Source organism: Hydra vulgaris, chromosome 03 (genome assembly GCF_038396675.1).
Source record: "Hydra vulgaris chromosome 03, alternate assembly HydraT2T_AEP".
Lineage (NCBI taxonomy): Eukaryota > Metazoa > Cnidaria > Hydrozoa > Anthoathecata > Hydridae > Hydra > Hydra vulgaris.
The window spans coordinates 33,125,365-33,256,220 of record NC_088922.1 but is presented as its reverse complement, the minus strand read 5'-3'; the positions used below and the strand labels follow the sequence as shown (position 1 = coordinate 33,256,220).

Genomic DNA, 130,856 nt, shown 5'->3' with positions numbered 1-130,856 from the left:
TAGCTCTAAATGATCTTGGCTAAACTTAAAGGGACATAAATTTCATACCAAATTGAGTTTTAACAATTATTCTATGATACAGAAGTACAACATTGTCAATAGCAGCTAAAAATCACAAAAAACCAGTCTTACGATTTTTTTTTAGTAAAGGTTTGCCATCTAATAATTTCTGTAGAGCAGTATATCGAAGTATATCGCCTTGATTGCTGCATGATTTAGGCAAGTTTTTTTTCTTGTAAAGGTACCTTTAGGCATATACTGCTTAAAATTATTAAAATATAAATTTTTGAAGTCACGATATCGAATAGACCATTAAACACACAAATAAACTTGTTGGCTGGCAGTTTTTGAAGCCTGGTATTCCACTAATTAGACAAAATGATTATAATATATGAAACATTGTTCAGAATAAAAATTTGATAAGTGATTTTTTACTAATTTATCATTGCTCTGTTTATTCAAGAATATTGAACTCATTGTATCTAAAATAACATTATTATTATTATTACTAAAATAACATTAATAACATATATATATATATATATATATATATATATATATATATATATATATATATATATATATATATATATATATATATATATATATATATATATATTATCAGAGCCGGAACCAGCTTTTTTTGGTCTTTTAGGTACCTAACTTCCAGACATGGAGCAAACTCCAAACATTTATATGTTTATACTTATGTCAAGTAAGGATGCTTTGCAAAAAATTGCAATGATTGGAGGCTGGGAACAAAAAAAACCCAAATTTTGTACCCCCTGCCCCAAATATGAGAGCAACAAGTTGATGAAATATTTTTTGTACTGTTTTTAACTAGACTAATATTCATCGATAAATATTAAATTTCATATTAAAATATTTTAGCTTTCAAAAATTATGATTATATAAAGTTTAAAATTTGAGGGGGTTATAAATTTTATACGGTCATTATTTTTGAACGCTGAAAAATAATACTATGAAACTTAAAATTTATCGATGAATATAAGTCTAGTTGAGAATAGTACAAAAAATATTTCATTAACTTGTTGCTCAGGGGGCAGGGGGGCACAAAATTTGGGGCTTTTTTGTTCCCAGCCTCCAATCATCGCAATTTTTTGCAAAGTATCCTTATTTGACATAAGTATAAACATATAAATGTTTGGCGTTTGCTCCATGTCTGAAAGTTAGCTATCTCAAAGACCAAAAAAAGCTGGTTCCGGCTCTGTATACCACGGCGTTAATTTTTGTTCAAAATCTCCAAAATCGCCAGTTTGCGCGTGTTTTCACACTTACAGTCATAGTAAGTAAAAACCATGTAAAAATAACGGTAAAATTTTAATAGACCAATCAAAATTGAAAAATTTTGCGAGTGGTTTCTATCGGTACAGATATTTTGCGCTAAACTTGAATTTTATTTATAAGAAAACAAAGCGTATGTTTATGTACCTCATCCTACCATTTTTTTAATTATATCTTGAGATTATACTTTGATATTTGCAGAAAAGTTATTACAAAAATTAGACACTCCAATTATAATTGTACTTCTGAATAAAAATTAATTATTAAAAAACTAAAAATCTCTATGTAAAATAATTTTTTAAACTTAAAATTTTGTAAAACACCAAAATTGAGCATTAATCTTAATCTCTAAAATTTAATCTCCAAAAATAATTTAAAGAAATTATGAAATATAAGTTATGCAATTGGTTAATAAGATAAAGGGAAAATTCTTCTTAAAAAATGCTGCTGTAAAAAGTTTTTAAATTGGTTTGTAGTTGAAGGTTCTTTTGATTTCGTTGCAGGAAAGTAAGTCGTCAAGTACAGCCTGCCAATACCTAAAAAACAAAAATATAAAATTACTATTGTCCTATCAAATTATCATACATGTTCTATTTTCATTCAATTTGTAAATTCTATTTCATAAATCTACGCAGCTTTAGTTATGCTGTGGTTTAAATAGCTAACTTTAAATAAACCAATAGAATAATTTATTCTTGAACCAATATAATAACTTAATTTTAAACCAATAGAAAAAAAACTACTAAAAAAAAATAAAAAGCATAACGTTATGAAAGGTGTCATCATATTTATATTTTTAACAGGTAATATTTATAAAAACTAATAGAAATAAATTATTTTCATATTTTGAATATGTTATCTTTTTTATGAAGGTTTTATGAAAATATCTTGAAATGATATGAATAAAATCCAAGTCTAAAAAAATATGTTAATTAATTTGAACAAATATAATTTGTTCAAATTATTTAAATTGTGAGATATAATTAAAATGCAAAAGGATTTTCAGAAATAAAACGAAACCAAAAAATTTGTTGCTTGTAAATTCTTTTAATAAAAAGCCATAAAACTGAACAGCCTTGCAAGTCATTGCTTCTGTGATACCTATTTTGAAATTCACAATACTTGAAATAATTTTTTTGTGACATACAAATCTGGACATAGAAACATCAGAGATAAACTCATACTTATCTTTTACTTCATTTATGAAAAAATTTCGCAAATAGTCCTTAGTGTGTTGGGTCCATATTTAGTTAGAGATTTTAAAATTAATTCATTATTTTAGGTTTTAAGGCTTGTTGAAAATCAAAAATGTCAATTTTTACAAGAAAAACATAAAATGTTTTGGTAAGTCGGTATGCCGTTAGGTTATGTTTGGTTATCTAAACTTAGTTGAATAGCTAATTAATTTATAATGTTTTTTTTAGCTTTAGCACAAGAAAAAAAAAAACTTTTTCGGTTAAATAAAATGTTCCAAAATGAATAACTATTGTGGCGAACGTTTTGCCATTTTACTACCAATGAGCGCTCGCATACTTGTTTTTCTTTTTCTTCTTTTTTTTTAATAATATAGCTACGATTATTGATAAAAGTTTATTTTTGAATAAACTTCTATTTTCTAAAAAACAAAAAAAACAAAAATTAAAAAATTGTTGTTTTTTTTTTGAAGGAGAGAGAGGAGAGAGGGTAGTTTCGGTCGGTAGTCCGCCACTCATAGCAGCCTTAATTTAAATCCTATTTTATTTTCTGTGGTTAACTTATTTAAAGTTTTAACAATACGTATTGGTCAAGCAATATATATTGCTCGTATATGACGGAATGAATTAGGACTTGAAATTTACATAAATTTTTTTTTTTAAATGTCGACAATGCTCCAAGTTTTTTTTTTGTTATTAAACTTTTCATTTTTATCATTTTTATTGCTGATTTTTTCAAAATAACAAATTTATATAGACCAGTATTGAGAGGGATATAGATTTGTGTACACTACTGTAAACTTTTGTTATGAATAAATGAGCAATAATGCATTATATCGATTAAATAAAATTTAAAAAAAAAACAATTTTGGTAAAATTATTGTTTGCTAAGTTTTGAGTGTTAAAAATTACTATGATTACGTAATTAAACATCATCCATCATATAAGTTTTAAACATTATCCAACATAAGTTTTAAATATCTTCCAACATATAAGTTTTAAACATCATCCAACATGAAAGTTTTAAACATCATTCAACATATAAGTTCCAACATATAAGTTCCAACATATAAGTTCCAACATGTAAGTTCCAAAATGTAAGTTCCAACATGTAACTTTCAACATGTAAGTTTCAACGTGTAAGTTCCAACATATAAGTTTTTTTATATTGACAATGAAACACTACTTTTAAAGTAAATATGCACAAAATCCTTGTTGAGAGAATTCCTTTTCATGAGCTTTCATGCTCACAGGCCTACAAGAGATTAAATAGAGTTAGAATATCTACTTTGCCACTACTTGAGTCTGCAAAGCAGACTCAAGTAGTGGCAAAGTAGATTTTAAGAGTTTAAATACTGAAGTACCTCTCCGTTAATTCATTAATTAACCTTCATCAATATTTCAACCAATGCAGGTACCACTTCCCCAACAATTGCCTTCCCAAATACTATTTCCTCAAACACCATCATCTTTCATCAGATGTTGCTGCCTTTTTTTTAAGTGAAAAAATAAGCAAATATTTGAGTTGAGAATATTTGTGGTTGAGTCTGCTCTTCCTTAAAAAGCAACCAATAAACTAATAAAGTTGTTAAGAAGGCATCTGTGATTCACTAATGAGTTGTCAAAAAAATCTAAAACCTAAATAAGTACTCTTACATATAGAGTCGTGGTATGTAAAATTTCTCGAGGTAATTACTATCATTTTTCAAACAGAGTAGGAATAATAAAAACCACATCAAGAAACAATTGGTATTTTGGATGATGACACTTACCTTGAAATGTTAATAAACATTACCAGTGTTAGTATAAGTAAAAGCAGCACGAGCTAGGTGATGTCAGTATCAGGGAAAGTGAGTAATTTGAATTTAGTCTCGATATATGAAATTAATATACTCCATGGATTTAAGAGCTTGATTCATAAAATTTATATCTAAGTAGTTTTGTTGAAAAATGCTTTAAACTGCGCAACAAGAGGATTGCTCTTGAAAATAAACGATTTAATGTTTGACGAAACTAGTGGGTTTGTTTGTGACCTGAAGTTTCATCTTTAATACAATCGGATATACAGGGAAGTGCTCCTGTAATGTGAAGTGGTCGGAGAAAGTATACGACACAGCAGTTATAACAAATATGAAAGATGCATTTGTTCATAAATCTTTTAATTATTAAAACTTAATTTTATAAAACCAGTGCTTGAATACCTTGTGTGCTTGAATACCTTGTGTGCAGCACAAAACATAAGGTATTTAAGTATTCAAGTAATTATAATCATCATCATCATTAAAGTACAATAATTCTAATGATTATCATAAATTACTATATAATATATACAATATATTTTTTAGCGCATAAAATAAAAAATGAAGTGGATACTTTTGTTCGAGACTGAAAGATAATATTATGATTCGTCTAATTAAGTTTATTTCGCTGAAGAATATGGTTAATTGTATTGGTTTCTGATTATGTACAGCCATAATGTGTTGTCATTGACAATAGAATATAATATGAAGGGTATAATACATTTATTTTGTAATCTAATTTTTTCAGTTGTCAAGGATAAAGCTTGAAGGAGGATTGCAACCATATTTCATGGTTTATACATATAAACTATTTATATATTATTGTTTAATATATTATTTATTTTAATATATTTGTATGCATGTATTTATATTGTGAATATCAATCTCTTATACGTGTGAACCCGTAATTTAATCAAAACAGTAAATTAACTAAATCACGTTTAATTATAGGGAAAGGTGTCTATGATGGCATATTTAACTTTGAAGCTTCATTATTCAGTATCCTGAAGACCAATAATAAAAGTTTTGATATGGAAACATTCCTTGTTACATCTAGAACAATAATTACTCTGGGAGTTTTCATCAGTTTTATTTTTTTTATAAGTTATTCTTATTGCAAAAAAAAGCACAAGTATGCCATCATAGGCAAACACTGCTCCTATGATGGCATAGGGGAGGATGGGGCTAGTTAGGATCGAGGGTAACTTAATGATTTCATTTAACCTTAGAGTCTTCCCCTAGAAAAGCCAGAAATTACTCGAAACCATCCTAATTTACCATTTCATGCTACACACCAGCATTGTAAAATTTTGCGCATGTTCATAGGATATATTGCGTTTTACGTATTTTTTGGACCAAAAAACAATTTTGGAGCATCGCTTTCTTTTAACTTTACTTAAAAATAAGTTTTTCTTATAAAAAAAAAAGGTTTTCCCAACTCGTCAATATTTCAACACCCCCAACTCGTCAGTATGCCATCATGGGTAAAAGTCATCATTTTCATTAAAACAAGCTGTGTCTGCTTTGTTCAAAAGATAAAATTAAAGTAACTATTTCACTAAATGCACAAAACTTGAATATAAAATGCATGAAAATTTCATTTCTGCACAGTTAATAGTAAAATCACAATCTTAAATATATGAAGGAAATAAAACTACAACAGCACATCCCAAAATCGTTCTTTGTTGATTATAAAAACAATACTTGTGCACAAGGGACGTTTTTTCACTAAAACTAATGTAAAGTCAGTATAGTCATGTAGGCCTAATCATTTTTTTACCAAAACCAATTTTAATGGAAATATGTATGCCATCATAGGCGCTATGCCATCATAGGCGCCTTTCCCCTATAATTATAGATATAAATAAACAGTGATTATTTTAACATAATGTATTTATAACTTCAACCGTTTTGTTTCACCTATTTCACCGGCACAATGAATAAAGAAATTAAATTTAAAAAAAGTTTGGATTTAGCACAATTTTTTAATAAAGCCAAAGATTGTGCTGGTGAAGATTACAGTGGAAAGGGTAGTAAAGGGCAGTTGTAAGGAACCTCAAAAAAAAAAAGCGGAAGACTTCACGGCTTCTTAAGGATCTTGGGAGCATGGGAATGATTAAGGGGCGACAGGCGTTGGAAGTGACACATTAACCCCAAGAAACATTTTTTTCGAGAATTGCATTTGTGACAAATATATTTTATTGATGCGTGCGCGTATCATAACTATCAAGAACGTTTAAGACAGTAAACAATAGTTTGAGCTTGCTAAGTTTACTTTAATTAACAATTATCGTTATGAAAAAAAAAGAGAAACATTTAATATTATTGCAATGGTTTTGTTATCTAAAAATATATTTACACATCCGAATATATTATTCCGAATATATTACACATATTACTGAATATATTTACACATACTACTAAAAACAAGCACTAAGAATGAAATTTACTTTCTTGCTAGTTTCTACAAACTTTTTTCTGCGAGATTTGGTTTCCAGCGGGTAAAGAACGTTCGCTGGACGTCTTAAGGACATCATACGGATTTGTAACGTCTTTAAGGCGTTGTATAGACGTCTTAGGGACGTCCGTGTCCGCCTTCAAAGTCAATACTCTCACCAAGCTTATATTCGATTAAAATTAATATCAATTCAAAAAGACATTGATTTTTTAAAAGAGTTTGCTCAATTTTTTAGAGAATAGACAAGTTAAGAATCTATTTCTCTACTAAAAATAGATGTGGGTCTTTGATTTTTAGTTCAGTCGCCATTGCTGGAGATATTGATACATTCACTTCGAAAGTAGGGCCGGCGCTAATAGGTTTCAAGTGGGGAGGGGGCGCTATATTGGCTTTTGCCGAAATTTTCTTAACAAATAAAAACCAATCTGAATCTCCACTAAAGCTCCACAAAGTTGAAATCAGTTAACTTATAATTTTTTGTTTTTCTCTTTTAAAAAAAAAATCTTTTACCGTTTGCAAAGTCTTTGTAGTTTTATGAGCATCTGTCACTGTACAGTCACAGTAGTTTTGATTCACTGAACTATGTTAAAAATGCATTGACTGTGTACATTATGATTATAAGAGATATTTTCTTAAAACAAAACGTGCCCGTTTTGTTTTCTTTCATAAAGGCGGACAAGCTTGTAATACAGGTATGATATCGATGGTTTGTTATTACCTAGTTTTCTATTTCCGCCTAAAATAAACACAGAATTTTGTAATCAGAAGCTTATATTTTAGCGCTAATTGATCAATTTACGGAGCGCGGGGGGTAGATCGTGCCCTTTCCCCCACCCCTTATATCCGCCACTGGTTGCAAACTTTATATATAGGTATAATTTTTAGAATTTTTAAAAAAATATAAAACGAAATAATTATAATAATCTCTATAATTCTCTGAGCTTCTTTGAGCTACACGATTTGTAGATTTGGGGTCCTAATATCAATGAAATACCCTATGAAAATCCTTTTACGTGGTAATTGTGTATACTAACTGTAGCACAAAATGAGTAATTTCAAAATCCTGCGTTGAAATCCAACGGACTTATTTGACATTTAAGTTTTTATCCAAGAGTGTTCCTTTCATATAGGCTATGGATAGCTTTTAAGACCAAAATATTTGTTTTCGTGAAGTTTTTATAAAACATGAAATCTAGATCTGTAAAAATAGGGACTTTTTATTTTTATTCGCTTATTTTCTACAAGACTTCACTTACGAGACACACGGGAAAGCAAATGTTTCAAACTTTTTTTTCTGAAATAAATTGTGTAAAAAATCTTTCTAGAGCAGAGTTTAGATTTTCTTGCTATTATACTCAGTTACAGATTTCAGGGGATGCTTGGCATAATCAGGGTGGGAAAGAATCTTGTTTGTACCTATCCCAATGAACTTTGAAGTTCGAGTGCAAGGCTTCTGTTGCCTGCTCACTGAAGAGGTCCAATTCCATTTTATTCGTCTTGATGAACTGAGGTACATGGAAAAACAGTATTCTGCTGTATTTGAACCATATTTTCTGTTGTAAGAGGTTCTTTAAAGAGTTGCTGAGCTGATGATGGACCTAAACAAAAAAAGTAGAAAGTTCAAAATCAATCAAGTGATTAAACTAGATAAAGATTTCAGAATTTAATTTAGGACAAAATATAATAAGAATATTTTTTAAGTAAATAAATTAGAATCAATTAAGAATATTGAAGAAGCATTTTTAATTTACTTTAATTTTGCCTCTCCCTAATTAGCCTAATAAAAATATTTGATCGACAAGTTCAAACGTTTTTTTAAATTAAATTAACAATATCAAATCAGCACAGCATACCTCTTCTTATAGACAACATCTTTCCACTTGGTTGACTAAGCCTGATGGTTCCATTTGGAGAAGCACTTTTAGAAGCCAAAAATTCTGATGCAACATGCTCTGCGCCTACGGGATCTGCAGCTGCCATTTTCATCAGATTTTCATGGCGAGTTCCTAAAGTGCAATTGTGAGGAAACCCATGTCCAATAATTGACAAGAACTTTGTGCAACATTTTTCAGCACTTTGAGAAGCCTGCTGTGGGAGTTTGGGCTCTGAGTCTTAAAATTTGCTGAATGAATGCTTTTCTTTTCCCTTGAGTTTAGCAATTTGACTGAGTAAACACTCAAAAACATTAGAAAAACGAGTTGCATGTTTGATTAAAGTTGTCTCAAAGTGGAAAAGTTTTGGCACAACGGTTGTGCTCCCATCACAAAGCTTTCCAATCTGAGATCGGTATGAGATACAAGTTGTCAAAGACACTCTCTCATCATTGAAATCGAGATCTTTCTGGATTTGCTGAAGGATTTTTGATTTGTAGTTTTTGGTCAGCTCTTGGTCACTTTTTTTTATGCAATTGATACAAACAGATTTTCTGCATTCTTCATGAGTCTTTGCAAACGTTGGCATCTTCAAACTTAACAAATATATTCACAAAAATCTTGTTTACAATTTTCTTTGTTTTGTACAACTGCCTCTTCCGGAAAAAACTCTGGATATGGACACAAGGTTCGAGCTTTCAAAAATGCTCTTAAATCAACGTAATAAATCAAATTTAAAAAAAAGTTATATAAATAAAGAAAACTTAAATATTTGATTGGCAACATTTCTTATTTTATTAATTTTTTTCACAGAGCATGTTTACTGTATGTATTTTAGCACTGACAACGTCCGAATTTAATCATTTAGTTGATAAATACTTAGAGATACAAATTTTCATTTGGATGTCAATGAGGGATTTCAAAACACCTCAATATGGACTCCCATAGATATATATTTTTTTTTAATTTTTTTTTATTTTATTTTATTTTATTTTGCCGTTTAACAAATTTGACAGTTTCCATAAATTTACAATTAAGTTAATGGCCGGAGCAAGAAGAAGGCATAATTTGCCTTATCGCCAAGCACCGTGTTACAATTTTATAATTTTTACAAAGTTGCTTCAAGAATATATAACATAAAAGAAAAATTAAATGAATGTTTACAAAAGATATATAATAAATAAAGTAAAATATCGTTTAATACATAATATCATAAATAGATTGAGTAAAAGTAAGAGTTAATATATAAAACTTTATATATATTTTAAGTAAAATATATAAAAGATAAAGTAAAATATCATAACTAGATTAGGTAAAAGTAAAAGTGAATATATAATAACTTTATATATATAAATACGCACAAAAAATAAAATAAAAAGCGAGAAAATGTGATTTTTGATAATGATTATTGTCAAAAAATTTTAACCTTTTTTTTTTTTTTTTTTTTTGAATAATTACGAAAATACGAATAATTAACTTATTTTTCAGTTTTTAAATTATATATCTGATCTATTTTTTTTAAATTTAGATTAAAGAAAGACTCATAATAATATAAATCAAAATCTGCGTTAAAAAAAAACTGTTTTGAATCGGTTTTAAATTGATGAAGAGATTTTTTTTTTTCCGGAAACAATGTTTGGAAATCTTTTCCACAAAAGTGGTCCGCGATTCTGAATTGAATAAGAAACTTGTTTAGAATAAGATTTTGGAATAACAAAGTTGTTAGCGGAAAATCTTGTAGCATATTTATGGTGTATTACTTTAAAATAAGATATGTACTACTACCAACTAAAAAGATTTTCATAGGGTATTTCATTGATATTAGGACCCCAAATCTACAAACCGTGGCTAATTAATTAGTACTTTTCAGTCTGTTTAATGTTTTTTTTTCACCCCAATAGTTCCGTGTAAAATTGTATAAATTAACATCGCTATCTTAAACATGATACCAATTTTAAAAACCTATTCTTCCGATCTATAATACACGCAAAATATTGTGTATATATATATATATATATATATATATATATATATATATATATATATATATATATATATATATATATATATATATATAAAATATATAATAATATATTATACATGGAAAAATATTATTTTATGAACAAAATTTTCTTTTATTTAGCGACGTAAGTGTGGTCGAGTTTCCGGCTAGCAAACCGAGGATTTCAGGTTCGCTTCTTGGTATCGAAATTATTCTTTTTTTTGAGTTAGTGCACAAAGATTGTTTTTTGTTACTGCACAATTTTGTGCACCAACTAAATAAAGTTCTGCACTTAAACCATATAAGTTCGTACTGCACATACAGTTAACGGAGTGTACACATCGACTAAGTAAGATTTAGGCGTAATTGATTTTACAATCAACATGTAGATACATCAACTGAGAGTTTTGGTTTGATCAGACTTTTTTAATTAAAAGAAAGTCTTCTCTGAAAAAAAAAAAATGTTGCGTCACAAAATCGAGACCCCCTCCCCTTCGTAACGAATCGTCACAAAATCGCCTACCCCTTCCTCCCCCCCCCCCCATTCCTCCTAACCGTGACGTAATTTATTGACGACCTCATAAGATAATTACTTACTCTATTCATACTCATCCGACTTCCCTTGAATGTACATTCAATATCAGCCAGAGAATTTTATAAAAAAATTTTTTTAAATGATGATATTTTTAAAATTATGCCAGGTCATAGAAAACTACGTTTTTTTTTTTTTAGTTATTAAGGTTGTCCAAGAAGTCCTTAAAGCCACAGAGCACCGCGGAACCAGGAAGTTCACGCCTACTTTCTTATCAATAATGCATATATGGCAAGAGTCGGCTTCAAACCTCGGAACTCCTGTTCTGAAGCTTGAACCCTAAATACTACACCACGGCTTCTAATTAAAACTCATTTTTTAAAATGATGTTTACATATTTAGTTTTTATTTCAGCAAATAAAAAAACATTGTTAATTTGATTTAAAAAAAATTATTATACATCAAGCTTGTGTGCACTATGATTGTTGTAGCGTGCATCAAATGTGCATACAAATGTTGTTAACAACTAACGAAGTCATGATTTTTTACAAAAATATCTCATTCTGAACACGCCATGAACTTCTGTGTCTTTGACTTAATAAATGCTTTAATATGTACTAAAAAACAACTTAATTCTTGTAATATTTACAATTATAACTATTATAATACCAAATGTTATTTTAGTACAATAAAAGTTTATTATTATAGTTTTAATAATTTATGATTTATTCGAACAATGTTTAATTTAAAAATGCTTATTATTCTAATTTGTTCACACCATGTATGCATTAGCGTCTAATGCATATGGTATTAACTTTTTCATACCATGTATGTGTTGGTGTCCAATGCATATGGTAATAATTTAAGTGGTATATTACTTCGAATTTCAAAAGTTCCTAGAGTCTATAAACAAGACTCTTTATCAGAATTGAATATTGCTTATTGAAATTATTGTAAGGATTGTATAACAAACGTTTTGCGCGTGTTCTGTTTAAAGGTTTGCGAATAGGTTTTGATACTGTGGATCACTGCATACTTCTCAAAGAATTAAAGCACAATGAAATCATTAAAATACTTCATACACTGTGTAGGTATGAAGTATTTTTGATGAAAAATGAAAATTTTTTTATAATTCCATTGGAATTATTGGGAAAAAAGTATGTTATAGTGTGTAGGATACGCACTATAACTTACTTTTTTTTCAATAATGACATAAAGTTGAAATCAAAAAAAAAACGTGCAAATGTTGTTCCACAAGACTGTGCTTTGGGACCACTCCATTTGTGACCACGCCACCAGGGACTGTTCCACTATTCTTTTTTCTTTTTTTATTGATAACTTAAAATTTAAATTTTTTTTAAAATTGGTTTATTACTGACTATTTTGTTGATGACACAAATTTACTATTGATCGAAGAACTACATATAAAATTTTCTATTGATTGAAGAACTACATATAAATTTTAACAAATATATATATATGTCATTTCCAAAATAAGGCCTTGAAAAAATATAACTTCACAGTAATATTTTTTAATTTAGTGTGCTGTTCTGTACTTCCAATATACTAAAATGCCAATTTGTCTGGAATTACGATCACAAAAATCATGCAATATTGTTTAACATTTTTGTTTGTTAAAAAAAAAGACTGTATATACTACAATACAGACTACTACTGCTATTATTATTATTTTTGTTATCATTATTATTTTTGTTACAAATAATAAAAAATAATAAAAAATAATAAAGTAACTAATTAGACTGTTATTATTGTTATTATTACTTTGTGTTGTGTATTTTACTATGATTTTAATTTTTAACATGTTTCGTAGTTACAAAAAACATTTTAAAAAGTTTTAAGAGTTGAAGTTCTGATATGACAGAGAAATATAAAGAACAATTTCTTACTAATCAATAATAATTTTAAAAAGATAAATATAAAAATGATTACTTTCCAATTTAGGTATTTACTTTAGATTAACATCGTTCTATAAGTAAATAAAGAACATTATTATATTTGTAAAAATGTCAAAATTAGTTTGTACCCAACGCTTATAAATGTATGGAAAGGTTTACAGTAACAACTGTGTACCAAATGCCTAAAAAATTAAAGTAAACAAACGAATTAAGATCACATAACCAATTGCACCCTAATAAATTATTTACAAGATATACTAATTAGCGATTGGTCAAATAATTAGGCAGCTTTTATGAATTCACTCAACCAAATCCAACGCTGCAAAGTAACGAAGCGCAAATTGCAATTAGTAAACGCAAACAAACTAACATTAGCTTTCGTTTAATAAAACTCTAATTAAAAAATTGCGAAATAAGGATTTTGCTGGGAGTTTGGAGCTTTAAAACACATATACACTTTACAAGTAAGATGTTGTTTACAATTATCAATTGTAATTATAAATTTTTAAAAAAATTAAAGTTGATACTAAAAATATAAATAATAATCAGGATAAATTGCCCAAATTAGTACGGCTCCTACTTTGGAAGTCATGAATTTATTTTTGAAACATTATATATTTATAAATTTCAATCTTATTTTCATTGTTTTGTTTCTTGTGTTTGTAGTTGTTTTCACTTTCTTCATCATTTAATCAACTTTACAATGCAAACAATATTACTGTAGCTTATACAAATTTTTGTGTGTAATGCCACGGGAATTAACTATCAAGTGGGAGTACCAACGTTATATATTATAATTATACCGCAAGTATATAATAAATTGTTCAAAGTTTTCTTGATCAGAAAAATTCTCCCTAATTAAAAAGTAATTAAATCAAAGATGTCAGACTCAAAGATGTCAAACTCAAAGATGTCAGACTCAAACAAAGATGTCAGACTCAAACAAGCATATTTCATGACCACAAATTTTTGTTGGTCTATTTTTCTAATCATTGGAAAAAAATCATAATGCTTAAGTTATTTTATTCAATTTGCAACTGTAGCTTTTAAGTGTTTTTTTTTAGTTTATGTATTATATAATATATACGTGTAAACATATAATACATACGTGTGTCTATTAAGACACACGTATGTATTATGTGTATTATATAATAGACACACACACACACACACACACACACACACACACACACACACACACACACACACACACACACACACACACACACACGCTATATTGGATTTATTTTTAGATTTATCACTGATAAGTTATTTGTAATTAATTTCTTTTTATCAGTTTTTAATTGAATCAATAGTTAATTTTACTGTAATTTAAAAAAAAACACAACCTGTTTCAATTAGTTAAGTTAAGCAAAATAGTTAACAAACCGAATGATCTAAATGTCTAAATAGCTAAAATTAACTATATTTCAGGTTGGAAATGTTCACAAAAACATTGATAATGGCATACGCCGTTATTGTGGTAGCAGGTATTTAAAATAAAAATATACTTACTTTTTTCAAATCAAAGCAATTAGTTACAATTAATCAGAGAATCATTTTTATACATTAGGAAATCCTTTACCATATAATGAAATTTATCAAAGGTGTTGTTTACCTTCTCCCACGTGTATGAACCCATGTCCACCACCTTTGTATCCTCAACAGACATCTTGCTGCATGCCTTCTCCTGAATGCTCAAACCCATGCTATGGTTCAATGGTCATTCAACCGCAACCGGCTTTGCCATTGGCATTTAGAAAGTCTCCTAAACAACCTGTTGTATATGCGCCACTACCAGGTAGTTATTATGTCTTTTACTTCATTTTTAAATAGAAAACAAGATTTACTGTTAGTTTTAAACAATTTAGGGGAAATTGTTTTTAAACTTCTGCAGAATTGGGACCCTGAGCTTCTAGACAACCAATCACCGAGTTTCCAAATTCTTGAAGGAAACATTCGATCAGCCGTAAGTAACTTTTCATTTATAAACTTTCTACTAGTTCTCTTACCCTTGAGTGGAGAAAAATTGCATTTTTTAGGAAACAAAATTACAACTTTGACCAAAATATAGGTACAAATTGTTATGCATTTAACTGATTTGTCAGACTTATGGGACATTTAAAAACATCTAAAATAATTCTTTAAGTATGAAAAAAATCTCAATGAAAGTTCTTTATATTTTTATGAGTGTTTTAATTGGTCAAATGTTACCAGCAAAAACACTTATAAAAATTGATACGAAAATGTAATGAAAAATCTTTCTGGTTTAACAAGCATAAAATTAATGGTAGCATATTTTTACCAAATTGGTAAAAAAGGCTTGTAAAAAACATAAAACTTTTTGTTGTGTTTGTTGCAAATCTAATGCACTTGCACCAACAAACATTTGCACTTGTTGGTGCAAGCGAACTTCATTTGCAGTTGGATCAAAAGCAGTTTGCATTAAAGTTTCAATAAATAAGTTGGTTTTTTGCTTGTATATGAGTAGGGGTTCCAAAATTCTATATTTTTGTTAAATCAGTTATTTTTAATTATTTTTTTAAAAAAGTTCAAAAAACAATTTAGTTATTGCTATTTTTTTGTGGTTGACCTTATAAATATCAAAAAACTTAAAAACTAGAAATCTTTGCACCATATCACTCTATGTGTAAAGCTACGCAACCTAATGTTAAAATTTATGCAATTTAAATTTTGATTGGAAAACTTTGAATTAAAATGAATAAAAGTTACGTTTAAGCAAAAATAAGTCTTAACTAGTGTAAAAATTTGTTTTTGATTTACTTTGTAGTAAATACTTTGCGATTTTGTAACCTAAATTTAGATACCGAATAAAATGAAAAATATTGCAACAAGAAGTAATAAACTAGTAAATAAATAAATCATAAACTGGCAAACAAACAGATCAAAATCAATAAATTTTTTTTAGAAATCTCTCAGTTATTGACAAACTTTATCATACAAAGTTTTACTCAGGATTGTTTTTGTCTTTTTTTACTCAGGATTGTTTTTGTCTTTTTTAACTCAGGTTTTTTGTACTTGTCTTTAATAAAGTTAAAAATAAAATACCTTTTGGAAATTTTCATTAAATATGATTGACTGCTCAGTAGTCGTAGAAGCAGTTCGTATATACGCATATCGTCAGCTGAGAACCGAGTGGCAGTATGTCCATTTTTTGTGTTTCCGAGAAAATCAAGTTTTTAGAATTTAATTTGTAAAGAATTTCTGCCAGAATGCCTGACTATTTTTTTTAAATAACTTTAAAAGTTTTTTAATCATTCTCGAGACTAGAATTATTGGACACTTACTACATTGATTTTCGAATATTTATTGATAATAAACAGAAAAAACACAAAATGTGAACATACGGCCACTTGCTTCTCGGCTGACGATATATCTAAAAAATCGGATGATTGTATCATTTTTGCAAATATAGTTTTGCAAAATATAGCTGTATTTTTTCAACAGAAAATAAAAAAGTATTTTGGGATTGGAAAAAGAAACAATAATGGAATAACAGATGTATCGCATATTTAATCAGGCTTTTGCAGTTTGTAAAAAAATTACAAATAACATTGAACTTAAGCGTCAGTACGACACTCATAACAATCAGCTTCGGAAATACCGTCGATTACAAAAATTCCTCTTGGTAATATGCTTAAATATCCAAACCCTTCTGAAATCAAGATTCAAATAATTAGTATTCAAGTAATAGAGAAATATTTTGGAAAATGTGTCTCATTGTTAAAAAATATAAAAATAAAAAATACAGTCGGAACCAGAGACAGAAACAAATGAGACAGAGCGGGATAGCAAAAAAAAAGAACTATAGCTTTACATAAGGCGTCCAAGGGAATTTATACCTTAGCTTGTTTAAAATTATAAAGTAACCCATTTACTTGCAAATCAGGTGTCAATAAATATACTGAAAGGGAGAAAGATCTGTTAAATGTCAAAAACGATTGATGAATGAGATGTTTATTTAAGTAATAAAGTAGGTCGTTACAACGAAGATCCACTTTGTATAAAATCATAAATGTTAATAAAAAAACAAAAATGCGTCGTCTTGTCAACAGAAGAATAAGTTAATAGTTTAAAGTTTCTAAAAAAAGTTATTTAATAATTTGAAATAAGTCTAAAAAATTAATTAAGAAAAGTTGGTTAAAATACACAAAACCCAAAAATAGTTAATTCTGGACCCCTCCCCCCCCCCTAATACGAGTGGCAAACGCATTGTTTTGTAAAATACTGATGTACCCGAAGTAATCTTGTAGCGCTGTCTATCAGATCAGAATCAGTTATAACCTCACTAGTAGTCTACAAGACAATTAGCTGGAGAACGAATGAAACATAAACCCAATACCATCTCACTATAATGTACTAGAGAAAATACCACAAAATAAAACACGGTAAAGGAACCGTGAATACTTTATAACAAGTTATTACAAAATGACGAGTATATTACTCTAGTAGAATCGGCCTGGTATGAAAATATAAAAGAGTTGAGAGAGGGTTGTAACCGCAACTAAAAGTAACCTACTCAACTGTAGTTGAGTAGGTTACTTTTAGTTGCGGTTACAACCCTCATTCACCTCCCCAAGGAGGTGAATGAGGGTTGAGTTTTCATGGCCTTGGGGAGGTGAATTAAAATTAATATTTATTATATTTGGAATATGAAAAAAATCCATGAAGAAATTAAAGCTTAAACTGTTAAAAAAATAAGCCCAAGGAAGCGGTAATAAAATCCAAAGTTCAGTAACAAAGGAGACGGAAGGGGAAATTTGTTCTTTGAGCTATAAGCGCTAAGATTAATTTAAACAAGTTTCAAGGAGTATGTTTAGAGAAGATTAGGTTATTAACAAAAGAACCTCTTCTTATTTTCTACCGGGATGGAAATTTCTTTAAAAGTCTTAAGATACTCTATTTTAGCAGGGGAGATTTTCCGTTGTTTATCATTTAAAAGATTCATTTATCAAAATACAAAATACAATTTGTAAATCGGAAAAATACAAAATTTTAATAAAAGGCAAAAAATAGTTATAAAATCTATTATAATTCCCCAAGAAAATATACCAAGCTTTTGTAATGCTTATACCATATAAATTAAAACTTAGTATAATGGAAGTTAAGATTAATGACTTTTTATAGGGGAATAAGATTAAATAAAAATATGTCTCGGTATTAAAATAGTTGGATTAGGAATTACAAATCTAGCTAATAAAACTTGTAAACTTATAATAGTAAAACTTTTTATTCGTTGTCTTTGATTCAAACTTAAATTTTGGTTAAAAAATTGCTGATGCTATTAATTCTGAATTTATGGTGTACTGATTGAATATGCTCTCTATGGCAGGATTCATGTTTACTACCTTTGGATTGCAACACTGGATTGAGCTGTTGCAAAGAAGGAACTAGCTTTTCTATTTCAAAGTCATTAATGTTTGCTGCGGGTATGCCATTTAAACCTTTGTTTCTCATTGCAGAATATCTAATAGTTAATCAAAAAGCTTCATAACAGAGACATGCTATGCTATAAGGACACTTTAACTCGTCGAAACTGACAAATCAAGGATGTTGCAAATACCATTCATCACATTGGTTTCTTTATAAATTATTAGTCTGTTAATACGTTCGACAGACATGAACTTTGAACTCCATTCCTCATCTGATAAGGAACTGCAGTCCAAACGATTTAATAATAACTTTTGCTGATGCATTACTTTGTGACTGCTTGTTCCATAACACCTCAAATTTTACAAACGTTGATTGAATAATCTTTTTGCAGATTGCACCATAGTCAACAGTAGAAGCATCATAAGTAGTTTATAAATTTATCAAGTGGCATGCACATTGCTGATGAGGAGGTAGGTAATATTCAATATCTGATGCTGAATTAGGTTAAGTAAGTGGCCAAGGAGATTTAGACTTATCATCTTCAATGGTACTAATAGAGATCTCCATTTTGATAACGCCAAATATCAACAAATAGCATAGCTGTTTTTTTCATAAAGGTTTTAAAATAGTTTTTTAAACAGGGTATACTTATTTTTGTGTTTAGGTTGCGTATCTTGCGTAACATGCAGCCTTGCGTGCTCAACAAGCAGTACCGGTTTCAGCTTCGTTATATTGTACATACTATACAATTTATTCAAATCAATAAAACTTATGTGCTTTTGTAATTTTTTATCTGAAAGTAACTCGTTATAAAGCAAAAAAGTAAACTTCAAAAGTAACGGAAATAAAAATAAAAATACTGCATAGTAAATGTAACTCGTTATGTGTAGAAGTACTGCAAAAAGTAACAAAGTATTGCAATAAAGTTAACATACTTCTTTAATCTCCAAACCTGAGCACAGCCAATAAAAACAAGTGTTAAGTAATTTTACCCTAATGTTTTAAAAGCTGTGCTCAGGGTTGGGGTGTAACGAAGTACATATAGTTATTGGTTGATTTTATCTCAGTTTAATTTAATTAAACTATGATAACACCAACCAATAAACTGCAATGGAACAAATTTTAAACCAACCTTATTTCTTCAATAAACTTATTTAAAAAACATCACAAAAATTCATGAAACCAAAAGACATTTATATAAAAATGAAACTATTTTAGTTGCTGACGTTACAAAGACGTTTCAGCGTGGCTTCCACAAGCTTCAAAACTTTAGGAACCTCTATGAATAAAAATTGAAGAACTAATTAGTGTCTTACTCATTGAATAGAAAAATAAAATCTTTAGAGAAGAACAAAGTTAACTAATAATAAAACTTTATCTCAAAAAACAAAAAATTATAAATACAAAAATCTTCAAAACTGCAATGTATTACAAATCCAAATGAAGCCATGTACCAAGGTATAACGAGTGGATTTTAAGTTATAAAAACAGCATGGAAAATGTAGAGAAAAATGATTGGATTAGGTTTTTTCTTTGTTAACAAAGTAAACAAATTTCTAAAGTAAACAAAATTCCAAAGTAAACAAAACATCTTTTTAAAATGGTTTTTAGAAAGTTTAAAACTTTCTATTACATATTTAGACTAATTATATCCAGAGGAAAATCCTTACTGCGTTACTTTTAAGTTTATTTTGTTTGGTTAGTGGTGAGAGAAATTTATTTTTAAAAACATTTGCTTCAGAATTTTATTTTAAAAGAATGGAGAAGATTTGAGAAAACCTTTACAAAAATAACTACTTTTACAAAAGTTTAAAAACAGAAGGAAAAAATCGAAAGAAAAAAAGTTTTAAAATTACGAAATAAACATAAAGATGAAATTAGAAACAATTTTAATACAAAAGGACATTTTAACTTAATTGCCAATATTTTATATAGTTTTCGTTTTTCGATTTTTGATTTTTCGTGTTTTTTCTGTTTTGCTTTCGTAAGTTCTATTACAAAAACGAAACAGAAAAAATCGTTATATTCTCTTAATGATTCCTTGTAAAATCTTTTTAAAATTATGCGTTTAAACTTTTATTTACGGTCACTTTATTGTAATTATGAAAGTTTATACGTTTATAGGTTATAACTGACGTCTCGTTATAGATTATAACAAGACATCAGTGAGGCAAATAGCTGGACGACGAAAATAAATCATGATACCCCATCAGGCAGAATGTCAACATCAGTAATTAATTAATGTTAAACTTTTATTGACTAGTAATTTGACCTTCTGACTGATGAATGTTTTTGTTGAACAATAAACTTTGTAAAAGATGAGGAACTATGAAACTATGACCAACAGTGGCCCATTGCAATACTAACTTAATAACAATTTCACGCAAATTATAACAATACTTTGGGCTAATGTAACAGCTACATCTTAATAGATTTAAAGACCCAACTAGGGACAGATGCAGAATTTTTTGATGTTTCAGATACGAATTTAAGGCATTTTAAAAACTCGTTTGAGTATGTTCATGTTTATTTTAAATAAAAATCTTTTGCAAAAAATTGTGATAATTGGAACCTGGGAATAAAAAACCCCAAAAGTCTGCAGCCACAATCCCTGATGTAAGGGCAATAAGTTTATAAAATATTTTAAATTAGTATCTTATACTTAATTTAAATTTATCGACAGACTTTAAATTTCATCTAATAATGTTAAAGTTTTTCAACGTAATTCTTACAATTTATTTGTAACAAAAGCCGAACGCAATAACAATATAATACAACATATACAAGGCAAACATCGTTCTAATGAACAGCCAACCATTTTTTAGCCCAAGAATTACAAATGCGTTAGACCATTTTCTTCTTTTACTAGAACCTCTATAGCTCTTTTTTGCTCAGAAGTGTTTTTCCAATACCACTTAAACCAACTTTTATCAAGCAAATTACAATACTAGTCTTAACAAAGCATTACGCCAGTAATAATTCTATTAGTAATTAGGCCAGAAATTTTTATATTTTATAGACTTTACTTAAATTGTGCGCTATACCAATATTTAATTTTATTTCTAAAATTCTTACTAAACAGTAGAAAAGAGCACAGATTTGAGCATGAAATATAAGCAGGAGTCACCATAACCATAGGAGTGGAGCATAACTCCATGAGCAGGAGTAGAATATAACCCCATAAGCAGATGTAAAGCATAACTCCATGAGCAGGAGCAGAGCATAACCAAAAGTTCTCTACTCATTTAAAGACGTTCATAAAGTGAAAATACCTGCTAAAAAAAAGACCACTCCTCAAAAAATTTATAATAACTCCTCAAAGAATTATAATATAAAAATGACATAAATAAGAAGACGTCAAGTTTGTAACAATAAAAGTACGTCCTTCTAATTGTCGTAAACATCGAATCATTGAAAGTTATTGGTAAATTTATAAAAAATTATAAAAGTTATATTACTTAAAAGTAAGAAACTAGCTAGAGATAGAAAATGTTAAAAAAAAAAAGATAGCAACTTCAAAAGAAGTTAACGCATGATTTAGGAGATAATGTCAAGTACAAGTACTTGCAAAAAATTAAATTTTTATCTTAACGTTGAAATAAATAAGTTCAATGAGCAGAAAAATTAAAAAAGTCTGTTATATAGTTTTCGTGTTTAATTAACCAATGTTATAATATTTAATGATCAACAAGAGTGTTTACAATTTAAACAAAGTTTTTACAAAAAAAAACATCTACACAAAAATTTTGTTCAGTTTTTTAGCTCCGACCCCAGTCATTGATAACTATCAATGTCCGAATTCTACTATTGAGGAACATGATTTTTTTATGTGTGGATTTTTTTTTGCGAAGTTGAGACGCTTTTTAATTTTGACGAAATGAAATAGTTTAAATTCTTTTGATTTAGGTTTTTCTAAAGCATTAGTTGATAGAGCTGTTTTTTTTTCTAAATTTTTTTTATTACCTGCTTACTCACATTTTGATTTTGTTACTACAAATTTAAAGCAGTGTTTTAATCAAAAAAAAGTCTTTTTTAGAGCTTAGGTTTGCGAAAATATTTTTTTCTTTATACAATTTTAAAAAGACTCTCTCTTACTTTAAAGTTATTTTTTAGGTTCAAGCTGTGCTTGGTCCATCAACTCAAGTTACAAATATATATTTCAGGTAAAGTATAATTTTCAGCGTTTTAATTTTACAATTGAAAGGCAATGTTTTACTTTTAAATATCTTTAAGGGAAGGGTATGTACCTGGAAATCCACCAAGTCGACCAAAGACGGTAGCACATATGATGGTTAATGGCGGCTCAGATGCTGCATCTATGCTTGAACACGCAGTTACTCCTGATGGATCATTAGGAGATGGGCTAAAAGTATACAAAGATTCTTTTAATGCATACTAATAAAACACTGTAAGTATTTTTTATTTTATTTTAAATATGTTTCTAAATAAATGTAATTAAATGCATAGAATTATTAAGTTTGTGTGTGAGTTTACACAAGTACAAAGTAAATTTAGATATTTGATATATTCGAAAAGTTCTCACTGAAACTTTAAAAAAACCTTTATTCTGCGTAACAAGCAAAATAAAACAACCAAACATAATTTAAAAATCGTTAAAATATTGTCCTTAAAACATCCGATAAACATTTTCTTTTTTTACTTTTAACTAGTTAAATCGTGGGCCATTTTAATGCATTCTAAACATCTGAAAATGCACTTAATTAAAATATAAGTAACGCTGAATATTTCATAATTTTTACTTAAGTTACTAAATAGCTAGTAGTTGCTATTCTGTTTGAAAAAAAAAAAATAATAATAAAAAAATAACCTTCAATTCATTTCTATTTAATTCTTTAATAATTTCAAAGAAATAGAAATGAATGTGTGAATTTAAAAGATTTAGCAGCTCTAGCGTAGTGATTAGTGCGCTTGCCTTAAAAGGTAGAGATCCGTGGTTCAACTGGGCAAGTTTAAAAGGTAGAGATCCGTGGTTCAACTGGGCAAGTTTAAAAGGTAGAGATCCGTGGTTCAACTGGGCAAGTTTAAAAGGTAGAGATCCGCGGTTCAACTGGGCAAGTTTAAAAGGTAGAGATCCGCGGTTCAACTGGGCAAGTTTAAAAGGTAGAGATCCGTGGTTCAACTGGGCAAGTTTATAAAATCGGTAAGAAAAGAGGCATGAATTTCCTTTTAAATGCTCCTCCGCGGTGCTCTGTGATAAAACCGTAAGGACTTCCTGAGGCACCTAAAATAAATTGAAAAAAAATAGAAGTTGAAATAATAATTCCTTTGAAAAGTTGTTGAAGCTTTTAAAATTCTTAATTTAGATTTAAAACTTGTGTAAAAAGAAAAAAAAAAAGTTCAGAATAAATTTATATCAAATTACTCTAAATACGATTGAAAAATTATTTTGATTTACTTCTTATGCTGTTGAATCTTTTTTAAAAAAGGTTATCGTAAATTATTTTTTTTTAATTTTCTATGCTATTTAATTGTTTCAATTTTTGGATGCCTTTATTAAACAATATACTCTCTCGGTTCCGAAATACGGTTCCGATTTGCATTCAACATAATGAATTATTTAAAATAAATTATGTTGTTAGTTTTTAATTTTTTTATATAAGAGATATATGATTTTAATAATGAAATATGTTAATAAAGTGTATATAACATATATTTTATAGTAAAAAATAAAAACAATTAACAATAATTTATTTTCAATAATTCTTTACGTTTAATGCAAATCGGAATAATATTTCGGAACGGAGGGAGTATTTTTTAAACTTGTATTTCCGAAAAACATTTGTACCTTTTGGAAAAAATAAAAACTAATAAAAATAGTAAAGAATTTATTCAGAATTACAAAAAATGTAGAAATTAATCAGAATTACGGATATCGTGAGATGTATCTTTTTTAATACTTCTAAAAGCATTCCAAAAGTTTTTTGGTTTGATTATTTTTAGCTTTTCAACTACAACGCTTGTTTATTGTTTTGAGCTATCATTACAACTTTCCGGAAGTTTTCTTGAGCTATTTTACACATTCATAGAATTAAAATATTTTGGAAACCCGGTGTCTCTCCATATTCGAAAATGATTCGAAAGAACCTTTTTATTTCGGCTTAAATCGGGAGTCCACCAGGGTTTGGAGTAAGTATATTCGGAAAAATATAATTTTTGGTAACAACCCAAGCAGCAAAACAATATTGGCGCAATATTATTTACACTATGCAAACTATACAAACAATATTGCGCCATTTTTGTTTGGTACATGGGAAATGATAGTCAATTATTACTTTTATTTCTAATATTAATATTTTCACATGTTGCTCTACCACAATAGTTAAAGTGCTGACTCCGTATTGAATGGTCCTAGGTTCGATTCCAACTCAACTCTTTGACCTTTAAATGGAATAACGTTATTTTTTAAAGCCAATTTTTTAAAATTTTATTCTTAAAATCAAAATTGTTTTCAATAAAAAACACACATTTGCGTCGTAAAGATGAAAAAAGTTTTAAAGATATTAAAATGTCTTGTGTGAATTGCGTTTCAAAATCTACTGTTTTGTTAGCTTTTAAGTTAAAGAACTTTTTAAATTAAATCAAAAACGTGATTGCTTATTACGTAATGCTATGTTTCTAAACTCTCTACAAAACACTGTTATCATGAAAATCCTTAATTTTATTTTAAACTTTGAAATTTTAACTGTTTTGTGTCGGTGGCTTAGTAACGTTTATGTTTAAAGTTTAGCGGCTAGTTACTTGACTTCGTTAATTGTTGCTAATAGAGAATACATAAAAGTTGTTTCAAAAATACTTCTAAATATTTATCCAGGACAATTGCAACCCTAATTGCAACCCTAATTGCAACCCTATGCACGAGAAAAGAATAGTGGGAAGAATATACTAGGAAAAAGTTGTGAAATTTGTAAAGATTTTTTTTTTAATATAGTTCACACCCAACACAGCTGCAAGCAATATTAAGTTTAAAGTTATTAGAAAACAAAGAGTTAAAGAGCAAGAAAAGAACACTTGAAAAGTTGTAGGTTGTATAAGTCAGGAAAATATAAAGATGAGAGAGACTTTGAAGGATTGAAGAGCGAGGAAAAAATTAGACAAAAAAAATGTATTTTCTAAAAAGCTTTTAGAGCATTCAGGGACAGGTACATTAAAAAGATGCGAAGGAAATAAGATGATAGCTCCTTTGAGCAGCTACCAATATAGTATTTGTAAAAAAGTGAAAGAAATGCAACCTTACGGTAATGGAGAGAAGCTCAAGCTTGGCAGATAAAGTCCAACTACGTTTACCATGTGTTTTTGGACCTTGTCTAGAAAAGTAAGACCGTCATTAGAAAAACCAGTCTAAATATGAAAACAGTATCCCATATAGGAACGAATATAAGATTTGTATATGTAGTGAATGGAATCAGGAGTAAAGGACAATTTCCACTCATCCTGTTTTTTACGGAAACAGAAAAGGGAAGGGAAAAATATCACATGAGAATGCGTATAGACTAATTTAATATGGACTAATTAAAGCTTATACTATACCTGCTTACATGATTATTTTTTCTTTTCCAGTATAAAAAAAAAGTGTGGAACTGATAATAGCAGATAATTTGAGATAATAGCAAGCATAATAAAAAGAAGCCGTAGCAGATGTTAACATAGCAACCTGTTGTATATATGGTTTCCATGAGTGAATGATAATCCAAAAAAAACGAAAAGAAGAGGACTCCTTCTTTATGCCTCCTATCGCAATACTGTCGACATTCTGATATTATTAGGAATGTTGACAGTATTGCAATAGTTGTTTGCAGTAAATAACTGAGTTTTATTGGAGATAAAATTCACAAGCTTTTGGAAGCCCTAAGCTGTTACAGAAATGAGAGCAGATTCAAGATCGGTTGCCTGTTTTAAGCGATTGAAAAGAGAAGACTTTTTGTCAAAACCAAAATAGGATAATAAAAATTTGTTGATCAAAGACTCAAAGCCCTTGCTAATAACAGAAAGAAGACTGATTGGTCAATAATTGTAGGGATCAGAATGTTTTCCAGAGTTTTTAAAAATTGAAACTACAGATGTTGTTTTCCAGCAGGCAGGAAAAGAAAAATCAGTCAGGCACTTAATTTAGAAAGAATTGAATAGAGTTCTGGAGAATAATTTTGCAAGACTATGACAGGAATGTTGTCTGGATCACAGGTCGTAGAAGAGTTTTATTGAGAAATAACTTAGCAACGGAATTCAGTGCTATTTGGGTATCTAACAACGGGTTAACCTGTTTAAATGGATTGGGAGAAAGAGTATGATCATTAGATTTTTTATATATAGAAACATATATATATATATATATATATATATATATATATATATATATATATATATATATATATATATATATATATATATATATATATATATATATATATATATATATATATATATATATATATATATATATATATATATATATATATATTTCACCGTTTGAAAATAATTACAATAACTAAATAAAAGTAAATAAATAAAAATTTACATGACTGGAGCAAAAGAAGACTATGTTGACTTATCACTAAGCCCCGTAATATACCAAAAATAACATAGCTTTTAAAAAAACGTGGTAACACAAAATCTTTTAAATATTAATTAAATTTTCTTAAAAATTATATTTTAAATAAAGTAAGAAAAAAAAAAAAAATTAAAAAAATCAAAATAATATATATATATAGATAACAAAAACAAAAAGATAAAAAGTGAATGCACATACTCACATAAATACATGGCAAACAATTAGGGGTACTTTTTACATAAGATTTTAAGAATATATAGTATAAACTTTTTTACATCCTCGGTAATAAACAAATGATAAAATTAAATCGTGTAAAAATTTACAATCGAATTTTTTTTTTTTTCATATGTGCATATAAAATTAATAAATATATTCATAATTATATAAATCAAATCATAAGAGTACTCTTGTTTAACGCCTTAGAAGAAACTTAATTCATTGTCGTTTAGTAGAAGAGTTTGCCTAAGTTTTATTTTAAATTGGTTAAGCGAAGAGAGCGTTTTAAGATCATCATTTAAAAGTGTATTCCATAATTTAAGTCCTCGATTTGTAATTGAGTATTTAGTGGCTGAATAATAGGTTTTGGATTGACTAAAGTTATTTTTTGAGAATCTTATGCTGTATATATGATTTATTTTTTTAAATATTAGGTAAAACAAAGGCGGTGCCGTTTTTTTATCAAGCTTGAACATAAATATAAGAATTTGATAAAGATTTATTTTGAAAACATTTAGTATATTGAGTTTACTAAAAAGTATTTTTGTATGGGAGAATTGGCCTTTATTTGTAATAATCCTAATAGCATGTTTTTGTTTGCAGAGAAGTTTATTTATTTTTGTAACGTTGGTGCTGCACCAAGCAATATTTGCATAGTTTAGGTAACAATATATAAATGAAAAGTATATGTATTTCAAACAAGATTGGTTTAAAAACTGTTTAGCTTTATACAGTATACCAATATTTTTTGAACTTTTATTCTCAATTACATTTAAATGTTCTCTCCAATAATTATTTTCATCTCGAATTACGCCCAAGAATTTTAGCAAAATTATTATCAATAAAAAGATTCTGTAGTTTCCATGGAATATTTTTTTTAGAAGCATAATGGAATAATGTGTATTTAGTTTTGATAATGTTTAGGGATAGGTTATTGGACTTAAACCATTGGCTTAGTTATCAAGCTCTTTGTTTACTGTTAAAATTAAAATGTTAATATCTTTATTGGGATAAAAAAAGTTAGTCTCATCGGCAAATAAAATTGAGTTTAAGGTATTAGATAAATTATTTAAATCATTAATATAAACTAGAATTAAGAGGGATCCTAGTATTGAAAAAAAAAAGTTTTATCTTATCCTATAGAGATGGAATGCTCGACTTACCTTTGTTAATGACACTGTTGAAGTCTCTGGTTCCAAAAGTCTTTAGAACCTACCTTCTGAGATATTTGAGAAATTTACCTTCCAAAAGAAAAGAATCTCACTTTAGGCACTTTAACTTAAGGCAGTAGTAGCTAGTAGTAGCTAGTAGTCAGTAGTGCGATGAGTCAGAAGAAGAAAAACAATATAAAAAAGAGGTTATTGCATGGTGAGAAAGAGGAGAAACTAAAAATAAGCTTGGGTCAGAAACAGTACACAAATTAATGAGTTAAGTTAAGTGATTAGGGTTGTATTGAATAGGGTAAGTCTTATGCTAACTGGAAGTTATGCTAACTGGAAGCACATAAAAGTATGGTCAGAGGATTTAAACCTGATTTCTCGACAAATTAGTGAATTGATGCGAAAGTATATGCCTTAGACAAGCATGTGACTATTGGAGTCATTGCAAATCAAAGAATAGTACCCATCAATAGTGAGATTTGAAGAAGGAACACACGAATTTAAAATAGTCTCAGAGCAAATAAATCTGGTGAATTATGCAAGAGGTAAGTTTCAATTGACGGAAAAGTTACTTCGAAAACCACGTATATTTATGAAAGATATTTTAAAACAGTTAGGAGATGGTAATAATTTTTTATGTTTAACATTTTTGGTTACTTTGGACATGGTTTAAGTTAAGGAGAACTTGACTCATTTATAGATAAAGCAACGTATCTCAAGCAATTTAGCAGTTGTCTTGTTAATTAAACCAAAGTTGTTACAAAGGGCTCCTGATGTGGCTAAGACAATACACACTAAAAGTCCTAACAAGGAAACGATCCATGCGCACATAAAAATTTATGGAATAATCCTCTCGTAGAATTCGGTAAACCTTACTAATAGCCGGTCTCAGAACAATTAAACTAAATTTAGGTATAACAAGAAGAGTTGCAAGGAGGCTGAAGAAAAAACCTATAAATTGATTCAAGACGATCCAGCATTTATCCATTTATTTATATTTATTTTATTTATTTATTATTATATATTTATTTATTTATTTTATTTATTATTATTTATTTATTTATATTATATTTATTTATTATTTATTTATTTATATTATATTTATTTATTATTTATTTATTTATATTTATTGTTTCTTACCTAGGAAGGTAAGAAACAATACAACACAGATTTACATTTACTCAGCCAGATGAAGGAGTGCTGATGATGAAAGAGTGCAAGGCTGTGCTGAAGGAGTGAAGAAGGAGGCTAGGGTTAACAGAATTATTCTGCTTAATCATAAATTGCCTGGGAATCCAAGACATTAGCTGTACGCAGTAAATATCTGCCCCAGATTAGTATTTATATCAAGACATCTTAGGCCTTTACCATAAGCCTCAAGCCAGGAAGTCGGAGTAATTATCTCTTAGCTTTCGTCTAAAAAAAGTAAACACTCCAAAGTAGCAGGATATGAGGGCAAGTAGTTCTGGGTTACATGATACCAGTATCCATGTAATTGAGATGAACCTGAACCTAGAATTTAGTTTATGGTTCAACAAACAGCGCCACAAATTCAACACCATAAATTTTTGTTTTTTTCTTTGGGTCATATCTCCAGAACAAAATATTTTTCAGTATTTTTTCTGAAGGCTCTATTTACTTATATAATGATATGGATAAAAAATCAGCTTTTTAAAAATTGCCCATGTTGAGTTTTTATATAATCGATTTTGGTGACAAAAGCGAAATACTCTTAAATAACATGTATTTGAACCCCTAAAACTTAATGTGGGCTAGTTTTGTTTATTTTTTTAATTGAATCATTGGAAAGAGCTTATTTCACACTTCTAGAAACAATAAAAATCATTTTGGTGAGATTTTTCCTATGAACTAAAACCATCTAGTTTTTATGAAACGTTGACGTCAACAACGCTACTTTTTTTAATAAATATAGTTACTTAAAAAAAAAAAATTTGGCAGATTTTGTAGTCTTGTGTTACACACTCACTCAACCTTCAGTATTTTAATGACACTAACTATATTTCTACTTTAAAAAAAAAATACCAAACACATACAGAACTAAATAAGCAAACACGAGATATTTACTCGTAACACTATTACTTTTTTCAAAGTTTGTGTTTGTTGGTCTGCTCTGAAAACAAATAAAGATTTATGTTAGATGTTAAAATTTCGATGATAAAATGCGGTTCTTCAGAAATAGTTTTCTTTCAATTTGAAACTAGATTAGGTCAATTTGAAACTAGATTAGGTCAAAAAAAATACCAAACACATACAGAACTAAATAAGCAAACACGAGATGTTTACTCGTAACACTATTACTTTTTTCAAAGTTTGTGTTTGTTGGTCTGCTCTGAAAACAAATAAAGATTTATGTTAGATGTTAAAATTTCGATGATAAAATGCGGTTCTTCAGAAATAGTTTTCTTTCAATTTGAAACTAGATTAGGTCTAAAGTTAAAGTAAGGAGGATTGACGCATTCACGGAATGTGACTCTGCAGTGTACATAAATTATGATAAATATTTAACATTATCTAGGACTATGGCTGTCAACGGGTACAACGAGTACACATTATATATCATGTTTACAATTAATTATCGTAATATAACAACTTAAAAATATAAACTTATTATGTGAAAGAAGATCTTGTCTAAATTTCAATAGTTACGGTTCCTTTATAAAAGTAAGAATTTTGGAAAACATCGAGGAATATTCTCCTCCATCAAAGTTTTTATGTTTCTCTTTGTTCTTTTAAATTCCATAAATTTTTTTTACCTTCTATCATGTACTGGAAGAAGTTTAAACCAAGAGTATTGCGTGTAGTAATCACTTTTACTCCTACTCACTTTTTGTTCAGAGCATACCTTACTTATTTTAAATGGTAATATATATTTTAAAAATGTTCATAAGTTAAAAGTTGAGTTAAATTTTTTTTTCTAAACATTTTACTTTTAATTTTTTCTTAAAGTTGTAAACTAAAACTATTACTACTATTTAAATTTTTTTCTTGGGGATAATTAAATAATTGGGGATAATTAATTGTTTACATAAATTTAAAGGAGGAGGGGGGGGAGGGCTGTTAAAGTTTGACAAGTTGTTGACAAGGGGGAGAGGGGACGTAAAAGTTGTCAGAAAATTGTTGACGTAACTAATGGACAACCTCTAAGAAATGAAATGATTATAAAATCAAATTACAAAAAAATCTTATAATTGAATTTTTTCAAAAAACTTACATATTTGCAGTTATACGCCACTTTAAATATTGCGCTTCACATTTTGCTGATTTGTTTATTTTTCTGAAATAACTCAAGCAAGTATTAAAAATATTTTTTTTGAATATCAAAATCTTTTGATTTTTGCTAGAACAAGCTTTGTTTTTAATGCAGTATGATAAATCAGTACAAAATCGTAAAATTTTAAAAATCTATATATTGACCTAATTTCTTTTTTTTTTTTTTTTTTTTTTAAATATATATTTGCTGTTTATATAATAAGAAAATATAGTTACAAAGAAACATTTACATACAAAAAAAGTTGATTTATAAAAAACAGGCAGGGGCTCAAAGAAGATATGGATGACTAAAGTCACCACAATCTTTTCATAGAGCCCCTATGTGGGCTTTACAAGTTTAAAATAGAATAAGATTGTTAAAAATACTATGTACAGTTCCAATATAATAAAAAGATAAAAACTTTCATAAATATTTACATTTAAAGAAAGAAAGTAAATAGTATCAATATAATTTTAACGATAGTCATTTAAAATACTGACAAATTATTTTAAAGATAAAAATAAGAGACAATCAAACAAAAAAAATAAAAATAGAAAAAACTAAGAATAATGGAATTCGATGTTCATTTAGAAAAATTAAAAAATTATTTATAATGTTTAAAAATTTCATTTTTTATTAGAAACTTAAAGGAGTTTAGTGATTTTACCGTATTTAAATGTTTAGTTTTTTGAAATGTGTTCCATAGTTTCGGTCCACGGTATGCTATTCCATATTCAGAATACTTGCTCCTAATTCTAGGCAATTTATAAGTATTCCATTGATTTATTCTAAGAGAGTAATTATTGTTAACATTTTTTGTAAATTTATTATTAAAGGTTTTTGGAATCAGGCTGTTATTATATTTATACATAAAAATTAAGTGTTGGTAAATATTAACTTCATACATACTCATCATTTGCATGTCTTTCATTAGTGGTTTTGCATGTTCATATTTTTTTTTGTTATATATAAGTCTGCATGCATGTTTTTGTAGAGAAAATATTTTTTTAAGTTTTGTTGGTTGAGTACTAGCCCATGTAATATTGGAATAGTAAATAAAACAATGTATTAGGCCAAAATATACTAGTTTCAGACTTTCTGATGTTACATATGGGCGAATACGGTACATCAAACCAATTGTTTTACTAATTTTTGATTGGATATAATTTATGTGAGGAAGCCATGATAAATTTTCATCAATAAGAATTCCTAAGAATTTTATTGACTCATTTTTTTCGATTAGTTTATCATCTAAAATTAAATTTGGTAATTTTAAGGGAAGGTTTTCCTGTTGTGATTTTTTATGGAATAGAGTATACTTTGTTTTATCTACATTGAGTGACAGTTTATTAGCCTTAAACCTTCGATCAGTTTCGATCAGATGAGTTTATTAGCCTTAAACTTTCGATCATAAAAAAAATCTCTCCAACATAATTTTTGTTATTTCTAGAAGTGCAAAATAAGCTCTTTTGAATGATGCAAGTATAAGAACAAAAAAATTATCTATATCATTTATATTTATTCATTTATAATTACCCATTTATATTTATTATATTTATAAGTAAAACATACATATTAGTTCAGAAAAAATACGGAAAAATCTTATGTTCTGGAGATATGAACCTACAAAAAAAACAATAAAAGTTTATTTGTGTTAATTATGTCACGATATTTGTTGAACCATAGATTGAAACCTTGGTATGAAATAAAAATTGTATTAAATAATTTGCAATCTGCACCTTTGGTTTACTAAGAATCCACGCGTTTAAGATATATTGCCCTTTCATTGCAAAAACATAAGACCCTAAAAATATGATTTTTAGCTACTGACTGGTATTGAAATTTAGCAAAGCCTTTCAAAAAGTACTGCAAAATCCGAAATAACAAACATTTTTACCTGAAATTGTGGCAATGTTCATGAAAATTTTTTAATTTTATTAAAATCTGAGATGGTTGAGTGGGGACCTCTGAACCATTTGGGGCAAAATAACCCTACAACAAAAAACTAAATTTTTTTTATGTAATTTAGCTATCAACATTATCAGATAATTTAAAAATCATCACAAATTGTTAATAGATAATTTAAAAATCGTCACAAGCACAAATTGTTACTATCCAATTGAAGGACTTATTGAATATTGTTTTCTATAAATGATGAAAAAAAATTAAACCTAGAATTTTGATCTTGATTTGACAAAGAGATTGATCTTTTCAGTATATTTTTGTCTTCTGGATTTCATTACACCGGTCAAAAGATGTTTAGGAGCCATGTTGCGTGTGTAAGTCTACAGTTGGGCTAAAATTGAGCTGCAAGTCAGTACAACAGTATTAATATATCAACAACAGTATTAATATATCAGCAACAGTATTAATATATCAACAACAGTATTAATATATCAACAACAGTATTAATATATCAACAACAGTATTAATATATCAACAACAGTATTAATATATCAACAACAGTATTAATATATCAACAACAGTATTAATATATTGTCTGTTTTGTAGCTCTGCTCATATATGTAAGTCGAGTATTTACATCTTTTCCGATGTTATTTGGACTAAAAGTCATTTCTCTGGACAGTTCATAAATACTAATTGGTTTTTTAAATCTTTAGTTTGATAGACAAGAAATAGGACAGCAAGCAGATTGTTTGATGAAAAACAATAAAACTCCGATAGTAAGGGTCTTTGTAATATTTTATAGGTGTCGAGTAATTATCTAAAATTTGTTTACAATAATAAGTGGCGAAAAAAGAATTAGTTAATAAAAAATTTTAACTTTTAATAATATCACTAAAATTTAAAATAATTAACTTTTTTCGACACTAAAATTTAAAGTGAGTGCTATTTAAAAATTAGGTTGTAATAATTTTAAAATTAAAAAATTAAATAAAGAGAATAATTCTGTTTTTAATTATTTGAGCCACCTGTTATACGTTTTTTTAGGGGAAAATTACGAGAAAAAATTATACAGTCTTATTATAAATTAATTTTAAAATAAAGTATGATAATTGCGCAGAATGATGCTTTTTGGAAAATATTCCACTTTTTTAAAAAGCATTGCTTCCCCCGCTCCCCCTAAGTCTTTATCCCTTAATCAAATTTAAATTCTCAAATTTTTCTCAAATTCAAACTCAAGTTCTCAAAGATTAATAATCGATTCTCAAATTAGTCACAATTTAGAACTTGAGTTTTAAAACCACAATTTTTGAACCTAATTGTTTAAGTAAATTATGTATCAATTATTCATTTTTTGTTTTGTTTTGTTTTGTTCTAGATTCTTCACGCAAAAACAAAGAGTACATCAAGTATGAAGTTAATCAAGGTTTAATGAATTTATGAAACCTCAAACAAAAACGATCTTCAAACTTCAAGCCTAACAAACATTATTAATGTACATAAATTTTAAAAACGGTATTGTGTATACCTTTAAAAATTAGCGCCACGATATTTTATAAATATAGAACCAAAATTTTTTAATAAATTATTTTAAAAAAAACCTGGAAACTTGGTATATAAAATAAACAGTTATGCTTTTTCAGATTTTAGCAATCTAAAACCCAACTTGCGGAACCAGAACTAAATTTTTCCAGAATTTATTTCGTCGTGAGTGTTTTTTTAATCAGCACAATACTTAAAAAGATATTTAGAAAATATTATTTTACTGTTTTAGTATAATTTCATTTGATAGTATATTCCCAATGTGCATAAATGCTTCAACACTTGTGGTTGTTGAGGATGACATTGGGTGTTTTTGAGTTATTTTTGAATTACTTACTAAATGTTTTACTGGATATCTTTTGTATCTTTGATCAAGTTACTGAACAATTTATATTTTTTATTGATGAAAAAAAAAATTTGATTGTGTTTTTCATAGCACTTTTAAATTTTTGTTATACATATATATATATATATATATATATATATATATATATATATATATATATATATATATATATATATATATATATATATATATATATATACATATATTAGGGTTATGACTTTTTTTCAATCTCATGCTCCTGCACTGTAGTTTGATGAACTTTTACCTAAAAAGCACGAAATGAACTATTATTTGCTCATCTTTGAAAAAAGTTCACTGCGCCATTGAGAAACCGATTTTGACATAAGTACTACTATGTTTTCAAATGTATTTAGAACGTCATAGTCATGTAATACCATAAATTTTCAATCCAACAATGACTCAGACCGTTGATCTTGTATATGTTGTATACAAGATCAACGGTCATATATATGTAAACTATGTTAGTGTATTTTATTAGTGTTTTAGTAATTATGTTAGTGTATTTATATATATATATATATATATATTTACAAATATATATATATATGTATATATATATATATATATATATTTATATATATATATATATGTTTATATATACATACATACATACACAGATACATACATACACACATACAAACATACATAAATACATACAAGAATACATACATACATACATATATATATATATATATATATATATATATTTACAAATATATATATATATGTATATATATACATACATACATTTATACATACGTACATACATACATACATACCTACATACTTTTTTTTCTAAAATTTTTGAGAAGCTAGAAAGGACGGAGAAAATAGAAAAGAGGGCAGTAATTACTCTAACATTAGTTTAAAAATTGGAATAATTTTGGCAATTTTGAATCGATCAGGAAAAATTCCTTGATCAATAGATGCATTAAAAACTTTAAATAGAATAACTTTTAAATGTTTATAACACTCTATAATTATGTTTCCATTAATTTCGTCAGCTTCAACTGCTTTTTTTTTTAAAGAGATTTGCAGGCTTTTTCAAACTCTTCAAAGGATAAATCAGCAAATAACTCATTAGAATAAATGCAATTATCCATAGGCACCAGGAAATTACTAAATAAGGCTATGGCGTTAGGAATCTTTTTAACAAGTTTATCAACTTTAATCATCTGGAGTAAGGAGTTTGAGCATGACTTTTTTTCATTGAATTTTTTTGTTATTTCCAAAGTGCGTTGGGAGTTATATTTAGCTTTATCGAGAAGTTTTGAGAAGTCATTTTTTTTAACTTTTTCCAAACTTTTTCAAACTTATATTTGTAGTCTTTGTATGTTTTTTCAGCCGTGGTTGATTTTTTTTTTTTAATATTTTATGTATAATTTTTGTTTTTACTTTGGATGATTTTTTAAAACCCTTAGTAATCCAAAGTGAATTTAAATTTTTTGGACTTAAAGTCTTATCACAAATCGGAAAGTTAGCATCATTGACCGAATAAAATGTTTAAAAAAAAATTTCGTAAATAATGTTTGCATTGCTACTAAAGTCTATTTTCTTCTAATTCAATAACGATAATTGTTCTTTAAGTAGAACACTTTAGCGTGGTCAAAAATACGTTTTTTTATTATTTTGTGCTAAATTTTAATTTTAAAACTTGATCGAATTGTTAAGAAAATTGGAAAAATGTTCAGATGAATTTGTTTTTAGAATTCCTTTTTAAACATCATTGTTAAAGATATCTGGTGTGGTGATGTTATATAGCAGTGCGATAGGTTAAGGGTACAGCTCCTGCTTCAAAAATGGAGTCTTTGAAAGACGTTGTTATAGAGAAAATAGTTCATATTAAAATTTCCGATAAGAAAATTCTTTTTTTTTCTTTTTTTCTTTTCTTAAAAAGATTTTGTTGAAAAAAAATGCTCAAGTTTAATTCAAAAATAATTTGAAAACTCCCACTATTCAAATGGGTTCTTCAAACCCATCTGATTCACTCTGATTCTTCAGAGCCATCTGACTCTGAAAAATGAATAAAGGTATATACTTTGACGCTTTTGTCAAGGATGTTGTACTTATAGCTGTACTTAGAGGTAGGCCTCTAAGTACAGCTTTTAATGCCCAAACATCCTTGACAAAAAACTTTAAAAAAAAAAAAAGACATTCGTTATACAAATTTAGTGACTTAATTTCGATAAAAGTATTTCAAAAAAAAAGTTGATTTAATCCAAAATTTTTACGATTCAGATAACCGGATAATCGAGGTCAAAGTTTATACAAAAATTATAATCTAGCCGATATTACTAACGTTATCAAACTCAGACTCATATAGTAGGGGAGAGTGGGGAGAAGTGGGACGCGGGAGAAGTGAGACAGCCTGAAATTTCTAATTAGGACGGTGCCTAAACACTGTTATTTAATGTAAACAATTAAATTTCTTCCCCACTAATTAACAGAAATTGCTTTGTTTCCCTGCATGCACTAGAGGCCCTAATTTTGAAATGTACCTTAAAAAAGTGTTTACATTAGGGTGAAGTGGGACAGAAAAAAGAAATATTTATACCCCGCTTTTTCCCGTCGCCATTTGACTACTTTGATTGGTGAAAGCAGTTGAACATGTTTATATCGATTAGGTGATTTTATAATTTTATCAGTTTCTATTTAGTAATTTGTGTTAAAATGTTGCTTTAAACTTATTTATCCCACTTCTGCTCACACTTGTCCCACTTTACCCCAATGGCACTTAGTTATAATTGGCTGGAAACCTAAGGGGATTGGATTGGTGCCTAAAAAGAAGGTTTATTCGTAAAAACTTGTTTGGTTCAGTTTATACATCAAATAAAAAAGATATTGCAATTACCGTAAAAAAAAAATTATGTGTCCCACTTCTCACCACTTTTCCCTACATCTGAATAGTTATCACCATGATTAGTGCCACCATTATTTTTCAAAGATCTGTGCAAATTACACTAGCTTTATTAGAAGAACATTTTTTTGTGGAATAGTATCAACGACAATAACAATAAACAAAATGAAGCACCTAATTTGGTGCAGCGGGCAATTCTATCCAAGATATAGAAATGGAGTCTTGATCATTAAACCAATCATTTCTGCAAGGTCTTAGAGGGTTATCACTGCTATATGTGCTCGTTTTTTAATAGCTTCAAAAGCTTTGCCGGGAGTGACACAATTGTCAACTTCTAAAAAAAAGTCCTCTTTATCTTGAAATTTCAAAGAAAAAATTATATATAAATGTATTTGCAGAAAATAAAACTACATGATTTTCACAACTTTAAGTTTCATGCTATTGCAATCATCAAGCAATAAACTATATATAAAAAGCTCTACATAAAAGCTATCGTTACAAGCGCGTAACGTGCGTTCCCCCCCCCCCCTTTCTCATATATTTGAACATATATATTTATACTAGATGTCTAACTTGTGGGATTTTATTGAGCAAAAATTGAAGCCGCTTTTTTGTTTATAAATTTAATCCGCCATTTGTAAAAAGGGCAAAATATTTTATAGTTAATGTTTTGGTAGCCATTTCTAATTTAGGCAAAAGCAGCTTCACTTTTTGTATCGAAGTTAGACATCTAGAATATATTTCATTGACAATTACTGACTATTTTTTTTAAAATGTAAATATTTAGAGCACAAAATATAGCAGAAAACTGTTCCCATCAATTCGGTTTCAAAGAAGATAGCTCTTCACTCCACGCAGAAATTGCAACTGAAACAATAAAATGGTATAAACTTATAAAGCAATTTAACCATTGCGCTACGGTTGAGGTTGAAAAAGAGCCCTCCCTTCCCCAACCTCAAAAAAAAAATGCGTAAGTACCTAGAGGAATGTTAAAAACACACAGGTGCAGACAAAGGGAAGGGGGTTCTAAAACAATGGTTTTAGGGAAGGGGGTTCTAAAACAATGGTTTTAGGGAAGGGGGTTCTAAAACAATGGTTTTAGAACCCCCTCCCCTTTGCCTGCACATTTGCAGAGCATTTAATAGGAAGCGTGAACTTCCTATTAACTGCTCATTTAACCCGATCATTCCTAACCGAAGTTGCAAAACTTGCCCAGAGGTGGGGTTTGAACCACGGGTCATTTGTCTCTGAGGTAAGTGCGCTACCACTGCGACACGGCTGCACATATAGTGTTTTTGTTTTACTGCGTACGTACTTTATGGATGCCTCATAACTCGTTTGTTCCATACTATATTTTTTATTGTAAGACTTGAATCATTTTGACTACCAAAAATGTAAGTACTAAACTTTAAACAACGCTAAGAATTAACCAGTTACCTTTATGGGTAACTTTTAGCTTAACACTATATAAGCAGACGCGTGTGCATTAGCGTTGAGTAGAACTGAACGGACTTGATCGATTGCAATTTAATTTTATTTGTAATTTCATTTGAAGGGGTGCCGGACAATCCATTAGTTTTTTTTTAGAATAATTTAGAAAACCTTTTAATGATATACAGTGTGAAAAAAATGCGGCCGTGGCGCAGTGGTTAGAACGCTTGCTTTATATGCAGGAGATCCAGGTTCGAAACGAGCTTTGGGCATATTTTCGCGTCACGGTAACGAAGGAGGCGTGAACTTCCTGGTTAAATGCACTTCCGCGGTGCTCTGTGACAAGACCGTTAGGACTTCTTGGGGCACCTAAAATGAAAAAATGAAAAAAATCTGCTTAGTTTTTGTATTTAGATTAAAACTTTATTATTTGGAATAAAAATACAGATGAAAAAAAAAAAAAATTGAATTTTAAATTCTATTATTATAATTAATTATAAACTATTTTTTACGAAAGAAATAGGATTTAGTTGTTGAAGGCGGAGCCGGGCGTATTCCGTAAGCCCATGAACAGTTAGCTATATTAGCTTGTGCTTGATTGCACGGATGATGATGCGCTTTGGTAATTATATTATTTGTTGATTAGTCGATGTTGGATCATTAAAACAGTTGACAATGATAGCACTGACAACTTCGTTAGATAGTGCGTTCTATAGGTGAGCAACACGGTTGTTGAAGAAGTTAAAGCGAACAATGCATCTGTTGTCGATTTCACTTAAAAGCGCTTCTTTTTCAACTTGTATTTGATGTTGAAGCAGAAGAGAGAACCATAGCGTCGCATTTTTTGGACAAATAACCCGCTTTGCCTCCTCCCGGTCTCAGGAAGAGGCAAAGCGGCTCATTTTTCGAAATCATCTCAAAGATGCGAAAAATCAAACACTTGATTTTTTAAATCTTTGCTGCACTCAATGTGGTAATTTACTGCATTCAATGTGTGATTTGAAGGACTGTAGATTGGTGGGGGCCTCAAACCATACCCATTAAGCTGAGCTAAATGAATTTCAAAGTGACTCATCAAAGTTAGAAGAAAATTTATATAACAGTGGAGAATGTGAGGTTTAATCTGAATTGGTAATAATCAATGCTAACACCTCTTTGTGGCCAGTTGTTTTGAGTTAAAGGTTCGAGATGTAGTTATTTTAAAGAGATTCTCAGCACGTAAGCAGTATTTAAAAGCGCGTAATTGTTCATTCTTCGTCGGAGTTAAGTAGGATTTTCGACGCACCGCAACGCAGAGTATGGACGTGTATTTTAGAAAGAGGTTTTTAAACTTAAAAAATAAAAATTAAAAAAAAACATGGAAAAAATTTTTATAATAACGCAACTAAAAGAAATGATGGACATACATGAAAATAGAATCATGAAATTGTTTAACGATAAAGTAGAAAAATTGGAAACAAGATTATCATTTTTACAAGAAGAAAATAAAATCCTTAGAAGTGAAGGATGAGACTTAAAAAAATCCATGGAGTTCGTTAGCGAAAAGTATGAATGTTTATTAGAGGAAATATCTAGAAAAACATTAACTACAAAAACTATCAAAAATCATCATGAAAACGTGCAAAAGATTGAAAATAAAAGTTAGTATTGATAAACTTGCAGAATTAGAAGATAGAAGTCGCCGAAATAACTTAAGAACCATTTGGACTTGAGGAAAATGTAAACGAAAATTGGCAAGACACGGAGAGTAAAGTGAAGAACCTTGTGAAAACAAAGCTAAATAAATGAAAACATTGAAATCAAAAGAGCACATTGAGTTGGAAGAAAAGAACTTAACGAAAAAAAAAAGAAATAGACCAATCGTGGTAAAGTTTTTGAGTTATAAAGATAAAAGCTCGATATTGGAAAATTACGTAAAAGCATAACTTTGGCAACAAGGTCTCGCCAACAAAGATTTTTGCGAAAAAACGATACAAAAAAGAAAGCTGTTTACTGAAGCAAAGGAGTTAAAATTGAAAGGCAAGTATGCAAAAATAGTTTATAATAAATTATTAACACGCAATTAACAAAAAAAAGTTCCTTTACCGGTTTTTGCTTCCATTTAAAACAACTGCTTGCAACCATGACATTCATTTTTTTGAATAATATAGAATGCTGAGATTGCGCATGCGTTAAATGCTTTAATTGAAAATCACGATTGTTTTAATTGATTGTGACGGTTGTTTTAGATGAATGTCATGGTTGTTTTAAATGGATGCAAAAACCGGTAAACCATTGACGGCCATTATCATCGAAACGTTACGCTGCCTAGGGCGGATGATCGGATTTGGTGTTACTCCTCTTCTTGCCCATGACTGCAAAACATGTATAATTTAAATGGTCTTTCATCAATAAAAACAATATTTCGATAGCGATGAATAGGCAAGACTGAAGTATACCACCTAATATATTCAATTCGAAGATTTTTTACATCATTGTTGTTTCTTCTTTTATAAATTGGTCGAGTAATTTTATATGTGTATCCAAGATTGGTCACCTATCTTCAGGCAGTTGCAATCGATATATTTACATTTAAAGCATATTTATTTCATATTATAGTTGTCGTCGTATTATCGTTTATAAGCTCTTTAATTCTTCTTCTAATCTCTTCATTATAAATAACGTGATGAGCGCCACCTGTGTTGAATTCGTTTGATTGTGCTTTCTTAAAAATAATTGTATCGTGTTTCGATTAACTCCTGTTAACGATGAAGCTTCAGATTGAGATTTCCTTGATCAAGACTAGATTTACAATAAGATCTCGCATGTTTTGGGAAACGGAATTTCGCGGTATGAAGATTCAGATTGAGTTTTTCGCGGCAAAGAAGTTTCAGATTGAATTTTTTTTTGATCAACGACCAATCCCAAAACAAATTTTCGCGTATTTTGGTAAACAGAATTTCGCTGCATGTTTTAATGAAAACCTAATATGCACATGCGCTAAATGTTTTTATAGGAAATCATGGTTTAATTATCATCATGCATGTTTTAATTGAACGTCATGGTTGTTTTGCCAATACAGTATGTGTATAAAAGTAATGTACCGGGTTTTGCATCCATTTAAAACAAACATGACACCCATTTAAATTTAAACTAAATTTTAAGAAATTAAAATAAATTAATATAATATTGATAATGAATAAATTTAAATAAATAAATGTATAAATAAAACCTTTTTTTTTTGAATAATATAGAACGTTGAGGTTGCGCATGCGTTAAATATTTTAATTGATTGTCACGATGTTTTAAATTAATGTCATGGTTGTTTTAATGGATGTCATGGTTGTTTTAAATGGTGCAAAAACCGGTATTTTAAAATTATCGAAGTATAAAAATTCTAAAATGGATTCAATTCAACAAAATAACATTAAATTGAATTCACAAAATTTTCTTCAAACTAATGACTTAGAACTTAACGAAAAACTTGATCTTGATTTAAATTACTTTTATGATACAGGTGTTTTTATGATACAGGTGCTTTACAGAATAATTGCTCTTATTTTTATAATAATAAAATAAATTTCTTCAGTGGGATCATTTTATTGTTATTCATTTTAATATTAGAAGCCTAATAAAAAACTTTGAAAATTTTTATAATAACTTAGAAGAAACATCGATTATTCTTAACGGAGGTGTTCTTATTTATGTAAAAAATAATTTGTAGTTTATTATCAGGCCTGACATGAGTATTTCTGATTGCGATAAAGAGATTTTAACTATTGAAATTATCACAGAAAAAAATAAAAATCTAGTTTTAAGCTGCAGCTATCGCCTAACATCAGGCGCAATTAAAAGTTTAGTAATTTTTTAATTAATGATATCATAAAAAAAGGTTTTCATGAAAAAAAAATTAAATTATTTAATTGGTGATCTAAACATATATTCTTATAACTATTACATAAATAACAACAATTATAACTATTACATAAATGACAACAATTATAACTATTACATAAATAACAACAATTATAACTATTACATAAATAACAACAATTATAACTATTACATAAATAACAACAATTATAACTATTACATAAATAACAACAATTATAACTATTACATAAATGACAACAATTATAACTATTACATAAATAACAACAATTATAACTATTACATAAATGACAACAATTATAACTATTACATAAATAACAACAATTATAACTATTACATAAATAACAACAATTATAACTATTACATAAATAACAACAATTATAACTATTACATAAATAACAACAATTATAACTATTACATAAATAACAACAATTATAACTATTACATAAATAACAACAATTATAACTATTACATAAATGACAACAATTATAACTATTACATAAATAACAACAATTATAACTATTACATAAATAACAACAATTATAACTATTACATAAATAACAACAATTATAACTATTACATAAATAACAACAATTATAACTATTACATAAATAACAACAATTATAACTATTACATAAATAACAACAATTATAACTATTACATAAATGACAACAATTATAACTATTACATAAATAACAACAATTATAACTATTACATAAATAACAACAATTATAACTATTACATAAATGACAACAATTATAACTATTACATAAATAACAACAATTATAACTATTACATAAATAACAACAATTATAACTATTACATAAATGACAACAATTATAACTATTACATAAATAACAACAATTATAACTATTACATAAATGACAACAATTATAACTATTACATAAATAACAACAATTATAACTATTACATAAATAACAACAATTATAACTATTACATAAATGACAACAATTATAACTATTACATAAATAACAACAATTATAACTATTACATAAATAACAACAATTATAACTATTACATAAATGACAACAATTATAACTATTACATAAATAACAACAATTATAACTATTACATAAATAACAACAATTATAACTATTACATAAATAACAACAATTATAACTATTACATAAATAACAACAATTATAACTATTACATAAATAACAACAATTATAACTATTACATAAATAACAACAATTATAACTATTACATAAATAACAACAATTATAACTATTACATAAATGACAACAATTATAACTATTACATAAATAACAACAATTATAACTATTACATAAATAACAACAATTATAACTATTACATAAATGACAACAATTATAACTATTACATAAATAACAACAATTATAACTATTACATAAATAACAACAATTATAACTATTACATAAATGACAACAATTATAACTATTACATAAATAACAACAATTATAACTATTACATAAATGACAACAATTATAACTATTACATAAATAACAACAATTATAACTATTACATAAATAACAACAATTATAACTATTACATAAATAACAACAATTATAACTATTACATAAATAACAACAATTATAACTATTACATAAATAACAACAATTATAACTATTACATAAATGACAACAATTATAACTATTACATAAATGACAACAATTATAACTATTACATAAATAACAACAATTATAACTATTACATAAATAACAACAATTATAACTATTACATAAATAACAACAATTATAACTATTACATAAATAACAACAATTATAACTATTACATAAATGACAACAATTATAACTATTACATAAATAACAACAATTATAACTATTACATAAATGACAACAATTATAACTATTACATAAATGACAACAATTATAACTATTACATAAATGACAACAATTATAACTATTACATAAATGACAACAATTATAACTATTACATAAATAACAACAATTATAACTATTACATAAATGACAACAATTATAACTATTACATAAATAACAACAATTATAACTATTACATAAATAACAACAATTATAACTATTACATAAATAACAACAATTATAACTATTACATAAATAACAACAATTATAACTATTACATAAATAACAACAATTATAACTATTACATAAATAACAACAATTATAACTATTACATAAATGACAACAATTATAACTATTACATAAATGACAACAATTATAACTATTACATAAATAACAACAATTATAACTATTACATAAATGACAACAATTATAACTATTACATAAATGACAACAATTATAACTATTACATAAATAACAACAATTATAACTATTACATAAATGACAACAATTATAACTATTACATAAATAACAACAATTATAACTATTACATAAATAACAACAATTATAACTATTACATAAATAACAACAATTATAACTATTACATAAATAACAACAATTATAACTATTACATAAATGACAACAATTATAACTATTACATAAATAACAACAATTATAACTATTACATAAATGACAACAATTATAACTATTACATAAATGACAACAATTATAACTATTACATAAATGACAACAATTATAACTATTACATAAATAACAACAATTATAACTATTACATAAATAACAACAATTATAACTATTACATAAATAACAACAATTATAACTATTACATAAATAACAACAATTATAACTATTACATAAATGACAACAATTATAACTATTACATAAATAACAACAATTATAACTATTACATAAATGACAACAATTATAACTATTACATAAATGACAACAATTATAACTATTACATAAATAACAACAATTATAACTATTACATAAATGACAACAATTATAACTATTACATAAATGACAACAATTATAACTATTACATAAATAACAACAATTATAACTATTACATAAATGACAACAATTATAACTATTACATAAATAACAACAATTATAACTATTACATAAATGACAACAATTATAACTATTACATAAATAACAACAATTATAACTATTACATAAATAACAACAATTATAACTATTACATAAATGACAACAATTATAACTATTACATAAATGACAACAATTATAACTATTACATAAATGACAACAATTATAACTATTACATAAATGACAACAATTATAACTATTACATAAATAACAACAATTATAACTATTACATAAATAACAACAATTATAACTATTACATAAATAACAACAATTATAACTATTACATAAATAACAACAATTATAACTATTACATAAATGACAACAATTATAACTATTACATAAATGACAACAATTATAACTATTACATAAATAACAACAATTATAACTATTACATAAATGACAACAATTATAACTATTACATAAATGACAACAATTATAACTATTACATAAATAACAACAATTATAACTATTACATAAATGACAACAATTATAACTATTACATAAATAACAACAATTATAACTATTACATAAATAACAACAATTATAACTATTACATAAATAACAACAATTATAACTATTACATAAATAACAACAATTATAACTATTACATAAATAACAACAATTATAACTATTACATAAATAACAACAATTATAACTATTACATAAATGACAACAATTATAACTATTACATAAATGACAACAATTATAACTATTACATAAATAACAACAATTATAACTATTACATAAATGACAACAATTATAACTATTACATAAATGACAACAATTATAACTATTACATAAATAACAACAATTATAACTATTACATAAATGACAACAATTATAACTATTACATAAATAACAACAATTATAACTATTACATAAATAACAACAATTATAACTATTACATAAATAACAACAATTATAACTATTACATAAATAACAACAATTATAACTATTACATAAATAACAACAATTATAACTATTACATAAATGACAAATAAAAACTTATAACTATTACATAAATAGCAATTAAACAAGCAATATTTCCAAATGCTCTCAAAATAGCTAGAGTTACTCCAATCATTAAAGGAGGTGAACTAACTAAGCTCAATAACTATCACCTAATTTCAGTTCTCCCTGTTTTTTCAAAAATTTTGGAAAGAATTTTGTATAATAGAATATATAACTATTTAACTATAAATAAAATATTATACAACAATCAATTTGGATTCAAAAATAATAATTTTGCTGAACATGCAATACTTAAACTTACTAGAAGTACTGCAAATTCATTTGAAAAATCGCAATATACTCTTGGCATCTTCATAGACTTATCAAAAGCTTTTGACACTATTGATCACGAAATTCCTTTTAAAAAACTACAACTCTATGGAATCACAGGGAATGTATTATTATTGTTAAAAAACTATTTAAAAAATCGGAAATAATTTGTTAAAATAGATTCAACTTCATCATTAAATTTATTAAATATATCATGTGGAGATCCACAAGGATCCATAATAGGACCTTTGCTTTTTTTAATTTATATTAATGATCTCTAGAAAGCATCAAATTAGACAACAATTATCTTAGCCGATTGCACAAATCTATTTTTAACTGAAAATAGCTTACCAACATTATTCAACAAAATTAATAGTGAACTCATTAAAATTTCTAACTGGTTTAAGTCATACAAACTACCAATAAATATCGAAAAAACTAAATGGATCCTCTTTTACCTAGCTTTAAAAAACTACTTACTTTCGAATATACCTTCCTTGTATACTGATAATACTGAATATACCATGTATACTGATAATACTGATAACCTGAATATACCTCTAATATACCTTCCTTGAATACTGATAATACTTCCTTGTATACTGATAATACTTCCTTGTATACTGATAATACTGAAATAAAGAGAGTTAAAGTTACTAATTTCTTGGGTGTTTACATTGATGAAAACCTCACATGGAAAAATCATGTTAACAACCTAAACAATAAAATTGCTAGAAGTATTGGAATGCTATACAAACCAAGACCTTTTTAAAATAAATATACTTTAATTCAATTATATTACTCATTTATTCATTGCCATAATAATTATGCTTATACTACATGGAGTGGTGTAAATAAACTTGTATATATATATAAATACACACACACACACACACATATATATATGTGCATATATATATATATATATATATATATATATATATATATATATATATATATATATATATATGCACATATCTATATGTGCAGATATATATCTATATATATATGTATATATATATATATATATGTATATATATATATGTATATATATATATATATGTATATATATATATATATATATATATATATATGCACAACCATATATATATGGTTGTGTTTAATGTGTTTAAAGTGTTTAACATTTAAAACTAAAATTAAACAACAAGCAAATATAAATTTGTTGGGTGAAAAATGTAAGTTTTTAGGTGAAATGCTAAAAATATAATGCATCACATAAGGTAACGAGGTAAGTTTTCAGCTTGGGACCTATCACAACAGTCATCTTTGTCAGCAACTGTTTGCATAGGTTGTTAAAGGTGCTGTGTTTTGGTGTATATATATATATATATATATATATATATATATATATATATATATATATATATATATATATATATATATATATATATATATATATATATATATATATATATAATTCTTTAAGAGCAAATGCAATCAACTTGCTTGATCTTTATTTGGAATTTTAGGCTTGGGGCCTATCACAACACTTATCTCTGTTAGCGACAAAAATTAGAAAAAAAAATTAAAACTAACATTTGGTTAAACCAAACGTTGGTTTTAAACGGTTTAATTTATAATCTGTATAAATCCTTTTTAAACATCCAACATTAAATAAAACAATTATCATAAGCATGAATAATTTCACGAATAACTTATATCATATTAATTGAAATCAACCATTTTTATTTAAAACCACGATAAAATAAATCGCACATTACTAACCGATTAACTACTTTTATTTAAAAATATTACTTTTTAAATTCTGCCTCGATTTATATTATATATTATTATTTTATCAAACACCCTCTGTAAATGTGTTTACAAGGTAAAAATACATAAAAATAGTTTAAGATATTATATAGAGAGAATAAAGTATATCACTTGATAATGTTTTCTTCAAGAGTATTTTTGAAAATTGTTCGCTGTTGCTTTGCATTCCAACATTGAATTGCCTGTACTAAAATTTGATAAGTATCTTCAGGAATTATATTTTCTGAAATATTAATTTTCACTTTCTTTTTATCCTGAATTTTGTTTTTCATATTTATTTTATGGATCTTACATAATTCCTTTATATCATCTAAAAATGAATATTTTAATGAACAATAGTTAAGCTGGTAATTGATGATTTCAAAAGTTACTTTATTATTTAATAGACGGATAAATAGGTTTATTTTATTTTGTTGTGTGTAAGTCGATATCTTCCGAACTTTAAATAGAGAGTTTATATAGTTTTTGCTATACTTAGAGATATTAAAAAATGACTTAACTGCAAGTTAAGTCATTTTTTAATATTTAATATAAAAAAATATTTATTTAATATTTTTAATATAATATTTAATATAAAAAAATATTTATTTAATATTTTTAATATCTCTAAGTATAGCAAGTTAAGTTTCTTCAAAGTTTATTAAGTCTTTGCATTGTTGACTCTCTATTTTCACAGAGTTCCAGACCATGCGTTAGCGTCGGTACTGCTAAAGATGTATATAACTGAATAATTGAAGATGGATGTGCAAACCGGATACCAGATTGAATCAGAGTTTGCACTATTGTTTGAAAATTTGATACCCTATTGTTAATACTTGTTCTATTGAGTGAGGCAAAAATAGATTTTTGTGTATCCCAAATAAAGCCTAGATGATTAAGTTTTTCATTTGGTATTATTTGATGGTCATCTAGGGTTATCTTGCAATTAGTTAATTGTCCTTTTACCGAAAGCAACAGTTCCGTTTTGACAGCATTGAGCTTTATGCCGTTTAAGTTATTGTAAATATTACACGTTGTAATCAGCCTTTCAAGACCAGATAGAATAGAGCTAAGAAGAATGATGTCGTCAGAATAAGCAACAACACCTGTGAAGTTTCCATGTATAGAAGTACCCACAACGTTATCATTTTTTGTAGTTTCGATTAACTTTTCGGTGTATATGTTATATAGGTAGGGGGACAGAATGAATCCTTGCCTCACTCCTTGCTTAAGAGCAAATGAAACTGATTTGGAACCTAGGTAAGAGACAGTTGCACTACTTTTGTGGTATAAAGAAGATATAGTGTTATATATTTGGAGAGGTAAGTTTTTATCAAAGTAAAGTTTATCAAAGAGAATGTCCCAGTTGCAGCTGTCAAAAGCTTTTTCAGCATCTAAAGAACATAAATAAATAGGCGAATTATTGTTGTTGTAATGCTTAATTGTTTCGCTTATAACAAATTCGGCATGCAAGGTCGAACTCTTACTATTGAAACCAAATTGAAGGGGATGTGTTTCTTTTATCTCAGGACTGATGAGTAAAGTTAGGTATTCTAAAAGTTTCGTAAATATTGGAATACCGAGGTATCAGTAATACTGATACCTCGCTAGTTATTTGGGTCGGTAAGTGATTTTTTATACGATTTGACTAGCGGTAAAATAGTTGAAGTTGACATAGATGTAGGGGTCCATCCATGATTAATTGATAAGGGAAAAAATTTTCTTATCCATTGCGTTAGTGCATCACACTGGGTATATTTTAAATGTTCTGCAGATATATTGAAATGATCTCGGCATTTATTTAATTTTAGGCAAGATATAGCGACTTTTATATTTTCATCGGTAATAGCTATTTCATCAGGATTTTCATAAGGTGGAATTTGACGATAAATAGAACTATGATTTAACCTTTCAGTGTTTAATCGTTTTTCAAATATAGTAGCAAATTCTGCGGTAATCGATTCTTTATCCCTTTTATTGTTTATAGCAAAAAGTTTTGGATTTTACTTCTTTTTTATACACTTAAAAAAATTCAAAAAGTTTTTTAGGTTAGAGTTTTTTAGTTTTTCAATTTTTATGTATGTTGATATAGTTTATTGTTTTGGGCTGCTTAGACGGCTTTGCAGAAATCCTTTCGAGCAAAAGAGGTATCGATTAAAGATAGAAACTAAAACTTCTACATAGATTGGAAAAAGGTATGCATTCGTTTTACCAGCTCCACCAGTATATATTCAGAGCTTCAGAAGTGAATAAATTCTGAGACAGCTAAATGGAGGACAATTCTTTGTGGAGTTTTGGATATGACTCTTTTCTTGGCTTTTAAAATTTAGCTTTTCTAGGTAACTCATTAAAAAGTTCTCTCAATATCAATTATAATAATTCATATAATTATTGCATAATCTAATTATAATTGCTGTTTACAACTATGTTTGCAGGTAAAACAACGCACGTAAACGGGAAAGAAAATGGAAACTTTCTGGCTGGTGTGAAGTTTGTTGGTTGCCACAATCCCGTCATTGCATCCCAGTTGGAAAATGTAGACGCTATCAACAATAGGGCTCCAGAATGAGTGCCCTTACTTCTCTTTCTTGCCTCAAAATGAGTTCATCAAAGAATACGGTGGTGTCATCCGAAGTGTAGCTTTTGAAAAAATCCAGGATGGTATTCTACTTCACAACTACAGTTGATGGTACCCCCAATATATCTCACACTAAGCAGATAATCTTTATTGTTCACTTTTTCTTCTATGAAATTCTGAAAGGTTAGACTAATCGCTGGTAAATTAAAAAACGATTCTTATGTGTTCCAGCCTGAATTGGGCTTGTGTGCACGCAGTTAAATTAGCCATTTAAATCAAAGTATTCTTTGAGAATGTCAAACCTTGGTACGTATTTATTAGTGCAAGTCTTGCCCGCTGGAAGATCCTCACTGAAGCGACGGAATTTCACTGCATAGACTTTCTATGACAAGATGGAGCTCTTATACCGACTTGATCAAACCACTTGCTAAGAAGCCGAGATAAATATTGGAAGCTCTTAAACATACTGTGGAAAACCTGGAGAAGTTCAGCCAGGCAAGAAACTTAAAGAAATGATTATCATCTTTTGAATTTGTATTGCTAATTACGATTTGGTACAAAACGCTTACTGCTATTAAGGATATTAAAATAAAGAAAATCTTAAACGGATTTAGGGCTCTTGATCACAAATTTTCCAAGAGGCTGGACCGCTAGGATTCGAAACTCAACTCGCTACTAAAAGAAAGCTTAAACTAAAGTGCTTTAACGATAAGGCATCAAAAACAGCCCATTTCTATAACAGGCAAACTAAACGTTTTTAATGTTAATTTAGATCTGATCCAGTCGATTGATTCAAGATTTGAGGCGAGCAGGAACGTTAGCAATATGTGTTCATTCGAGATGTGAATAAAGAGAACCTCATTGAATAAGTTTGTCGTTTTAAAAATGGCCGCAATAACAATTTTCAAGCAAAGAAATCCAATGCAACTACTCAATCAAATCTTTGAGAAGATTTAACGCCTTTCTCAATACATTTGCATCATGCTCCGGATTTTCAACACTATTCCTGAGGGTGAACAATCATTTAGTAAACTTAAAATGTAAAATATTTTCTCCGTTCCACGATAAGGCTAAGATTGCGTCACTGATACTTAATTATTTTGATTGAAGAAGAATTACCTAAAAAGATTAGCTACAACAATGTCATCAATATTTGGACGGCCAGAAAAGCTTTAAAAATTCATCTTTAAGCGCCTTATTACCCTTTCTTGAAGATTTTGTTGATTGTTTTTTTTGTTTTTTAGTTTTTAAACTAATAATGTTTTGATTCATGTCAGTTTTGATTAACGAACCGTTTCTCAATCGTGAGTTTACAGTAAAGCAGAAATACAACGTACTGTATTAAAAGTAGTTGCTGCACTCACAAAACTTTAAATTTTGTAATATAAATTGGTTTGAAATAAACGCACTGTTTTCCACTTTTGACCCGGTAATTGTACGCAAAGCCTTCGAGAGCGCCATAGGTGCTCTAGAAGGCTTTGCGTACAATGCATATCGCATGTAGATTCTTTGTACTGGACACACAAAAGAAGTAGAAACAATAGCTTACAATTTGTTAAGATTGTTTTCGCTTGAATTCTCAATATACTAAACTAACATTTGGTTGATTTTTACTTAAATAGAAAATGTTGTGTTACTTTCTCTCTAAATCTCTAAATTTAACAAATTATCATCCTTATCAATACTAAGTCACAAAGATACATTTATTGTTATCTTCTTCACATCAATACTAAAGTCACAAAATTGCATTTATTGTTGTTTTCTTCACATCAATACCAAAGTCGCAAAGGTATATTTATTGTTATCTTCACATCAATACTAAAGTTAGAATAAACAAGATTATTTTTAAATTAGTAAATTTGAGTCACTTACCGCTATGCGGGATATTGGTATTTCAACGACATACTTTATTATCCGCTTTGCGTATGGGTACCGAAAGGGTTAAACAATCCGGACATGAAACGCACTACTTCCTTTCAAGAAAAATTATTTCATATAGAAGCACAATCGTTTTTACAAGTTGGTTATTTAAAAATAACACGCAACGCTAAAAAAAATGTTTGGTTATCTAAAAATAACACGCAACGCTGAGAAAATGCTGGATAAACTAGTTTTTTAACAATACTTAAAATTTCTATAAAAGCTTGAAGAAACTCGTGTGATAGCATTGATTTTTTATATTCTTTTGACAGCAAAAGACTTTTTGAAAGTAAACATTCTACTGAAAAAGGCATTCTGTTTGCTGTAAACAGTAAATACTGTCAGTATAATATTGTAAACATTCTGCTAACAGTATTTTACTGATAGGAAAACATGTTTAAACATATAAACTTCAACATTGAATAAGCTGCACTTGTAAAGAGCGTTCGTGATTTAAAAGAGATACACAATCAGAAAGCAAAGCAGCAGATCTAAAAATTATAAAGAACAAAATAAAAACATCGAAAAAAGAAATGAAAATAAAAACATCGAAAAAAGAAATGAAAATAAAAACATCGAAAAAAGAAATGAAAATAAAAACATCGAAAAAAGAAATGAAAATAAAAACATCGAAAAAAGAAGAACAATATGAAAATAAAAACATCGATATTGAAATTACTAAAAAAATTATAAAAATAAATTACTTATGTTGCTCAATGATTTCCGAATCTAAAGTGTTTTTGAGCGCACATATTGTTTTGCTGAGTTTTTCAATCTAAAACAAGTATTTTTGAATATTTTAAAATATATTTTATTTACAATAAACATTTGTAAAAAAATGTTTTATAGAAAAAAATTACAGCAACAAAAATCAAAAAATAAAATGCACCTGAGGTTGTTCTACTTTAGTCATATGATACAATTCTTCTAAATAAATTTTACTTTCATCAACAGCTTTGACCAATTCATCTGAAAATTTTTTTAAAAAACTTTTAATTATTTAAAAATTTTTTACTAAATTTTTTAAATTAAAAAATTATTTTCATAAACTTTATAAATTAGAATTTAAAAGGTCAAACTTGGATATGATCTATAAAATACATGGGAGTTAAAATCTTCAATAAACTTTGTATTAAAATTATATATACATGTGTGTGTGTGTGTGTGTGTGTGTGTGTGTGTGTGTGTGTGTGTGTGTGTGTGTGTGTGTGTGTGTGTGTGTGTGTGTGTGTGTGTGTATATTAAATCGTTTTATCCTGATAAATATTAAAAAAAAAAAAAATTAACGAAATACCATCTTTTATTTTGCTAATTCCACTGATTGGTAAAATGTGTGAATTTTTTTCCAAAATCTCTGAGAATTTAGAAGCCAATTTATTTAATTTCGATAATTTTGAAGATAAAGGTTTTAATCCTGAAATCTGAAAGAAAAATACAAACAAGATTACAAATGAAAATTACCAACTTACAATGTAGAAACTGCTAATTTGGCTAATATTAAAACTAACTTTAAATTCAATAGTAAAACCTGCGAGTTTAGCAGCTGTTCAACAGAGAGCAATAATTTCTGAGTTTCCAAAAAAAGATTAAGCTCTTCAACTTTTTTTTCTAATTTTCGATTGGCAGCCCAAATTGTAAAAATTTGCTCCTAAAAAGTAAATAAAAAAATTTTAAAATGAACTTTATGAATATATAAAATAAGCGACATTTGATAAAAAACATTTTTACCTTGACTTTCTCCTCCTGCTTTTCAAAAGCTCTTTGAGCCTAAACCAAATATACATTTTATAGATTCACACACATATATACATACAAACACATAAATACATAAAAATATAAAACAATATCTAGAATATATAGAAATAGTTTATGAATAATAACTACAATATCTAGAAAACATTTAATTTTTATTTGAAAACATATAAATTTAACTCCCTCCGTTCGACACTAATTGTCACATTTGGATAATTTTGGTCCGATTATTAAAAATTTATTCTATACTTTTAAATTTTTTCAAGATTTGCTAAATATGTACTGTTTTGATTGTTTCTTAAAGTACAATATTAAGAAAATTTTTATTTTTATTTTATTGTTACAATGTACTCTTTTTTTTGTTCCACTTAACTTGTCACATTTCGTCTTCAGTGTGAATATTTTTTATGTGGACTGTTTAAAATTTGTGCGCGTGCACACGCCCACACTCAGAAGGAACACTGAGTGTGATCTCTCAAATATGTCAAGTCTTTGACAATAAACTCGTGCTTATTGTTAAGATCAGCTAAAATAGGCAGAAAATAATCCCTTTTGTGTTCATTTTCAATGGTTTTTAAACCCATTTTTACTAAAAAAGATGATAATGGAACACATAAGGAACTCAATAAAAATCAGCATGAGAGTATTCTTCAATTTTTATTAATGCATTACAATGATAACTCAATCATGGAGCTATAAATAAAGCAGCAGCAAACTTTAAAGTGCATCGTAGGACAATATCTTATTTGTGGAAGCAAGCACAACAATCTATAAAAAATGAAAATGAAGATTTCAACTTAAAATCCAGAAAGTATGGACCTTGTTGACAAAAAAAACATAACCTTTGAAGGCATATTTTTATTTTTAATCTCAACAATTGAGAAAAATTAAAAATATTCCTTCAAATCAAAGAAGAACACTAAGAAGCTTATTAATGCAGTAAATGTACCAACAAAGACTTTGCATAGAATTTCAAAGAAAGGGGATGTGTTTAAGTGTGTTTCATTTTTTGTTAAACCAAGTTTAACTCACGAAAAAAATCGGAAGAGCTCAGTTTTGTTTACAATAGTTCAACCTAATGGGTTTTTTTCTGAAATGATGGATATTGTTCATATTGATGAAAAATGGTTTTATAACACAGAAACATCAAAAACATTTTATGTTTCTTTAGATGAGTCAGAACCTCACTGACAATGTAAAAGGTTTATCACTAATGTTTATGGCAGCGGTGGCAAGATCAAAAAGGGATTCATCTGAAAAAAATTATTTCAATGGATTCTGAAATTGGAATCTGGTCATTTACTTTCAAAGAAAATATGCCGTGAGCAATTTTCAAAATCGTTTAAGGGAACTCAGTTAACAAAAGTTATGAAAAAGATCAGCAAAGATGAAATTCGAAATATGATTAAAAATTTTTTTTACCAGCTATATGTGAAAAATTTCCAAAAAGTGAAAAATCACTGTTTACATAGAGCAAAACAATGCCAAGCCTCATTTAACAAATAAAGATTTTGCTTTACAAGAAGAACTTGTAAAAGAAGATTGGAGTCGCAATTAAAATCTCAACCTCTGAATAGTGTAGACATAAATGTTTTGGATCTTGGGTTTTTTAATTGAATACAACCATTGCAACATAACATAGCCACTAAAAATATTGATGATTTTATTAGTGCAGTAGAAACAGCTTTCCAACAAGTGGATCAAGACACACTTGATAGTGTATTTTTAACACCACAAACATGTCTGGAAAATATCATAATGTCAAACGCAAACAACGTTTATAAGATTACTCATATAAATAAATAAAAACTTTGAAGAGAAAGTCGACTCCCCATAAGTTTAAAATGTAATGTTGAAGTTGGGGATAATACAAAAAAATTTTAAAGCATTGAACAACTGAGCCAAAAGTATAATAGCTATTATAATATTTATAATAACTATAATAATAATAGTAATAATACAAACAGCATTAATAAAAATAATAAATAATAATGACAAAAACAATAAAGTTTCTATAAAAAATAATAAGAAAAAAATAAATAAGAAAACTAAAAAAAGTTAATAATGATAAAAAACCAAAATAAATATTTTTAAAATTTGTTTAAATTTATTTTGTTTCAAATAAAAACACTTTTAACAGTACCTTAACAGTATTAAATTGTAATTCGATAATTACAAATAATGCAAATTGATCACCATTTATTATGAGGCACCCATGTTCAAACTTTTAATAATTAATTTTAGTTCCAGCAAAATTTAGACTTTGTTCAATTTTATTTACCACTTAATATAAAAATTAAGAATGGGGGTATTGCTTCTTTTTTAAAAGAAACATTATTTTTGACATTTTATTTCACATAACTTATACAACTTAACTAGAGGTCTCTACCGGTCTTTACTCTCTAGTCGAAAAACGAAAACAACTGAGAAAACAGTAGCGTTAAAAAACAAAGCAGATAAAGAGTTAGCACCCAGTACACCCTTATAATTGAAATGAAAATTTAAACTGTATAATAATTTAAAAAAAAAGATTTCAACACCATCAATCATCAAAACAAATATTTAAAAACAAAGACATTAGTCAAATTTTTATATACTTCATATTTCAGAAAATTAACAATACTTTATTTATGTATTTTAGGTTGGAAAAAACCAATAAAATCATTCAAAATGCATTTGTAAACTTGGCTTAAGAACAGTTTAAGTTAGCCTTTATACAGCCATTAAATAATTATAAACTATTATTGCTATTTTTTTGTTTTTCTATTCTAATTTAATCACAAGACTGCAAGCAACCACCAGAGTTAAAATTCACAAGCCACTGTAAGCTGGGGCTTGCAGTGGCTTGTGAATTTTAACTCTAACAAAACTCAAGTGGCTTTTGTAACATCTGTTACAGAAGTGAGATTAGATTGAAGATTGGTTGCCTGTTTTAAGCAGTCAAAAAGAGAAAACTTTTTGTCAAGATAGGAGTATAAAGTTGAGTTGACAGCAAATAAAGCCACTTTAGATGTAAGGTTGTCAGGAAGATCATTAACATATATAAGAATCAAAAAAGGTAAAAGACCTTGAGGTACCTCAGAAGAGACTGGAAACAAAGAAGAATACTGGCCTATGAGGATGACTTTAATAAAGCAGTTAGAAAAAATTTCCCAGATACACCTTATGAAGCAAGCTTATTGAGAAGACCAACATCCAAAACTTTATTGAAAGTTTTAGATATGTCAAGAGCAATAGTCCTTTTTCTCGCCACCTCTATCTAATGAACAATAGAATCTTTCATTTAAAGCAGTTAGCAAGTCAGCCGTAGAACTAGAAGATTGAAAACTATATTGATTGTTTGAGAGTATGTTATTTGACTCAAGATATTAGAAATTTGTTAATCAAAGACTCAAAGACCTTGCTAATAATAGTGGAAAGTCTGATCAGAGAATATTAGGAGGGGTCACAATGTTCTCCAAAATTATTAAAAATTAGAACCACAGATGCCATTTACCAGCAAACAGGAAAACAAAATTCAATTTTGTTTCTGTTTTTGTTTGTCTGGACCACAAACCGTAGAAGAGTTTAAGACATGACTTTAGCAATCGATAGCAGGGTGATGTCAATGTCTAACAATGGGTTAATCTATTTAACTGGAATGGCAGGAAGAGTATGGTCAAAATATTCAAGTGTCAAATTAGAAGAAAAGTTTTTTGCAAAGAGTTCTGCCTTATCCTTGGGAGAGGTAATAAGATCAGACCCATGAATTAGAGATGGAATGTTAAACTTACCTTTATTAAAGACACTGTCAAAGATTTTTCTCCCACCCCCACCCTTTTCTTGTTCCTTAGGGAGATGAAAATAAACTTACTAATACTTCTGTATTAGGTTTTATTTAAAAAGCTGATAGTTATATATTGTCAGCTTTGGTTCATTTAAATTAAAATCTGATAAAAAGAAAGTTTAAAATAATTATTTACTTGAAGATGCAGATAAGTAATTTGTAACAACCTTGCATTGTAAATGTCAATTGTTAGCTGGTCCAATTCAATTACAGGCTAAAAAATATTTGCACTTTATGAAAAAATTAACAGAACAAAACTAAATAAATTACTAGTAAAATACTTTATAACTAACACATAGTGTTATTCATAAATGAGTTAAAAAAAAAATTATGCAAAGTTAAATTAAGACTTATTCTCTTTTTGATGTGAAAGGTTAAAAATAAAATAATTTTTTCATTGCAAAATAAATTCAAAATTTTAAAATGTAGAAAATTTTAAAATGTAAAATTTTAAAGTGTACAAAATTTTTTTATGCAATAAAGTAGTTTAAAAAAAAAAGAATGAAAATTTTTGTGATTTTAAATAACATAACCATGTGTTATGTGTAGCACATGTGTTATGTGTAACAGATGTGTTATGTGTAACACATGTGTTATGAGTAACACATGTGTTATGTGTAACACACGTGTTATGTGTAACACATGTGTTATGTGTCACCCAAAATAAAAAGTTTAAATCAAAATAATGTACTTTTTATCCTTAGTTTAAATTAAATATAGAATTAAACTATTTTATTGTGAAACCATTAGAAAGTCTGCCACTTGATAAAACTGAATTCGAAAATAAATTTTCTATGTTAATATTATTTAGATATATATTTTTTGTTTAAAAAAAAAATCATTGAATGTATATTTTATAGATTGTATGAAAATGTGAATCACTGCGAACCAGAAAGACTCCAAGTTTTTATGTTGTTGCACTCAAATAAAACCTTGTAAACAAAAAACTGTCCTGCCGGTTTAGAAATTTTTTTAAAATCTAGACTAATTTCTTAAGATCAAAAAAAGGACAAATAGGAAAGACTGAAGGTCTAATTGAAAAAAAAAAAAAAATTTTTATTTATAGTAAATTTGTTGCATAAAATATCTGTTTATTGTAGAAGTTTTATTAAGAAATTTTATTTCAATCCAATCAACTTTTGGGATTTTAGAGACAAACTTAGGGATCACCTAGACAGAGAGGTGCAAAAAAAACCCTCCAAGAGGGGAAAAAGACCCATGGAAATCAATTCAAAAATATTTGGAATGCTGTAGATGGTTAATATTTACAACTGCTGTGTAACAGATTCCCTAGTATCTGCCAGGCTATCATTAAATCTTGAGGGCAGTCATATTGATGAAAATGCGATTTAATTTAAAGAACTTAATTTTAAGTAGTAATTTATAGTTTTTCTTATTAAAATTGAGAAATTATAAAGTAAATAAAATTATTTATTTTTTTAACTTTAGCCTTTATAAAATCCCAGAAAAAATCAAGTTCATTACCGGTGGACGTATGTACAAAAATATTTCCCACCAAAAATATATGAAGTCAAAAGCAAACAGGATGATCACTTTAAAAAATTAACCTCTGCCACCTAATGAAATCATTATAAAGACTGAAGTTGGGTCTAAACAGAGTAACACAAAATCTGATGTATTTTGAACAGATACAACACATCTCTAAATTATATAGCATTTACCATTGACAAAGTCATTCTTCAAGACATTGTAGCGGGAAAATAACCTTCTAATTAAGAAAAACAACCAAAAAATTTAGTCTAATCTAAAAATATTTCCTAAACCTTTGCATAGAGTAGCAGGCATTTTTCTTTTGTCTTCTAAACCTTTTTGTAAAGTAGCAACCATCTTTTTTGCTGTCTTATTTGATAGCTCAAGTTAAAAACTTTTAAATTCTAATTCCAAGTTCTTAAATTCTAATTTAAAGCTTCTGAATAGAAGTTCTATATTATTCTTCTGGTTTGCAATTTGTGACTTTAGAAGGAATTGTAGATAAATATTGTAGATAAATATTGTAGATAAATTGTAGAAGGAATTGTAGATAAATATTGTAGATAAATATTGTAGATAAATATTGTAGATAAATATTGTAGATAAATTGTAGAAGGAATTGTAGATAAATATTGTAGATAAATATTGTAGATAAATTGTAGATAAATATTGTAGATAAATATTGTAGTTTTTTTTTATTGTAGAATTTTCACTGATAAAGAAAAGGTAGAATAAAATTTTTCATTTTACTTTTCATTTGATTCCCATGGCAACCTATATATAATTTGTGCTATAATGTAATTTGTATAAAAAAATGATGGTGGTGGATTTACAGTTATGAGGATAAGCAGGTGCATGAAATACAGAAAGAAGATAAAATTGATTCAGAATCAGATAGGTTATTTCATCTGGAAGAGTGAGACTGGTAATGCAGTTACTTATCAAAATGATTTTCAACTTAACCCAGTTGAAGTTAATTTATAAATAAACAAAAGAAATAAAGAATGATAAAAATTAGAAAATCATTAAACATATCTTAACTACTTTTGCTCCCCATTTAACACAATGTAGTCTTCTTTTCCAGTAACAACATGTAGAATTCCAGTAACAACACTTTGTTTCCAGTAACAACATGTAGAATTCATATGAAAAGCATACTAATCTTAGACAAAAAAAATTTCTGTAATCTACCAAATTATTTTCTGGGGATATATTAGTTTAGTCATCTAAACCAAAATCATATCTAACAATTACATTTGAATTACTACAACAAAGGACTTTAAATTAAATCTGTTGTAAGAATTTACATAAATATAATTATTAGAAAGTTTTTTTTTTAATTCTAATTCACTCCCTATAAGGCCGCATGCAACCACTATTAAGCTGGTAATTACTAGAAAATAAAGAATAGATTTAAAGAGCAAGGAAACGATTGACAGAAGACTTAAGTTGAAGTTTGTAAAAGTTGAAGGTTGTATGAGTTAAAAAAACATGAAGATGGGAGAGAGTTTCAAAGGATTGAATTGCAGGCAAAAAAACTAGATGAATAAAAAATATTAGTTCAGTAAAAGGATGTGACATGCGATGTCACATCCTTTGACATCGAATGTCAAAGGATGTGACATCGATGACAGGAAATAACATTTCCTAAAGTATAAATCAAAATGCAAAAAAAAGTGCAAAGCCTGGCAAAAGGACTATCAGTTAGTAAAATAAACAAACAAAAAAATAGAAAAAAAAGCATTTCTGTTTAAAGAACTTTTATTGGCCCTTGAAAGCTTCTTAAACACATTAATTTTCAAAACGAAGTGAAAAAATATAAACAATATTTTTTACATTATATTACCATCAAATAGCATCTGATTAAATTGTAAGACATGGTCTTTGTTTTCTTCACAAGAAATTATTTCAAAATAGCCTAATAAAGAGTAGTTCAAGGGAAATCAGAATGGATATATGTAGGAATATAGGATACCGATGAATAAGGTTGACTTCAGAAGATCAACAATTAAATATGTCTATAGATGTCAGAATAGGAAATCAGAATGGGAAACTGTAAAAAGTGGAGCAAGGATCAGTTCTTGCTCCTTTACCTTTTGTAATTTTCATCAATGACTTAACACAGGGTTTAAATAACAAAGCTAAATTATATGCAGATGATACAAAAGTGATAGCAAAAATAAATAAAAATGATAAAAATTCGCATAATAATTTCCTGCAAGACGACTTGGATTATCTTTTCAAATGGTCGACTAAATGGCTAATAAGCTTTAATAGTGATAAATGCAAGATAATGCACATCATGATAACCCAAAAAATAAATACACACTAAAATGCAATATTGAAGAATTAAGAACCTCTAGAAAAAATCTTAAAGAGACAACATTAGAACGAGACTGTAGATATTTCAAATGATTTAAAATGAGAACATTATATTGAGTCTATTATTAACAAAGCTAATAGTAAGTTGGGGTTAATAAAACACGAGCTCAACTATATCAACAAAAATACTATGAAACTATTATACATATCACTCGTGAGACCTTAATTAGAGTATGTATTTCAAATATGGAACCCATACTACGGTTAAGATATTAATCTTATAGAAAGAGTCCAAAAACGAGCAACTAAAATTTGTTTCCCAGAAGGTATTAACTATGAACAACGGTTACAAAATATGGAGCTTTCAAAATTTGTTGATAAAAGTTTGCGAGGTGATTTAATTCAGATGTTTAGATTTCAAAACAATATAGATAAAATAAACTGGCATAACAAACCTGAAATAATAACTAATACTACAAGAGGCATGATCAGAAATTAAGAAGACAATATGTAAGAAATTCATTTTCTAGGCATAATTTCTTCACCAACCCTGTTGTAGAAGCTTGGAATATCCTAGATCAAGATGTTATTAATGCAACTTCTGTAAATGATTTTAAAAACAAACAAAAACGCTTTAATGAAAAACGTTTGTTATAGTCTAACATCTACTGTCATTAGACTCATTTTTCCTGGTAACTTGTTTATAAAAGTCTTGATGAGCAGTTTCGAAAGTTTGTTAACTATAGGGCCCCAAGGGGGATCATTGCGACTGATGAAATCTTTGATGTGGTAGAAGACAGCATGAATTTTAGGTGTTACGCTTGCACCAGTTATCATTGACACCTTTTCAATTTTTTCAGTAATTTAACAATTTTTCAAAACTTTCAATTATTTTAGCAAAATCCAGCTGAAGAATAAATCCAAAGATTTTACAACTAAATTGAAACTTTTGAATGCTTCAATTCTGTGAACAATGTTGGGAACCGAGTTTGTATCAGCAAGTTGTTGGAGCACACCCACATTTTTAAGAAGCTTACAGCATTCATTTCCCTCAAACTGGCCCCCATGATACAGGCTCAGTTGAATGCGGAGGGCAGCTAGTCACTTAACAGCTTCTAGTCAAGCAGTTTTAAGTTATAAGGAGATGCGATTCCATTTGTGGGATTATTTCCAAAATCAGAACATTGTCAGGCTCACTGATGATTGGTTCCAAATAACATTGCCAAACAACTTTGCATTAGCAACAACCCTGCCAGATTGCTGAAAAGACTCGAGGCTAGACTTGATTGAGCTCAGTGTTGGCAAGTTTCCAGATTTAACAAGACACTTAGATTTGACGTCACACAATGTATATGGGTGCATACTTGAACTTGTTTGAAAATCATAAATTATATTTGCAATTTTCATATCACAAAAAAAAATTAGTTTAACTCCATTTGTATTAATCAGTGACCAGATTTGCTCACTATTGGATTCTGGCAAATCTTCTGATACAGCAACAAAATTTGTCTCTTAACTCCAGTGTCTTTGCCAGTCCTTTGAGTGAGAGGTTATTTTGAGGGGGTGAGCTGGTATCAACACTTAATGCAATATCAACAATGCTTAGAAAAAACTTTAAAAAAAATCTTTACCACTATTAATCCCATGCTTAACAAAACATCCACCAGAAATTTTGCAAGATTGAATAACATGATTCACAAGACTTGATAAATAATTGCAGTGAGCAACAACCCAAACTGTACCAGAATCTCCTTATCTGTCTGTAATTTTAAGGTCACTGCAGGTGAAGAAATCACTCAAGTGTTGACTTGATTTCAAGAAATTTTTATAAAAATTTGGCTCTACCATCTAGCTGTTTGATGTTACATTTACAGTTCTGACCAGTTTCTTTAGCTCGTTGTTTGATAGTATTTAGTTGTACATTTACAAGAGCTAGTGTGGTCAATTTTAGAGTGTTTCATAGTGGCTGGGCAGTACTTTAACCTGAAACCAAAACATACATACTTTATCTTTATATTAAACTTTGTTCAGAAAGTTTGTTTAAAACTTTCAAATTATTTATTTTTAAAGTGATTAGAAACTTGTTAAAAATATATTTCCTGAAACCTATCTTGTCTCTTTTTATATAGATTTTCTTTTAATAAATTATTTAAGTATAAATATTTACCTGAGTTAATTGAAAGTGGAGGCCTGCCAGACACTTTAGGAAGTCGAATAGTTCCTTCAAGGGATAATTCTTTATTGGAAATAACTCAAGATGCAATTTGTTTTGCTGCTCTGGCATCTTTTGCTGCTAAAGATTAAAAGTTTTCCTTGAACTTTATTTGAGAGTATTGGTGGATCAAATCTTTCCTAATGGACAGAGGCATGTGCTGCAACATACATTTGGTTCTTTCTCAATGGCGGTTTACTCTTCAAGAGAATGTTTTTCTTGCAGCTTTGAACAACCAATTTAGCAAATTAAGCAATAACATATTGTGTCTCTTATTTCAGGTCTCACTTGTATTAAATTGAAATGAAACAAAGGAGGGAGTATAACTTGTTTAGCCTCTTGTTTCCTGCGCAAAATTGTTCTACAAGATTCGCAGGACATCGAACAGGTTGCACTGGATTAGATATTACCAGTAGTAGGATGATCATGATGACCATATGCCTGACCTGATACAAAATATTTTGCTGCAATTTATAAACTCCTTAATTGTCACCTAATTTTGGTGCGCAATAGCTCCAGTGTCAGGTTAATTATTAAAAATTGCAAGTATTAGATAAAGTGAACAAAAATAGTCAGAAACATTTGAAAATTATAAAAAAAAGTATAACTAAATCCATAATAAACTATATAGAACTATAAAGCCTAGTTTGAAAAAATTTCAAAAAGTTCCAGGACAAGTTTTTTAGTCAATAGTCAAGACATGAGTAATATAAGTGAAGCCATCATTAAAAAAATAGATATAAGAGATTAAAGATCATGAAAATTACATGTATTTTGTCAAGCCTCAAATATTTTTTTTTGCTCTGGAATCGCTACTCATGGACACCCGGATCACAAACTTTTTGTTCAACATAAATTATCAATAATTTTTTTTTTTTGCTGCCTTTTACTAACTGGAACAACAAAAGAAACAGGCAACAACACTTTCATTGATTTCAGCAATTGACTTTGTTTATAACATCATCGCTGTCCTCTTCAGTGGATATATTTGTACCATCTATCACATAATCAAGATCATTATCACTAAAATCTGAAACTTCATCGCCACTTTCAAGGATAATATTAACAATATCTTCTGTTGAATTCAATTTTGCATCACAAGCTTTTTTATTACACTTTTAGAAAAATTTATTTTTCTAAAAGTATAAAAAATTTTATTTTATTATTAGCTTAAAATTGCTGTAAAAGAATGTTCTAGAATATAGACTGGTTTCACTGCTCATGATTTGGTATTGTAAGTGTCACACTTCTTCAAACAAATATTTGCGTATATATATATATGTCAACACCATTTTATGAAAGTTTTGTCTAGCATATATATATGCCATTAACAGTTAAAGGGTAAAGAAAACAAACATAAAATAAAATTTATGACCTCATAAATAGCTCTTAATTATTTCTACAACTTTTCAAGATGTAATTGAGAACATGAAAGTTGTAGTTAAGAAATTGAAATATGTAATTGAGAAACACAACATGTAATTGAGAAACATAACATGTAATTCAGATATCGTAATATGTAATTAAGAAACACAACATGTAATTAAGAAATCATAAAATGTAATTAAGAAACACAACATGTAAATAAGAAATCGTAATATGTAATTGAGAAACACAATATGTAAATAAGAAATTGTAATATGTAAATGAGAATTCATAATTTGTAATAGTGAATTCACAATGTAAGCTAATAGGTCATTATAACAGGTTTTCTGGAACAAGAATTTGATAAGTTGCTAATATCAAATTAGGCATTTGTATGCACCTGTAATAATAATGGAATTGAAAGAACAAGTTGAAAGAGAACATTAGGTTTTATCTTCATCAAATGACAGAAGAAGAGTTGCTGAATGTGTTGAGCTAAAAGATGATTGAGTGACTCTAGGGGAAAATTTAGGGGTCAAATGTAAGTTAGCTTTATATTGGGTTCGCAGCAGAAATTTAAATTTTATCGGAAAAGGTGATTTTAATCCAAAAAAATTTACTGAGGATCAAAACAAAAATATTATGAAAATTTATAAAAAAACACATGAAGACAGTTTAATATTAGCATCAGAACAGCAATAACTGCCAAGGCAGAACTTATCTCGAAGGCAGATTGCTTTCATTAAAAAAAGTGCTAAAGGTACTTTGTACAAGAAACAGTAATAAAAACAAACAAAAAAGAGCTGAATATGTTAGGAACATCAACGAACAAATCACAAATGATCATCAGATAGTTTGGTTTGATGAAACAAATTTTAACCTTTTTTGCAGAAAAATGCAAGGAGGAAATCCAATCAGGAAAGAACAGTAATAAAGAAAATGCCTGCTTCAAAAAATGCAAACATACTTTTGATTGCAGCTATATCAACAACAAATATCATCATGATGGAAACTCGCAGAGGATTATTTAATGCAGAATCTTGTAATGAGTAGATATTGGCTATGTTTCACCAGTGGGTTACATCCGGGAGTCTTTTAGAGGATTTGGTCATCATAACAGACAACACTCCATGCCATGCTTGTTTGGAAAGGGTATTTCAAAATTCTTCAGCTCCGTTGTAACGTTTAGGACCCTAGTGTCCAATGTTAAATCCAGTGGAAACAATCTGGTCTAAAATTAAAAGTAACATTAAAAGTGTGATTCGCATTCCATCTTTATTCGGTGCTGGGGTTGTGGAACAATGAATACATTATTTGGAAAGAATTGGTATTGCGGCAAAAAATAAAACAATAGGAGGTGATTGTGCACGTGCTGCTCAACATACTACAAAGCATTATGCAATGATTTTAAATATGGAAGATGCCCAAGATTAATCAGTTAAAACTGTGTTTTAACTGAATATTACAATGATTTTTAATGACATTGTTTAAATTGAATTTAAATCTTAATTTTTTTTTATAAATAAGTTATTTGTGTTTTATTTCTTATTCATCTGATTTCTCAAATTAATTTTTCACAACAGCAACAACAAAAAAAAGTTTTAACTGACCTTTTTTCCAGTTACCCCTAAAACCACAAATGCCTTTTTTGTCACTTTTTTATTTTATTGATAATATTTTATTACTTATTGAAATCAACCCACATCCCATTTTCATTACATTTTATTGATAATATTTTATTATTTATTGAAATTAACCCATTATTGAAATCAACTCACATCACATTGAAATTAGGATCCAAGGTTGGATCCTAATTTCAATGTCCACCTTGGCCATTGAAATTAGGATGCGACCTTAAATTACAAGGTAAACTAAGGCAACAAATTAAAAATACAAAGAAATTCTTTCTGAAAATCTATATTATAAACTTTTCTCAATTACAACTTTTATCTTCTCAACTACATCTTACACTTTCTTATTTACAACTTTCATGTTTTAAATTACACTTTAGGTTTCTCAATTATAACTTTCATATTCTAAATTACATCTTATGTTTCTTAATTACATCTTCCATGTTCTAAATTACATCTTACGTTTCTCTATTACAACTTTCTTTTTCTCAATTACAACTTTCATCTTCTCAATTACATCTTACATTTCTTAATTACAACTTTTAAATTCTCAATTACATCTTGAAAAAGTGTAGTAATAGAAACATTTTTTTACATTTAATTTTTTAAGTGTTGTTTTTTATGTATATGAATTTTTGTTGTTGTTGTTACCCTTGTTACATTTTATTTACAAAAAAAAAAAAAAAAAAAAAAAAAACTGGAAAAAATAAAAGATCATTGTTAAAATATGATACAACTATGATAAAGTATATGGTAAAAACGCATTTTGGTTTACAAAATTTTTTTTTCTGAACCAATAACTTATATAGTAAGGACTTAGTTTGAGTGCCACAACATGAAACCTGCGGGTCTCTTTGGTCCACAGTGATATAAGTGTACCTTGTATACTTTAATGGGACCTTTCACATTATCTAAAAAAATATTTCAAACTATTTAGTATTGAAATAAAATTAAAAAAAAATATGTTGAAATTACAAAGAGTAAGCAAAGCTCAATACAAAAACTAATAAACAAGGTTTCAAGCACTGGATTCCAAAAAAAAATTCTTTTGTCAAGATAGATAGATGATAAAGATATAGATTTACAAAACTTTTTTTTAAAACTTCTGAAAACCATTAAAACATTTTTGTTCCAGTCTGGTAAAAAAAATCAGCAAAATAAAGATTCATTTAGAAAAAGTTAGTTTTAAAAAATTGAAAAACCTAAAAACTTTTGAACTTTTTATTTGACTTATTTTCTGACCACAGCAATGGGTGTCTGTTGGAACTCTTTAGCACTAACAATGGGTAACTGTTGGAACTCTTTAACACTAACAATGGGTGTCTGTTGGAGCTTTTTAACACTAACAATGGGTGTCTGTTGGAACTCTTTAGCACTAACAATGAGCATCTGTTGGAGCTCTTTAACACTACTAATGGGTGTCTGATGGAACTCTTTATCACTAACAATGGGTGTCTGTTGGAGCTCTTTAACACTAACAATCGAAGTCTGTTTGAGCTCTTTAACTTTAACAGTGGGTGTTTGTTAGAGCTTTTTAACACTGACAGTGGGTGTCTGTTAGAGCTTTTTAACACTAACAATGGGTGTCTGTTTGAACTCATTAATGCTAACAATGGGCATCTACTGGAACTCTTTAACACTAACAATGGGTGTCTGGTAGAGCTCTTTAACTTTAACAATAGGTGTCTGTTGGAACTCTTCCATACTAACAATGAGTGACTGTTGGAATAAAATAATTAGTTTAAAATTATTTAAAAAAATTTATTTTTTATAAAAATATTTAAGTAGTCTTTAAGCCATTTTTGTTTTTTTAAATCATTTAAATGAAACAAAATGATTGCTTTGTATATAATAAAAAGTATTTGTGTAAATTACAAACAAAGAGAGAATAAACAAAATTAACAAAACACATAACAAAACTTTAATTAGATATAAAAACTATAATCATATAGTGAATTAAAAAGACCATTATAAATAGGGGACGTTATAATATAGAAATGCTGAAATTTTTTACCTATAAAATGGTTAAAAAAAAAGAAAAAAATTATTTCTATACGATTTTAGATAGTTGATACTGAAGCTCTCAATGATGGCTATTTCATTAACATGTTGTCAATGACATTTCATGCAAGATGAAGAGTGAAAATATTTGTAAACTTTGTAATAGAATCACTTAAATATTTATCATATTTATGTATTGAATAAACCAAACAACTATTTTTATGTTTAACTTATGCTTTATAAGTGAAACATATTAAGATTAAACATAAAAACATTTAATCTTAATATGTAGTTTATTTAAAATAAACTACATATTAAGATTAAAGACTTTAAAAAGTTTCAAGTATAACAATATAATAAAAATAAAAAAGACCTTTTAAATAAACAATAAATCATAGAAAATTCTTGTTGTTAAAAATTAAATTAAAACAATTACTATAAATTTTTTATTTAGTATAAAATAAGTTAATTTAATTCCAATATTAATAGTGAATTTTTAATTTTATTTTAACAAATAACAATTCCAGGACATTTCAGGACATTCTTGAAAAAGTTTAGGAAATTCCAGGACTGTAGCCACCATGGAATAATAAAAGATAAAAAATAAGATTTCATCGCTGCAAATCTCAAGTCCATTTTTGCTGTTTTGAGAAAAAGGCATTCAAAGTTTTTAATTCATCACTGTGTTTGATCTTCTTAATTCAACTAAATTGTTTTTAAAATGCCTATAGAATATGTTATTATTTTTCATAATAACAAATTAAAAATTAAAAATTTAATTTTATGAGAAGCAACAATGCAAATGGACTTTAGATAATCTTAAAACTATATAAAATATGACAAAATTCTACAAACTAAATTGCTGCTACAAAACAAGACCATCTTAATGTCTCTTAATTATTTTTTTTAGGACATAAGATATTTGAACTTTACTCATTATTACAAAAGTTGAATCAATTTTGATTCCATACTTTGTGAGATGACTTTAGTGCACCTAAGAAGTACATTAAACCAAAAAATTTTGCCATAAATGGACTTAAGTTAGTTTTGCTTTGCAGCAACAAATTTCATATTTCATATCAAATGAGAACATCTAGCTTGAATAAACTTAAAAGTAAAACAATTTTCATGCCAAAAAATCTGTAAAATGAGCTTTTAAAGAGAGAATAATAATTCTATTTGTATATTTTACAATAAAAAATATTGGAAGCAACAACTTAAAATGCATTAAACAATGGTTTTATGTGAAAATATTTGTAAATTCTTTTATTCAAACATTTTATTGATGCACATTTTGGTTTAACAAACTCTTCAACACGTTTTAGTAAGCCAGTGTTAAATTTGAGCACATTACTTAGATTTCAGTGTCGTATGCCCATACATTATGAAAAAATCAATGAGACTTAGCAAGTTTGTTTTTGCTGTAAAGTTTTTTGCATTTTGATTATACTTATATTTTGGATTCATTATGGATTTGGATTTTTTTTTAAAATATTTTTCTTGTCTGTTTGCAGGTCTTTTTGTTTTTTTGTTTTTCTCAGCTGTCTGCTGGTCATGTTTTTGTTTTTCTCAGCTGCTTTCTTATTAACGGGTGATGCGGAAGTTATCGGACAAAATAAAAACGTCAATAACTTATTTATAAATAAAAAAACAAACTACTATTATATTTTTTTTAAATAAAGAATTTATCTTTTAATAAAAATATATTATTTTTTATATGAAAAAACACCACCATCTGCAATTGATCTCAATTTTGCTCTGACGCCTTTCATATGCGACTGTAAAAAGTTTAAATCAATTTCTTGTAGTTTTAGTTTGCGATCAATCAAAACTTGCTCTGTTGAAGCTTGCCAATCTCCCTCGTAAACCTTCTGTGCCAAATGTCCCCAAAAACTTTCAATTGGTCGTGCTTGAGGCACATTTGGGGGATTGGATTCTTTATCAACGTAATAGACATATCGGTCCATCCAATTTAGAGAATCTTTAGAATAATGAGAACTTGCTAAAACTGACCAAAATAAATAGTTGAAGTCTCCATGATACTTGTGAAGAAATGGAAGAAGTCGATTTTCTAAACATTCATTAATATAGATTGATGAATTGATCGCTACAGCCTTGGAAGTGCGAAACAATGGCTCGGACATACCACGATCAGATATGGCTATCCACATTATTAATTTTTTTGGAAATTTCTCTTTTCCTATAAAACGAACACTTTCTGGGCATGTCTTTTTGTTGTTTGTGTAGTATCCAGAATTTCCAGGCATGTTGTCCCCTGCAAAACAAAAGTATTTTTCGTCATCGATGACTAGAAGCGATTTTGTGTTATAGAGTTAGTTAACTAGTTTCCTGCTTCTTTTCTTTGCCTTTATTTGTTGTTCTATAGTGTATTTTGGAGTCTTTTCATGTTTTCTATATTTAATATTCATTTTTTTTAACTGACGACCAATTGTTGATTGATTTACACCGAATTTAATACCTATTTTTCTCTGACTGACCTCTTTTCGATTGTTGACAAGTCTCGTTAATTCGGCTTTCTTTTCTCTAGTCCAGGATGTCGGACGACCAGGGTGCTTTCTATCAGAAAATGATTGAACAGTTTCAAGTCTTTTTAGGTTATCATATATTGTACTTCGAGCAAATCCTTCCTTTTCAAAATGATTTACGATTTTTTTTTTTATATTAGGTTTATTTACATAAAACATTTTTAGTCGCTTTCGAAAAGATTCTCGTTCAGCTGCATTTAACCTCATTTTAAATAATTGTGTTTCAAATAATAAAGTTTATATTTTATAGAACGTTTATGCCTACGCATAAAACCACAAAAAGTAATTATTATGCTCAAATAATGAAATTAGGATTTGTCCAATAACTTCCACATCACCCGTTATTTTTTTGTTTTTCTTGCACTAAATCATTCAAAATTGTTTTGCAGACGGTATTATGACCAATTTTTCAACTAGAAGCAGAGCATTTTAGAACCATTTTTAGTTTTGAAGTTTTATTGGGGTTGTATAAACTACTTATAAGCTGTAACCTACTATCTTAACAATCTTTATTTGAGAAAATGCATAAATTTTTAGTAGGACTCCTTGATCTCTCTAACTTGGATTCTAACTATGGCAGTGCCATTGCTCATAATGATGAACTTGTATTACGCATTCCAAAACATATAATCAATTTGAAATACAAATAAAAATACACAAGTGTCTTTATGCTGTATCATAGGCACATATTTTCCTGCAGTCATAAAAACTATACTAATAATGATAAAAGCGTGTCAAAAAACTTTTTTAATGCTTTATTTTTATTCTCAATCCTAAACTCTAAAACACGAATCTAAAATGTTAAACAAGACCACTGTTAAACCTTGTTAAACAAAACTGCTGCACATAGAAACAGGTTAAGTGTGGCACTTTCAGGGAGTGGATTTGTACCTCAAACCTCTTGATTGTGATTACTACAACTAGTGTACTACCGCATACGCAGTTGAAATTTTTATTTGAAGGAGATAAGTTAGACAAATCAGTTTCTTTTGCTAAATATTATTGAGCCTGAATTTTTTTTTCCCCTATGCAAAGCATTTTTTGCTTATACTTCTTGCTTTCTTGCCATTTTTTTAAGTACGCTCGCTGTTACTTCTGTCAATAGATCTTTTGAACCCAAATGTCATAGTCCTCTTACTCATACATTTACAGCTTTCAAAGCCATCTGTGCTTCCTCACTCAACCTGACCCCATCCATCTGTGCTTCCTCACTCAATCCAACCGTCTATGCTTCCTCACTTTTAACTGACTAAGTTATATTATTAAGAAACTTCACTAGTTTTCTAAAAATAAAATATTTTATTTTTAGTAAACTAGTTTATAATTTTTATTAATAATTTATTATATATAATTTTTATTTACTGTTCAGTAATATATATAACTTTTATTTATAATTTTATTCAAATTATTGTTCAATAATATATACAATTTTTGTTTACTGTTCAGTAAATAAAAGTTATTATTTACAAATAAATTTGTTTAGGTTAATCCTAATCATACTGTTAAATTTTATTGTTTTGTTCAGTGCATTGTTTATTTGAGATTTAAATCTAATGCATGATCTTTATAAGGTTTGTAAATCTATAGCTCTATAGTTTAATTCTATAGTTTTCAGTAGACACTGGCCTATCTATAGTTTTCAGTAGACACTAATCTATTTATAGTTTTCAGTAGACACTGGTCTATCTATAGTTTTCAGTAGACACTGGTCTATCTATAATTTTCAGAAGACACTATCTATAATTTTCAGTAAACACTAGTCTTTTTATAGTTTTCAGTAGACACTTGTCTATCTATAGTTTTCAGTAGACACTAGCCTATCTAAAGTTTTCAGTAGAAACTAGTCTATCTATAGTTTTATTTAACTTTTTTAGTAAACTGAATTTTTACAATTTTATTTTTTCATTAGACACTGAACACGTACAGTTTTTTTTAACTATTATAACACAGGTCAACAAAAAAAAAAAATTTTCTGGTACCGAGCAAACAATTTGTTTTTTGTATAGCATTTCTCATTTTGATTTCAAATATGTAACTCTTTTTTTACCATCAGGTCAAGTTGTAAAGATATTTAGGTTCAAATCTTAAGTATTTAGGGTAAAGTCCCTAATATTGTCGAAAAAAAAGTTATTCAAAAGTATGTCAACCTGGGTCTCAAAAGAAGCATATTTTCATAGAGATTTTAGAAAACATAAATATTTTTCCTTAAAATTTATTGACAAAAAAATTATGTGAAAAAATGCTGAAGACTCTTAAAAAAAAGTCAACAGAATGTTATTCACCAAAAAATACACAAAATACTTATTTTTATTACAAATGAATAACATTTTTAAAATCTCTATGAAAATACGCTTCTTTTGAGACCCAGGTTGACATACTTTTGAATAACTTTTTTTTCGACAATATTAGGGACTTTACCCTAAATACTTAAGATTTGAACCTAAATATCTTTACAACTTGACCTGATGGTAAAAAAAGAGTTGCATATTTGAAATCAAAATGAGAAATGCTATACAAAAAACAAATTGTTTGCTCAGCACCAGAAAAAAAATTTTTTTTTGTTGACCTGTGTAATTAACTATTATTTGACACTGGTCAATCTACAATTGTATTTAATTTCTTAAGTAAATGCTGTTTATTTATTCAACCTTTAAATAATTTTATACCATAAACATAGAAAATATACCTTTTTTATTTTGTTTAACCATTGATATTTTTTTGACAATTTCTTGATTCAAAATAGCAGTATCATCAAGCTTAAACTTAGACTGATCCAAGATGCTACCATCATATTGCTGATTACATACAGAACTTGCTAAAAATGGTGTAGAAGTAACACAATTTTTCTTTTTATAATTATTTGTTGTCAGAATATTTTGGGGATATATTGCACTAATATCAATAGTTCTTGAACTTGCATCTTCCTATAAAATAAATTTTTAAAGATAATAAGAAATTAATTAATATATATTTAATCATCATGGTAGATAATCAGCTTTCACTACCACTTAAATTTTTACAGCTTTCTCTACTACCTAATTTTTTACAACTTTCTCTACTACCTAATTTTTACAGCTTTATCTACTTCAATTATTATGCAACTGCTGTGTGTTTTGCTAAACAATCGATTCGCCATAACAGGTTGAAACAATTGCTTGACAATGTTTGATTAAAATAACTGCTTTTGAAATTGAGTCTCAATTTTTTTTAAGCTCAATCAATTATATTCTTTGGTCAAAAGTATAATTAATAAAGATGTATCTACTACTAGAGTTACCAGATTGTCTTGGAAATTAATAAAAGTTATGCAAACTACAGATGCAAAAGTTCACAGAGAAATAGAAAAGTATAGAAACTGGAGAATTTTACTCACAGGAAATTATTTCACAGTAAAAGTAGTTAAGATTTAACTGGCTCAGGTGTTAAGAATTTCACTCACAGTAAGTTTCACAGTAGAATTAAAATATGTAGTAATTTACTTGTTTGGCTTGGGCAAAAAAAGTGGTCATTAAAATATAAAGGTTATTTAACAGAAAATTCTTTGCAAACTTAATACTTTCTAGTACTTAATTATCAACTTCACATCCACTTCAGCAAAATAAAAAGGATTGTGCAAAAAAAACATTCTTGTAAATATTTTTATTTTTTATGATAATAATAAACTTTAAGAACATTTCTTAAAAACTATTTTTAAAATGAAGTATAATAGAAAAACTGTAATGAAATAAAAGAATATATGACCAGGGCTGTGGAGTCGGAATAATGGAGTCACAACATTTTCAGAAGAGTTGGAGTCGCTAAACAAAATTGCGACTCCGACTCCAATAGTAAAACTTCTCGGTATTGCACGTGCATGTACAAAATATTCAACCTTCAAAAAACTTTTCATATATTTGGCAAAAAAAAATTTTTTAATTATCGCATAATATTTTTTTAAGAATTCAAAGAATTTTTCTAAAATTTTGCTTTGGAGACGGAGTTGGAGTCAGAGTTGGAGTCGTACTCTAAAAATTTCAATGATTAGAGTCGGAGTCAGTACTTTTTTTTTTACAACTCCACACCCCTGTATATGACTGAATAAATTTATACCTTCTTTTCAAGTAACTGTTTATATCTTGACTGAACAGGAAGAAATTTTTTCTTTTTTTTAGAACCATCAGCAATTGCATCTATATGACAATATTATCCACATCAATAAAACAACAAACTCTAGCAAAACACATCAATAAATATTATGTGTAAAATTAGTTGTGGGGTTAAAATAGTGGTATCAGGATCTATAACTAAAAGACGGATATCTTTTGGGTAAGAGTGGTCTAAATTCTAATCTAACATATCCTTGGTAGTACCTTAATGTTACCAAGTACTATTTATACAAGAACTTGTTTCTCCTTAAAGTACAATTTGTTATTCTTTATATATATTTTCATTAAATCATATGCTTTGAAAACTTTTTTTTTTTTAAATAAACTTTTTTTAAACATTCTAAATAATTCTGAACTGAATATTGCAAGCATTAAGTAAAATATTATTAAGGCATCAAGTCAAAATATTTGTACACTCATATTTTTCTTTAATGTCGTCTTTGAATAGCCTTTTTAGATTCTTCTTTTTTTATTTTTCTACTTTTACAATATTGTCATGATAGTGATTATTATTATTATAACTATAACTTGTTGTCACTTCTTTGTAAATTTTTACAAATTCTTTATATAATTTATACAAATTCTTTGTATAATTTATACAAATTCATTGTATAATTTGAACAAATTCATTGTATAATTTATACAAATTCTTTGTATAATTTATACTTCTTTGTATAATTTATAAAAGTTGTTACTTCTTTGCACAAATATAAGTTGTCACTTATGAAGTGGTGAAGCTTGGTAGTAATTCAACTCTTTATCCACAAAAAAAATCATATTTATCGGATGATAGTTATAAGCGCGGAGCCGTTTTAACAATTTTTGTATGTCAAAGTAAATTTTGAACAGCATGGTTGACTCTAATAAGCTCACTGGTGGTTTAATAGTACTGCATTATTCAAGTTCTAAGTTTAAAGTTTATAGTTTAAGGATTCTTTTAATATATAATGTTAATTAATATTGGTTAATATTTAAGAATAAAAGTGTCTATACATTTTACTTATGTCCAATAAAACCAATTAAGAACTTTTAATAATGTTATTTATACTAGTATAGGGTCTTGTCAACTTTTTTCTATAAAAAAAAAAAAATCAAACTTAAAAAAAAGTTAGAAATTTTTCATTTAATTTCTTCATTTTTCATTTAATCTCATTCATGAAATTATAAGATAATAATTTATTAAAAACTTTAGTTCAATTTTAAAAATGTTGCCAAGGCAATGCTAAAGTAAATATTACTTTTGGAATCAAGTTCTCGGCATCTGTTTGCTCAGGCCAAAAAAGCTGAATTTTGCAGGCTGTATATGTGTCTGTGTGTGTGTGTGTGTATATATATATATATATATATATATATATATATATATATATATATATATATATATATATATATATATATATATATATATATATATACATATATATATATATATGTGTATATATATATATATATATATATATATTTATATATATATATATATATATATAAACACACGCTTATGATTTAATTTAATTCAAAAAATATATATGTGTGTGTGTCTGTGTGTGCAAAGATATTTGTATAGGAATCCAAAAAATAAAATTGAAACATAATCTTTAGCAAGTAAAATATTATAATTACATAATTTACCTTTTTTTAAGTTATTTTCTGAGTTTTTATTTACATTTTCTGTTAACTCTAACGATTCAATCGATTTAATAAGTTTTTCATTAGGCCATCTTTCAAATGACAATTCGTTACTTTTACCAGTTTTAAATAAAGGAAAATCCTTGACAGTATTTTCAACTATAGTTTTTTCATTGTCATGCACTCCTATTGGAATATCATAAGTCATTGATGAACTTAAAAATTTATCAGTTTCTGTGTCAGAGAATGAATTTCTTTCATGTTTTTTATAAGACGGAAGTTCAATTTTTAGTGGAGTTGTTCTAAATATGCAAAACATAAACACTTACAAAATATAAATAATATTCAAACTGATATATCACAATTGCCACTTATGCTTACACTTATGCTGATATATCACAATTGTTTTAAATTTTTTACAGCTGTGTATATAACTACTTGTGCTGCACACAAAAGTTATAAAAGTTATGTTATCATAATAGCACAGTTATCAAAATTACGTTATGATAATAGCACACAAAAGTTATAAAAGTTACGTTATAATAATAGCCTTCTAATTAAATTAATTGTTAGTGTTTGACTTTATTTTACAGTTAATGCTTTATGACTAGCTAAATGTCAAAAGAATAAAATTAAAAATAACAATTTTATTTTATTTGAAACAAATTAAAAAAAAAATTGTGAATTACTAAACTTAATTATTTTTTTTTTTAGAAAATATTTTTTTTTAATTATTCAAGGATTTATCAGAAAAACAAGATTAAATTTTTTACGTAATTTACAAAACTTAATTTATTTCAATTTTTTTATAGAACATTTGTTGGATTATTAAGAGAACACAACTCATCACATTAATAATTTGTGATTTTTTGACTTTTCATGCAAATCTAAAATGACGTTGTATGACTATGTATGATGGTATCTGTCAATGTATGGTGGTATGATGGTGTATGTTGGTGTATGTTGGTGCATGTCTGTGTATAATTGTGTATGTCAATGTATGATGGTATGAAGGTGCACCTTGATGTATAATGTTATGAGTACAAATTTTATATACTTTACAGCATTGCTAGATAACTTTAATAATTTGTATTAAATCGGAATCTTTATATCTTTCATATCTTTAACTTCCTTAAAACTTTTTAAAATGTTTTTTTTTTTTTAAATATATCAAAAATTTATCTTAAACTTAATTGAAACACTAAATATGGACTTTCAAATTTGTTGCAAATATGGCATATACAGCAAATATGTTGCACATATGCAAGGCTCATAAAACAAAACCAAAAAGTACAAAAAAGATAAAAAAAAAAGTATTAAAAAAAGTTAAAAACAACATTAAAAAAAAAAGTGATTTTAGCAAAAACAATTAGTAAAACATACTTTCTTGGTTCCTCATCATTAAAATTTTCTACTAAATGTTTATCTGAAGAAAAAAATTTTTCAACTGTAATTTATACTTTTCAATTATCAAGACACAAAAATTAATTTAAAAAAGTAACCTTTGAAATGTTTGGAAGAATTTGTAACTGCTAAATCTCTGTTAAAAAAAAAAGAAGCAATTTAATTGATTGGATTTATATATATATATATATATATATATATATATATATATATATATATATAATATATATATATATATATATATATATATATATATATATATATATATACATATATATATATATATATATATATATAACATTCTGAATGTTTTAAAACATTCTGAATGTTTTTAATAATATAAACAATGTTTTTATTTTTATTTTTTAATAAAATGTTTTTATTTTTATTTTTTTAATAAAATGTTTTTATTTTTATTCATTTTTACTGTAAATTATGCATGGAGTGTTGCTACATTGACTATCTTATAGCCTGACTCGCAAGGGAGTGCTGCTACATTGACTGAGGGTTTGGTTGGGACAGGCAGTCTATCAAGTAATAAAAAAAAAATTCCGTTCTTGCATTTTAATTTTTACTTTTTGTCAACAAAATACGGAAAAACTTTCTGACAACCAGTTAGAGGTTATTTATATATATATATATATATATATATATATATATATATATATATATATATATATATATATATATATATATATATATATATATATATATATATATATATATAAGCAATGGGAAGAACTAATTCATTCCAAATTCAAACCAAAATAGAACAGGTTTAAAAGACATTTAGTAAACAAAGAATATGGTGGAGGACACCTTCATTTAGTTATGTTTAGTTGGATTATGCTTAATATGTTGGAAGTTCTTGTATTGTAAATATTATTTGTTTATTTTTGTTTTAAATTTTATTCAATTCATTTTGATATGATTAAGAAATAAAAAAGAAACAAGTTTTATATTTTTAAATGAATGATAGGTTTTAATGTTTTAGGTTTTTGTAACCTAAAAACAACTGTTTAAAGCCATTCCACTCGCTGACAGTATTAGCAGATAGCTACAAGCTAAGCAACATGGTCAACTAGCTTGAAAAGTAGTAATGTTTTAAAGATAAACAAAACAAATCTAAATATAAATTAAGATAAAATTTTCTTTTTTTCAATAAATTGAAAATCAAATAAGGCTAATATTGTCATGAATAAAAAGAATCATGTTGGAAGAACATTAATTGCTTTTTTTGAACGAATAAGTGGAGTCAATATTTTCTAGTTGAAAATATTGTCCACTACTGTTACCACTAAGGTTGGTATGCATTACCAACCTCAAAATCAAATGTCAAAATCATCATATCAAGTATACACTTTTGCCATCACTGCCAAAAGTGGATACTTGATATGATGATTTTGACAAAATGATAGACTTTTTTTACTTTTCAAGATGTTAAAAACAGCAGTGTATTTGGACTTCTATAGTTAAATGATTGAATACCTGAATACAAACACAAGCTTTTTATGTGAAGTAAGCACAAAAAAAAATACAATTTTATGTAATTCGTTTAAGAAATGATTCATTATAGAATCCATATGAATACATAATATTTGATCAATTATTTTATTTAGCTACACGTTGATGTTGATTTAAAAAAAAATTGGTAAGATGGTTCAAAAAATCTTAAGGCAATTCCAAATAAAATAAAAATAAAACAAAATTGAAAAAGAAGTGAAGAACTTGTGAAAAATACTTTAATTAAAGAAAATGACAATGAGATATCTGAATCACTTTGTGCTACTGACATTGATAAAAATTCACTTATTCAAGATTTAAATGCAAAATTGAAGAATTAGGAAAAAAGTTATTATTCAAAAGAAAAAAATAAACATTTTAAAACCAAAACAACAATAAATGCTGTTCAAAAGAAAAATTCTTTGAAAGAGAAATTTAGAGTAATTACAGTATTTAAAGAAGATCGAATTTTATCTTTAAGTAAAAAAAAATATGAAATTTATCAAATGGTAAAATGATACTATAAATGAAGCATTAGAACTCAAATTAACATGTAATCAAAGTGGTTATGAAAACTTAATTTAAATTAAAAATCTGTTAAAATTCTGAAGGGGAATTTTAATAGAGTGTTTGAGTTCGTTAAAAAAATTCATGAAAAAGAAGGTGCTTTAATTCTTGATAAAATGTCAATATCTGAGAGTGTTGACACATTTACAAGCTCATGCTGTGGACTTGTTACATACCTGAACATTATGACCAAGCTGACCATGCTTTACTTTTTATGCTTGGAGGAATATTTACGTGATGCAAAATAACTATAGGCTATTATTATGCTGGAAGTTCTGTTAACGAAGGTGTTTAAAAAAATATTTTTCTAACAACAATAAATTAAACTGAAAAAATAGGATAAAAATTTAATATTGTTACTTCTGATATGGGTGCCATCAACCAGGTAATACAAAAGTTAATATAAATTTTAAACTAGTAGCAAATAATATTAACTTTTAACTGATAGCAAATAATATTAACTTTGAACTGATAGCAAATAAAATAAAACTGGTAGGAAATAATATCAACTATAACTGGTAGCAAATAATATTAGCTTTAAATTGGTAACAAATAAAAGTTTGTATAACAAAGTGAAATAGTAGCTCACTTTTAGTTAAAAAAAACTCTCTAAAATTTTTTTAGAGCATACCTAAAATAAAGATTTGAAATGAGGAGTTGGAAGGTTTAAAGGAAGGGACTAAAGTTCCTTAGTAGGAGTTGGAAGATTTAAGAGGAATTAAAAAGAAAATTTATTCATATTTTCAACCTTATAGAAGATAGTAAAAGAATTTAGAGAATGTTTTAAAATAAGGACATTAGACAGTTTTATAGAAGCTGTTGCCATCCTTGCAGGAAAAAAAGCAGGGAAAAAAAATCATAGGTCACACTTGTTAAATAATTTCAAGAGTATAGAAGGAATTATCAAAGAACACTTTTGATAGACTGTGAAAAGAATACAGAAAACACGATGTAAAATGGAGAAATTAATTGGGAAGAAAAAACTTGGATGCTAAATGGATCTATAACAATGATTTTTAAAAGCAAAATAAAAAGAATCTTTAAAAAAAGCATACCTATAAATCCCACTGCTTGTTGAAAGCAAACCCTGAGATAAATGTGTTCTAAAAATGAAAGAAAAAAACAGTAAAAACTAAATAAAAAGTTAACTTTATTTTTAAAACATTTAAGTAAAAATGTAATCCAATTGTAGAAACATTGCAACAATATTGTAAGCATGATAAATGCAACAATATGCTATAAGTATCAACATGCTTTATGCAAACATTTGGTTTATCCAAATCTTAAATTCTTGGATACTCTCAGGTGCTTAATACATAGGGAAATTAATTTTTTTCAGAAAACTTTCCTACCCACCACAAGCTTATTTAGGCCCCTATCCCCCCTATTTATTAACTTTTAATTGTTATCAACAAAGAAACTATATTTCAAAACTAAAAAAAAAACTTTCAGTGTAAACTGGCTTCGAAAGTTAGAAAATATAAACTTACTGATAAAAACTTAAATTCCTACTCAACCATTTATTAAGACTCTTTCTACCTCATTTATTAGATCTGGACAAAAATACCCACCCACCCTTATATTCCCACCTCATCTGAGAGTACATAGTTATTGTTATTATTATTGTTATTATTGTAGTTATTATTATTACTGTTATTATTATTGTTATTATTGCGATTATTATTGTTATCATTACTTATTATCATTATTATCTACCTTATTTTAAGTTGTTCATCAAACTTTTTTTCTCAGATGTTAACAAGAGATAAGCATTTTTGTAAAAAATTTTATGATAAATGTGACATATAAACAAAGTTTACTTTTCTTAGAACTCATTAAACAAATTTAATATATTTATATTATATATTAAATAAGTGAAATCTGTTACTAGATTAGATTGGTTATTTAATATATACATTAAATTAAGCAAGTTATCATAACTATTTTAGTTAGTGTTAAAATCGTAAGAATAAATTTTTTTCTTTAGTTAACTTTTTTAATAAAAAAGAAACTATTATTGGAATTATTAAAAGAAGAGGAATTAAGATCTTAGTTCCTCATCCTTGTTATTCTTTTAATAAACAAAATTCACTTGCTTGAATCAATCATAGGCATTATTGATCATAAGGACTTAAATACAGTTCTTAAGAATTATTTTTAAGTCCTTATGATCAATAATGCCTATGATTGATTCAAGCAAGTGAATTTTGTTTATTATAAGATCTTTATTTCAGTAAGATGTTGCGGATTTTAGCTGTTGAATTTTCTATTAAATAGTCCTCTATATTTATAAAGTTCAATATACGCACCTCACATTATAGGGCTTTGAATTTTTTGACATGGTGACAAAAAAAACGCTAATAATCGTAAATATAGATCTTAAATATTCTTGTAACCGGAACCAATCATCGTTTTTTTTTGGCTGTGGTTATTGTTCGACACCGGAATAATAACTTCTCTAAATCAAATGGCTATTCTTCCGACACCCATGCGCGCGCAGATACAAAAATACTTGATAATCAAAGCCATTGCATTTTTCATAAAATTATTTGATCGTGTTATTAGCAGATATATGTTGTGTTATGTGATCGTGATATGAGTTATAAATTATAAAACTTCTAAGGCATTAAAATTTTTTTTAAAAACTAAGTATATGCAAATCTGTTTACTGGAAAAATAATTGAAAATATTCAAAGGTAGTAGTTCTGTTACAATACGTTCTCCATCGATGGAGACTGATGCATCAGTCTTCAAAGGTATAGCAATGTTATATATATATAATGTATATAGACATATATATATATATATATATATATATATATATATATATATATATATATATATATATATATATATATATATATATATATATATATATATATATATATATATATATATATATATATATATATATATATTAGGTATGTGTGTAAAAATTTCAAATTGTTTAAATATTACATTGTTATATATCATTAGAAAGAATTTTTCAAAAAATATTCTAAAACTGAAAATCAAATCAAAATCGGATAATTCTACAAAAAGTTATGATCATTATAGTGACGAAATTTAAAAAATAGCAGTATAAAAAGTGATATGGTACGGTCCTTCCAAATCTTGAAAATTTAAATTTAAGTTGCTTTTAAATGCTCTAAATGCTCCTAAGGAAAAAAAAAAGATAAAATAATGTATACGTATAAAGAAAAAACTTACTTTCTTAGATTATTTATGTGAACTATTAATAACGCTAAATAAAAAAAAAACACACACACACACAAAATATTCTATTTTAATTTATAGTGAATCATAATGGCTTTTAGTGAATGATTATAAGGCAGTGTGTTCTAATAATGAAACTACCTAATAATCATTATTAACAATGGACATCATCAAGAAGGAAAGGCAGGTTGTTTATCAACACAAAACATGAAAATAATAACATCACAATGATAATCTCTGCAAAACAATCTCTTCCAAACAGATTCCCTTTTAAAGTTTCCAATGCTTTAAGTAAAGACTTGCAAGCAGAGGTAATTGTATCCAATTGGTGAAGGTGACATTTAGTTTATTTAGTGATTTCTGCCACAAAGTTTTTAACTTAGTGACAGTTGCATGGTTTGCTTCCACTCTGTCACTCATTTTATTACTTAAATTAGCAATAATGGTACTCTGTACTTATATATTAATATATTGTTGTTCCTAAAAGTTACTATACAATTTAGCAAGGTGATCTAAGGACTGTGTGATATGACTTTGATAATCATTAGCTGTACCCCCAGCAAGTTGGTCAACAGGCACAACCATGCATTTTGTTTTTGTCGTCAAATGCACATACCCTCTTTCTGTGTCCATTACATGGACATACCCTTTTATATAAATTATATAAATGAATTTTATATAAATAATTGGCTATGAACCCTGATCTAGTGCATGGACTAAACATGAAAAGTTTTCTGATTAGCTTGTTTTTAGATAAGGAATTTTTGGGTAGGGTTGGGTAGGTCAAGTAGCTGACACGTGAACATTGGGGTAGCAACGGGGGGAAAAGATGGGGTGTTGATCTGCCTAGGGCGTCACTTTTTTATGGGTGTTATAAAAAACTTTTTTTTTCTTTTTTCTAGTTTGAAAATTTCCTAACAGCACTACCTCCTTTCTTTACTTGCTTGGATTTCCCATAAAAGAGTGGCAAAAACCATGATCCTCTGCGACCACTGTGTGTAAATTTATTCAACCTCTGCGACCACTGTGTGTATAGCCTTTTTATGCTGAATCAAACTTTTTAATTATGTAATTTTGTAAACCATAAACAATGATTTGTATTTACAATATGAAAATATTGTATAGAATTTCATTTATGTTGCGTAGTTAGCTTGCACGAAACACAGGAATTAGGTAATGACATTCATCACTAAATTAAACCTTCCTATTTACGAATTCTAGCAATAGTTTATATTGAATTAAAACCCCCAAAAATTAACATTAAAAGCCATATATACCAATTAACAATAATTAACAATAAAAACTGTTTAACCACATAATTGTCACCAAATGGCTTAGAGCTTTTTACAATAAAATTATTTAATTCAGAATAAGAACAAACATTAAACACTGAACACGTTAAAAAAACCTTTTAGTAAAAGTATATTACTTTGTTTCTGGTATTTTTTGCTGAAATTTAGATAAAATATCTAGTGCATTAGGCTTAAAGAAACAATAAAACGTTAAATGTGGTTTTTATAACCACAAATAACGTTTAAACCGGGTATTCGGTAAATATATGTGGCATACCAAATTAATGGCAACAGTATGAATTTTCCAAATAATATATGGTTTAGTATTAGCTAATCTCCGGTTTTTGAGATATTTGAGGAAGTATACAAAATTGAGGAGATTTTTTTTTTGTGGACTGACTTTTTGATTCAATTTTTTGAAAAGAAATAAAATTTTTTTATTAAAAACGTTAAAAAAAAAATTGAAATTAATACTTTTATTTTGTTCAATCAATTTCGTGACAAATAAAATATTTTTTTTCATTTTGTCTATAAATCTGTTGCATATATTTCAAATTAGAAAATGTATGTGAAAAATCTAATTCTGCGGTATGAACGTTTTTTTACATGTTTTTTAAAACTTCGAAAGGTTGTCATTTCTTAACCAGGCATGACAATGACCTCTAGTCTTTTCCATTTAATTAAAATTTCATTCTAGCTTCAAAAAATCATTAAAAAATTTTAGTCCCGAAATATAGATTTTTTCATTTTGTCCATCATTTGGACCACTGTGATGTGGTGGCAAAATATGGGCGTGAAGGAGTTTCATTTTCGCAATTTTGTAGGATACGTTGAGAAACATGTATGAATAGCAAGGTCAAATAAAACAATGAAAAAAATGCCTTAAAAAAAAGAATGTTTTTGCATGGTTTATCTTTATTATTAAATATTTATTAAACATTTAAATAGGCCTTACAGGAAAATAAAGAAATGCATGGCGTCCAAGAGGACGCCATGCATTTCTTTATTTTCCTGTAAGCAAAGAAATGCTAAATTACAAAGATAAAAACAGAAACATATTTAAATGTTTATCTGATTTTTAAAGCCAGAAATTTATTTTCAAAAAAAGAGTACATACTTTAGTACATACATAGACTGATTTAGGGAGAACCTGCAAGGGAGTTGATAACACATAGAAGGGTTTGGGTTGGGAAGGGACCAACTTTTTATAAATATTATTCTTCTTTTTCCCTTTTCTTTTTATAAATGTTACTTAAAGAAAGTCAACATTACTTATCACGTTTTGCTTACCTATATATGCATTTGTAGATAATATAATTTACATTATTTTTGTGACTTAGATTTTCTTTAAATTTTATAACAGATATTAACTTGAACAAGATATTAACAGATGCAATTTTTAATTTGTTTTCTCTTTTTTAGGAATGGTGATCTCTGCAACTTTGACTTAATACTGCTAGAAATGATTTTGATAGCTAAACCTCAAAATTTGATTTTTAACTTTTGAATCATAAACTAAGTGCTGAGTTAAGTTAAGAAACAAAAGATTTCTTGGATTATAACTAAGATAATCAACAAAACCTTAGTTGTAAATTTTCATTTTCTTAACTTTTCTTAAATTCTTTTTCATATTCATAGTCTTAACTTTTTTATTTTAACAAATAAATCTTTAATTGTGATAAACCAATATCTATCTATACTTTGGATTGTTTATTTAATCTTCTTCCAACAATTAATTTAATTAAATAATGATTAAAATTTTTTTTTCATTTTATAAATAAGTTGTTTTAATTGTTCCTATTTTCTGAAAAATATAATTTTTTGTGTAACTTCGCATTGAATAATATTTGTCCCACTCTGCTGTTTGCTGCTCGCTGCTATTGAAACATTATATGAATTGGTAATTCAATATGATAAATTTAGGTTTTACAAATAAAAATGTTACAAAAGCAGTTTTCCCCATTCCAATACAAAATTATAATTTAGAAAATATTTTTCGAAAACTTGTAGATATTTCAAGGACATGGCGTTATTATCAAGGGAATTGCAATGCTAGGTTCTAGAAAAAATGTTATTGACACTTTTATGATTGAAGTCTCTGCCCAGCAAAGCGATGTTATAAAATTGTGTTTTTAACATTAATTTTGGCAAGTCATATGAAATGACCAAATGATTATAATTGATCAGAATGACTTATGATCGTATTTTTCATATACCATTGAAACATGCTAATAAATTGTCATCGAAGTTGTTTTTGATGACAATCAGTTCAGCATTAATTATTTTCTAAAAGGTTTAAATTTTCTTACATGAAATAACAATATTTCACAACAACTACTGCAGTATCAAAACAGATATATAAGTTATCTATATTAGGTACATTATTTTCATGTTTATTTCAGATTTATAATATGACATATTTAGGAGAATGCAATAATTATATTTATGGATATTTATAATTATATAAATAATTATAATTTTAAATAATTATAATTATGAATAAATAATTGTGAAATGAATAAAAAATTAATAAAATATGAAATGAATAAAATAATTATGAAAAAATAGTTATAATTATGAATATTTAGGAGAATGCAATAACGTTAATTTTGTAATGAACTCTTTTATTAAAAAGTCTTTGAACTTAAATTTAATTTTTTTTATTAAATAAAAAATTCCAAGGGGCAAATTGGGGCTAAGTATAAAACTGAGGGGCTCCAATTTTTTTTAAATAAATGTCAACTAATATAAACAAAATACTAAACTACAAAAAAAAATTAAATATTCATAATATTAATACTGTACATAATCCAACAAAAAGTGAACAATTCCTGTTCCTGCTCTAGAACAGTATATCTATGTTAAGGATAAATTAAACTCTTATATAAAAAATAACTAAAGAACTCTTTAAACGTTTAAGGCTACTCCATGTATGTTCAAATTTAGATTAAACTCTCCCCGTTGTTCAGCAATCTGTCTAGGATAGACAGAAAGAAGTCTTTTAATACAGCTTTACATCTTCGTTTCCTCAGCTGAGACCTATAGTTGCATGTATAAAAGCCATTAAAATAGTAGAGAACTCTTGTTTTGGGCGAACTTTTCTGAATGAGTACAATTTTTTATTTGCTGTATAATAAAACTCCCTCCTACCTACCACATATTGCCATCATCCAAGTTTGCTGAAAAGTTTATAGTAAGTTTTCCAAAGAGCATGGACAATTTATACTAGATTTAATCCTACACAGTGTAAATTTAAAAATACTCAATACGTAGAATGGCATATTCAATACCTAGATCAATTCTGCAATTAGTTTTAATGGAAGGTTATTATTTTAGCATGTTTAAATTAATGATGTAATTTTAATATGTTTAAATATGCTTTGCTCCAATTGTAACCTCTGACATTTTTTCTTTAACTTTAAACACAATTTTATAAAATAAATACCTTTTAATAGAGTTTTTTTGTATCAGGTGCAACTAGCATACCTAAATAGGCTATAAATATTGTGACATAAATCATCTGAATGACTTGTGTCATCTGAGTGACATGATTCACAACATAAAACTTAATAAAAACAAAATAATTATAATTAATCATAACAACTGGTTTGTTAATGTTAGCAGTAAAAAAAATTAATTTAACCTTAATTGTGAAAACTTCTTGTTTCTGCCAAACTGATGACTTATGATTAATAAATAAAATTTCAAACCATGAAACTTTACTAAATTAAAATCATATTTCAATAGTAGGCTAACTCATAAAATAATAACGAAGTCATAGCTAAAAAAAAAAAAAAGAATATAAGAATTGGAAAAATCAAACACCTATTCCATTTTTACTAATATTGTTAACATACTGCTAACAAGTATATTATTTTAGTAATAAAATAATATACCATATTTTTAATTGGTTGTATATAGTCTTGTATATTTCTAAACCTTACGTTTTTGGTTTTTCGAACATGTCACGGTTGGTCCCTTAAAAATGTCTTGACTTGCTAGTACACATTTAAGATTTTCCTAAAATAAAGGAAACCATAATCATGTATTAGAAACACTTTTCACTGACATCTTTAATTTTTAAAATGTCATTTCATAACTGAAATTTTGGTCTATTAACTGTTGCACTCTTGTAGTGATCGTTGAGCTGCATCACAGTCAGCAAGAGTAAACAAATTTATTGTTGCTTTCATTAAAGCAAAATTATTAAAATAATGTTTTTTGAAAAAAACGTCTGCTAACACTAAACTGACATCTTGTCGCTTCTAAACTGTCAAACCAAAAAATAAAATATAAAACCATTTTCTAATAAACAAGTTATTGCTTTCATTAAAACAAAAATGTTAGAATATTATTTTTTATTTTTTTATTTTTGTTCACTCTAAACTGTCAACTGGTCATTTCTGAGCTGACATCTAACCAAACCGTAATGTAACCAAAAAATAAAATATAAAAACATTTTCTAATAAACAAATTGTTGCTTTCAAAAAAACAAATGTGTTAAAGGAATACTTTTTTTTAATACTTTTTAATACCTTTTTTTTTTTATCACTCTATACTCTTATGTTGTCACTTCTAAACTGTCATCTATGCAAACTGTCATTTAACCAAGAAGCAAAATATAAAACTATGTTCTAATGAACAAATAACAAAACAAATTTCTCTAAAATAACTTCAAAATAAACAAATCAGAAATAAAAAATTTAGAATGATTTGAACGATAAAGCAAATTTAAAGTATAAAATAGCAAATAATGGTTTTAACTTAATAATTCAAAGAGTGGTATTTTTTTAAATTAAAATTTTTTTTTTTTATCTCAATAGAATCAAATCACTGCATATATACATATATATATATATATACATATATATATATATATATATATATATATATATATATATATATATATATATATATATATATATATATATATATATGTATATACTTACATATACATACACATATATATATATATATATATATATATATATATATATATATATATTTATATACATATATATATTTATATATTATATATATGATCTGTCAGATCTGATAATCTGTCAGATCAGATAACCTGATCTGTCAGATCAGGTTATCCTGCTTATCCTGTCAGATCAGGTTATCCTGCTGCCTTGTAGGATACGCCTTTTTAACCAAAAGCTAGGAGAGGCCAACTCCGATTTAAAACACCCCCTGCCTTGGGGCTCTTGGTTGAGTAAAGGCTAGAGATGGTGTCTCGATAAAAATACTCATCATGGGCAGATGTTAAATGCACCCAGCTACTGTCTTGTAGAAGGCCTCCTAGGCTAAGACTTAAGAGGTAAAGAGTTTCTATCTGTTGACCAGCCTCGCACCCCTTCTTCATCTATTAGGCTTGCGCAGATGTATTTTTAATACATTGCTTCCAGTTTAGGATGTTGAATGCTGGATCTTCTTGACTCAATGCATGGGTTTTGCTTGTGTCTCTGTTTTTATGACTAAACAACTCATTCTATTATCTCCTAATGAGGGTACAGGTCTAAAACTCAGTTTTATGGTTCTGAGGCCGGCTGGTAGTCAGGTTTCCTGAACCCTGTGGTAGCTCTCAGAGAGGCTGATTCCATCAACAGCTGAAAAACATCAAAGTATAAACAGTGCCATGTTGCGCATGGATGGTGTCCCTGTTTGTACTTTTGGTGTGCATTGCGGAGGCCACATTTGGAGCCCTTTGTTACGGCTTAGGGTTTATTAGTAGTAATGAGGCAATTGCTTGGGCTATTATTTCTCTGATTCGTAAAGACTCCAATAGTCACATGCTTGGCCTCGGCATTTACATTCGTAAGAATTCTCCTGTTTGTCGTGAAACTAGGTTTGAATCCACAGACTATTCTTTCATGTGCTTCCGTTTAGCATCACTTCACTCTATTGTCTTTCTCTTTGTTCTATATCGCTCTCCTTCATCTCAAGACTGCACTCTTTTTGATGTTATTTCTGATCATATTGACCAAGCCCTCTCTCTTTATCCATCGGCTAATATAGTTGTTGTTGGTGACTTTATTGCTCACCACTCTGAATGGCTTGGCTCTAGTGTCAGTGATTCGACAGGCATTAAAGTCCACAACTTTTGCCTTTCTCAATCCCTAACTCAAATAGTCAACTTTCCAACTCGCTTTCCTGACAACCCTAATCATTTACCTTCTTTACTCGACTTATGTCTTGTTTCTGATCCTAGTCAGTGCTCAGTTTCTCCACATTCACCCTTAGGTTCTTCTGATCACGGTTTGATCTCTCTAAAACTAATATCTTATTCTTCTTCATCACCTGAATACCCCTATTACCAAACATCGTTCAACTACAGTAAAGCTGACTGGGATTCCGTGATTTTCTTCGTGATGGCCCTTGGGTAAAAATCTTTCGTCTTCCTGTCGACAAATGTGCTTTTTAAATAACTTCATGGATTCAGGCTGGCATGGAATCTTTTATTCCCTCCCAACGATTCCAGGTCAAACCTAACTCTCCTCCATGGTTTTTTTCACACTGTGCTGCTGCGATTGCCAATCGAAACCGTTACTTCCATATATATCAGCAAAACAATTCTCCAGAAAACAGACGTCTGTTTATTACTGCTAGAAACAACTGTAAAAAGGTTTTGTCTAACGCCAAAACCCGCTATTCTCAGGTCATGAAATCTCGTATCTCATCTCAAAAATTAGGCTCTCGTGACTTCTGGAGAATCTTTAATAATATCAATAATAAGGGCAAATCTATAATTCCACCACTCTTGTATGGTTCAGACTTTGTCACCTCACCTAAAGACAAAGCCGAACTGTTTGCTAAAAACTTTTCATCAATATCATCTCTTGATTCCACTAATTGCGTTCTACCTGTTATTGCCAACAAACAGGTTGATCCATTGCTTGACATTCATATCACTCCAGCATCTGAATCTAAAGTGATTTCCTGCCTAGACTCTTCTGCAGCTTGTGGCCCAGACAATATACCTGTTATTGTCTTGCAGAAGTGTTCTCCGGAGCTGTCGTCTATACTCTCAAAACTATTTAACAAGTGCTTATCAGAGTCTTGCTTTCCAGCCTGCTGGAAAGCCGCATCTGTTATCCCTATCTTCAAAAATTCTGGGGAGCGATCTGATTCGTCTAACTACCGTCCGATAAGTCTTCTTCCTATCATAAGCAAGGTTTTTGAATCTTTAATTAACAAACACTTAATTTCTCATCTTGAATCTAATAACTTACTTTCTAACCATCAATATGGATTTCGATCTTCTCGTTCTACAGCTGATTTGCTAACAGTAATAACTGACAGGTTTTATCATGCATTAGATGAAGGTGGAGAGGTTAAGGCCATTGCTATTAACATTTCAAAAGCGTTTGATAAAGTTTGGCATGCTGGTCTTCTCCATAAGCTTTCTTCTTATGGTGTATCCGGCAACATCTTTAAGATCATTTAATCCTTCCTTTCCAATCGTAGCATAAAAGTTGTCCTCAATGGACAACACTCTTCTTCTTATTCTGTAACTTCAAGGTTTCCTCAAGGTTCTATCCTTGGCCCTATACTCATTTTAATTTACATTAACAATCTTCCAGATATTCTCACATCTAAGGTGGCATTGTTTGCTGATGATACTACCATTTATTCTTGTCGTGATAAGAAACCAACACCCTCTGATTGCTTGGAGGGGGCATTTGAGCTTGAAAAGGATCTCACTTCTGCTACAGCATGGGGCTCACAGTGGCTGGTGAACTTTAATACAGATAAAACTCAATTTTTTTCAGCCAATCGTTATCGCAATAATTTAGATCTTTCTATATTTATGAACGGTGATGTACTCGATGAGTCACCTACTCTTCATCTTCTAGGATTAACTCTTACTTCCAATCTTTCTTGGAAACCATATATCAAATCAGTTGCAAAATTAGCATCTGCTAAGGTTGCATCTCTTTATGACATGCTTGTCATTTTCTTACTCTGGATTCAATTCTTTATCTCTATAAGTCTCAAATCCATCAATGTATGGAATACTGTTGTCATATCTGGAGCGGATTTTTGAATGATGCCCTTATTCTTTTAGATAAGGTGCAAAAAGGCATTTTAAACATAGTTGGATCTGCTTTTGCAGCCAACTTTCAAATATTGTCACACCAGGGTAATGTTGCCTCTCTTTCTCTTTTCTATAAATACTATAGTGGGCCCTGCTCTAAGGAGCTAGCGCCTCTTGTACCATCTACTAAAATTCATTCATGTGTTACTTGTCATTGAACTATGTCTCATTCTTTTACTGTGACTGTTCCTAAGTGCTCCAAAAACGCTTATTCGTCTAGTTTTTTTCCTCGAACATCAGTTCTTTGGAATTCGCTTCCTTCATCTTGCTTTCCTGATTCATATAATTTGCAATCTTTTAAATCGTCCGTCAATCCTTATCTTGCTCTACAATCTTCATCTTTTCTCTTACAGTAATTTCCAACTTTAATTAGTGGCTGCTTGCAGCCTTGTTGGAAGCGAATATGTTTAAAAAAAAAAAAAAAAAAAAGGTTTAAACCTAATAAAAACGTCCAAAGAACGTTTTAAAAACGTACTGTGCCCACTGGGTAATATGGTTTTACACATTCTCTTGCGTGCTTGTACACATTAAATGATTATGGGAAAATTTATCTGCCCATACCAAGCTTATTAAGACCGCCTGTTTATTAATTTTTATTCGTTATCAACAAAATTATTTTACTCGAAACCATCTTTATAATAGAAGCATAGGAAATTTTGTGAAATGAGATTGATTTAAATATCGTTTTAGTTCTTTGCCTTTTTTAACAAGTGTTGAAAAAGGATAAATAAAATTAGATCCAGGCAAACATTTTTTTTAACTAACCCATATCTTGTCTTTTGATTTAAAGACATTGAGTTTAAATAATATACATTATCCTCATTTAAAGTTAAAGGTTCTAAAGTATCTTTTTTTATACTGCAAGCAGTGTTTTTTTCATTTTCAGATAATTGAGAAGTGCACGGTATCAACATGATTAAGTTTTCTGTATTATTAACCGGTTCTGATAATATATGTTTGTTGTTAAAATATGTAGAAATATTGATTTGTTTACTTTTTGCAGTAGTTGCTTTTTTACCATCTCCATTGACATTGCTCATTTGTTAATTGTTATGCTGCATAACTCCCCCCCCCCCTTCCCTAAACCCGCCACTGGTGTGGTCATAATTTTTTTTAAAGTTTTGGGTTAATGCTTTTAAAAAATTCAAACGAGATTAGTAAGGGAAAATGAATATCAGTTTTATTGGTATTTATTTTTTGAGGTAGTATAGCAGTTTTTATTTCACTCCTTTCCATTATATAGTTGATTACATCATATTTTTTTTTTACATCAAACTTGTTTTTTGTAATTTCTTTACTATAATAATTTTTTCTATCTTTCTTGAAAAGATTTTCGTAAAAGCATTTATACTTATTGTACATTTTTTTATTATTTTCACTTTTGTTTTCCAAAAATATATTTATTATTATTATTTTTTCTCAACAATAAAACGTATTCTATTATTTTTCATTCATTAACTTTTTAAAACTTAGTCCACTTACACACCTACTGGACATCATCTACAAAAGATTGTTTTACCGCGGGGTTATTAAGATGAGATTCAATAATATCATTCGTCGATTTGTTATCCAAAAGACGGATAAATAAGTTCAGTTTAATCTGGTGAATGCATTTTGATATGTCTTGAATTTTAAATAAAGAGTGTAAACAATTTTTCAATGTTTTGAAAGGTTGAAAAGTGATTTTAATGCACTCCTTCCAATTCCACCGAGGTTTTGCATTGTTACGTCATTGGTTTTACAAAGCTCAAGACCGTAAATTAATGTTGGTATTACCAAGGTTTTATATATTTGTGTGATAGATTTTGGATGAGCAAAACGGACTTCAGATTGAACAAGAGTTTGGACAGCTGCCCGAAAAATAGATATCTTTGTATCCCATGTAAACCCCTAGGTGTTTGAGTCTATTGTGTAAATTTATTCGATTACCTTTGAGAGATATTGTGTAGCTTTTTAACTGTTTTTTACTTGTCAGGAGGAACTCTACTCTTTTTCAAGGTAGCAGGATTATTTAATGCTTTAAGTTCTATATTTTCGGGTATTATTTTATCATATAGGTACGGACTTTGGTAGGAAATAAAGAATCGTGAGAGTTTTGTTGTTTTTTTAGGCAATGTGAAGTTCCCTGTAGCTCTTGTGATATATCTATTAGAGTTAATTTAAAAGTAGTTATCTGAAAAATGCGATGGGACTAGTCCGAGATTGTATTTAAGCATGAATATAATATTTTAATAGATCTTGATTTGGTAAACAATTAGTGATTCAAGGTTTTTAGTAAATGTGATGGGTGAGTTTATCTTTATTATAACTAATCTCGATGCACGTTTTTGACTTAAATAAAGAGTATTCAATTTGGATTTGTGGGGACACCTATGAAATATTAGCATACGTAAGATAACTTTGGATGCAGGAAAAATAATGAGATTTAAGATTATCTTGAGACAACATAGGTTTAACTTTGTAGAGTATCCCAATATTTTTTGAAATTTTGGTATTTATTGTACTAATATCTCCTAGTATCACTAAGGCCCTCCAAGTTATATTTTTGTCAATAAGTATCCCAAGAAATTTAGTTGTTTTTGTACTTTTAATATTTTCTATATCTATTTTTAATGAGGGAAGTATAGATGGTATATTATTTTTTTGTTTTTTGGAATGAAACAATATACATGGCAAATATACTTGGCAATGGTTTGTAGACAGAAGTGTTAACACTTTAACGTTTGGTAATATGGCTTCACACATAGCGATTCTATCGCAAGGCTATTTAGTTTCTTCTGCACAACCTTTTGAATAATCTGGAAGTATATTTGGAAGAACGTTGTTTTAGATGGGTATTTTCAAAACTGGTATTAGCGATCACTTCCAAATATATATTAAAATAAATCCTTTCGAAATTACATTCAAAAGGAATCCTAAAGTTATAAATTAATAATGTTAATAATTAATAACAATAAACTTTTTAATAAACTAAAGCGAGATACTGGTGTCTAAATGTGAAAATACAAATAAAGGGTCGTCCATAAATTAGGTCACGCAATTTTAGACCTTTTTTTACCTCCGCCTCCACCACCCCATCTTCTTGTTACGAAGTCGTAACACTTTAGTAGCAAGTTAACAACATAAAAGTAACAACATAAAAATCGATAGTCTAAAAGATTCTCCAGGAGTAAGATTCGCCAAGAGAAAGGAGTGACTTTAAAAAATCTGTGAAAAAAATTTTCATCAACAATTTTAAAATTTCAAGCAAAGTTATTGTGGAACGAGCACATCGAATTGGGTCGTATAAAGAAGACAAACACCAAGAACTATCGTAGTGAAACTCCAGAACTACCAAGATAAAAATAAAATCTTAAGTTCACTTAAAAATCTAAAAAGAAATGGAATATATATAAATGAAGACTTTGCTATTGAGTCAATGAAAGAGAGAAACTTTGGGAAGAAGTTAAAAATCTTTGCAGTCGGGGTAAATACGCAACAATTAAATTTAATTTAATTCATTGTCGCGAATTTAGAAAACAAGAAAATAAGATTTGCGTAAGTCGAACTCAATCAAAGGCCTTTACAAATGTATGAACAAAGAGCTAGAAAGATTAAACATCTGGTTGAAATTAAACAGGTATCACTAAATAAAGAAAAAAAAAAAGGATTGTTCACCTCCAAAAGTAGCATACATACATATATTTGCAGATAACAATACATCTATACACTTGCATATTTTTTCAATTAGGAGTTCTGAATAAAATTCCAAAAGTTAGAGTTGTGGCGCGTTCAATGACAAAAAATAGTTTTAATAATCACATGACATCAAAGAATAGTATCAAACTAAAGTGGAAAGATTGTAAAAACACTGATCTTAAACTTTTATTTAAGCCAAACGTCTTATTTTTGTTGCTGAAATTGAAATAGTTACTCAAATATTCTGATAACGTCACTCGAACAGTCTGTTTATTGCAATTACGCGAGACGTAACAAAAAAGAACTTTTTTAGTTTTACAAAAAAAAAAGAGTTGCTTGTTTGTCTAAAAGTGTATGCAAAAATATGAGCGTCATTGTTACTTATATAAGTTCTACTTAGTTAAAAATGAGCAACTGAATATTCTTAAGTTTTGTGAAAAACTTTTACTACAAAATATTTATTTTAGTCTAGCAGCAAACACAATCAAACTTTAGCTTCAGTTTTCGAAAGGTGGACGTAGGATAAGATAATTTTAACAGGATCTTCGAAAGATGGACGTAGGATCTTAGAAAGGTGGACGTAGGACAAAATAATATCAACATCACAGTTTATTATCGTAGTAAATTAAATGCTTTTAGAAATACAAACTAGATTTCTGAAAAAAATCCTTCTAATTTTATCGTCAAAACTTTTTACAAGCTGCATAAAAAATAAATAAACAGATATATTAAAACGAATAAGTGAACTTTTGATCATTATTTTGAGATGGTCATTTTTAGTAAAACTTCATTTAAACAAATAGTATCTTTAAACAAAAAGCAATAATTATAACAATAAATTAATTATAAGTTTGCAGTTACTTTTTACAACCTTCTTCCACCTCTCGACCAAATTGTTGATGCCACTCCACCAAAAATTGCCGAGTCTGGTGTCAAAGAAGTTGTTGACCCAATTTTTGCCTTGTCGATCAGGTCTTTTCAGTCGCATAGCCTCATTTACGCGTTGTAGTTGGGCAATGTAGAGCTCCTTGTTGACTGCTGCGTTCCTTTCAAGCATTTCCCAGTGTATTATGCTTACCCAGTCCCACCAAACGCAGATCATGGTCTTTTTCGGGTGGAGATCTTGCTTGACTCTCAACATCGGCGTGTCTCCTGGGGCCACCCACTCCTTTCTTTGTTTCATATTGACGTATAGGCACCATTTCTCATCTCACAAACCGTGACGATTCGGTACAAAAAGTGCTGTTTTTGGACGCGTTTTGCTCAATGGCGCACAAGGTATTAAGCAGCGTTTTGAAGACGATTTTCTTTGTTGACTTCGTTAAGCTTGTGAGGCACCCAGGCTTTAACCTTTCGGTAAATCCCATTGAGTGAAGATGATTGAGAATCGTCTTATGATCACAGTCCATTTTTTCGGCTAACTTACGACTTGTTTGGCAACCATCTTCCTTCAAAAGTGCCTTGAGATGCTCCTCATCGAATTCTGTAAGTTGTCCGCTGCAAGATATGTCTTCGAGGTCAAAGTCGCTGTTTTTGAACTTCGCAAACCATTTCTGACACCTTCTCCGCACACATTGCGTATGCAATGTGTACGGCAATGTGTTGCGTATGCAATGTGTAATGCAACGTATACACAAGCGGCTTCAGCTTCTTTTTGACCGCGATGAAAAGCAAAGAAAAGTAGGTGTTAAAAATGCTGATTTTCGCCACCTGGGAATTTCTGTTATTTATGCAATATTTCTTCTGTTTTAGCATATTATTTTAGAAAAAGATTCACCTTTTTCTAAAATAACATACTAAAACAGGAGAATTTGGTATTTCAGATGCATATTTATAATTTTTTAGATATATTCCCAAAAAATACAAAATTATAATTGTCAACTAAAATAAGCTTATTAAACTCAAACTTCAGAAAAACACACGATCATCAATTTTTAATGACTTTATTATGTACGGATATTTAGGGGCTTGGCAATAAAACTATTTTTGTCTTCTTCTTTTCCCCGCCTTTCGTATATTTTACAAAACAAAATTAATAATTTGTAACAGCAAATTCAGGAAAATAAAAAATTATAAAAATTAAAAATCCATCACTGCATTAAAGAATGTCTGTATGTAATAATAAAAAATAAAAAAATCAATGACGAAATTATATTTGAAAAAAAAATTAATTTGATAATTATCAAATCCCCTATTAAATCCCCTAAATAATTGGGGAGGTTGCTCAAAATTTATATGGTCATTGTTTTTGAACACTAAGAGATTATTGCATGACATTAGAGACTTGTTAATGAACCTAAATTTAGTTTAAAATGTTAAAAAATGTATTCATAAATGTTATAAACTCATCACTCTCACACTAATGGCATAAAAGGGAAGTCAACATTTAAGGGGTTTATTGTTAAAAGACTCCCATTATCGCAATACTTTTGAAAAGCTTTACATAAACATGATCATATAAATGTTTTGAGTTTGCACAGGCCTGATTTTAAATATGTGATTGGAATCTGGTTGTTTAAATATTGTAATTAGCACTTTTGTTAACTTTTTAACTTTAAATTTCTGAAAATTTAAAGTAAAAAAAAGCAACAAAAATTTACTGAAAAAAAAAGAACTTGATGTTATTTCATCTATGTGATAAAATAACATCAAGATTCTTTTCTTCACGATCGACCTTATAATTTTAAACTTGAAAGTGTGCATTTTTTGAACCATCCTACTAAATACGCTTTATTAAATAAATTAAAATAAGAGGTTGTTGTGGTTATAAAAGGCTATACATTTTTTTTAAGTTAATTACTTTTACATCTTTACTTTTTTAACTTTAATTTATTTTCAATTAATCTTGATCTTATTTACATCAGTTAATTAAAAGTTTTTTTTAAAAGACTGTCTGGTTTAATCTTGCTTTGGAAATGGCTCTACATTTTGCAAGTTTTGTATTTTGGCTTCCTTCATTTAGCGTGGTTGCTAAAAACCAATCTAACCAAATTAAAAGTTTTTTCTGGAAATGACCAACTAGTATAATTGTTAGATAATAGAATAATAAAGGATAAATTGTTGTCTGGAATAGACTAATTAAATTTAGTTCATTCCAGACAACAGTTTTATGAAAAACTATTAATAAATAAACAAAAAAAAAATTTATTTTCATTTCTGTTAGAGTGGTTGTTATGACCAAGGCTGACCAGAACCAGAAAAGTGAAAAGCAGCAGCATAACTACAAATATGTCCGGCTCCTTTACGTTAAATTTTTATCAGGGCCACTAACTTATTTCCTCCCGAAAAAAATTATTACTAAAACATATAAATCGAAAAAATATATTTTCAAAGCCTTTCTGCAAAAAACCTTTCTTTCTAAAAAGTTATAAACCCCAACCTTAAAGAAATATTAGAGAAAAAAAATAAGGGCACGACCCTCTTGTCCAGGAAACAATTTTAAAATGCATGTTCATCGGGACTACACAAATGCTGTCAAGATAAAGTAAAATCATAGTAAAGTCTGAAAGATAAAGTAAAAAAAAAAAAAAAAAAGGTTCAAAAAAGTGAAATTCTCCAGTTAGCTCTGAAAACAAATTTTAACATGTACTTTTATTAAGTTTACACAAATGCTGGAAGTTTCAGAGCATTAGCTAGTCTGGAAGGTAGTGAAAAATCAATCGCAAGATTCTGGGACAACTAATAGCCGACAAACAACTTGTGAAGTCAAACTAACGTTTGAAAAAAAATTGAAAGTTTAAATTTAAAACACTATTTTAATTGAATAAGATTTTATTTTTGTCAGTTGGACACCAACGCAACAAAAAGTAGGTTATTGAGGTGCCCACAACCTATAGTAGAAGATTGAACAGCTTTCCTAACCATCTTTTTTCAAATAGATTATATATAGGGATGGCAATCCCGGGATCCCGAAATCCCGGGATTACAGACAAATTCATGATCCCGAAATCCCGTGATTAGTTTCTAAAATTTCCCGGGATTTCGGGATTGTAATAAACAATAAATAAAAACAAAAATTGATTAAACTTAATTTATTTAATTAAAATGTCTAAATTTTCGCTTTAAAATTTGTTGAGCTGCTTATTCTCCATGCAATGTTTTCCTTTTATTTTTTAAATTCTTAACGTTGGCGTGATTGTCACAAGTTCTTTAACATTAAAAGTTATTAAATACGGAAGGTATATTAAATAAACTTTATTTATTAATTCGAAGTATAATTGTTTTCACATAAGTTCATTTTGAATTATGAATAAAGATAATTAGTCAATAAATAGCTTAAAATATAACTTTTTTTTTTCAATAAGATAGAAATTAGCCTAATATCATGACTAACTACGCTGAATTCAACAGCACAAATCTCATATGGAAACATTTTTTAAAAGGAGCAGATGAAACAGCCTTATGCAAAATAATTACATGCAAAAAAATATTTAAAATTGCTGGTGGTTCAACGAAAGGTCTTCATACCCATTTACTTTCTATACATAAAATTAAATTAACATCGCAGGAATCAAGTTTATCCACGACACCTTCAACTTTAAAAGAATTATTAGAACCGAAAAATAAAAAACCGAAAATCACAAGTTATTTTCCAACAACATCGAAAAAAGATGAATGCCTACCTGAAGTATTTGCCCGTATGGCAGCAAAAGATGGTATATCATTTAATACAATTTGCAACTCTTCTGATATACGAGCTGGGTTAGTTGCACGAGGCTTTAAAAATGTCCCAAAATCAAGAAACACTTTTCGAAAAATGGTGTTAGACTACTATGAACAGGTTAAAAAACTAGTTATAAAGGAAATAATTGATCAAATATCAAGAGGCTTCAAGTTTTCCTTAACGCTTGATGAGTGGACTTCTTTTGGAAACTGCAGATACATAAATGTGAACGTACACGAGTTGAAAAGTTATTGGAATTTAGGTTTGATTCGCATTTTAGGATCTATGCCAGCAGAAAAGTGCGTTTCACTTCTAAACGAGACTCAACAATTTTAAAATAAAACTTGAGGACGATATCATTGGTATTACCACGGATGGTGCAAGCGTCATGAAGAAACTTGGAAAAATTATAGAAAGTGATCAACAACTATGCTTTGCCCACGCTCTACAGCTGGCAGTAATATCAGTTCTTTCTAAAAATGACCCCAATTACTTGGAAATCGATGAAATTTTAGATGATGAGCACACTACCTTTGCAAGTTTAGAGAACCACAGTGATGAAGAAAAAGATAATGATTGTATTAATGACTATGCTTCTGAAGAGGAAGATTGTATTCAAGATTCAAGTAATTCATTTTTGTTTAATGAAACTTCTGAGGTTACTATTAAACACCAAGTTTTTGGACCTGTTATAACAAAAGTCAGGAAAATTGTAAAAATCTTTAAAAGGTCTCCAACCAAAAATGAAAATTATTTACAAAAGTACGTAAAAATTGAGTTTGGAAAGGTCATCCATTTGATTATGGATTGTAAAACCCGATGGAGCAGCTTATTGCTTATGCTTGAAAGATTTGACAAATTAAGATATTGTGTTAAAAAGGCATTTCTAGATTTAGAATTGGATTCCAAAATTGACGATTCAATTAAGATGGACGAAAATGAATATTAAATTGTATCTGATTTAGTAGCACTTTTGACTCCTGTTAAAGCCACTGTGGAAGCACTTTGTCGACGAGAAGCAACTTTAATTACAGCTGACATCGCATTAGAGTTTATGTTGACCAAAATAAAACAACAAAAATCTGAAATCGGGAAATAACTGTATGCTGCTTTGAGTCACCGAATTAAAGAGAGGAGAACACCATTAAGTAGCTTAGTTTATTATCTTCATAATGGCCAGGTTACATCAACGAAAATCACAGATGTTTTTGTACCAAATACAAGTAATCAAAATAAAAAGATTATAGTAAGCATGATAAAGCGTTTTCATCCCGCAGATATAGCATCAGCAGCAGACAGCAGTTGTGATGTTCAGCTAAACCAGGTTTTAAGAAGCGACGAAGGTGATAAGAAAGTCAAAACAATTAGTGAACAATTAAACGAAGTTATGGAAAAAGGATTGATAGCTATACGAACAACACCTATAAGGGTAGAAAGTATAACTTCTAAGATTCAAAAAGAAATGTTTTTATTTGAAAGTGGTGGCACAAGAGGTGATCACCTTCAAAAAGTGTATAACTATATTCTATCTATACGACCAACAAGTGTAGAGTCTGAACGAGCATTCTCAGCCGCTGGGTTTTTATGCTCTAAAAATCGAACACGATTAAACGATGAAATGATGGACGCTTTGAGTTTTTTAAGGTGGAGCTTTCAAAACGAATTATAACTCTTATATATTAATGTATACTTATATTATTTTTAAACATTGTTATTTTGTGTTATCGTTTAAAGGTGTTATTTATAGTTTAAATTACTTTACTTCATCAGTTAAATTAATCATATAATAGTGTTTGATAATTAAAAGTTCTTCGCAGGCTTTATCTTCTATGATTGTAAGTTTTTCATTCAATCCCGGGATTTCCCGGGGACAAATTTGTAATCCCGAAATCCCGGGATTGAGAATTTCGGGGATTTTTGCCATCCCTAATTATATATGATAAAACGCAATAAAAGATTATATCTGATAAACAATCCTTTAATCATATAATTTATATCTGATAGTTTAAATGACTTATAATTTTTTGAAAACTGTTTTAGCAGTCGATGTCTTTGCGGAAACCAAAAGTGTTATATTGCGTCATATTACCATAACAAAATACTTGATTAGAAAAGGCAAATACAAAGAAAAAAAAATGTAGAAAAAGGACGCTCTAACGAACAGTGATTTAGTCATTTACACATGCATGATTTACCCATAGCTTAGAAACTATGCTCCCGTTCCCCGTTCCTTTCCCGATAAAGTTTCATTATGGCCACTAACCTATTTCTGCTAAACAAAAAAAAAAAGAAATAAAAAATCAATGATTATTTAGCAGCCCCTATTAGCACTCATGCGACAGGGAGCCCGTCTCTACACTACTGGTATACGCGCGTGTTGGCTATATTTGCCCCTAATTATAATAGAATTACCCTTTACAATATACGTGAAAAAAAATCCATTTACAATGCCCCACCTCAAACATTGCCCACATACATCAGAGTATTACCTGATGTTTTACCCAGAAGTGCCCTCAAACAGGCAATAGATTTGAATACGCTACCTATCTCGAAATTTATGTGAAATCAACATGAAATGACTGTTCTTTGAGAAAGTAAATATTATAACTTGAATTTTACTTACTTTTATTTGTAAATGTAAACAACAATTTTTTTCAAATTACTTTTATGTAAGCTGTTTTTGCTAATTAGTTTTACACGTAATTTGGTTTTATGATGTAGTTTTATTTATCTTTGTAAAGTATGTGTTATGTCTTTTAAATAATATATTTACGTAAGTTTACTTAATAACTTACTTAATAAACAATTTTTTTTTACATTTAAAAAGTAAATTACATTTCGATGTAAAATTTTTCCATAATTATAACCAAAATTACTTTTCAAAGCAAATTACTTTACACGACTTACCATTAAAAGTAAGTTACATTTACAAGTAAAAGTAAAAATGTAAATAGCTTTTACTTGTAAAAGTAAATTACTTTTTCAAGTAACAGTTACTCATTTAAAAAACTTAACTTAAGTAATTAAGTTTCACACCTTATATAATCTATGTGAATAAAAACGAATTACTTCTTTGATCGATTTGATTGAAATGTAAGTAAATTATATATTTTTATATGAGTTATGTAAAGTAATTTATGGGTAAAAGTAATTCGCATTTTTACATCAAAATAAGTAAAAGTGCCATCCCTACGTGTAACTGTTTTTGTAAAGTTTTATTGTTTAAAAATAAATCAATAATTTCGTAGTCTCCTCGACTGTAGTGACTAAAGTTTTAGGTGGTGAATTTGTTAAAAATTTTTTTTTCGTGTTGTTAAAATATTTATGTATATTGTCGTACTAAAAAAGCGATGGTACTGTGTATTGCACCCATTAACATAAGTTGTTTAAATCTACTACTTTATGATTGGATATTATTCTATAGACAATTAACATTCCCCTTAAGAATATGTAGAATATAAATATCGTGAATGTTCTTTTGTATTCACCTATTAAACAACAACGAACTTAAGAACCAGGGGCGGACTGGGAAGGGTTCGGCCCACTATTCCAAGTTTATTAGCGGCCCTATTACTACAGGTCCAACCCCCCCCCCCCCCCAAAAAAAAAAAAATGTTTACTCACATTGTGATTACGGGCCTTTATAAACTTTGTGGGTCGAAGGCCAAATTATCTTTTATACAAAATAATAATTACTGAATGTTATGAATATGTTAATGGTTTTTATACGATTATTATATTTATGTTGTTGTACAATATCTAAATAGTTGATATTGTCATCAACATAACTTTTGCTAAAATCTTGTATAAATTAGTATGAAAACATAACATAAATACATAATAATATAATCAACGTGATAAATTTGATATAACATAAAACATAATTAAACAAAATAAAAGTAATGATACTTTATGGCCTTATGCCCTTATAGGTACTTAGATAGTTAGGTACAGTTAATATAAATTGAAATATTTAATATTTTGACAACAGCTTAGATATTAACGGTGATGAACTCTTTACTCATTCAAGTATGTCTTCAAATTCAATTTCGTCTAAAATTTCTTTTTCAACTGCCATAAGGAGAAATGCTTCTAAGTGTTCATTTCCAAGAGAAGAACGTAAACGATTTTTAATTATTTTCAATTTACTAAAAATACGCTCGCAATTTACTTGACTCACGGATAGTGTTAATACAAATTCTATGGCAGTAAAAAGATTAGCATATAAAGGAGAATGCATATTAAGCGAATAAATTAGTTAACACACAAGAGACAAGAATCACGATTATGTCCATTATCATTTTCTCTCATAGACTTGTCACATCCTAAAAAAAAAATGAATTACCTATTAAGTTTTTAGTTATACTTGTTTATACACCTAGGTTTAAGTTACAACCAACCTAAATTGTTTTTTATTATACCTGTCCTGATATCAGTAGGAAGTTCATATAAATTATCATTAATCCCATCATCTTCTTCATGGCTATTGTCATCAATGCTATCATATATTATACGATGGATTTGTTCAGCGGTTGTTTAACACTATTGTAAATACTTGCAAAATGTTTTAATTCAGCAATTAACAATGGATGGTCTACTGACGCCAAAGTAGACAATTTTTGTAACGCTGATTCTGGAAGATCATCTGACTTCAAATCCTTAAAATGTTTTGGTAAAAGATATTGCATGTCAACAATTAAACTTGTATTATTTATTAATCTCTCTGACAAGCTAGTTTTTAGTTGATCAATAATACACAGGAATACTTCAACCTTAAATTTTTGTTTGGGATTTATTGGTGATTCATCGCTACATATTTCGTCAACATTCGCTTTGTACGTCTTGTTCTGTTTTGCTTAAACTCGGATTCGACAATTATATCTTCAGGTAATTTAACAGTTGTTAACTTGGTATTCATATCCAAACAAAATTTTTCTGATTCTGACATAACATCATCAAAATTAATTTTATCTATTTCTTTAATAGTTGTTTTTACCATTTCCCATGCAGCAAGGAGGTCTAAATTTTTAGTTTGTAAATAAGTTGACGAAGAACCAACAGTAATAAATATTTTTAAAAATACATGAGCTGTACATATGGTTTTAAAATTGCATAAATTTTCTATTAAAGACGAGGCCTCGGATGAAGACTTTGAATCAAATTTACTTGATGTGGTAACAAAGTTAAGAGCACTAAGAACAACTGGATATAAACAGTCAGCACCACTGAAAACCCATTTTAATGCTTTTTCTCGTGACCACCATCGGGTTTCACCAATTTTTTGAAGTTTTCTTAATTTATTCTGACCAGTTCCTAGTTGTTCCTGTTGTTCTTTCCAAACATTCATTCTTTTGTAAGAGTCTGAGAAGAATGTTGATAGACGATTCAATAATCCAAATAGTTTAATAGTATCTTTATTATCACAAGTATCACAAATGCATAAGTTCAAAATATGTGCATAACACCATATGTAAATACTGTTTTCATTTTCTTTTTTTATGTACGCATGAAGTCCATTGAAATCTCCTCGCATATTAGCACCACAATCAAAAGACTCACCAACAATGTTTTTAAAATTAATCGAATGGTCATCAAAACATTTTTTAAATAATTCATACATGCCTTTTCCAGAAGAATTTTTTACTTCTAATACAGCAAAGAGACGTTCCTTTACTTCAGATTTAAAAACATATCGTATACAAACAGCAGCTTGGTCTGTAGACCCTATATCTTGTGTGCTGTCTACCTATGAACAAAATATTTAAAATATGTATTATATACACATATAAAAAAAAAAATATAATTTTCAAATAACATACTTGTATACTAAATTGTTTATCTCCAAATTCACCTTTAATTTTTCTTCTTATTAACTCTAATATAGCTAAGATAACTTTATTAACTGTATTCTTAGAGAGCATTGTTACTAAAGATCCTCTTCCTTTAGAATTATTAGAAATATTTTCTTTGCGCTTTTTACTACTTTCAATTGCAACTGTCAAATAGTCATTTAAAATTGAATCTCGCTTGGCTGTAAACTTTAAGAGTTCTAAAAAGTTTCCTCTATTATAGTTAATACTCTCACAGTTAATATTATATAAAGATTCAGATGAACCTGAACCTCTATAAGGGAGATTTTGTTTCCCCAAAAGCTTAACAATTTCAAAAACTTGCTCTAAAACATGAATACGTTCAAGTGCTTGTTTTTTTTTTTAAATTCATCATATTTATATTTACAAAATTTTCAATATTGTAATTATTGGATGCTAAAATATATGCTTCCACAGCTAAACCATGAACTTGATTATTTTCATGTGATTCAATGGTGGCATATATATTTTTGAAATTTGTACATCCAGAACAAAAATTACTAGCTGAAGAACTGAATACCATGCAAATTGTGCAATAAACAGCTTCTACATAATTATTGCCTTTACATTTTACAGTCAATCATTTTCTTGGTATTAAATTACCTTTTAGGTCTGTTCGATTATATATTCTGTGAAGAGACCAAGCTACATTTTCTAAAAACTTAGGTTGACAAGGGTGAATTGTATTAACAAACTCCAATTTTTGAACCACGGTTAAATTTTTATTTTTGTCGGAAATTTTAAATCAACTTGTATAGTATAACCATAATTTTTCTACAAAAAAAAAAATCTCATATAAATTTAATGGGTAAACTATCTAATTAAAATGGCAATAAGTAAATGTCCTCACAATAGGAATGTCAGTTGTCGATGTACAAACCGAAATAAAATCAGAACCAGTTTTTCCAGTACTGCTATTCATAATACCTGTCTCATCAACTATAATACTATTGATATTGATATTAGAACGCATAATAATATCTTCTACCTAATGCAATCAAACAGTTAGAAACATAAGTTTTTTGTATTTTATAGTCTACAAGACTACACAACACAAATTTATTTAAAAGTATTAGTTTTTTTAAATATCTTTGTGTACATTTTTTTTTAATTTACATTTTATATATTTTAATATGGTATATAAGATACTTTAATACTTTGTACTCACACTAGAAAATGTAGGATTTTTCGTTTCATAAGATTCTATTACTAATTCCAAACTTTTTTCATTGATGTTTAAGTTATTTGAATTATGCACAGTAGATGTACTAGTACATACAGGATCCTGTAATGATAATTCCAATATAAGTTATTTTGAATAAGAAACATAAGTTTTTTTATTCTATAGTCTACAACACAATATTAAAATAAAAGTGTATAGCTAGGTTTTTTTAAAAAATACCTTTGAGTAAAATTTTTCTTTATTTACTTTTAATATATTTTAATGTGGTAGGCAGTCTTGTTAAGAATACTTTTCAATGACGTTTGAAAATTTATGAAAATAAATTTTGATCACGAATATGTTATCGTTAACTGATAAATAACAAAAAAAAAACTCTTTATTGTTTAAAAACATTATTAAAAGGAGTTCACAAATTAAATAAGAAAAAATTTATTAACAGTTAATAAAGTAATCAAAAATCAACTGTAAAATCATAAGAAAATAAACAAACATTATTTTACGTCTTATGAAAAAAATATTTTTTCAAAAAAAATTTTAGTTATTTTGAAAAAAATAATAAAAATGATTTTTTAAATAAGAACTTAGATTTTATTTGTAACTTTTGCTCTAGTGAGAAAAAAACTAACTGTTTGTATGATTTTTAACGAGTTAATAAAATAACTTTAATTACAATGCTTTAATTAATGTACTTGAAAAGATGCTAGTGACGCAATATAACTTCTAACGATGCAAAATATATTTGCTGTTGAGTTACTTAGAAATGCGTTGAGTTACTTAGAAATGCGTTACGCGTTTTCGCTACGCAGCGAAATCTCGGCCTGATAAATGTTATTTTTATTAATAATTATTAATATATAATATATAATTAACACGATATGCAAATGTATAGATATTTAAACTTATTTATTAATGTTTCAATGAATAAATATAATTCTTTAATAAGTAGTAAGTACAAGTGTCCCGTATGCCATGGTAGAGAGGAGCAGATGGGGGTTTCAGTCATTTTGTTATCTGCTTGTGTTTTGGGAAACCTTATTTATAAATTCTCATAAGTCAAAACTATTAACATTAAATAATAATACTTTAGAAACAAAATTTAAATTAGTATATTACGAAAAATTGGTAATTGGAATTTCGAGTTGAACACTAGAATAAAAGTATTTAGTATTCTCGAATAAAAATACAAAACAAAGTATTTTTTAAATATTTAAAAATACACGGGTTGAAAGAATTTGAAAAGTATTTAAAATACAAAAAAAGTATTTAAATACAAGTATTCGAATACTTAACAAGACTGGTGGTAGGTATATAATATACTTTAATACTTACACTTGAAAATATAGGATTATTTGTTTTTATTTCGAATTCCGATGTACCATCATTAAAGTTATCTAAAAATGTTAATGCAATATAAATTAAAATAGGTACTTAAGAACTTAAGGTACTTCATGTCTTCATATATATTTATTATTTATATACATATACTATCTATAACATACCCACTCAGAATTGAATTATATAAACTTATAAACTTACCACTTCGTGTATTGATAGTTGAACAAAATTGTAATTTCTTTTGTTTTGGATGACTTCCTGCTGCTTTCAGCTCGGCAATTCGTTTATCTCTAATTTTTTCCGCTCCTCCTTTACGAATAGTTTTAACTTTATTCATTTTTATTTTTTAGAATTGACAATTAGTCCGCAGTCGTATCTTATATTATACTTGTTAGGTAAATGCACCTATTGTACTTTCCGGTAAATGTACGACGAACAGTATAGGTAATACTCAACAACAAATTATTATTAAGTTAATAATTGTTCCGGCAGTTGTAGTCAGTTTCTTCCTGATATACACCACCACGGTACCACCCACTGACCACAACCAAACACACACACACACATATATTTCGTATTTATTTATAGATTATTGATACGTAAATACGTTGCTATCCATGGCGTATATTGATATTGTCATATAATTATGATATAATACCAATATCCGATAAGACGATAACGTTCGCAGAAACAAAATATTTTTGTTTGTTTTGAATTTTGATGTCTATTTATATTTTAATATTTTATACTATGTGTCTATGTGTTAACGGGAAACGGCCACGTCCAATATAACAATAATTTATATTATATTATAAATTATAATAAAAGATAATAAAAAAAAAGTGCAAATATAAAATTATAGATATCTTTGCTTGAGGCCCAAAACGTTTAAGCAGGTACCGGCCCACTGTGCTATAGAATAGTGGCACACCGGGCCAGTCCGCTACTGTTAAGAACTCTACTCTACTAATAGTTTTTAAAAACTTTCTCTTTGTGTTTAGTTATATCTTTTATCTTAATATTTATAAACAAATCATTGAACTCGTTTTACAAGACTATTCTTTAAAGTGAAACGACACTGTGCATAAAAACAAGGAATAAAAAACTGATTTGATTTCAGCAATCATACAAAAAAACGAGGACGTGCTTATATAATAATCATCAATTGAAGAAATATGCAGAATGCCATTCCAGCTTCAAATTATCGGACAATACCATCTTTTTAATCATTTTTCATCTTTTAAGTCTACAGATTATGAATATGAAAAAAAATGAGAATAATGATCTACCAATCAGAAAATACAAAAAAATCAGGTTATATTAACATGAGTATTAGCAAACAAAGCTGATAAAATCTGTAAGCAATTGTCACATAATGGCATCAATATTTCAACTTTAAGCCAAAAAGCATTTTACTTATAGTAGGAATTACTAAAGTCTTTGATTAACATAAATTCGAGAGTTAAATAAGAATGATCTTTGCTGATACAAAAAGTGTTAATACTAAAAAAAAAAATGAGTAGTTGCCCAAATGCACAAAATGTTCTCGGAGAAAGATATCGCAAAAAACAAAATGCATTGCTGTCATTGAAGAATTACTGGAAACAGGAACCATCTGTAGTAACAAGAATAAACAAATGTGAAAATAAAGTAATGTAGAAACTTTGTCCTACATTAAGTTTATTTTCACATTTATTTATTCATATACGTAAATGCATATATGTATACATATATATATATATATATATATATATATATATATATATATATATATATATATATATATATATATATATATATATATATATATATATATGTATATATATATATATGTATATATATATATATGTATATATATATATATGTATATATATATATATATGTATGTATATATATATATATATATATATATATATATATATATATATATATATATATATATATATATATATATATATATATATATATATATATATATATATATATTGGAACAGCTCCTTAATTGGAACACTTAGCTTTATTTAGAAACTGGAACTTATTCTACTTTCATGAATATTTTTTCTTGTAAAGAAAATAATTTTCTTCATTTTTTGAAACTTCTAGTATTTAAACTTAAAAACTGCACGTATGTGAATAAAATTACTTTTTTTTAAAGAAAAATTTTTTTGCGATCTAATTTTATCGTTGCATTTAAACGATTACAGAAGCTTAACGATATTGAGTTTGATGGTAATTTTTTTTAAATTTTAAATTTTAAGGGTTTCAAGTCTATGTGATATTAAGAGCTTATATCGTAAGTTGTTACTTGTATGTAAATATTTTGCTACAACACCATGGTCCTATGTTGCCCAGAATGGAACTTCAAAAGTTGCCGTAATTGAAAGATGTCATCTCATAACACGCTACTTGACGTCCGAATTATCAGAAAATTTCATTAGTCCGACTGTATAATATTTTTTAAAGCGAATTTCTTTTATAGACATAGTATTATTGTTAGAAATTTGTTGCTTTTTTGGAATTGGTATTTAGTCTTGCTTTAAAGTATGAAATGATTTTTCACAAAATTTTTTTCATAGTCTAAAGTCTAGTCATAGTCTAAGGATATAAAGTTGATTGTAAACATCGTATACTTTAATTAACAAATCATTTTATCTTTTAGTAAAAAATAAAATGTAAAAGTTTTACAAAAGTTATACATTTCTATTTAACGGATAAACTTGTAAGACAACATAAAGTATATACCCAGCATAAGTTTTTTACTGTATATAGAAGTTAATATATAAAGTTGCAAACTTTATATAGTTTATATAGATTTTGATTTATATAGTTAATGATTAACTAAACAAAAATGATGAAAAATAATGATTATATAATGAGTATATAATTAACTTAATCATATATGAATAACAAATAAATATATGAAAAAATAAGCCTGTAATAAGATTATAAAACTCTCCTTATGTATCTTCATAGTAATTTGCTTTTATTTTAGATGCAAACACCACGAAAATATGGAAAATGGAAAGTAGAAAACTTGAAAAAGGCTGTTGAAGCAATAAAACAAGGAGAAATCAGCTTAAATGAAGCTGCTTATGAATTTTGTATTCCAAAAGCAACTTTGTCAAGGCATATAAATGAAAAAAACAAAGTTGCTGTTGCAAATGTGAAATTTCATGGTCGACTTACCACCTTACCTAATGAAATTGAAACAGAACTAGCTAATCACTGTTTATTATTAGAATTGATGTACTTTGGATTAAGGATTGATGATCTTCTTCGTCTAGCATTTGATATTGCGGAAGCTAACAACATCACACATAATTTTAACAAACAAACACGAATGGCAGGAAAAAAGTGGTATTATGCATTTATGCAAAGGCACCCACAACTGTCGCTTCGTGGGCCTGAATCAACATCAATTGCACGTGCACAAGGTTTTAATAAAGAGCGAGTGCAATCTTTCTTTAATTTACTTTCAAAGTTATACATGGAAGAAAAGTTAACTCCAGACAGACTTTATAATATAGATGAAACTAGTTTATCAACAGTACAAGATGGTCAGATAGAAATTATTAGTGCAAGGTGCAAAAAACGAGTTGGAATTATGACTAGTAGTGAACAAGGAAATTCAGTAACAGCTGTAGTTTGTGTATCTGCAGCAGGATTTTATGTTCCACCAATGTTAATATATAAACGCAAAAGAATGAAGCCAGAAATAACAATTGGTGCACCTCCAGGAACTGTATTTAGTACTCAAGAGAAAGGATGGATGTCAAATGAAGGTTTTTTAGATTGGCTCAATCATTTCATTAAAGTTGTTAAACCTTTAAAACAATCAAAAGTTTTGTTGATACTTGATGGTCATGTTACACATTCAAAAAATTTGGCAGCGATATATCTAGCACGAAATGCTGGAGTGCGTATGGTATCACTACCTTCCCATACTACACACAGACTGTAACCATTAGACGTTGCGTTCTTTGGACCACTTGGTACATACTATGATGAAGCTATGCGAAAATGGATGTGGTCACATATATCACAACCAGTAACAACTTGGCAAGTTGCAGAATTATTTGGTGACGCATATAGTCAGGCAGCATCATTGAGAATTGCTATGGAAGGATTTCAGGCTAGTGGGTTGTGGGCTTTGGACATAAATGTATTCACTGATTCTGATTTTACAGCCTCTTCATTTACTGATGTTGGTCCTTCAAACAATCTTCAGTCATCTGAAAGTATAGATGGGATGACAAAACTATCTACAGATAAATCAAGTGAAAAAAAATTAAAATGTCATGTTTCAGTTTCAACTTTGTCTCTTTTGCCAGTGGTTTCACTTGAAGTAAAAAACAAAAAAAGAAGATCACGAACAACTCAGGCGGCTGATCTTACAAGCTCCCCATATAGACGTGCTCTAGAAATTACACCAAGAAATCAAAAGCACACACTAAATCAAATAGCTTCCAAACAAATTAAAAAATCTACAAAAAAAAAGCTCACACTAAATCCAATAACTGCCAAACTATTGCAAAAACCACAGGAAAGCAAAGTAGCACTTGACTCAATCACCATGGACCAAATGAAATTGAGCACATCAAATAAAATTACCATCGCCACCACAGCACACCACATATCACCACTACCATCCCAAGTGCAGAAGCTGCAAGAAAAAAAGACTTATGAATTGCGAAAAAAGGATTAAATATTTGTTGTAATTTTTATTTGTTATTATATCTTTTAAATATCTTTTATTAAAAAGCTAATCAATTAATTTTTCCTTTGAGCCATAAGTTTTATAGCTGTAATTTATTCAAATATTAGAACTGTTCTAATTAAAGATTATATGTGTTCCATTCAAGGAGACCAGTTGCCTTTATTGGAAAAAAATGGTGCCTTGAAAAATCAAAGTTTATATCCAATAAGGGTGCGATCAATACAGTCGAATCATTAATAAAAGCATAGTAGGGTTGTATATCTATATTATTTAATTCATAAATGTTTTCATAGTTAAGCCATCTTTGGTTAATAAATATTTTTTCCTAAAGTGTTCCAATTAAGGCAACTCTCCCCTACATAGCTATATTTGTGTAAATAATGTTTACATAACGAATTTATTGTTCTCAGAATATTTTTTCTATTTTTATACTGCATAGGCGTATAAGCAAGCTCCTTGTTAGAAAAAGGGTATTGATACAAAGATTAATTATACTTTGGTAAATGGTTTTAATTTTTATTCAAAAACTTAATTTTTTTTTTTCTGGATGTAAAGTAAAAAATAATTTTGAGACTTGTTTATAATCAACAATTTCATTGTAGTGGATATTTAGGATGGCTAAAGTTTTGTGCGGCCGTGGCGCAGTGGTTAGAGCACTTGCTTTATAAACAGGAGATCCATGTTCGAAACGAGCTCGGAATATTTTTGCGTCACTGTAAGGAAGGAGCCGTGAACATCCTGGCTAAATGCGCTTCCGCGGTGCTCTGTGACAAGACCGTAAGGTCTTTTTGGGGAACTTAAAAAAAAGAATAAAAAAAATGAACCAAGTCTATCTGCAGTCATACTGGCTCTCAACTATGTTCTTAATCTTCGCATTGCTGAAAAACTGCTATTACTGCGGACGTTACGAGTAGTGTAGATCCAATCTTAAGAAGCTCAAAGAGATTAGGTTATTGATTTTCATCGCAGATTTTAATGGCTTTAGCTAGAGTATTAGGCCTATCTTCAGGTTTAATAACAGACCATTTTTTTTTCCAAAACATAAATTCTTGATCTACAGCTTCTGAGTTTGGAAGATCACTTTTATACACTTTAACTAATTTCTGGAAAGCAGTTATCTCCTCACTGCAAATTATAGAGAGAACCAACCATAAAACCTTAGCAGTAATGCAATTTGTCTTTTGGAATCGTATTTTAATTTCTGAAATGATGCTGTCGAGAAAAGGTATAATCAAGGCCCGTTTATAATATTCATGGGGACTCACTGCAGGTACGTTATTTCTGTAGGCCTATCTCATAGTGATTCTGGGAATCGTTGGTTCTACAAATAATTTACCAGCCATACAAGTAGCTTGTTGGTAAATTGCGTAAGTTTCATTTTTAACATTTTTCCGTAGATGGTTCAAATCGTCGATTGTTTCTTGAATGTTACTGTATGCATACACAATATCAGTTGTGTGCCCTTGTACCTCTCTGTTATATACGACAACTGGTGAAGTAAGCGGTATAAAGTTATAATACCAATTATGAATTCGAACTTAAGGAGTGATTTGGCCTCACTTATTTCTTGTGCGTCCCAACCCATACTAAACTCTATATTGAACTGTTCTATATTAGAGTGTATTCCTAAAATAATCTCTAATGCCTCTGCCATAAATAGTATAGCTAAATAAAAGTGTTCATATGCGGCATCTCTTTCTGACCATCTTTTTTGCACATCCCTGTCAAAATCTTTTTTCTTTCAGTTGATTTACAACGGATCTCTGCAACATGCTCCAACAACGCTCCCTTTTCGGAGAGGTATTGAAATAAATGGATATATTTCTGTATACCTCCAAAATGTTATCAAAGATAAGTATTTTTGATGTTGCAGCAATTGATAAATTCAAATTATGTGAGCTACAATGTGTTACAATTGCTTTTGGTGATCCCTTTAAAATATAGCTGGCAACACCCTTATTTACAGGTTGCATATTTGGTGCGCCATCGTAACACGGCCTCGAAAAGAACTAAGATCAATTCCACTTTCGCTATAAAATTTCATCAAGCCTTCCCCAACATGTTTGCCTGTTATCCTGTCAAGATTCAAAAAGTCAAGAATTACTTCTTTAATTTCTTTTTCTCCGTTTACGTATCTCATACATACTGATAGAATTTGTTTGTTTCCAGTTGTTACCTCGTCTGCTGAAATTGAATGGTAATTTGCAGCTTTGACTTCATTAATTAGCCGTTCTTGCATACACTTCTTTCCGATTGTATCAATTAACTCATTTTGACTTTTGGGGCCAAGGTAGCTGACATCTTTGCGTAATGGTATATGTATATGTGCATTAAGTTATATGTATATGTGCATTAAGTAGTAGTATATGTATATGTGCATTAAGTATCAAAGAAAAGAAATAATTTAATATCCTAGTATTTTAATTTTTTAATATCTTATATTCGTGATTAAGAAATTATTTTATTATTTTTTCTTTTCAAAATGGATGACAACTTTTTATTTAATTTCAATAAGGAAAATAGCAGCTTTGATGACTATTTCAATAAAAAAAACATTGTAAGTGAATACTATTCAGTCCGTGAATCTACTCAATTTTTTAGTAAAAAAATAAATAATTTTTCAATTTTAAATCTAAACATTCGAAGTATTAATAAAAACTTTGATAATCTAAAACTATTATTGCATGATCTAAACCACGATTTTAAAATAATTAGTCTCACGGAAACGTGGTTAAAAAGCAATGAAAAAAATTGTAATTATGAATTAAATAACTACGTATCAATTCACCAACCTCGTAAAACCCACGTTGGTGGCGGTGTATGTATCTTTATTCACAAATCTATTAACTTTATATTGCGTAATGACGTCAATGTTAATGATACAGATTGCGAGTCGTTGTGCATCGAAATAACAAATAAAGCAACCAAAAATATTATCATTAATTCTATTTATAGAAAGCCAGGTGGGAATTTTAAAATATTTAAATCTTATTTAAAAAATTTTTTAAGCAGCACCAACATAACAAAGAAACACGTTTACTTAACTGGTGACTACAATATAAACTTGTTAAATCATTCTTCAAATGTAAATGTTCAATATTTTTAAAATACCTTAATTCAACATGATATAATTCTACCAATAAGCAAATCAACCAGAATAACTAACACTTCATCAACATTATTTGATAATATATTTACTAATAATATTCATAATTGCCTCCTAGAATCTGGTATAATCAAAACTGACATAACAGATCATTTCCCAATATTCTTAATTACAAATAATATAACTGATAATCATTCTGCTTTAAAATCTACAATCCAAATGCGACAGATCAATGAAAACTCCTTGTTGCACTTTCGAAATCTCTTATCAGAAAAAATTGATTGGGACCTTATATTACAATCACAAGAGGCAAATAAGGCGTATGATCTTTTTTTGGCGCAGTTTTGTAAATATTACGATTTGGCATTTCCACTAAAAAAAATAGTTATAAATTCGAAATCACTTTTAAGCCCTTGGATGACCAAAGGTTTACTTAAATCATCTAAGAGAAAACAAAAACTTTATGAAAAATATCTAAAACATAAATCATTCACAAATGAAATAAATTACAAAAATTATAAAAGTTTATTTGAAAAAACAAAGAAACACTCTAAAAGAATTTATTATGCTAAGATGCTAAAAAAAACACAAGGAAACACTCAAAAAACTTGGAATGTGATTAACCAGATAATTGGTAAAAAAAAGATGTTCTAACAATAATTTGCCACAAAAACTCATAATTGATGGGGAAATGATCAGTAATAAAGAAACCATCGTTGAAAAGCTCAACGACTATTTCCTTGAAGTTGGCCCAAATTTAGCAAGTAAAATCCCAAAAAACACCACAAATTTCAAATCCTATATATAACCAACCAATATATCTATGAAAGAAGTTAGTTTAAATATAACTGAGGTGCGTAATGCGTACAATAGTCTGAAAAATAATAAATCCGCTGGCATTGATCAAATTAGCGTGAACGTAGTTAAAGCAATCTTCGATATCATAGAACCATCTTTGTTTCATATTTTTAACCTTTCAATACAATCCGGTATTGTACCGGAGAAATTAAAAATTGCTAAAATATCACCTATTTTTAAAACTGGCGATAACACAATTATGTCAAATTATAGACCTATTTCTGTCTTACCTTGCTTTTCAAAATTGTTAGAACGTATTATGTATGATAGGCTTAATAAATATTTAACTAAAAACAAAATACTGTATAATAAACAATTTGGATTCAAAAAAAAACATTCAACGGATCATGCAGTAATCGATTTAATAAATTATATATCCGATGGGTTCAATAATAATTGTTATACACTAGGAGTTTTTATTGATCTGTCAAAAGCATTTGACACAGTTGACCATGACATACTTATAGAAAAACTAGAACTCTATGGAGTATTAAACAATAACCTACTCTGGTTTAAAAATTACCTGTCAAACAGGAAACAATACATAGTGTATAAAGAAAATGAAACAGGAAACAAAGTTATAACTTGTGGTGTTCCCCAGGGATCCATCCTAGGACCACTATTATTCTTGTTGTACATTAACGATTTATATTTAGCTTCAAAGACTTTAAATCTTATTTTGTTTGCTGACGACTCTAATCTTTTTTACTCAAATAAAAATATAAAAGATCTTTTTAAAATATTTAATGAAGAACTAATAAAAGTTAATGATTGGATTATTTGTAATAAACTTACATTAAATGTACTGAAAACTAAATTTTTGTTGTTTCATAAACCTAGTAAGAGTGATCACCTCCCTCTAAAATTACCCAATCTCTTTATGAATAATTCGGTTATTAAAAGAGAATCAAATGTAACTTCCTGGGAATAATATTAGATGAAAATATATCATGGAATTCTCATATTAAATCTATTGAAAATAAAATTTCCAAAAATATTTCTGTTCTATGTAGAGTTAAACCATTTCTTAATATCAAGTCTTTAAAAATAATATATTTTTCATTTATCCATAGTTATCTATCCTATTGCAATATTGCATGGGAAAGTAGCAACTATGGAAAGCTTAAAAACATTTATAGAAAATAAAAAATTGCATGCAAAATTATTTTTGGCGTTAAGAGAACTGCTCATGGAGAGCCTTTCTTAATGGAACTTAATGCACTCAATGCTTATAAACTTAACATATATCAAGTTACGCTGTTCATATTTAAATCTAAACATGGTTTGTCGCCTAATATATTTCACTCTTACTTTACTAAAATTTCTTATAAGTAACCCACAAATTTTTCAAATGATAATTTTGTAGTTCCAAGATTCTATTTCAAACTCAGTTCATTCCAAATTCAATATCGTGGAGCATTTCTATGGAATGAAATATCTTTGTAGAAATATATATATATATATATATATATATATATATATATATATATATATATATATATATATATATATATAGTTCTATAGTTTGTTGGCTTTAGGAAGAGCGGAAGGAAAAAAGTGATTCTTACGCCAACACATACGTCACTTTTAATTACTTTTGACTTTCGTCCAACATTTCCGTGTTGGACGAAAGTAAAAACCATTAATTTAATTACAAATTAATCGTTTTTTAAAAAAACCACAAAAACGCAAATTTAATTGACCAGAATGTTTTTAAAAACATTCTGAATGTTTTTATAACATTTTGAATGTTTTTAACAATATAAACAATGTTTTTATTTTTATTTTTTTTAATAAAATGTTTTTATTTTTATTTTTTTTAATAAAATGTTTTTATTTTTATTTTTTTTTACTGTAAATCATGCGCGGAGTGTTGCTACATCGACTATCTTATAGCCTGACTCGCAAGGGAGTGCTGCTACATCGACTGACAAATAGCCTGACTCGCAAGGGAGTGCTGCTACATCGACTGACAAATAGCCTGACTCGCAAGGGAGTGCTGCTACATCGACTGACAAATAGCCTGACCCGCAAGGGAGTGCTGCTACATCGACTGAGGGTTTGGTTGGGGCAGGCAGTCTATCATTATTAAAAAAAAAAAATTCCGGTCTTGCATTTTAATTTTTACTTTTTGTCAACAAAATATCGAAAAAACTTTCGGACAACATCTAAGGGTTCTATATATATATATATATATATATATATATATATATATATATATATATATATATATATATATATATATATATATATATATATATATATATATATATATATATATATATATATATATATATATATATATATATATATATATATATATATATATATATATATATATATATATATATATATATATATATATATATATATATATATATATATATATATATATATATATATATATATATATATATATATATATATATATATATATATATATATATATATATATATATATACTTTTATGTTTAAAGTTTTTAAATTGTAATATTAACTGACGGCTTCAATGTTAACGGGGCTCGGTGATAAGTCAGTATGTCTTCTTCTTGCTCCGGCCATTTATTATATATGTAAACGATTTTTCTCATTGTAAATAGTATTGTAATACGGCAAAATAAAATTAAAAAAAAAAAAAAAAAAAAAAAAAAATTTCAGCGTTATGGCGAGCTATTTCTTGCACAATTGCAAAAAAGTTTTACTTTTCCAGGATTACCTTTTTGGTCTAAGTTTTCCATACACTTTTCATAAGTTCCACGAATGCGAGTCCTTGTTTCCCTATCAAATGCACTATTCTATCTAATGTTTCAACAATGTACCCAGCTAGCACACATACATTAATAAAACGTTTGAACAATGTTGTGCGTTACGTTGGCCCAACATTGACCGCCAACGTTGTTTTTATATCATTTTGATTTCAAATGCGACGTCGCCAACAACCAAAAAACAACGTTGGTTCAATGTTGTATTTTAAGTCGGCATTGCGTAATGTTTTACTTTGATTCAACGTTGTACTTTACGTTGGCACAGCGTTGTATTTTACGTTGGCAAAACGTTGTATTTTAAGTTGATTCAACGTTATACGTTACGTTTGCTCAACTTGATATTTACCTTTTATCGGAACTGAATTTTTTTTTTTGCCGTTGTGCGGAAAGAAACCGAAAGTTTAGATTAGGTTAAAAAAAAAGGAGAAATTCTAAAATAGGTTAAAGAAAGATTCATAAGGTAAAAGAAGGATTTATATTCAAAACGATTTAAAAAGAATTACAGGAATTTTACATAAACATTACATTACGAACACTATAGATAAAAACTTATGTGTTAAAATAATATTTTATAAATTAAGGGCTGGCAGTGATTTGCTAATCATATATAATAATAATTTTGTTGTATAACATAGAAAAAATTGTAAGAAGGAAGGCAGTCTTTACTAAACATACAACGAGCCGTTGTTTTATTTTAGCTCATATGTTTAGTTTCAGATTTCCATTCTCTAATTGACAGAAAACATTTTTAATACAAAAATACTCACAGAAAATGTCCGCGGTGTTTCTACGGGCATGATAATTACATTTTAAGGTAATAATATTCCTGATGTTCCTGGCTACTCCCTTGATCACTTTCATTGGATCAATTTTTTTGTTACTAAACATGTGGTGGCATCTACTGTTTCATATTGCACTCATGATGGCTTGAGTGAGGGTTCAACAGCAGCTGCGAAGTGGGGTTATTCTCCGATAAATTCGCTGTTTAAATCGAGAAAATCGAAATTATTGGAAAAAAATTGCATTTTCCACCATTTTGATTCTCAATTAACGTATTGTAGTTTATTCTCCTCGGGCATTTGCCCTGCAGAGGTATTAATAAATGTTATAGTAGTTAAAAAATAAAAATTCAAGGTGGTCTACTGTTCCACTATTAAAATACATAAAGACAGACTCCCAGGGGGCTCACGTTTAAGAAAATAAAAAACCCACTATTTAACTATTTTCTTTATTTTCTAGTAACTCCTAACTTAATAGTGGTTGCTGGCAGCCTTGTTGGGAGTGAGTAACGATTAATATATATATACACATATATACATACATATATATGTATATACATATATATATATATATATATATATATATATATATATATATATATATATATATATATATATATATATATATATATATATATAAATAAAAAATTAAGATGAAAATAAACAACTTTTTTACGGTACTTAAAGTTTCATGCCGTTTGCGGCACTCATCAGCCACATATTTAAATCAAGAAAAAACCGTTCAAAAATACAATTAAAAAACCGTTACAAAATTAAAAAAAACAATGGAATGAGTTCTGACGTACTTTTATTTATTTATTTATTTATTGATCTATTTTGTGATTATTTCACTTTATATTGATCACTCTCAAATCGAAAAAATTGATTATTATTACAAAATCAAAACAACAATATTTTTGCTCCATACGTTGAGCACTCTAATTAAGTCGCATATGTGATGGAAAAAATAAACTTTGGGTATTCAGTCAAAAACATTCCGATACCATCCATTAAAGACTTCAAAATACAGTTATTGGATAAAACTGAAACATTAATTAAAAGCATGCAATGGAAAGCGTTTTTCTTTTTAAACAAGAGTTCAAATAGTAAGAACAATTTTTATTATAACTACGAATTAAAAAACATCTAATCATCCAAAACAAATTACAGAAATGATAGCTTTTGAGAATGAACTCATTGATCTTGTAAAACACATTAAGTTTGGAAAGGTGCACAGCAGTTTTAAAATAAATTAAAAAAAGATATAAACAGTATTCGAAAATCTAACCTAACTTATACGTATGCTGATAAAACGACCAATCTTTACAATTTATCTAAGAACGATTACAACCGCTTGTTAAGAAATGCATCACTTCAAACTACAAATTATCCAACTCAAACATAATAAATAAAGTAAACTTAGAAGGTAACCTTCTTTTGAAAAATCATGAAGTTTTCAATAAAATTGACATTAACACATCTTCCGATTGTTTTATCACTTTAAAAGACCATAAAGATAATTTTGAAAACAATCCAACTGTCCGTTTATTGAATCCTGCTAAAAACGAGGTTGGTAGAATTAGTAAAGATATTTTTTCTAAAATTAATACAGACCTAAGAAATATATTACAATTAAATCAATGGAAAAACACTCGAAATGTTATCGATTGGTTTAAGGCCATAAAAGATAAACACCTTTATAAATTTTTAGTTTTTGATATTATCGACTTCTACCCTTCTATCTTTGAAACACTTCTTAAAAACTCTATCAAATTTGCGAAGCAACACCTAACATTAAATGAAGAAAACATATCGCTAATTTTTCATGCAAGAAAGTCTTTGCTTTTTAATAATGATCAAGTTTGAATAAAGCAATCAAGTGGTTTATTTGATGTTTCCATGGGAGCGTTCGACGGTGCAGAGGTTTGGGAGCTGGTAGGAATATTTCTTCTTTTTCAAATTTCAAAATTTTATAACAAGCTTGAGGTTGGTTTATACCGTGACGATGGCTTGGCAGTTTTTAGTAATAAAAGCGGCCCTCAAATGGAAAAAATAAAAAAGCATATTGTCGAAATATTTAAATGCAATGGCTTACGGATTTCTATACAATGCAAAATGAAAATTGTTAACTACCTTGACGTGACTCTTAATCTTAGTGACTGCACTTTTAAACCTTATTTCAAACCTGATAATACATTAAATTACATCTATGCTGATTCAAATCACCCGCCGAGTATATTAAAACAAATACCACGTTCGATTGAACTTAGACTGTCTACAAATTCATCTAACAAAGAAATATTTCAAAATACTAATCCTCTATATAATGAAGCTTTATTAAAGTCTGGTTATAAATGTAGTCTAACATATAATTCTATAACATTATCAACTCCAAAACGGAACAGAGCCCGCAACATCATTTGGTTTAACCCTCCATTTAGTAAAAACGTTAGCACCAACGTGGGAAAATGTTTTTTTTAAATTATTGACAAACATTTTCCTAATAATAATAAACTGCATAAAATCTTTAACAGGAACACAGTCAAAGTTAGCTACAGTTGTATGCCAAGTGTAAAATCTATTATAAATTCGCACAACAAATACATTTTATGCAACAATACAAACCTTAATCAACAGGACTGTAACTGCTATAATAAAAATCTCTGTCCGTTATTTAATAAATGTTTAACAAACAACATTGTATATCAAGCAACTGTTACAACAGATAATCTTGATTCATCTTCTAATGAAAAATCCTACATTGGGATAAGCGATTAAAAAAGATGTTTTTCCATATTATCATTATTTTTATCATTATTATTGTCATTATTATTACTATTATTATTATTATTTGACGTCAGAACTCATTCCATTGTTTTTTTTTAATTTTGTAACGGTTTTTTAATTGTATTTTTGAACGGTTTTTTCTTGATTTAAATATATATCATTTAATTCCATAAGTGCCGCAAACGGCATGAAACTTTAAGTACCGTAAAAAAGTTGTTTTTTTTCATCTTACTTTTTTATTTATTTATTGATCTATTTTGTGATTATTTCACTTTATATTGATCACTCTCAAATCGAAAAAGTTGATTATTATTACATAATCAAAACAACAAATATATATATATATATATATATATATATATATATATATATATATATATATATATATATATATATATATATATATATATTTGGGTGTCCCAAAAAACAACATTTTTGAAAAATATATGCAGAGACCCCCTTAATGTGTTCTATCTAATACAAAAACACTAGACTTAAAATTTTTTTGAATAAAAAATATTTGAAGGGGTCCCTCAAGACCCTCGAATATTTGATGGGTCCCTAATATTTTCAAAAAAAAAATTTTCAAAAATATTTCAACCTGGTACTCAACTGAAGCGAAATTATATAAAAATTTCAAAAATAATGTCTGTAGTACAGTTATTAGATACTGTGCAAAAATATTTGAATTCCAACAATAAACTTAAACCGAGCTGGAGGAGGAGTAACTGAAAAAGCCTTAAAAGATTGGTTTACTCAAATTCCAAAGCTTTTAGGAGAAAACGCTCAATATTTAAATGATTCGATGCGCGTTTTGAATATGGATGAGAGTGGTTTTCAGTTGTCACCAAAAACTAATTTATTAATTGGTGAACGAGGAAAAAATACATATGAAGAAAGTCCTCGAAGTAATAAAAAAAGCATCACCACTTTATTTGCAGTAAATGCCAGTGGAACTTTTGCTCCATCAGTAACCATTTTTAAATATGTTCGTCTTCCAAATAGAATTATAAATGCTGCTCCATCAGGATGGGGTATTGGAAAAAGTGAAAATGGTTGGATGACCGCAGAATGTTTTATAATTTTTTTTGATGGTCATGCGTCACATTTTTCTATCGAACTTAGTGAGTTTTGCTCTAAAAATGGAATAATTTTTGTTGCTTTGTTCCCAAATGCAACACATATTTTGCAGCCGCTCGATGTGGCAGTTTTTGGGCCAATGAAAGCAAAGTGGAAATTGTTTTGCCGACAATGGCGCATTGACCATGAAGGACAAGAAATAAACATTGAAAATGTACCAGAAGCATTAAATTCTTTTATAATCGATTCTTCTATGGCAAATAATATTAAAAGTGGTTTTAAAAATACCGGAATTTTTCCATTTGATGCTAATAGTGTTGACTAAAAAAAATTTGTTATAAGTCAACTGTTGCTCCGGCTCCTCATTAAGAAGAAGTTCAAGTGTGACTTTATCAGCTTACTCTCTTATAAAACTTTAATAAAAAATGCATTGATTTTAGTATTTTAAAGCAGTTTAAATTGGCTGACGAACATTTAGATTGGAAAGGTGATCTTGAATACCTCCAGTTGTATCATTTTTGGAAAAGAGCCTTTTCTGAAACATATAAGACCATAATTTTACCTGATGAAATAAAACAGGGTAATAAAAATCTATCAACAACTGGTAATTTAGAAAATGTGCAAGGTATAACCGATATGGAAATGCCTGATTGCAATAATGCAGCTGTAATAGAACCAAAACCAGTTTGTTTCAGTTTAAAAATAGCAGCAGAAATAATAAATCCAATGGAAAGTGTTTTAATATGGCCAAAATAACCAGTCCAATCGTCCAAGCGCAAAGTAGAACGTTTACCATCGGTTGTAACATCTGAAACGTGGCAGCTAATTCAGAAGACAAAAGTGCAAGAAAAGTCAAAAATATAGGATGAAAAATTAAAAAAGAAACAATTAGCTACAAATAAAAAGTCAAAAGTAGAGGAAGAATGATTAAAAAAGAAACAATTGGCTATAGAGAAAAAGTTATTAAATGAAAAAACTAAAAAAGAAAGAGAAAACATGAAAATTGAAAAAAAAAAGTTGCAAAAGAGTCAGAAAACGAGTTCCATTAAAATGTAGATAATAATCATAAAATAAGACTTAGATAGTTATGATGAAACTCTATCCTTTCCAGTTTAAGAACTTAAAGGGTAAGCATACTAAAGTAATGGAAATGTTTTAAAACCTTTAATTTTAATTCATAATAATGTTTTTATTACTATATAATTAGTGTTTATTTGATAATAAACATTAAATTTATTTAAGTCTTATTTTTTAATTTTATACCTAAAAACGTTTTATAAAATGTTACCAATGCATTAAATTTTCATTTGAAACCGCGAGCGCATTTTAAACCAGACACTAAAGTAGATTTTAAGATATACGATAAGTGTCAACAATATATACGATAAGTGTGAAACACTTACGATAAGTATGGAAAACTGCGCTTTAAAAGATTGATCAAAGTAAGTACATTATTGATTTAAATTTCAGAGTGAGAATAATTTTAAACTAACCCTTATCGTATTACATTGACGGCTGCAAAAATTTATTTCTAATGCATTTCTACTTTTTGAGTAATCTAATATATTATTATAACTTTTTTTAAACACACTGTAAGTGTGGAAACGACCCTATATATATATATATATATACATATATATATATATACATATATATATATATATATATATATATATATATATATATATATATATATATATATATATATATATATATGTATATATGTATATATATATATATATATATATATATATATATATATATATATATATATGTATATATGTATATATATATATATATACATATATATATATATATATATATATATATATATATATATATATATATATATATATATATATATATATATATATATATATATATATATATATATATATATATATATATATATATGTATACATATAAAATATTATTCATTAAATTAAAATTATTTTTTAGTTATCTTTTGATATAACAAAATTTTTACTAATTACGCAATTAAATATTTTTTCTTGATATTGATTTTCTTTCTATATATTGTTTGATACGTTACAATGCAGAATAAGCCAAAATATACTTACAGCTAGCAAAAATAGAAAACATCTAAACATATTCATATCTAGTCATAGATTTTTAGGATCCTTTTCTGACATCGAAACTGTGTTTTGACCACACTGAGTGACGCGGTATATAGAAGCAGTAATTCGATTTTTTGGTGTTTTAGTTATGACACTTTCGGAATTTGCGCAAACTCCAAACTTAACTATGTTGTTGCTTGAGCCAAATTAAAATGTTTTCCATAGAAACCCGGTAATTAGAGCCTGGGAACAAAAGTAGTACAAAAAGTCTGCGCTATTTTTTAAAATGAAGTGCAAGAATATTTTTACTACGGTTTAAATTGTCAGTCCACTAAGATTTTGAAAGCAAAGACGGTTTTTTTTAGGACAAATATTGACCAAGGCCTCAAATGTAGATTTTGTAATAACATTATAGATTTTGATAAGTTCTTCATCAGAATTGTTATTCACAAGGTTGTGACATTGAAAACTAGTATTTAAGCGATCATTATATAATTGTAAAAGATCTGTGTTTTTCCATGTATTATGTTGGTATGTTATTTTAGGACCAGAGCATTTTGTTACGTCAACAAATTCGAGTTCATTCGAATTTATAAATTCTGACAAAACCGTGGAGAAGTTATTTTTAGTGGAACTAGCTCTCTATAAAAAATCATATATTTCGCGAGGAAACGATTTAAAGTCTGCTAGTTAAATAACTTCACCAACAACTTCGTAATTATTAATCATTCCTGTAATAATATCCAACTGACTTTCGTATTCATTCGACAATATTTTATTATTA

At 27.9% G+C, this 130,856-nt stretch overlaps 5 protein-coding genes across 6 annotated transcripts; 2 read left to right on the top strand and 3 right to left on the bottom strand.

The window, feature by feature from the left end:
* Window positions 1–13,402: 13,402 nt before the first annotated feature.
* Window positions 13,403–35,046, top strand: LOC100200141 (uncharacterized). Its single transcript, XM_065792960.1, has 7 exons — window positions 13,403–13,540; window positions 14,511–14,566; window positions 14,650–14,877; window positions 14,948–15,045; window positions 22,584–22,633; window positions 22,704–22,878; window positions 34,967–35,046. The coding sequence occupies exons 2-6, from the start codon at window positions 14,518–14,520 to the stop codon at window positions 22,867–22,869; spliced, it is 591 nt and encodes a 196-aa protein (XP_065649032.1). The 5' UTR covers window positions 13,403–13,540; window positions 14,511–14,517; the 3' UTR covers window positions 22,870–22,878; window positions 34,967–35,046.
* Window positions 35,047–50,329: 15,283 nt separating this feature from the next.
* LOC136078625 (uncharacterized) lies at window positions 50,330–54,490 on the bottom strand. The gene is made up of 3 exons (XM_065794408.1): window positions 54,336–54,490; window positions 51,320–51,649; window positions 50,330–51,209 (listed from the first exon to the last, which is right to left on the bottom strand). The coding sequence occupies exons 1-3, from the start codon at window positions 54,488–54,490 to the stop codon at window positions 50,330–50,332; spliced, it is 1,365 nt and encodes a 454-aa protein (XP_065650480.1).
* Window positions 54,227–85,037, bottom strand: LOC101240440 (uncharacterized). 2 transcript variants are annotated; one of them, XM_065792958.1, is made up of 15 exons: window positions 84,874–85,037; window positions 83,620–83,667; window positions 80,593–80,630; window positions 80,474–80,516; window positions 79,094–79,392; window positions 77,412–77,491; window positions 76,009–76,246; window positions 69,655–69,686; window positions 59,891–59,968; window positions 55,905–55,943; window positions 55,705–55,824; window positions 55,471–55,597; window positions 55,066–55,145; window positions 54,881–54,951; window positions 54,227–54,667 (listed from the first exon to the last, which is right to left on the bottom strand). In XM_065792958.1, the coding sequence occupies exons 1-15, from the start codon at window positions 84,903–84,905 to the stop codon at window positions 54,589–54,591; spliced, it is 1,404 nt and encodes a 467-aa protein (XP_065649030.1). In that variant the 5' UTR covers window positions 84,906–85,037; the 3' UTR covers window positions 54,227–54,588. The 2 variants fall into 2 exon arrangements, with proteins under 2 accessions (XP_065649030.1, XP_065649031.1); XM_065792959.1 differs by lacking the exons at window positions 80,474–80,516; window positions 80,593–80,630 and having other exon boundaries at window positions 84,874–85,010.
* A 22,917-nt stretch (window positions 85,038–107,954) lies between these two features.
* Window positions 107,955–109,857, bottom strand: LOC136077712 (zinc finger MYM-type protein 1-like). Its single transcript, XM_065791926.1, has 2 exons — window positions 109,366–109,857; window positions 107,955–109,260 (listed from the first exon to the last, which is right to left on the bottom strand). Exon 2 carries the CDS (start codon window positions 109,132–109,134, stop codon window positions 108,307–108,309), a length of 828 nt encoding a protein of 275 aa, XP_065647998.1. The 5' UTR covers window positions 109,135–109,260; window positions 109,366–109,857; the 3' UTR covers window positions 107,955–108,306.
* A 4,456-nt stretch (window positions 109,858–114,313) lies between these two features.
* Window positions 114,314–115,863, top strand: LOC136078104 (uncharacterized). The gene is made up of 2 exons (XM_065792957.1): window positions 114,314–114,443; window positions 114,895–115,863. Exon 2 carries the CDS (start codon window positions 114,895–114,897, stop codon window positions 115,861–115,863), a length of 969 nt encoding a protein of 322 aa, XP_065649029.1. The 5' UTR covers window positions 114,314–114,443.
* Window positions 115,864–130,856: the final 14,993 nt, after the last annotated feature.

Bases quoted from the DNA above. Each gene is read 5' to 3' on its own strand.
- LOC136077712 (XM_065791926.1), bottom strand. From the start codon at position 109,134: ATGTATGAATTATTTAAAAAATGTTTTGATGACCATTCGATTAATTTT.
- LOC101240440 (XM_065792958.1), bottom strand. From the start codon at position 84,905: ATGTCAAAAAATTCAAAGCCCTATAATGTGAG. The intron at 69,687-76,008 runs GTATATTTTCTA...ATATTTTTTTAG, and splicing joins GGTTAAACAAAATAAAAAAG to ATAATGTGAAAGGTCCCATT. The intron at 59,969-69,654 runs GTACACTTATAT...AATATTTTTTAG, and splicing joins GTCCCATTAAAGTATACAAG to CCTGTAATTGAATTGGACCA.
- LOC100200141 (XM_065792960.1), top strand. From the start codon at position 14,518: ATGTTCACAAAAACATTGATAATGGCATACGCCGTTATTGTGGTAGCA. The intron at 14,878-14,947 runs GTAGTTATTATG...TAAACAATTTAG, and splicing joins TGTATATGCGCCACTACCAG to GGGAAATTGTTTTTAAACTT. The intron at 22,634-22,703 runs GTAAAGTATAAT...AATATCTTTAAG, and splicing joins GTTACAAATATATATTTCAG to GGAAGGGTATGTACCTGGAA.
- LOC136078625 (XM_065794408.1), bottom strand. From the start codon at position 54,490: ATGCCTTTTTCAGTAGAATGTTTACTTTCAAAAAGTCTTTTGCTGTCA. The intron at 51,650-54,335 runs GTTATTTTTAGA...AAACAATAAAAG, and splicing joins GCATTTTCTCAGCGTTGCGT to GGATAAAGAATCGATTACCG. The intron at 51,210-51,319 runs GTATAAAAAATC...TTTACTCATCAG, and splicing joins ATTTTACCGCTAGTCAAATC to TCCTGAGATAAAAGAAACAC.
- LOC136078104 (XM_065792957.1), top strand. From the start codon at position 114,895: ATGCAAACACCACGAAAATATGGAAAATGGAAAGTAGAAAACTTGAAA.